Source organism: Salarias fasciatus, chromosome 23 (assembly GCF_902148845.1).
Source record: "Salarias fasciatus chromosome 23, fSalaFa1.1, whole genome shotgun sequence".
Classification (NCBI taxonomy): Eukaryota; Metazoa; Chordata; class Actinopteri; order Blenniiformes; family Blenniidae; genus Salarias; species Salarias fasciatus.
The window spans coordinates 21,409,268-21,553,446 of NC_043766.1; the positions used below are offsets into that span (position 1 = coordinate 21,409,268).

The 144,179-nt window shown below is 40.9% G+C and overlaps 4 protein-coding genes and 2 long non-coding RNA genes across 11 annotated transcripts; 5 read left to right on the top strand and 1 right to left on the bottom strand.

Moving 5' to 3' along the window:
* The first annotated feature begins 2,160 nt into the window (after positions 1–2,160).
* Positions 2,161–55,605, top strand: ell (elongation factor RNA polymerase II). Of its 2 annotated transcripts, XM_030083042.1 has the most exons (13): positions 2,161–2,307; positions 20,654–20,698; positions 27,434–27,555; positions 28,646–28,812; positions 29,533–29,750; positions 30,693–30,817; positions 33,887–33,962; positions 35,263–35,854; positions 36,280–36,343; positions 37,993–38,164; positions 38,281–38,325; positions 38,408–38,515; positions 55,595–55,605. In XM_030083042.1, exons 1-12 carry the CDS (start codon positions 2,173–2,175, stop codon positions 38,510–38,512), a joined length of 1,866 nt encoding a protein of 621 aa, XP_029938902.1. In that variant the 5' UTR covers positions 2,161–2,172; the 3' UTR covers positions 38,513–38,515; positions 55,595–55,605. The 2 variants fall into 2 exon arrangements, with proteins under 2 accessions (XP_029938902.1, XP_029938901.1); XM_030083041.1 differs by lacking the exon at positions 55,595–55,605 and having other exon boundaries at positions 38,408–38,639.
* On the top strand, positions 49,545–81,360 carry dot1l (DOT1-like histone H3K79 methyltransferase). Of its 5 annotated transcripts, XR_003930431.1 has the most exons (29): positions 49,545–49,894; positions 62,717–62,760; positions 62,856–62,930; positions 64,099–64,162; positions 65,179–65,407; positions 66,757–66,851; positions 67,417–67,479; positions 67,598–67,653; positions 67,870–67,949; positions 68,801–68,869; positions 68,975–69,081; positions 69,351–69,392; positions 69,513–69,608; positions 70,017–70,239; positions 70,358–70,471; positions 70,686–70,777; positions 70,928–71,029; positions 72,262–72,399; positions 72,574–72,699; positions 72,999–73,438; positions 73,546–73,636; positions 73,753–73,902; positions 74,073–74,115; positions 75,660–76,285; positions 76,543–76,748; positions 77,534–77,607; positions 77,692–78,375; positions 79,095–79,931; positions 81,216–81,360. XR_003930431.1 is itself a non-coding variant. In XM_030083040.1 (28 exons), exons 1-28 carry the CDS (start codon positions 49,814–49,816, stop codon positions 81,221–81,223), a joined length of 4,218 nt encoding a protein of 1,405 aa, XP_029938900.1. In that variant the 5' UTR covers positions 49,545–49,813; the 3' UTR covers positions 81,224–81,360. The 5 variants fall into 5 exon arrangements, 4 of the variants coding, with proteins under 4 accessions (XP_029938900.1, XP_029938898.1, XP_029938896.1 ...); XM_030083040.1 differs by lacking the exon at positions 79,095–79,931; XM_030083038.1 differs by lacking the exon at positions 81,216–81,360 and having other exon boundaries at positions 77,695–78,375; positions 79,095–81,165.
* Positions 81,361–81,404: 44 nt separating this feature from the next.
* On the top strand, positions 81,405–85,053 carry LOC115381569 (uncharacterized). Its single transcript, XR_003930433.1, has 2 exons — positions 81,405–84,769; positions 84,830–85,053. It is a non-coding gene; the product is annotated as an uncharacterized LOC115381569 (long non-coding RNA).
* A 1,392-nt stretch (positions 85,054–86,445) lies between these two features.
* On the top strand, positions 86,446–88,175 carry LOC115381568 (uncharacterized). The gene is made up of 5 exons (XR_003930432.1): positions 86,446–86,578; positions 86,805–86,837; positions 86,930–87,064; positions 87,295–87,371; positions 87,735–88,175. It is a non-coding gene; the product is annotated as an uncharacterized LOC115381568 (long non-coding RNA).
* Positions 88,176–88,322: 147 nt separating this feature from the next.
* amh (anti-Mullerian hormone) lies at positions 88,323–91,673 on the bottom strand. Its single transcript, XM_030083047.1, has 7 exons — positions 91,349–91,673; positions 91,064–91,279; positions 90,811–90,983; positions 90,622–90,727; positions 90,445–90,544; positions 89,935–90,362; positions 88,323–88,972 (listed from the first exon to the last, which is right to left on the bottom strand). Exons 1-7 carry the CDS (start codon positions 91,530–91,532, stop codon positions 88,566–88,568), a joined length of 1,614 nt encoding a protein of 537 aa, XP_029938907.1. The 5' UTR covers positions 91,533–91,673; the 3' UTR covers positions 88,323–88,565.
* A 6,314-nt stretch (positions 91,674–97,987) lies between these two features.
* oaz1a (ornithine decarboxylase antizyme 1a) lies at positions 97,988–104,412 on the top strand. Its single transcript, XM_030083046.1, is given in 6 exon segments — positions 97,988–98,179; positions 101,990–102,056; positions 102,058–102,144; positions 102,244–102,419; positions 102,718–102,803; positions 103,791–104,412. Coding segments are annotated over 6 exon segments (666 nt in total). The 5' UTR covers positions 97,988–98,060; the 3' UTR covers positions 103,922–104,412.
* The last annotated feature ends 39,767 nt before the right edge of the window (positions 104,413–144,179 follow it).

Here is a 144,179-nt window from a genome sequence, read left to right on the forward strand (position 1 = left end):
ACATGGGGGCCAAGCTTCCAGCAGTCTGTCTTTAGTAGGAAATTTCACTTGAGATTAGCGGTGATTGAAAAGTTGAAACAAGAGTGGCTTCTGGTTAAGATAGAGTTACAGTTTATAAGGAGTGTGTTTAGCTTTTGTAAAGTGGGTGGTGAGGTCAAAAGCCTGTCTAACATATTGCAATCCAGCAGTGTGTTTCTGTTCAGAGCAGAAGATCAATTTGTCACAAGAGGATTGCAAGACTACGAAACTGAAGCCTCTTTTAGGGAGCTTTAGAAAGACTCGGAGAACTGGCAGAACACTGCAAAATCAGCACACAAACACCAAGTAGGAGACAGCTTATAACCTGCTGCAGGTTTCATGATTCGTTCATACTGAACTTTGTCAGACAGAGCACATTGACCACAGCAGTGATCAGGACTTCACCAGACCTGGATATCTCAGCTAAGGTGAAGAAACATTAAAATAAAGAAAAGAATTGTGTGACACATTCTGTTGATGCCTTCTTTAAAAGAGGAGCCCGTTTGCCTCTGTGCAGCTCTTTGAGTCACATTTAGAAGATAAAGGTTCACTAAATAAAAACCCTCGAGGTTTCACTAGAGAGAAATATGGAGTAGACAGACCATTCTTTATAATATTTTGTTTGTCTCATAAAGAGGTCTGCGGGAAGCTATTCATACTTTCTGCATCCTGAAAGAGAAGTTTATTTGCAATAAATTGATGAAGTTGCAGCTCAGGACAGCAATGTTTGAAGACAGGTTAAGTCAAGGGAATTCAACATACAAGACTTTGAAGAAAAATCCCATTTCTCACAAGAACCTTAGAGTGAAGCTATTATGAATCTGAACAAACATAGTTTGACTGCAGTGTTCTACTTATAACCTAAGATAGTTTACCACTTCATACTATGTTCTTGATGAAATTCTGCATTTTTCTGTTCACACTTAAATTTCTACCTCAATTATGTGTGATAACACTGTATTGAAATGATTTTGGTTGGATAAACCTTTGATATGTACTCAAACAACATGCAAGATCATGTTATTACTTTATACTATTTTGATGCATTTCATTCATTGAAATAAAAAATAATAATACTGATAATAATAATACCCAGGTGTCCTGTTCATTGTTGTGAGAGTGGATCTGTTGTCAGATGCAACTGTGTAGCATGCAAAGCAGTATCCGATAGCTCATGCCATCTATAATTCTTCTATGCAGTTTAATCCTGTGAAGGATTGTGGATTGCTGGAGCCAATCTCAGGTCGTTATGGGAGAGGTGAGGATACACCCAGATGAGTCACCCGTCCATACGCTACATGTATGTCTGATATAACATCTACCTAATCTACTTAATCTAACTTTTGTTTACAGATGGACATTGTAAAGTTGTCTGTGTATCCTCAAGCGGTGTGGATTTTTTTTTTTTACTTTTGCCATCAGGAGACCTAAATCTCACCACACTAACATTATGAAGATTATCCACCCTTGTTGGAACAAAAACAAAGTTCCCTATATTAAATTAATTTAGATCGAGACTTGTTTTAGGTGAGACAATGGTTAGGAGTAAGGAAGTTATACAAGAGGTAATTATTTTAAACTTAGATCAAGTCTGCTGAACTGTAAGCTATGCCAGTCAGTGGAATGCATCCAGAATGCATGAAAATAAAAGTTGTGGTGTGTGTGTGTGAGTGTGTGTGCGCTTGTTCTAGACACCATTGACGTTTCTCTGACGTAATCAGATGAGCTATTGTTTCCCCTTTCCTACTGAAGGACTGTATTAAAAAAGGAGTATATTTTATTTCCCATTCATATTATAACATATTTTAACACAATCACAAAACTATGCCTCACATGCTGACAGCAGTTCATGTATTGTGAATTTTCTTTCAGATAAAGCCTTTTGTAAAAGTAATTCAATGATTTCCAGCAGAATAACGGTGTATGTTGCAATATGACATGTGAATGATTTTTTTTTTTATTATTATTATGATTTTCATTATTATTATTATTGTTATCATGAAAACAAACGTGGAGAAGGATTTTCGGGGCAGCTCAGTGTTTTCATCAGCAGTGACCGGTCATTGGGTAATCATTGAAAAGCAAACCGGGATTTCTAGATTTAAGACCGAGTGCGTCCGTGCGCGACTGCGCGTGGTGGGAACGGCAGTAAAGATGGCGGCGCTGCAGGAGGAGCAGTGCTACCAACTCTCCTGTGGGAGAGTGAAGAGTGGCAGCAATGTCTCACTCCTCCACGTGAAACTCACTGACAGCGCGCTGAGGGCGTTTGAGGGCCTCCACGGCGGAAAGGTAAATGGCTTGCTGTCTTTCTGGTACTCTCGCGGTTCCGGTTCGGGTCTGGAGTGTGGTCCTGTCGGCTGGTGACAGGCAGAGGGAGGTCAGCCCCCCGCTCAGTCTGCCGCCGCCGCCGCCGCCGCTTCACGGCGCTCCGCACCGGGAGCTGCCCGCCTGCCTCGGCTCTGGAAGTGTGTGCGAGCCGCCGCCAGCCCTCCACAAGCTGGATGTGTTTCAGCCTCTTGTAGCTACACCCCGACGCACTCCGGAGCCACAGGACCCGGGCTGCAGTCCAGCTCTCTGACTGTTTACAGCCTCTGTTTGGTACTTGATTGTGTTGTTTGAATCACTTGGCGCAACAGTTTTGTTTAAACTTGTTAACATTCAGAAATATTTACAGGAAAAGAATAGAGGGGGGAAAAAAATCACCGACCCACCTTAACTAATGTGTCCACAAAGTTTGTTAAGCTGGTTTTATTTTTTAAAGGGGGGTTGAGTAAACTGGATACACATTGCCCCCGACGCAACGCGAGGAGGTACCGTTACAAAGCTTATCCTTCCTCCTCCTTTTAATTACTTTAACTGAGTTCAACTTGTTAGCGCGCTCCTAAAACCCTGGTTTGTTTGAATGACAGCACAGTGGATAATTTGGAAAAGTACCCAGTCTTCATGTGAAACATGGCCATTTCTTTCTTTTTTTTCCAACCCCCCCTCTCACTGCCAGTAAAGGCTCATGTTCACTTTACAGCTGTAGGATCGCCTCTAGGCTATTAAACAAGAGATTCAACACATTTATTTTGTCAGCAGTGTGTGTGTGTGTGTGTGTGTTTTTTTTAAAGGAAGAGACCCAATTCAAGGTTTCCTCTTTGAAAAGAAACTCACTGCTGCTGCTGCTGCTTTCTTTCTCTTGCTTGGCTTCTTGTGTTGGGAGCTTTAAGTCTGATGGAGGACATCTAATGTTTCAGCTTCTATAAATATTTGACAGGGAAAACCTGGCAGGGCAGGAGGAAAGGGTCTTATCTCCAGCTTCATTCGCTGCGTAGAGCAGGAGTACAGCCTAACAGTTGAAATATGCCTGATAATTGATTTGCTACAAGTTGAAAGACAGTTTCACTCTTTTTATTAAGGACACCTGAGTTTCATATTATATTATTTCAGTCACTCGGAGTAATAAGTGATAACTGCTACCCTTTCTTGTTTGTTTGTTTTTTTTAATATACAAAGTGTGAAGAGAGTGGAGTGGAAAACAGACAAAGCAAAATAAATGGATGTTAATAGAGACCTGTTGACATACAACCAACCACCATGGAGAGGAGCAGGGAAGAGACATAACATGGCTGACTAGTCCACAGATTTGTGGGGGCCCACCACTAGAAACTGGTCTAGCCAGAGACTGGAGTTGAGACCACAAAAGCAATTGTCATTTGTAATGCTAAGTGTGGAAAAGTAATGTATGTGTGCCCTTGGTAAAACCTGCAAAGTGTCCCATTAGAAGCAGCCCAGCCATGTGAAGCATGCGTGTGAGCAGCCACTAGACATGCATGGGAAATTGAGATAGTGGAACCTAAGGTGTCCAGCTGTGCTCCCGGGCCACTCCAACGCCCAGAGTGCTCCTCAGCACACCGACTCGGCTGCCATTGTTTCATTCATATGTTTTGTGTTTAGTTTGAGGCAGACTGCAGAGGATATGAAATTCAATTTCTCCTATGTATATTATAATTTAGGATTTTTATGTTGAGCGAACTGGATGTTTGTGTTGCTTGAGGAAGCCAGTGGATTTTTGTTGTTTTTGTCGGTCCAGATGTCAACATCAGAGATGAGCTGTAGATTTCTGTTGTTTTGTTTCCAAGTATGTATATTGTCATGTTGAAGTTGCTTGGAATTAATAAAAATGACACAGTTATGTTTGATATTGATCAGAATTGCTTGTTGTAAGTTCCAATTTTTTGATCCAAATTTAACTTGTAGATTGACGGGAGGATTATCATCGGCAAGGTGATCGATGTTGTGTGAAATTTATTTCTGTCTTCCTGTAACCTCTTCATTTGAGCCACTGACTGTATGAGGAGGTGATTAATGATGGGCAGCGTGAGCGCTCCTGCCTGGTGCCCTGGTGTAATGTGAGTCATGGTGATGTTAGTTTGAGTAAAGAATCTAGACTCAATGAAGAAATGACTCCTTAAAAACACTTTTTGTTTGGAACATTAAAATTCTAAATAACTCTGTCAGAGGTTTTTATTTGAGGTGAAACTACAGTTTTCGTGGTATTGATTAAGCTGATGAGTTGGCATAGACATATTTGAGTGTCTTCCCTACACATTTGTCAAAACCTCAGAGATTCTCACACATGGAAAAACACATGGGTGCACAAAACAAAGTAACTTTCACATTCACTCAAGGTCCTGCTGTCAAAATGAATGAACCCAACTCTGAGGAGAAAAGGCAGACGAGTAACAAAGAAAAGTCCAGGTTAGCCTTTTTGTACTCTAAATTTACTTATCATTCATTACAATCTGATTGTTTTGTGTGTAAAGTTACATTGTTTCTACTGTCGGATGTTGCCTGATGTGTGGACTGAAAAGTAGCTACTTTCTTATAAGACATCCCAGACATGGGCAACGAGCAGCCCACTGCCAGTTTCTAAAAGCCAACAGATTATTTGTTTCACAGTTTTTGATAGGAAGAAGAAATGTCTCAAATGTTCATTTAATACATTAAAAAAATAAAGGCATCATTGTCAAATTTGTAGTTTTAACTCTGACTTATAGTCTTAGAAGTCCTGGTTCACTTTGAGAGGTGAGAATGAAAGTTGTCCATCACAATAATAAAAGTTGCCATCCTTGATTTTACCGAGTAGAGCTGTAATTGGGAAAAATGCTCTGCAGTAAAAGAGCTACAGCTTCTTATGAGTCCCACTCAGTTAGTTGATATATCCCAAGACATATTCTGTTTTGATTATATTGATGAATATTTTACTGTGATTTCAGAAAAGGTCTATTTGCTCAAATTGAGGCACAGTCTGGTAAGGTTAAATCACTCAGTATTGATGATTTATTATTGACCACTTGTTGTGTCCAGTGTTCTCTTTTATGCTGTAGTGTGTTGGGGAGGGAACATTAAAAAGATGCTGCATGACTGGACAGACTGCTGAGGATAGCTGGCTCAGTGGTGGGCACAGAGCTGGACTCTCTGGTTTCAGCAGCAGAGAGAAGGACCCTGGAGAAGATTCTCTCCATCCTTGACAACACTCGGCGTCCTCTGCACAGGACTGTGATCAGGCAGATTTTTCAGTTCCAGGTTTTTGTTGCTCACCTGTTTCACAAACAAACTCAGGAACTCCTTTGCCCCCCACCCCGGCCATCAGACTGTACAGCTGATCACTGAGTGGTCGGGGAGTCTCAGTCAGGATCACATTCACACCAATGTGGTCGTCAAATGTTATGCACCTCAGTCACTTTGAACCCTGTGTGCCTTGAAATATACAAAAAGTGTAGATGTTTAAATGATAAGTGCTTTTTTCTTTATATATATATGTGTGTATATATAATATCTCAGTGACAGTGTTTAATCTGCCTTTCTTGCCTTTTTTGGTATTTATAAATGTAAGCTACTGAACACTTGAATTTCCCTTTAGGTTAATGAAGTAATATAGTATCCATCCATCTGTCCATCTATCTATACACACACACACACACACACACACACACACACACACACACACACACACATATGCATGATGCATGCATGCTGCATGCATGCAGAGAAAGTCAACAGTGGAGTCAGCAGAGGAAGTACATAGCACAGTGAAATAGAAAACCTCATGGCCCACTTACATTTTGGGGTTGTAATGGCGGAGCGACCCTGCACTGCATAGGTAGAAGACAACACAATGGCGCTGGGGATTTTTATAGACCAGAATGTGAATTTGGTTTTGAAGAAACAAGTGTAAATCTCACCTTACTTATACTGAAGCATTGAAAACACATAACCACAGGTATTTACACAACCACTGATTATCATTTTGGAATATACTGTGAATACAGTGATTACATTGACCAGAAGTGATGCGTGTCTAAGGCACTGGTGTGTGGTAGTATGACTTGAAGGCACACTTTTACCAGATTTAACGTTTTCGGTAATCAAATGTGTGCAAAATATAAACGAGGCCTTTTTGGGGATTTTTCATGCACAATATCTTGGCTTTGGCTTTTGGACATTTGGAACCCTGAGCTCACTTATATATTGGATGTTAGTGATATTAGATGGTTCCATAAGCTGTGTTCTCATGTATTAAACACACAAGGGTTATATTGGGGAAACAAGCACTGCAGTCAAAATCCCGATTTTTTTTTTTTTTTTTTTTCTTCCTCGCTATGTACGATCGCTGTGTTAACAAGGTTAATTTGTCAACACTGTCTAAAACAAGACAACCTAACAACCTAAAACCTAAAAGCCACAGTTTAAGCTCTTTGTCTAAGATCCCGGTTTGAGGCCTGATCATAACAAATTTAAACATGACGTCTGCAGTCTTTTTTTCCCCACCTATGTGCATGTCATGTTGTGAGGTTTTAAAGTTTAATAATTCAATAAAAGGATAAAATTTAATACAAAGGCTGATAATGCCACTTAGAGCCTAGGACTCTGTTAAAACTACACAGGTTCTTTTTATCAGGGGTCAGCAGAGTGAAAAGTCGCAGTGCAAAAGTCAAAGTCTTTTAATATTAAATACATTTTAAAAAAAAAAGTTAAAAACTCCAATTCATGTCTCTGCCGACATGCTAATGTCCACCTCTCTGGCTCTGATCCTTCCTGTACCGTCTGCCACATCGCAGCTCGCCGTACTTCATGCGGCTGCAGATAGCCTAGCTATCTTCCTCCTTGGATCCTCTCATGGCTACCGGCAGGCTCCACGCCGCGGCCGGCTTTCGGTCTGTCCTCCTGCCCGCTCCCCATTCGGTGGCCTTGCCTCCCTTGAGCAGTTCTCGTTGCCGCTGCAGCGGCCCTTTTGGCCTGTCTTCCCATCAGTTCCCCTTTCCGTGGCCCCTCTCCTCTGGAGTTGGTTTCTTCTCACGAGCTGCTGTCCCCAGGCGGCGGCGGCGGGCGGTGGCTGCGGCCGGCAGCCCTCTCAGTCCTGGTTGGATAAAACAAGACATCTAATAAACCAAGTAAAAGCCACAAGCACAAATTACTATTAAAAGAGTATACAAAACAGATCGTAAAAACTGACCTCGTCACATACACAGCCATTTACTGAGCGTGTACTCAGCCCGCTGCTGCTTGAATTTAGCACACAAAGGTAATTTGAAATATGAACTAGGTACTTGCGGGACTATGATGCCACATATGACTTTCAACCAGGATCTCCAGGGTACTGTGAGCCACGAGTAACTCCAAAGCTAAATACGACTTCCTAGATACAGTCAATGATTTTAAGTTGTGCAGTGCAGTGACACAAGGACGTGTGTTTACCGACGTCACTCTCCTGCGCCGCTTGGGCTGCAAAGTCAAATTGAATTTTGCTCCGTCTTATTCAGGGCAGACATGAAAACGAAAAAAGAGTCTCCTTGTTGCTTTTTCTTTTTAGTTGTGATACAAAATGTGCAACCTTATGATGAAAATGCAGTTTATATGATTGATATTTAATTTTCATTAGGAGTCAAATAATGTGGCCATAACCTTTAAATTAAAATTAATTTAACTTAAATTCCTTTAAATTTGATTTTTGTTCCATATTCACTGCTACAACTGTCAGCTGGGCTTTTTCCCTCAGTACATTTGGGAACAGAGTGAACTGGAGCTTTGTGTGGGAATGGCACCCCAGATTACTCTTCTTTTTCTTTTTTACTGTCTGTGACTTAAGCAAGGAAATGAGTAAGACTGAGTGTCAACAAGCTGAAGGTTATGGAGAGTGCAGGTAAAAGGATTTTTTGGGCATTATTTTTGCTTTAGCTTAGAAGTAAAAACCACTCTGAATAGTGCCATTTTATGTTTTTTCTTTCCTCCAAACCTCTTTCATGCGATTGACCCAGTTGTCTTGAAATTTGAGAGTTGACTTTAAGAAGATGCTTGTTCTGATCCAGGCTGGGAGAGGGATATACCTATATATAAGTATACATTAACTTCTAATTTGTGTTCTGGTGTTTCCGGTAGGTGTGGGCTGCCACAGTGTGGCCCCCAATAACCCACTGTGGTGACTGGTCAGCTGTAGGATTCAGACCTGAAAACCTCACGTCCCAAGTCTGCCTCTCCTTCCTCTACCACCACTGCTCAATAATTACTGATTACTTGAGCGAGAAAGGTTGTTTCCCATTGTGCTGCTGTGTCCTGTAAAAGCATCAAACATTTGAGCTGAAATTTGGCCCTCTCCTGTCACAAATGTTCTAACATATACACAAGCGCACACACAAATGCCAGGTAATGATCTCTGATCACTGTGGACTTCATGCATTTGTAGCTTTTTTTTTTCTCATAGAAAGCAAATAGCAAATTTAACGACAGTTTTATTTCTTACCCAAGTATTTCCATTTGCAAGCGGTAGTGGACTGAGTAAACCTTGACTAAACTGCTATGTACAGCTGGAAAAAAGCTATAAACTTCTTTCAATTTGAAAAGTTTGCAGTCTTGAGCCTTGTTGTCCTGCATGGGAGGCAAGAGTTTATCCATTGAGCCATGATGACTTCTGCATCATTAGCTGTGCAGCACAGTTGGCAAAGCTAGACCATTCACTGACGTACTTCCCCTTTGCTGCTTGGCTTTGTGAAGTCATTGAATTTTTCTCCATTTTTTGTGAGGTGGGCATGAAAACAAAAAACAGTCTCCGATTTGTTTTTTATTATTTTTTGTATCACAAAAGGTGCAACCTAAAGAGGAAAATGAAAATACAGTTTGGGTGATTTAATAATTTTAATCAAGTCAAATAATGTAGCCACAAAATTAAAATGAAAAAGCTTGCCTGATAGTGAATTTTAATTTTTAAAATAAATTTTGCTGCATATTTACTGGGGCATGTTTTGAAAATTAAATCTTAAATGCAATTTACTTTTCCATCTTAATTAAATTACAGAATAAGCAGTCTTGAAAATGAAAATGCAGTTTGGATGACTGATTGTTAATATTAGTTTTCAATTCAACCTGTTCAACCTGAAAATGGAAAGAATTTCTGTTGAATTACATTGTTGCTCCATATTCTCTTCCGCAAATTCCAAGGTTGCTTTAATGAGATCCATTTTTGGTGATCTTTTTGTCTTGTCAGTTTTCCAAGGTTGAACTTTGATATTAAAGAAACTGACTTAATCCTTTAATTTATGTCTTTGCCAACCCTTTCAAATGCTCTATGAAGTCTCAAATCTGAATTGTTTTCCATTTTCCCTCACGAAGGTAAGATGATCATGAAGTTTTATTCTGTTGAACTCTCACCCTACCATCAACTCCTATGGGAATGGTATGGGAGGTAATGGAGCCTGGGAGGGGATTTTGTTGCTTCATGCTGGTTGGCCTACGCTGTGGTTATTTAAGGAATGCTTACTTTGCAGTTTCAGCAGATCACAGGACATTGCAAGAGATGACCATAACCACTAATGCCAAATATGACTCTAAATGTCATGGTGTTCTTCTGTTCTGTGGCGACGTTACCACAAGTGACCATGTCAGCCTGGTGTCATGACACACAAAACACCATCCCTGACCTGCATCTTTTGCAATAGAGCAGTCAGCGCATAGCTCATTGTTTGGTGTTTTGGTCTACAAATATGCTCAGTGTTGGCTGGAACACTGTAAAAAGTAGGATTTTGCAGAGCTGCTTGTGCTTGTATTCATATTTCAGTTTTGTTTGCTTCTAGCCTTGACTTTTTTTTTTTTTTTTTTTTTTTTTTTTTACATATTTAAACCACTCAGTGGGTTATAATGATTATGAATGTGACTCAGTCTGAATGCTCACTGTGTCAATTAAAAAAAAAAAAAGGTGAATCAAGCAAAACCTTGAAGGAATTTCTGCTTGTAGAGTGCAGGCTTTTCCATTTTTTTTTAAAGACTATTATAAAAGGAGATTCCTCTTTTTCTAATAATAAAGTCCTTGTGTGACACTCTTCTTCACAGAACGAGTATTTATTCCTGTCAGTTTTGTTGGCCCTGTGCCATGGTGGTTGCTATAATAATACAAATTTGAGGGAAAAAAAATAACATTGATATTTTGTTCACTGCAAACATTTGAGACACCATGAGAAGGATTCTTTCAGGAATAATGAATAGTGATGGACTGGAGTCTCTAACATGCACTGTACGATTATCAGATACAAGAAAATGAGAAAGATAGCAGCTGCAATGCCTAATCTTGCCACAGTGGTCTTTTGTGGCACTTCCTGTAACGCCGCTGTATGCAGAGCCATGAGACTCAGATGGTAGAGCGGTCGCCTCGCAACTGGAAGGTTGGTGGTTAGATTTCCCATCTCACCCTCTCCATATGTCGCTGTGTCCTTGAGCAAGACTCTATATAAGTATTTACCATTTTAATCAAATATCCTGAAATTAAATATTGAAGTGCTTGCACAAACATACTGACACAGAGACTATGAACTCAATGTTGGAGTTTCAGTAATAAAGTTAATATGGATTTGTGTGGATTTGTTTTGAACTATGATTGCAATAACTACATGGAAAAAGATATTGAAGATCACATATTGTTGTCATCAGTGGCGATCCTCCGACTTTTCTCCAAGTCACTAACAATCATATGATCTTTTGACTCAGTTGTCACAATGTTGGCACAAATAGATCTGAGAGGAGCTGACAGCTCGCTGGCCCCTCATCTGGCAGGTGAAATGATGAGAATGAATGGCCCACGTCTGGTCTTCAGCGCTCCAGCTGATAGATTTGATGTTTGCATGTTGAGTGTGATTGTGCTACTCGTCTTTACTCGCTGCATTTCTGGAAGTCTTTCCCAAATGTTTGTCGTATAGATTCATATTGAGGTCACAATGAACATGTGATGTGCAGGGTTGGGGAGTAATGGATTACATGTAACAGCATTATGTAATTAGGATACAAAAATTGTAACTGTAATCCATTACAGTACATAAAAAATATGTAATTTCATTACAAGTATCTGATAAAAACATGGATTAATGAGCAGGATTACTTTTGAAAATCAGACAGAATATACCAGAAATACAACAGACATGCGTACTGTATACAGACATTGTGAAAGTTTACAGCACTTTTCAGCGCAAACCGCGACACCACCATAGATATATAAACAATAGATGCTGTAGATATATAAATGATAGACGCCGCATCGACTACTTTCTTGGAGCAGCCTCCCGCTCTACTATTATATGAATGAAACAGCCCGCGTTGCCATGTATTTTACCACCTGCTGCTGGAGTCGTGGCTGCTCCAGGGAGAGAAACTCATTCTATGGCTGAAAACTTAGACATCATTTTGTATTTCAGTCAGATGAGGCCCAGAACTTCTCTGTAGAATGTAAATTCTGCCTCCCAGCTATGAAAATGCTCTCAACGTCCAGGGACTCATCATCAAACCTGGAGAAACATCTACAGGTATGATACACACCTGAACTCACAGTGAAGCTAAAGTGTTATTAGCCTGCTAACCTGCTACTGAGAACCGCAGCCTCACCAGGCTGGACTCAGAAGAATCAGATGGAGGCAGTAATATCTTCAGCCTGTATGGAGGATTTATTGGTGACTGAACATTACCCTCTGTCACTGAGAAATGAATGAATTCTTGAAAAAATATTGTGCATGGCATGCCTGAACTCAAATTACTGCTCCTCACTACAGCAGTACAGTCACATAGCACACAATATAAATGTGTGTTAACACTGCCAATACGGCTCCTGGCGCTGCTGCTGGACTGTATACCTACTGGTGGACCAGTTTGAACTGATGGCGCTGATCCTGAGTCAGAAAGAAAGTCAGGTTCTCAGCAGGATTAGAGGATGCCATGTTGTTGGTATTAATTTAAGCTGAACACACAGAGGTCTGCATGTGTTCATAATCCTCAAAGTATTTCATGTTTGCTGTGTGTAGAGTTGTCACTACACTGAGAGAGCGACACATTATAATTGTCTGGGTTTTTTTTAATGTTTGCTGATGAAGTAATCTCAAAGTAACTAAAAGTAATCTGGTATGTTACTTTTTTATTTAAATTATTAGAGTAAGTTACTGATTACATTTTTGACAAGTAACTTGTAATTGTACTGGATTACATTTTTAAAGTAACCCTCCCAACCCTGATTATGTGAGTAAACAGATTTTCAGACAGTCTTTGTGACCGTTGTTACGGTATACACCAGTGTAGCTGAGAAATTGAACCAAGATGTGAACTCACTGGCAATTTAAAGAATGTGTGAGAGCTGATAGTTTATACTACTACTTGCCCTTTTTGGAAGTCCAATTATTTGTAATTTTCATCATAGTTTCTTTTTTTTTTTTTTTTTTTTTGTCTTTTTTCCATTTATATTTTGTGTGGTATCTTTAAAGATGAGTTACAAAGCTTCCACTTATTAACAGGAATGAAGCTGTTCACTTTGAGAAAGGTAGCTGTTTGCCCCTGTTGTGTAAAACCTGACCTTACTGATAAAGGTGTAGGTTGTTTCCTGAATGCATTGTTTTGATAACAAAAAATGATGTTGCACTTTTTTAGAAAATGCTAATTAAAAAAAAAAAATAAAATTGCTGGCATTTGTAAAAATATTACAGTGTTTTATTGCAGAATTTCCCCCTTTTTGTATGTTGTGTATCACAAGATGTTTGTTAATACCCCTCCAATCTGATTATTTTCTCTGGGAGGTCAAATAGATTTTTGCATATAAATTGCTGTTAATTCAAGTTCAGACATTTTTGAGAAGTTGTTCCTTAAACTGCTTAATCATTCAACAAGTACTACTCTATAGGAAGTGGCTGCCTTTTCTGATGCAACAAGCCTATATTTGAAGGTAAGGACATTTTAGAAGGGAAACAAGTACCCTAATACACCCACTGAGACCATTAAAGGTTTCCAATAAATTGTGTTCTGTCACATTTGTTTTTGAGGGAAATTTTTTGTTTATTTTCTTACTAACTCAATTTCCCTAGTGCGAATGTCTCCCGAGTTATCAATTTTCTGCAGACTCTGAATCACCAATAACAAATTACAAACAAAAAAAAGAACAACTGATAGACATGCTTTTGAGATGTTGAAAGGAGTGGTTTTGATAAGTTACAAGGAGAGTGAGGCTCACTCAGATCCTCTGATGAATTTTTGATTTTGTTGAGACGTATCGCACAGAGCTGATGTGCTAACCAAAGCCTTTGCTTTTTTTTTGTTGGCTGTTAAACAGAAATGAAAGCATAAGTTTTGTTAAGATTTTTCAGTGTGTCATTTGGGGGACCCTCTAGTTATGACAGAGCTGTTAAGAAATGATTTATCCTGTTGAATTTACCTTTAGCTAAGCCCGCCCTCCCCTGAGTTACTGTTGCGAACTCGGACAAGGTCTTTGACTCTGAGTCAAAACCATACTGCAACAGGTACTAGATAACTTTTGGAGCCAGTATACATTTATTGAGTTTGGAGCCTTTGGCAAGTTTAACATTTTGCATGCAGGTTTATGTGCAGAATTTTTCTACTGGACGTGGATTAGGAAAAAACAGAAGTGAGAAGCACAGGTTTTCAGATCACAAAGTAGGAAGGAGAAGCCTCACCTGACATCCAGCACCAGTGTTCATAAGGTAAGCTAGGTGGCTAGCTTAAGGAAGTTCATCGGTGCCTGCGTTATGTGGTTGAATTGCTAAGATGATACAAGACATTGCCTTACCTTGGATCAAATGTGTACATCCTTGTTTATTGTTGTCACACTGAGCTCACATTAACCCACAGGAGACTAGGGCTGAACGATATGGGCAAAATTTCATATCTCGATATCCATGCCAGATATCTCGATAGATACGATTTATTATAATGGATTCAGTGAAAGTTAAGCATTTTTCAGAAAAATAAAAACATCATAATACAAAAGGATGTAAAAAAAAAAAAAAAAAAAAAAATGCAGTTTTATTTATGGGAACTCACTGCCACGACCACCAAACTCGTTTGTGCAGATTCTGCAGCCGCCCTCTGCCATCAGCTGTCAACCAGTAAAAGAGGTTTGTGGTTGGCTGGCCTTACCTGTGCATGGGCGAGCTTACATGCAGGGCAAGCAGGGGAAATCTTGATATCGTTGATTTTGAGAAACTAATGTCCTGAATGTTCATATCCCGATATCGATATGATAACGATATATCGTTCAGCCCTACAGGAGACATTTGTTCATATTTTGTCTTGGTTTGGGAAATCGGATGAAATAAGCTGTGTTGCTTGTCCCTTTGGGATACCTCATGTTGCTGTTGTATGTGCGCCAGCACACCATTTGACCGTTTTCCATCTGAAATGATTTTGATGGGCCAGAAAAGAACGCGTCACCAGCTGTAATGGCTCTCTATGGAATTTTACGCTGAGAAAGTCAGAGTCTGCTTTTCCAGGCAGTTGGTAGTTGAATGCTGTTTTTTTTTGTGTGTGTTCAGATGCTGGCCTTAGCCAAAGGTCAGTTGCATTCTCAGATCTTGGGTAGCAAGAACTTGGAAGCTGTAGGAGGCTCTTAATTTTTTTATTTTATTTTTTTTTTTTTAACAAAACTGTTTTGTAGTAATTGGGTATACATTGCAAAATTAAAGAAAAATGTAGATTTTTCCAAACAATAGAGTAAGTTTAGTCAGAAGCTGTATCAAAATGGTTTCATAATGAGTACAGAGGGATTTTTTTTTTTTTTTTGGAAGATCAAACAACCTGAAGTTGTTGATGTATATTATGGTCTGTCACAGAAAATAAGAGCTTAGCCAAACAACAAAGAGGTACACACACAAGAAACTAATGATTTCACTTCAAGCACAAGATCAAATGTTGCTCAACATTCATCAGGTGGAAACAACCTAAAGCTTCAAAGGGACTCTTTCTTGCAGTGAAGAGCCAGTTGCAGTAAATAGGCCCAATTAAGCCTACATGCAAGTGTGTTACTTCAAACACTTGCCTGGCGCTCTTCTGTCAGAGCTATTTTAAAGAACTTGAATGCAACACACACACACACACACACACACACACACACACACACACCAGTATTGCAGAGACTGTTTCATTGCTGCAGAGTGCATGATACAAAGTGCTCTTTCCACCACTGAAATCCTAGACAGGTGGAAAATCTCATCAGTGTGACAGTGATGCAACTAAACACCTGACAATTTGGGTGCTCCAGCCATACCCTGAGGGATTTAGATCTGGCTATTCTTGTGCACATTCACAACAAAACAATGAAATACTTCAGCTGTGCAGCCTAGGCAACTAGGATTGGTAATTCAGTAGTAAATCGGAAGGGGCTAATACTGATTTTTGTGCTAAAGAGCTTTCAGGTGCGTTGAGGCTATTTTCTTGAGTCAGAGTCTTAGACATTTGAGTTAAATTGCTTTGTCCAGAATATTTTTTGGTACAGCATTGATTGTTTGTTTTTTTCTTGTTAATATTACACTTTCAGTTTGGATTCTGGACATATCAAATACATACACATATGAACATGTTAAAGCTGTGTTCCGTAGTGGATGTGTGCAAATATACTTTAGAGTGTGTTGTTACTTAGCCGCAGAATCTGCCTTATTGGTTTTTTGTTTTAATTTGTAGTTTCTTAGCACCAGTCAGGGTTGTGGAACTGTCAGACCACAGTTCTCACCCTCTTTCATAACCAGTGCAATTTGGGTGGTCTACAAAATGACAGGTGGCGTCAAAACATACATTGTAGATTCATATTTAGCTACTCAGATGGAACTAAAAGTCCTTAAGCAGATTGGACTGGCTGTGTTCGCTTGTTGCTTTGGTGTCTGAAAAGAGTAGATGTTAGACCAATGCAAGGTAAATCAGGACGAAGAGTAATTTGAGACAAAACAAACTGTCTTTAATTTGAAAATATGACTCCAATGCAGACAGATGTCATATTCTTACATATTTATTCATCACATGGTTCATTGCCAACACAGCACTTATTTTGTGCACCTTTTCTCGAGAGCACAGCACAACAAACTTCACCAAGCATTAAAAGAAATCTGAAATTGTGTGACTGAAGATTGTGATTAAAGGTTTCAGAGGGCTCTTAAGACGCACAGTATTTTGGACCACGCTTCCCCCACTTAAAAGGCTTTTCTAAGTGGCTTTTATTCTGCAGACTAATCCACTTGCAAGTAACATGAAATTTATTACCGGGAATCTGAACAGTCACTTGTAGTTGAAAGTAACCCTGCACAGACAGTGTTTGAGAGCTAACTGTCCTTGTTTTCATGGTGCATTTTAGTATTTCCAGGAAAACATATAGTGGCAAGCCTTCATAATGCACTTGAAGGTTTAAATTTTACTGATTTATTTTTTAAATCTCAGGCTGCAGAGCTGCACGCTCTGCTGTGTCCAGCTGATCTCCATTCTGTTCCTGGTTGGCGGAGTGTGAGAACACCCACGGCCTCAATCCGTGCTCAGGACCTGTACTCTGCCGCTAAGGTTAGCTCGGTGGAACATTCTGGGCTCAGGTCCCAGAGAATAGTGACATGTCAGCAGCCCATTCAAATGAACAGGCTGAGGGTAGCACTATGTTAGCAGTGCTGGGAGGGGTGGGTGGGTGGGGGGGTGGGGCATCGGGAGGGAAAAGCTAAAACTGGTGCTGTGTTAAACATTGCTGGGTTAAACCAGGGAGCACTGCTCCATGGCAGGTTGAGCGTTTCTGTGGAGGATTTGATTATTCAGAGTGCAGGACAAAATACAACAATTTTTAACGGGTTCACTTATGTAACGGTAGATTGTTTGTTTTCCATTCTGATGCCATTTGTTTAGACCAGAAGGATTTGATGAGTAGAGTCACTTTTCCAGGGCCAGACATCTTAGCGTTCAGTCAATCAGCCAAAGCTTCATCTGTGATGGAGCATCATACGAAAAGTTCTGCAAACATGTATCCGTACAATGTAATATTTCAGATCAGCAATCAGTGTGAGGAAATGCTTAAAGCGACACTAAGTAACTTTTCAACCTTAATAAAACATTTTAATAGCTTTTGTGATGATACATCGACTTACGAGTTGAATGACCCCTCTGTCACGGGCTGAGGGCGTCAGTATTGCTTTCACTTGGACTAAGAAACTGTGAGGAGGGTGGTAGGAACCCAGCACACGGCATGCGTTACATTATGATATAATATTGTTTAGCCACCATTAGATTCATTACCTCATCGCTATCCGTCCTTCACACAGCCACTGGAAACAAATGCAGGCGAGTTCAGTCCGACAGCATGCCAACCGGAGCAGCATTTTACGACGCCACGCACTAGTCCTCATGGGAACTGTAGTATTTGTTCAGGCAAAACACTACCGCTTTTGTCCACTGGCGCCGCCAAAATCAATGGAAACTGAAAGTTCCTTAGTGTTGCTTTAATGTCTGTGTGAAACGTTTGACTTTAAATCCACATGTACTGAATTAAGTGACTATTTATAAGCTGCACAATGTATTTATTATAAGCATATCATCATTGTTGCATCGAATTCAGAATATCTATCAAAAACGACTGAACTGCCTTGGATTGTTTCTGTGCTCTAAGCATACTGACAGACCTGGCCAGTCAGATGAAGCTCCTCTGTCCTAGATTGTGTGAAATCCTGTTTCACTTGATTATTTCAACTTCACATCGTACCTGGTGGCAACAGGCCCAATTGCAAAAATAGAGAAATGAGGACTTGAAACAACAAAGTCAACAGTCTTTCCACTTTGGAACGGTTAAGTATGAATTCCAAACTACAGAGACTACAAAGGCATCTAAATCAAGCCCAAGTGTTGATTCATCCACAGTCATACCACAGATTATAATATTTATTGCTGAACTAATATCATGCAACCCTTGTCATGATATCAGCCTGCAAGGAGCACTGCAGGATGATTTAGGAGCTTTAAACCTACAGATGAGCACATTTTAGGATGTCCTTGGAACAGTTTGCAACCTCTTGTGGTGTGCTAATGGCCCTCCTGACATTTCCACTCATGTGTTTTCTCTTCAACTCTCCTGACCTTTTCTGTCCGTGTCTGTACCCTGTCGTCATGTTATAATGAAAATAAGGCAACAGCTTGTCTTCAAAATAAACCTTCATTTTATTGTGATGTCTTCATTCCAAATGTCTTCAATTTATTCCCGAGACCCATCTTTTTCCCTTCTCATTTGAACTAAGGTTATTTTTGTTCTATGACAAAGAGGACTTCCTGGTCTATCCACTGATAAGTCATGTATCACTAGAATACTGCAACCCAGGATCCTGGTAGAAAAAAGAAAAAACATTGTTTAGAACCCATGAAGATGAAATGGTCTGGTTCTGTGGAGGGAAATTTCAGTTCAGTATTTTCATTATTTTCAAGTAACAGTTTCTTATTATTCAAGCTATTAAGGATTGCTTTTCGGACATATACGTCATAAGCTGGAGGAATGTGGAGTTTCAGGAAGGTTCAGTTCGTAGCAAGGAGCTGAAAATTGTGTCAAGATGAAAATTCCAGCACGTCATTCCACTAGTAAATGCGACTTGAAGTGTGATGCAGTCAGTTTATTAATCATTCTACCAAAACCAGACCCTACCATATAAATTCTGCTGTAGAACACATTTCGGTAAATCTGTGCAAGTTGCAGTCATAGATTCCTGTTCTCAACTGACTTGAGCAACACTTGAAGTGACTTTTTAGCGTTACAACTTGTCTACTTTTAAGGATCAATGTGTTGTCGTTGTTCAGATTTCCTAGAAGTGATTCATCAACCTCTGAATTGTGAGATATATATTTCCCCCACTTATTTTCACTGACAAAGAGAGCAGATATATAAATTCTAGTCAGCATTATGTAGGCCAGATAAATCCAAATTCCAAGACCTGTCTAGGGGTACTAAAGTTCACACACGAATGTGGCCCACATGGCTTTGTTGTGTAAACAGTGGCAACTGTTAATTAGTGCCTTAGTAAAAGAAGCATAAGTGAAACTGCTAAAAGGTCAGAAGATGACCAGTTTCTGTATGCATGCTCTATGTCTCCCTGTTGGGATCAGGCGCGTTCTGTATTTCAACAGCTTTGCCCTCTGCTGAACTTTAGGTCTCCCTCTTGATCACATTCTATGGAAACTGTTTTAAGAAAAAAGAAATACTTTTCATTTCTAGAATAGTTTGAATATCATAATCACTGTTTAACAAAATCAAGTTTGATACATTTAATGAAAATTGCACTGCCCTATTGAGGCAACATATCAGTTGAACACAGCGACAGCGCACAGTCAGGTTGAAGACGTAGACAGTCATGTTGTGGATTAACTGATTTATTTGAATAATATCTGTGCTAGCAGCAGAGCTTTTATTATCATTTTTATTGCTGAAGCTTTGGTTTTCACACTATGGCTTTATCATGGGCCTGATTTGGAAGATTTTATGCCTGCAAATGTTGAAGCAGCATTAAGACATGCGCAGATTTCTGACTTTTAAGCTAGCTGGGAGTAACGGTGTTTTTTTCAAACATAGTAGCAGTGTTGATATTGTACTGCATAACAAGTGAGCCAGCTGGCAGCAAAAAACATAATATCACAAACTGCACTTCAAGTCTACATTGCACTCTGTCATGGATACATATAAATGTGTGTAATAAAGTGATGTTTTCAGTAGGAAGTAACTGAAGAGAGAGTGTAATTTAGCAAACAGAGGTAGGTTGCTTGCAGTTGTGAATATAGCTTGCAGGTATATTGTATACAGGATGCACGTTTGGGGATGGATTTGTAACATCTCCATTTGAAATGAGCTGTTGCAAATTAAGGAAGTTTTGCACATACATTTAATGATTTGAATGGAAATCTATGTCAGTCAGACTGGTATCATCGGTCTGTGTATATTTATCTTAATTGGCATACGAAAAGTACTAGGTCTTCTTTTTTCATCGGCTGAAAATGGAAAGAAATGGCAATATGATTAAATAAACAGTGGAAGACTAAAAAATAAATGAATTCTAAAGCAAATATCTTGTGTTGTGTGAAATGAAGCGTTTGGGGTGTGGCTGTCTGCAACTTAGGAAAATGAGTGAATGGCTTCACCTTCCTGGTTAATCTGTGGCCTTGGCCATCACACTCTCATAGCGAGTGTTGTTGTGTGGCTTTAAATGCCTCCAGAACATATTTATACTGTGAGATTTAATGTTTATTCAAACTCCGCTAATTAAATACCGATGCAGAGGCCTGCAAGTACGAATGTGCTGACTGTTTACTAATGACTTTTTTTTTTTTTTTTGGTCTTTTATAGGTCCAGTCCTCACAACTATCCATCAGATTTAATGGAAATCAAGGGGTAAGAACAACTTCTTCATCACAATCACAGCTTTCAATGTGTTGAAATAAAAATACTACAAAGTAATTGATCACATGATCTTGCTACTGTTTCTGTACAATTTTAACTTAACCAAAGAGATTTCACTTGCTACTGCTCACATGTTGTGTGACTGCAGTAGTTCTTATGTGGGCAGCGGGCGACGTGCACACACCTTTATGCAGACAGACATTTGAACACCGGCATCTCGAACCCACACTGCCATTAAAGCATGTGCCTCAGAAGGCAGTAAGAGCAATGCTGGCATTGCTGTCCTAAATTTAATCACGTACTTTTTGTCACTGTGTTATTAAGTTTAACCCTGTTCTCTCTGTTGTGGGTTATTCTGAGGTGTATTGTGTGTATACTTGTCACAGTGCATGAAAAGAATACAAGCAGTCAAGTAAATGAAGCAAGTTGCAAATGTTTGTGTTGTCAATAATCACAGCTGAAGTAAAACCAAAGCTTGTCCTTCCTGCCATTGTGTGTCTTGTCTTTGCTGTAGCAGGCAAGACGTGGGGGGGGGAAAAAAAACATGGAGACTATGTGTAGAAATTCAGAAAAAGAAGTGAATGAAATATGGGTGAATGAGAGCAGCTCTGCCTCTTCTTATGCAGCTGGTACCTACTTGTTTATGATGACAGACTTCACACGTGGGTGCTTGTGCTCCCTATATATCTGCAATTAACTGGCTGTTCCTGCAAACACAATAAACACTTTGACGTTCACAAGCAGCAGCTCCCTGAGAGAGTGAAATATAGAGTTAATGTGTGTGAGCCTGCCTCCTCCGTCATGCATGACCTGTTTGCTCATCTGTATTGGCTTCTCGGCTTCAGGTTAGTGTGACATTCAGTGGCCAGATTCTCTTGGTGATTTGCTGTGTCAACACATCAAACAACAAAATGTTGTCATGATAAACAGTCTGCTGTCAATGCTGAGCAAAAGTCTTCTGGCATCACTAACGTGCAGTGACACTTGACATGCAGGGTGCATGTCCCAACCTCTTGTTGAAATAACTTGTGTATTCAAGCTGATAGCAAAGCAGCCCCAAACAATAATACTCCATATATTTCATTAGTGGAACGAGGTTGTAAAGCTAAGCCATATGTACCAAACAAGTCGTTATTAGCTTTATCATTCCACAAGGCAGGACATTTCACTGAGTTGTCCCGCCACAGACATCATGAATCGTCACTATTTTCATTCAACAGTTTTTAGAAGTGTTCCAGCTGTCTGTGGCTCATGACTGAGTTTGCATTATTCTACTGTAAGTGTCTTGTGGGACTGATTAATGCAGGAATATGAAACTCAGGTCCTGGAGGACGGACTGCAGCCCAGCATGTTTTCCATGTCTTCCTGCTTCAACACGGCTGACTGTAACGAGCGACTCGTTATCAGACTCTCTTCATTTGATTCAGTCGTGTTGAACCACGAAGACACGGAGAGCATGCAGGGCTGCAGCCCTGCAGGACCTGAGTTTGACACTGCTTGTTTAATGGATGCGTTGTATGGTATGTTCAACAAATGAAAAAATTAAATGTGTGGCATTCAGCTGAGCACTTTGTTCACACTTGGGATTTAGAATTCAATTTAATCACATTTTGTAACAAAATTATACAGAAAGTCCTCCATTTTTTCCGCTGTAAAGGAGCCTCTTGAATCCATGTCTCCTGTTTAAACAAAAGGCTGGTTAGGGGAAAAGTTTCATAAGTGATACAAAAACTGTTAGAGCATCTTCTAAAATGAAATTGAGCTGGCAGAGTTGCTTAAGACATATTGTATAACTGAAAAGATGCTTAAAGTGCCATCGAGAATACCCAGTCAGTCTTCTGTAAGCTCCTAATACTGCTGTTTGCGGACGCACAGGGATGTGAGATCGCTGCCTCTGGGCTAAATTGCTCTATATTCCATGTTTAAAGTGCACAAGGTGTTAACATTTATTGCAAGATATGAGATTGTTTAGCTTGTCTCTGGTATTTCTACCCTTCTACTGGGGAGTGATTTTTCCAAGGCTTCATTTTTCTTTTTGTTTTGTTGTTTTTTTTTTTTTTTTTTTTTGATTGCATGTTGACAAAATGCCTTAAGTGATGTTAGCTCGTCAACGTTCTCTGGCAGACTTCATGCCTCTGCTGCTGCCTTCCTGCTGTCGATATTTTTGTGCAGAGTTGGAATCAATGCTCTGTGAAGTGCTGAAATCCCGCAGAGCCAAGATTGCACTTTCACATTCCTTCACTTCATGTTTTATCATAGTACAACTTATTTTCCTAAGTGTACATAAGGGTAGTTGGCTTTGTCTGCACAGGAGAATTAGTTTGCCCCTTACTCCCCTGACTGCTGCAAAGAGAGGCCATCTGCAGGGTCATGATGTTTCCTCTTCAATATGCATTCACATGTTGTGAAGAATCGACATACGCTGAAACATGCTTGTGCCATGAATGACCTGATGTTTATTACTGACATTTTCAGGCTGTTAAAAGTACAGCAGTTCTCTCGTGCAGCAGGCTCACTTGAGGGAAGAATCTGTAGCGTTTTAATCTGAAAGCTTGTCAGAAGTGTGAAAGTGGCTAAATTGCAGAACAGATGGCCTGGCTGTCACAGTGAGAGCCCACACTCATTCACTTATATTCATTCATTGAATATGGTGCTTTCAGAGCTCTGACAAAGTTTGCACATGCACCTTTTAGAAAGAAAAGTATCCAAAGATCTAAGGCGTTCAAGAGTTGGAGTGTAATTTTCCAGACAGATTTGCTTTCATCCTTTGAACAGTCCAAAAACACAGATGTGTGCTTTGTAAAGAATGGAAAAACTGATTTAGACCATCACTGTTTAACTTGGACTTTAAATCTTTGTCTTGGGTTATTCTGACTTTTGTAGTATTCCATGGTTTCATTGAACACAGTTAAATGTGAAGCACATGCTTTCTTTGTGGGAGGCCTTTGGTATTAAATGGAGCTCGTTCTGCTTGCTTTTATTCCTATTCTATCTGTCTGTCTATATTATAATGGATATGAGTGTAATTCTCCACATTTAGCTTATCTTATTTCTGCAAGATCCTTGCTCAGGTAGCAACAGTGGTGGCCTGTCAGCTGTGGGATTCGAACCAGTAAACCTCAGATCCCAGTCCGAGTCTTGATCTGAAGGCCACCACTGCTCAGTCCTCAGACAAACGGAGAGTATGTGACTTTTATAGTATATCTTACACTGTCAGCCTTGCACACACACATCCAGTTTAGTCTGGTTTTACATTCAAAAGCTTCCTTACCACAATTTGATTTTACCAAGTGTCATTGAAATCCGATCAATATTTGGATCTTTATAAAACAGCTTTCTTAATTTTTTGAAAAAGTCAAACATTATAGACTTTGCAAGCTCAAGCAACACATTTTTAATGATAGGTGTTGCATATTTGTTTTCTAATGTTACACGTGGCATTTGGTTAAAAATTGTATTCTTGAAGCTCAACTTGTCGATGCATTAAAAACACTGCTCCTACACAAATTTTAAGACTTAGCGAAGGCAGTTGGCTGGCCTCCAGGTAGAGCGTACTGTATCCTCATGTCTGCATATCCAGTGTCTCAGTGCAGAGCATTATGTGACTGATCCACTGAGTTGAATGAACTTCTTGATGTTTAAACCTGCGTCCATCTGATCCCCCTTATTCAGTTTTGGTGAAAAGAGCACAATCTGGTCTCTTTATCAAATATAATTCAATCAGATTGACCAAAAATGATTTTGTAAATGCTACTGACAAGCTGAAGAAGAAGAAAAGATAATGTAAGCTTTGATGACGATCCATTTCTTGAAACTGCTCTCTTTCCTGCGTGAGTGGGAAATGAGAGCACACAGTGGTTTCAGCATTCACACATTTGTTAAATTAGAGCTGGAGCCATTTGGTGTGGAGGAGCCTCTTTTCACTTTTTGGTCCTTTACAGTGTGAATCAGTGAGTCAACTGAGTCACACGCTGATGCCCTCCCTTTCAGTCAGCTCCTCTGCCTCTTAATTATATCTGGATTCACACAACACAGCCAATTTTGGCCCTCTGTATTTTTTACATATTATTGGAGGGAGGCGAACTGAAAACATGTCTGAAGACATCATGACATTACACTGATTAATTTTGCTGCTGTTACTTTCCAGAAACCTGCAAGTACAGTATATTCTGACATTACCAAAACATTGTCTTCTCTTGAATATTTAATTTTAAAGAATGAATTCTCTGCTGCTGAGGACTCGCTGCTTTACAAGGCAGCCTGAGTTTTAGTCACAATCTCCACCATCTTTGAGGAAGAGCTCAAGATTGAAACAGATATATTTTTCAGAGTCTCGTTTCTGTGTGTACCTTTTTTTCTCTGTGGAAGTTATGCACACATTTTTAAGGTCTTGCTTGTAGAATATTTCTTGATCTCAGTGAGACTACTTGGCACCATAAAGGTGAAATAAAATATGCACATGAAGCAGAATGAAGAGTGCTGTTTTAGTGTTTACAAGTGTGTTGAGTGTGTGTGCGTATGTGTGGTGTGCAGTTGGTAGAGCGAGTTCACATTCATTAGAAATGTGGTTCTTTGTGTGTGTGTGTGTGTGTGTGTGTGTGTGTGTGTATATATATGTATATATATATATATATATATATATATATATAAACCATTTGGAGAAACTTTAGGTATTTAAGCACAGCAGTGTGAATAATGGAGAGATGGGTGAATGAGACTGATGTGAAGCGTGCAGATTCTGCTCAGGCAGTGAACACACTGTAATCCACTTGCCATTTTGCAAGTTAGAGTTTCTTTGCAATTTGTAAGAGTAACTTGTAATGTCTGGTTTATTTTCACCCTAGATGGTTAGGTTTGGCTGTCATCACCAGGATTGTTTGGCTTTATATTCCATTAAACTCATTCAAACATTTTCAACAATGTTGTTTCACAGCACAGTTTTTTTTTTCTCCCAGGATTCTGTTTATAACTGCATTTTGGTATTTATAACTTATTCGCAGCAGCTTCACATGTTTTATGTTCCTCTGACAAACACTGAACTTGAGGGTCCTAAATGAAAACCCTTATTCTGATTATATTTCATCATTTATTTTACTGTTTGCATTTGACTATAGTTCAGAAAAGTATTGGAATCGGTGACAATGTGACCGACTGTTCTGTAAGTTCCCTGTGCTGCTGATGTTCGTGATCCCGGCATTATTGGAAGAGGCTGTTGTTGGTCAGCAGTCTAATTTTGAGTATTCAGAATTTATTAATAAGGGTTCAGGCTGCCCTTTCTGCATTTGTTTGAGCTTCTGTTGAATGTATGTTTGCTTTCTCCACCTCCTGTAATGATGCTAAATATCAAGTCAACAATGCTGCCATGTAGAACAGTTAATTATGTTAAGTGTTTGCAATCATTTCTTTAAATTAAGTTAAAGTTTACGATTTATTTTCTATATTGCATCAGAGAAGTTGTTTGTGGAGCTTAAGATGATCATGCACAACAGACTCTGACTGCACATCATTTCTAGCCATAAAGTTCTCTTAGTCCTCAGTTCTCTTAGCCTTTTAGTCACTGTCTGGCTCTCTGATCTGATCTTTGATCACCAACAATGGATTAAAAATGAGCTTTGAGGCATGTTTTGAAATACCAGCTCTGTGAGACATAGTCATTCCATGCTGGGACGCCTCTCAAGTTCAGTCCGCCACTGAGGGACACCGAGGAATACATCGCTTTGAAACTACGTCTACTGGAGCTCTAAGCCACAGGACTTGAAAAGTCAAATATTGTGACCCACTGCTGAACTGTAACAGTCCAACTTCTTTTTTTTTTTTCAGAGACTGCAGCATGTGGCACTTAAATGTCACTGAATTTATTTTGTCTGTGTAAGCACCACTATCGACACCTACTAGTTTCTGATTAGAGCTATAAGTTTAGGAGGTCGTTGACAGTGGTTAACTGACCATCCTCTGTAGTTTTCAAAACAACACCTGTAGTGCTGCAGGAAGATAATTATGGAGGCACAAAAGGATGTGCATGACTGTTTAATGCTGCAGACTGTAAAAATACCCGTCATTGGTGTTCACCACTGTGATTTAGTGGTTTTTTTAAAATCACACACTGGTAACACAGTTGAAATTCTGCAAATGGAGATAAAAGGCAGAAGGTGCTCAGATTCACTCTACATTCCGATTTTGCAAATTATCAAGAAACCTGCAAGAAAATTCATTGAGTTCATTTCAGTTTTGTTAAGTTAACGGACTTTTATGCTTCCTTTATGAATGTAAAATGGTACTTATGGTACTTATACTCATGCTCTCTTCCATGGACACAGGCATCTTATCTCACCTGGCCACTGGGAGAGTCTTTTTCTGAAGAGATGTGTGTTTTTGTTGATTTCCACATTATGTCCTCTGATATGTACCGAACCATAACAGAATGCTCTGTCTGTTCTTCTCTACATATTTATTGAGCATGAACGGGCTATTAAGTGAAAAAACTCAAGAAATTATTGACCGTTTCTCTGCTATAGACTCTTTGTTTTAATATTGTGTGATGTGAGTCATAGCCCTACTTGTCAAGAGTATCCAAGTCACGAAGAAACCAAGCATTTATGCAATAAATATTTCTATATTTTGTCTTTGAAAAAAATGCACTCTTTTTTTTCATTCTTACACCAATTTGCCAAGAACATGAATACAATGACTGATGATGCTGACATTGCTCCTCTTTGTTTTCAACAGATAATTTCATTACCACGGACAGAAAATTCCAGTGACCCTCAGACATTTACTTTTTACTTGTCAAATGTGGGGAGAGATAATCCCCAGGGCAGCTTTGACTGCATTCAGCAGTACACCACCAGGTGAGGAAGAAACTAAGCTCTGGCTTTTGTTGTTTTTCAGGGTTCACTAATGTAAAAACAGTTTATTTAAATGTAAGTTGATGTGTTTTGGGGGTTTTTTTCTCCCCAAATCAGTTGTTTTCAGTTCTGAAAATGGTTTTCACAGTGTTAATGCTTAATCTGATTTTAACCTCAATATATTCTAAAAATATCACAGTGGTATTATTGTGATACAAAAGCAGTCTATAAACTTGAACTTTATGAAGCCCTATTTTAAACCCCTTATGTGATTTTATTAAGGTTGTCTTCTCTTTTTCCCCCTTTGCTTTGTGTACTTTTTGTTAGATAAGTTTATTGACAGCTTAATTGAACAACAGGAACTTTGGCTTAAAGTAACACTCACAAAAAGGCAAGATTCCACCATGATGCTTGAGACTTTTAATGCTGTCTGCATCTTCAGCTGAACAAGCATGAATTGGTGATATTGGCCAAATTCCAGCGAAACCCCATAAAAGTATTGTTTCTGTAATATTTTACAAGCTTTTTCCTGTATACGACGCAAAAATCTTACAAATGAAAGTTGGTGTTTAAAGTGCAGACGGGTGCTCGCCTTTCCACTGTAAGTGATAACGGTTCACTTCAAAACAAGATTAACCATCTGCTTGAGAAAAGCAAACGAACTCTTTAAAATGTGCAGGCATCAACCTTCATAGCGCCATTTGCGTTTTTGATAACGTGGCGTTCAAATGTGCTGACCGAATCAAATGACTATCACCAGATGTCTGCGCTGAAGAGGAAGGAAGCAGAAAAACAGAACGAGGAACGACATACTTCTACTTCTGTCGAATTTCTGACCCCATTATTCTGAACATATTTTTAACAAGTGGGTCAGGTAGAGTTCATTTGAATATGAGATGGGATCCGAATAAACACTGAGTTACAGTTAAAAACTAAATGACAGACCTGAGCTCAGATTGAACAGCTGATCTGTTTTTGACATAACGCATCAACGGGGGAAAACGGGATTTCACTTTCAGAGTTTGACAGATTGAGCTTCTGTTCACTCTTTCTATGGTTTCCGCTTTTTTTTTCCCCCTCGTTGTTTTTGCAGTAAGGGGAACGTTGATCTGGATTGTTTGGGTGCAATCCAGCACAAGATCACTGTATGTGCCACAGATGACTCCTACCAGAAAGCCAGGGAAAGTATGGCCCAGGTCGAGGAGGAGACTCGCAGTAGGAGTGCCATTGTCATCAAGCCAGGGGTCAGACACGGAGCAGGTGAGAAGACTAAATACTGATTGATGAGTGCGATTCGTCAGTGGGTTCATTTCCTGACTCACTTTCTCAGTGACAAGTAACAAAATAACTTTACGCTAAGCTGGAGGACTTTTTTTAACCAGCAAAAGCACACTTAACATGTTTGTAAACCTTTAATCTGCTAGTGAATGAGCTCATATGAGACCAGGCAGATTATTTAGGTCCACACATCATCCATAACTGTGACTAGATTGAATTTGAGAGTGGTTGGCTCAGTGGTCAATACAACAATGACACACTCGCACGCCAATCCTCCATGTTGACTTTCTGTCTTCGTACGAGTGCAGCCTTCATAAAACCAAACATTGCAACATAGCCTCCTCATTCTTCCTTGTGGTGAAGGCAATCCATTCAAAGTCTGTTCAATCCTCAGCCAAAGCAAATTGTGCCTCAGACTTAGTTCCTGACCTGAATGTTGTCCCAGTTATTACTCTGAGCTAAATAAAATTGATGTTTTGTGGAAAGATTTTATTCTTAAATAATACTTGTGGACTCCCAGTGAGTCGTCATCTTTCAATAGTTTCAGTGGTAAATATGGGTAGAATTCAGTAAATTATATTTTCATTAGTAATAGTCATGCACAATGTGACAACAGTTGCTTAAGCTGATTTTTTTAATACTTTATTTTTCGAAGTTGCATCTTCACAAAGTCGTCATCCTCTTTAATTTGTCTCTTTTCAGCTAAGCGGGTCCTAGTCCAGAGGCTGAGGCCTGCCCCTCCAGTCATCAGCTCTCATGATAGCCGGAAAAAAGGCGTAATTCAGCACAAGCCCCTCCGAGAGCGCCTCATACACCTGCTGGCGCTCAAACCTTACAGAAAGCCTGAGCTGATCCTGAGGTTGCAGAAAGACGGCCTCACGCCAGTTGACAAAGACTCTCTGGACAGCCACCTGAAACAGGTCACTCTCTCCCTTATATATGCTTACACACACCCACACGCGCGCACACACACACACACTCGACTTGCAGCTATCCTGCAAGCACTCCTGTTGTTAATTTCTGGTGATTCATCCATATTTGTTTCAGATTTATCTCACATGAAGTCCCAAATAGGCTTGAAGCTAAAAATGCTGACGGATATGGACAGAACAGTCTGTCTCTTGCATTCATTCTGTGCAGAACTTTATGTTTCCAGCGAACTTATTGATGCGTATCAGAGTAATACCACTGATGACTGTGGGGGCAGTGCTTTGAATTATATGCTCATGTGTGATAAGTGAAAGAAACGAAGGCCACAACTTAACCGAGCAGACAACATGATATGCCAACCATTTGAGGAAACACTGTAGCAATGTGTGCCTGGCTTTATGTTGTAGACATGCACAAGCATATCATCAACTAAATGAATATGTTCATAAATATACATAAATATATTCACAAGAAAATTTGAAGTTATTGGACTATGAATTATACCCACGCACCAAATTTTAGCTACTGCTATGGACACAAATTCTCTGTTCAGCAGTTTTGAACCTGTTTAATAATTCTTTTAAATCAGAAACATGGTCCAACATGAAACTAACTACGGGAACTGCCCTCTGCTGCATGTATTGCTTACTGAGCATGTCAGTATAGATTACTCATGATTATATGAAGGCACTGACCAATGGCAACATTTGAGAATGCACAAAACAAGTTATGTAGGGCACTTGTATTTGGACCGTCTAAATGTTTTGATTTAGATATTGTGTAGGTGTTTTGCAGAGCTTGATGACAGCCTGTTCTCTTGACGTGGAGAAACAACTAAAACATGTAATGCCCGTGGGTCCAAGATCAGAACTGAGAAACAATGATGTAGTAATAACTAGTGAACTCATCCAAAACATTTGTTGTGTTCCCAGGTTGCAAATCTGAATGGGAAAGAAAACACCTTCACATTGAAGAACTTCTTGTACAAGGAAATCCAGAAGGATTGGCCAGGGTACACAGAAGGAGACCAGCAGCTTCTCAAGAGAATTCTGTTCAGGTACATCAGGAAAGGGACAAGATTACAATGTCGTTACACTTTAATGAACCAGCACTTATTTCAATCTGCTGTCTTTCAGGTGTATTTGTGTTATTTTTTAACCTGTTTAAGGCTGTGGTATTGAAGATATGATCTGTGCTTATAAAAGGTTTCCCTGGGTTGGTGTTGCTGCTCCTTAAACTACTTTGTTTGACGTTGGGAATCATTTAATACTCTTCTCTTTATTAAGTTTGGAAGTGCTGAAGTTTTGGAGTTGCAGTTGTAGGTGTCCCTGAGAGGATTTCTGTGTATTCCACTGAGTTTAATTTAAGTATTTAAGTGCATGGTCTGTTGGCTTTCTTCCCAGTGGAAAAATCAGTTTTTTCAGGATCTGGGACACTAAGGAAGAGAAAGCTCCCAACCAGCTAAATATAAACCAGGCTGCAGTGTTCACTGCTTACGTTGTAGACGGCAGTGTCTCCGATTCTTTACAGTAAACTTACCTGTTGCATGACTCTGAAGGCAGAGTGTTATCAGCAACTGGTCAGAAGAATAGAAATGTGCATATGCTCCTATTCATTACAGTGCAGTTTCCAGAAAATGTTGCCTAATGCACTGTGTGTGTTAGAAGACCCCTCCTCCCCCTCTAGACCAGGTTCTGCAGCTGTCTCCAGTCAGCGTGAGGAGCACATTCCACAACATCAACACTCTCAAGGCTGCTGGTCCAGAAAACATACTTTGTGAGGAAATCTTTGAGTACCGTTAAAATTCAGCAGACATCTTTCTTAACACCTCCCTGAGCCAGGCTGTTGTCCCCACCTGCTTCAAAGCCATCACCATCATTCCTGTGCCAAAGTGGTCGTCTCCATCATGCTCCACCGACTTCCTCCTGGATGCGCTGACCCTTATCATCATGAAGTCCTTCGAGCAGCTGGTCATGAAACGCATCGAGACCATCCTCCCTCTGAAACTGGACCATCTTCACTCCGCATATCAGCCAAATCGCTGCGCTGATGTGCAGTCACATCTGGCCGCTGGACTTTCTCTCGGAGAGACTCCAAACAGTCGGAGTCGGCTCTAACAGTTTGAACACCGCAATATTGAGTCAAGGTGTCCTCTAGCGGTATTTGCTGAGCCCCCATCTCTCACCCTGCTGACCCACGGCTGCACAGCACCAAGCACCTTGTAATGTGTGCTGACGATGCCTCCATCGTGGTTCTCAACAACAACGAGACAGACTACAGGAAGGAGGTGAGCCTTCTGGCCAGGTGGTGCAGAAACAACAACCCTCTGCTTCTCCGATGAGCTCCTGGATGTCCAGCACCACATCACTGGGAGAAAAAAGGCTCAGCAGCGGCTCTACTTCCTCAGCACACTGAGAAGAATGAGAGCACCAACAGCTACCATGTTCACCTTCTGCCAGGGCACCATCAGCATCAGTCTGGTATGGGAGCTGCACCTCTGACAGAAACCCTGCAGCAGATAGGGAATGACCCCCCCCCCCCCCCAAAAAAAAAAAAAAAAAAAAAAAAAAAACAACTGAAATATTCTGTTCATTCTATAGTTTCAAATATTTAAATACGAAATAAGGTTTCACTGTGGCGGTATTTCTTGGAGTTTATCACATCTGCACACAACTGCATGTATTCTCCATGCTCATGGGCAGGTTCAGTTCTGAAAGGGACAGAAATCAAATCAACACATACTTTTCTCTATTTGTGTCTGTGGTTTTACTTTAAGCTGCTTGTGAGTTTGTCAGCTGACTAAGAACCACAGCCACCCACCTAATACCACCTCCCCCTCTCCAGCGCCTCCAGAGTTTTGAGCTAAGGTAGTCGGTTACACAGCAGTGGCAGAGCAATACGACTGGAATGCACATGATGCAACAGTGTTCCAGCACATGCTGATCTGTGTACAAGGTGGCACCAGCCCAGGGTTCAGCTTTGACAGTCGGCATGCTGGCCCAGTTTTTGCATCTTCCATTCTATTTAAATGACCACAGCACACGTGTATTTGCTACTCTGAGCTGGTTTACATTTCTTCTTGGTCATTGTGACTGTTTGCATTGACTCCAGAAGTTTGGACTGTTTGTTCTGATGCAGTCATTAATATTTAACCACTGCTGTTATTTGTATTTTAAGGAAAATACTTCGTTGCCTTTTCAGAGTTGAGCATGGTTTGTTTTACTAGGACAGCTGTCTATTGGTTCATCTCGTTTGCATCGACTGCTGCTGTGTGAATGAGTCCGGTTTGTAGTGAAGTTCTGTTCACATCTGGCTCTTAGGAGATCATGAGTTAATATCACCTCTGCATGTCATTGCTCGGCAGTGGAGAGGGGTCTAAACAATAACGTACTGTACGTCTTCATTTGAGGGACCACGTTCCTAATGTGAAAATCCTTTTGGTAAACCAACAAACCAGAATGTGAACCAAAGTGAGCTGTAGTGCCATATTCCTCCATTCTCAAGCTCTCAGCCACTCTCGTGTCGTGCCACTTTCTCACCTAACTCAAGCTGGCTGCCAAAATTGTTCATCTAGTGAATAAACACGCAGCAGCTTCTGTTATAAAATTTCAGAATCGTGCTTTATTGGACACTTACATCAAAAAGTAAACCATAGGAATAAGGGGCACAGATGTGTTTTTACTGGTTTGACGTTATTTATTTGTGACATGATGCAGCCCGGAGTGGCCGTTCTTCACTCGGTTGTCATGGCTACCTGCTCGGCTTCACAAAATGACTAGAGCTTTGAAGTCCCCATACAGACAATTTGCTGGTTGCTGAAGAATTGAACTCTAGAGTGTTTGCAGGGAAGTGTCTCTGAGAACACAACCTTTTCAAGCTTTAGGTTCATACATCCTTCGAACTCAATTGACCAGATTCACTGTGACAGTATCTCTGAGAATGACACAAACATTTTAAGTGTATATGATTGGTTTGGCACTTCTGGAGCTGTGTTGAAACCCATGTAAATATCTTTGCAGGCTAGTGTAGCTTTCTGCGCTGCTGGTATGCAAAGGTTGGCAAGCTGCAGAAATTATAACTAGCTCTCCTGTGTCTTTCTCTGTGTCTGTGTGTGAATAATTCTCAGTAAGAACCCTCAGAACTCCTCCGATCCTTCACCAGAGAGCCTACCCAAACAGCAAGCCAGCAGCTCTCAGTCTCGGGTGAGCCTCCTCTTCACACTTTGCCTGTCACTCACCTCTTTTTACTTTATTGCTCTTGTCTGCCATTCTTATTTTACTGTCCCAGTCGTGGTTACGAAAGCATTGACAAACTCTTTTGGAAAATCCCTGCTTTCTTTGAGGTGGGGGATGTTCCATAGTGAAGGGTAAAGTCTATGTAAGGGTTTTTACTGCTTTTCCTCTTTATCCCAAATGAACTGAAAGGAAACTGGATTCATCTAAATTGTATCAAAAATGTATCTTAAGAAGTCGAGGGACTCTGCTTGGTTTGCTTGTTGTAATATTCTAACTGGGCTGTCCTTGCAGCTTTTTTGGTTTCTGGTATTTCCTCAAGAGGGCTTTTGTAAGTTTTTTAGGCGCTACACAATGATTTGTGTTTCCCTTGTGTCCTCGCTGGAAAGTCTTAGCTCTACATGTTTTCATTATTGACTCCAGTTTAGCGGTGTTACTGGTGCTTGCAGTTATTAAGGCTCCTTGAATAAATACACAATGATTGTATGAATACGTAATTCCTGTGGCACACTTAATGTTATAGAAGTTTATTGTTCTTTTTCACCCCATGTTTGGTCAGTGTAAACTCCTGAATCTGCTGTTGTTTGCACAAACATCAGTTATAGAAGGTGCTGGTCTGATGTATTAATAGCTGCTTCCTGTCAGGTTGCTTTCACCACACACTTCTACTGTATAGCACCTTGTTTCTGATCTTTCACTCAGTAAACACACAAAACCATACTTTGACTTCCTTTTTAGCTTCGCTGGTGTGCTGTGCATTTCAGGAGGTAGTGTTGTGCTTGAACATCACACAGGTAAAGGGGAGTGCTGCAATGTGGAAAAGACTGTGTCCCATATAATCCAGATAAAAATAAAATGTCACATATTATATTTTTGTCCATTTGGCAATAGTTTTGAGGAGTCTCAGGTTTAAGTAAGAACTTCTGTATTAATCTTGCTATTGTCTCAAAGTCTTCCTGTTGGACGCCCCAACATGCAGTGGTTTGGTTGAAATGATTCGGTCTGACAATTTCATAGTCTTGACTGATTGGCTGATCCAGTCTGTAATGTAATCTCTAGTGATATGAAAGGGCACAGCATTCATCATATTCGCTGTGCTACTGTAAATCAAAATCTCACAATATTCTACTGTTTCTTCTTTGTCCAACTATCTGCTCAGAGCAGCTCATCGTTGGACTACAGATTTCCCTTTTTTTCTGTTGACTTCCCATGAGTTTTTGTCGAAACCTCTTTGAAGATCTGACACTGAAAATGACTATTTTTCTGCCAGAAACGTCCGTCTGCTGAATTCATCGACCCCCTCGTCAACAAAAAGCCTCGGATATCACACCTTGCCAGCAAGGCTGCAACAGCCCCAGTAAATGGCCAAATCAGCTCGTCCAATGGGAGAGGAAGGAAGGCAGGAGACACGCTGTCGGGCGGGAGCCTTTCTGTGTCAGATGGCATCGTGGCATCTGGCGCCCAACAGCTCCCATTGCTGGACATCCCTCGTCCTTTGGAGGCATTGTCGGATGTCAGCAATGACTCCAACTGCGACTCTAATAAACTCGCAGTGTCTGAGCGGCTCAGCCAGGCGCCTTCGCTATTACCTGTGTCAAAAGTGGTAACAGCACCTGGCGAATGCCGGCCATCCCACAGACGCACAGACATGGAGGCCCCACAGGACACGGGTCCCTCACCGCTAAATAACAAACCAAAAAAGAACTCAAAAAAACATAAAGACAAGGAGAAGAACAAAGAAAGGGAGAGGGAAAAGGAGCAGGATATGAAGAGTTGCAACGAGCGAGTGCCTAAGCCCAGCAGAGCCAATGAGACGAGCGAGCCAAGCCTCAAAAGCAGCAGTACTCCAGGCACAAGACCAGGTGAAAGAGCACACACACACACACACACACACACACACAGACACACACACACACACACACACACACACACACACACGGTTTGATAATATTAGATTAACCAAAAAAAATCCTGAATGAAAGTGGATCTTGATGTGCATAAACTAGTCACAGTGAGTCATCATGTGATCATGGATCAGGGTGTTTTTCTCTGATTAAACTGAGACCCCTGCTGTTCAACTTTATGCCTTCAGTTGAATTCATTGGGCAAATTCAACGTCCCTGAAATTCTTCAAGGGTGGCGTTTTCTAGAGAGCATAAAACAGGGTGGAAATGACCACAATAACTTATCCCAAATTATGTTTTCATCCCTGGTTTTATGTGCAGGTCTGATTTCTGACTGGAGAGATTCTGTGTTTAAATATTCTCACTGTGTGACCTTGTTTCAGTTTGGAATGGAACATGCAACAGCAGTCTTCCTTCATCATCAGCTGAGGTGGCGGACTATTTATTGTGAGTATTTATTGTGTTTTGGTCTCTACAGAGGTGGCAGATCTCCCCACACTAGTCACATGTGTAGTAGAACAGACAGTAGTTGTGAAAGCAAAACTACATAAGCCACGAATGGAGAAACCATGAATGGAGGAAGTTTTATTGCTTTAACGTCTGGCTTATATTGTTCATATATTCAGCAGACCACTTTTTAAAAAGGCTCCTCTTCTGCCTCATTTATGCATGATCCTTACTGGTGGTTCCATTCATTGATTGTCTTTTTAAAATATTAACCGCAGCATTTTCCACAAATGCCTCCAAATAAATGATTTCAGAATTTTAGCAGAATGTTGAAAGTTACTGAAAAACAAAATGGCAATGCTGATTGCCTTTAAATTCATGATTTATCCACCTGGAAGCATTTGCATTTATGTGCTGGTGGTTCCTGATTCCCTTCTGCTGTGATTTTATTTTTTATTTCAATCTCTTTTAAATTTATAATTTCTTTTTGCTGTTTTTTTTTTTTTTAAATCTCTCTAAAGCGTAACAGGCAGTGTTAGATCTGGCCCGTGTGCTCATAAGTTTGAATTGGTTTTGACTCTATCCTTTCCACTGGTGATCATTTTGTCCGTTGTCCTGCCCGAATACTCCAGACTGTCACTGTTTGCTTACAGCAGCTAGCACATTTGTCTTGATGATATTCAGATTTCCAGATTATCCCGTGCTTTTTAGCACCAATACCTTACAGCATGATGATGACTCTATCATGATTTACAGTTTGCAGGCCCTTATTAAGTGAAATGTTTTTAACCTAGAAACAAACTGAGCACCTTTACATCGCCACCAACATCCAACAACAAATGTCTGATAAACCCTAGTTTACATGTTCACTATGTCCACACACTTAGTAGACAGACTTTCACTTTTGAAACACTTGGTCATGTGGAACATGGCATTGCACTGTCTTAGCCTGCGCTTTCTTCATATGAGAACACATGTTGAGGGTTCCCATTTCACTGTATTGTACATGAAGTTAATTTTCCTTGCAACAGGAGCTGTGCTTGGCCCATAGAGACTTAACCATACAGACTGAAAGCCTCACGACTGAACCAGCCTGAAGCGCTTTACATGACCTTTACAAACTTTTCCTGCCAAGTTCTTTCTTAGCTTCAAGAAATGTCTTGATAGTTTTGTCTGTGGAACTTCCTGATAAAAGTATGCACTGTAGATATTTCTGGATATTTGCAGATTGACTTGTGGCATTTGGAGTTGTGCATTTATTTATGTTGCTTGTTTTTGGAAAAGCGGCATTATGATGCTCTATTCTGTTTTGTTGGAGACAAAATGGAAACAATTTTATGCTTTAAATTTTATGTTTTTGGAATTTTTCATATTTTAATTGATGTTTGAAGTAACTGCTCAAATCATGTAACTTTGAATGCTCGTAATAATCACTAATGATTGTTATATTTCCTTTTACTTGAGAAACTTTAATAATTGTTATCAGAGCAAGGTAATAGTGAGACTGCTCGGTGTGGGAAATTAAATTCTGAAGTTGGAAAATTAGCGAATCCTTACATCTTGTTGAATCTTCTGAAAATGCTTGACTTGACTGTCATTGCGTACTTAGTGACACTAAAAATATCTGTTTCTTGCTTTTGCTTTTCTAGGAAGTACACAGAGGTAAAAACCCAGGAGCAGCGTCAGATGTATAAAAATGACTTCAACTCTGAGTACAGTGAATACCGGAGACTGCATGCTCGGATAGAAAGCATCACCCATCATTTCAGCGTGCTCCACAATGAGCTGAAACCGCTCCAACAAGACACAGACAAGTACAAGGTAGATACCCTGAGGGACACACAAAACTAACCTCTGTCTTGAGCTGTCTTTTATTTTGTTACTAAAGTGGTTTTAGTTTGTGTATAATCATTAGCTTTTTTGTTTTCTCTCGACAGACAATCCATAATCAGATTATCGAGGAGTATCGCAAAATAAAAAAAGTGAGTTTTGTTTTGACAGACTTTATCGACATGTCTGAATAAATAATGCGATTGTAACTTTGTGCTTTTATGTTTCTTGCAGACTAATCCAAACTACACCCAAGAGAAGAACCGCTGTGAATATTTACACAAAAAACTGGCACATATAAAGAAACTGATTGCAGAGTTCGATCAACACCATCTTTAGAAAGTAGGTTTTGGACATTGTTTCCCTCTTATCTCTGGAAACCAGGCTGATAGAGGAAAACTCTAGTTCTTGCAAAAAAAAAAAAAAAAAACACACTCACAAAAAAAAAAAAAAAAAAAAAAAAAAACGCCATGAAGGGAGTATTCTCTCATGAGAGCCAAAGGCTCTTTTGAGGACTAAGCAGGATAAATGATTGGTTTCTTTTCTCCATCTAATGGGGAGTTCTCTTTATGTAGATGCACGTGGTGCAACACTTAGTATTGGACGTGACGCCCTCACGAGGCCTGCTAAAAACCCGTCTGATCACGCCTGTACGACCGGTGACCTGTGATGACGCAGTTGACCCGCTGCTCATGTGAGCGCATGTCATCACATTGACACACTCTTCACCTTGAACACCACCTCAGACAGGCTGGCCAGCTCTGTGTTGCACCACGGTCCTCTGCTTAAGGGAACAGACTCTAGACATAACATTTCTTTTCTTGGGGTGACCAGGTCTGTCATTATTATAGTTTCTGTGCATCCAGAAAAATATTTGGCTCTGTGTGGTTTTTTTCTCAACAGTCCACCCTGCCTATAGTGCACAGAGGTATGAAAGAGGAAAACCTGGAAACATTCCCATGTTCTCTGGGTATTTTCCTAACCATTTTTTTCCTGCTATTCAAACTGGAAGGATGTGCACACTGAGCTGAAACCTGCAGATTGTATGCCAAATATAGGCCCCCTGACCCACCCCACCCCCTCCAAGTTAAGATAATTTATGTGAATGATGCTTCAGTTTTACCCTTTGTGGTGAATCAAATAACTGTAATGTTGATCTTTGTTTTATTTATTTTTGACACTTGGAGGAATGAGACATTTTTTACACTCCTCAGTATAAGTACTTAAAAGCTGTCTCTCATTTTCTGTTCCCGCACCTTGAATGTCTGCCAGTATTTTGTTCAGAAGCTGTCTTGCAGATCTGATTGTCTGTTTGTTGACTTTTTTTTTCTTTCAAAGAGATGCAGATATCACTTTTGATTAAATCAAAGCAAATGCACACCGGCAATGGTTGTATGTATGACTTTTCCTTTCTAAAAGTTATATGTATGCCTTAAAAAAAGAAATACAAGGTTTTAGTAGAAACCTGCAGAGCTGCGGGTTTGTTTGTTTTTTTTAATCCAGTCCAAATGATGATCTGCAGGGCTTTTTAATTTGAAGTGGTCCTTATTATACAGATGTGTTCAAAATGATAGAGGTCCAACACTATCAACCAGATCCGTCAGTGTTTTCTATTACTCTAATACAACTATCGGTACATTTTTTTGCCCCCTTTTTTTTTTTTTTTTTTTTTTTTTTTTGGAGTAAAATAATTTCTACAAAAAGATCAAACTCAACATTCATCATGTGCATGGTTCTGGCTCTAATTGAATAATGAATTGAAGGTTGCATATTGAAAGTGTGGTTAATCAGGTTCTTTGAAAAACAGATATCAATGAAATCGGCATACTGTTGTTCATGTATTTCTTTGTGAAAACCTGAAACACTGTTCGGAACAGTATATTTTGATCAAAACATTGATTGGAGATTGGAAAATGTATTAAGAAGTGCAGCAAAATGATTGCCTGCTTGGATGTAATGAGCTCCAATGCTTTTAAAGGCAAAAACAAAACCAGACATGGAAAAGAAACAGATCACCATCTGAATCGATCAAAGATTAGCCAGAATGGCAAAAAAGCTAATCTATTGACTAAAACCCCCAGCAAGTCCCACTGTAAAAAAAAAAAAAAATAATAATAATAAATTGCTGAAGAAAATACTGTCTGTCAAACAAAATCAACTGGCCTAAAGAGAAATAGAGGAATATTTTGTGAACTGACAGAAGTGAAATTGTTCTTTTTTTGGTCCAAGGGTTGCACACAGTTTGTCAGACGACCCCCTCAAACACTGACCTGAAGCTGTGGTGCACTCAGTCTGAAGCATGGTGGAAGCATCATGACGTGCCTTATGCTGAAGAGGAAATATCCTTGAAATGAGTGTTTCAACAGCAAGACAACGACTCCAAACACAACAGTAAATGAGCAGCATCTTTGTTCCAGAACAATGAAGCTGGAGTTACTGAGTGACCACCCCGATCCCTGGACCTTAATCCTTTAGAAAGCTTGTGGGGTTCCATCAGAACCGCTGTTTCTGAGACACAACCAAGATGTATTGTGGGATGCAATCAAATCATCCTGAGCTGGAATACCTGGTCACAGAAGTTGGTCAGTGCCATACAGCAGACATGTTACAGTGAATGCTAAATCCTGAAGATTTTTCAATAATATTCATAATAATAATATTAATTTTTACAATTTCATTTTTAGAAAATGGATACACTTTTCTTCATGTTGGGATTGAATGTGCAATTTTCTTGTTGCGTGGAGAAAAAAAAGCTAAAGTAAAGCTTTTCAGCTTTACTCACATTTTTTACACACTTATCTTGAACACAACTGTAAATTTAAATTTGATTTTTCACTTCAAAACTACGCACACTTCTGAATAGGTTTTCTTTCCAGTTCAGGCCCTATAACTTTTGTAGCAATAGAACTCTTCAAAGTCATGTCAAGTTTTTGCAGTCAGTTCTCACGTGATGGAAGATCCTCTAATTGTAAGATGAAGCAGGCAGCAGGATGCTGTTCTCCAGCAATCTTGTGAATGTTCACACTAGAATATATCAGTTTTGTGGATTATCAGTTGTGACATTTTATGTTGACAGCATCTATGAGGAGATCAAATTTTAGTTTTGTCTGCCTGTCTGAGACCACTTTTAAGATTAAGGAGTGCGTTAATTTTTCCAAACAGAGTCTCGTAGAGCTCCTAGTTGGTGAAAGACCAGGTTTTGCCTTCAATTGTGATGCCTGCTCTGAAACTGGGAGTGTTTGCCTTGTCGTCGTTGGACCGACTCTCCTCTCTGAAGTGGAAACGAGCCCAGTCAGCATATGCGGAAACAACTGAGAAATGCTGCATCACAGCTGAATCTGAGGAACAAGCGGGCGAGTCGACTTGGAGTCGATGGATGCATTTCTTATATTGATCTTTTTACGAGAATATGATGAATCAGCACTTTCTCTACTGATGTAGTCGTTACTAAATGTGTCCAAATGATATTTACTTTCCATCAGAGTGCATGCTTTATGAATGTGCTACAATGAACAGTCTTTGTACATTTACTGGGGAAAAGGCAAACCAAACTGTCCAGGGATCTGAAAAATCCAAGCAAAGAGGCCTTGTCCATCTGAATCGGTATGTAATCGGTTAAAGGCACAGTTCTGACCAGCATGTATACCGAAGTGCTCACAGATTGGGACAACAGGATGCTTTGCAAAATGTTGGTGAAAGAATGTAACTCTGTGTTCTTTGCTTCCCACTACATTTGTTTTAGGTCTGTATAACGTATCATGCTCAGCAAAGTTTCTTTGCTTTGTTGAGAGCAGTCTTTTTCTATTAAGATGGAATTTTTTTTTTTTTTTTTTTATCATTAAAACACCACATTGGGAGATCATCACTTCTGTGATAAACATTTTGAAATTTATACTGAATTGTGGAACTTAATAAATGAGGGATGTGAAGGAGAATTGTCAGTATGCCCACATCTAAACAATGATGCATCACACAATTCTCATTGTTTGTCATTCATTTTATGGAAAAGCTCAGTCATCATCGAGGCTGTATTACACTTTTACTACAGTCTGAATTTATTGTGATTCATGCCACACAGGGGTGTCATTGTATGAGTTTACCGTGCCAAAATAACTTGTTGTATAGATGTTTTATTCTTCTTTTCTCTTGTCATATACATGCTGCTGTTTAAACAAAGAGGGCTTTGGAGAATAGTCATAAAATGTTGGCGCTAAAACCCAAAGCACGCCTTTTGAGTACCCATGAGGGACTAGGACTGAAACGGATTTTGTTTCAATAAAAGTCTTTAAAATATTAATTTGCAAAATTCCGGAACACTTGGTGTCTTTTTTTTTTATCATTATTAAAAGAGAGTTTTCTATTTTAATGATGACTCAGTAACTCACATGCTGAAGACATGTTTTCGAGCTTTCATCAGTGCAGTGTCAGCAGCACGATGCCATTTGGCAGACAGATTTTCTCAGATGAAGCAATCGTGATCCAATGGCCAACTGTCAAAACACATGCACTGTGACCTTTTGTGTTTAAAAGGATTTGGTGCAACAGGTTGACCCATCTGGGTGGTTAAAATTAATTGTGACCTTATGGTTGGCCCTTTTTTGTTAATGTGTGCTCTTAGTATAGTTGCTCACGTGGACCTTACCCTTTTTTTTGTTTGTTTTCTTTATAGATGAATTCCATCTCGAATAGGTTATGCTGTGTATTTTGGAGAGAGGATTCACTTTTTATTTTCATGTTTTATATATCATATTTTAAATGTATTTCACTGCTTTAAGAAAATAATGTTAAAACTGATAGAATATACAGTTGGTTTTGTTTTGGCTGAAAAATAATATATATGTGTGTATATATATATATATATATATATATATATATATATATATATATATATATATATATACACACTTTTTTTTTTGCATGCTTGTACCATGCCAAGAAACAGTATAAAACAATTGGAACTTTCAAGTTTTCTGTATTATTAATCCTATAATGTAATTTGATCTATGTCACAGTAACAAGTACAGTTAAACAAAACTTTTACACAACATACCTGTAACTCAAAAACTATATTTAATACATTTATTGTACTAATTGATTCAAACATGCACAGTGCTGGCACAAAATGAGTTCATATGAGTGAGAGGGTAACAAACACTGAGTTTGCAGTCAAAAAAATCCTGACACTGCCTAAAAGAAATATCTGCTGATGTGAAAAAGCAGAGCTCTCCTCAAGACTGCATTACCTGGTGAAAAAAATGATGCATCTCAGATTGAATTTTGGGAGATTTTCTACCCATCTTGGGAAAATAGCATCTTAAAACTTAACCACATGTCAAATTGAGTCTTTGTTCATTTTTTGTGTTTTTTTTAATGCTGTTGTCTTCAATGTAGCTTGCATCATAACTAAAATGATTCAGAGAATTATCATATCCTGAAGGTTTCACAAAAGAAAGACACACACAAAAAAAAAAAACAGTTTTGAGGTTGCAGATGCAGATTTATGAAAATCAAGAAGTAATTCTTCCATAGGCTGTTTTGTAGGATAATAAAAAATGACAACCAATATTCATATCATTGAGTTTTTGTTTTGTGTGTGTGTGTTTTTTTTTTTCAGGATTTTAATAATTGCCTACCATAACAAATTGTGCACGTGCCTGTAGCACTGCAGCTGTCCTGTAGATGGCAGCAGTTTCAAACGGATGATTCCCAAAACATTTACACAGTGCTGACTTCACTGGTTGTACTTGATAAAAGCAGCAAATTGACCAAAACATGTAAAACCCAGGCATGGTCCAGATTGGGTTATGTTTCCTGATTTGTAAGCATGTGATCAGTGAAACCCTCGGGCATCGGTTGGATTGGAAAACACAGATGACAGAAATAGACAAACCGCTCATTTGGCATGCAGTGTTTGTGTAACCTATGTTTAGGGTCTTATCCACATCCTCTGATAGCCCTTGCATGTGTGTGTTTCCCACCAAGTCATGTCCATGCACTGAAGCGAGGGTCCAAATAAAGACCCTGGAATAGCAGGGTGAGCAGAAGATGCTACAGCAACGCAAGGAGAGGACAAGGCTCACTGTAATCTGACACACTGTGAAAGATCCCAGAAATCTACATAGGCACTGTGTTCCAGTTGGCTGGCCTGAGCTGTGCCTGAGCCTTGTTATGCTGGCTACTATCCCAAAGCTGGCCTCAGCGCAGCTCTGGGAGCTGGAGGGGGGTTCGGTCAGTGAGTTCACGGTGGCAATGTGCCATTTCTCTTCTTCTCCTCAACATACAGCAGCATATACACTCGCATGTTTATACACACACACAGCAGACAGGCTCCGAACGCTCCTATTTCCAAGTTTCATATATATCCAAGCTGGGTTTGATTTCTCTGTATATTGGTGGTGAAAACAAGTGAAGAATCTGCTTGCATTGAGAGTATGTGCTAACAGACCAGGTCAAGGACTTGTTTTGAAAATGTAGGTCATGGTCGATACGAAGGGTCAGTAAATAATTTGAGGTAGTCATAATTGCCACAGGAGTGTTTTATCATGGGTTCTAGCAAGATGTTCATTTTTAAGTTTCTTAAATTTATGTAACCTGCATATTTCTGCATCCAACCACATGTAGGCTGAAAATGCTGAAAGGAAAAACAAAACTGACTCATCATTAAAGGCACCTGGGTTTTTGAAATGTTGGCAACTTGCAACCAATCCACAAAACAGATGAAACTGCTGTAGTCACATTTGGAAATCTTCTTTGTCTCCAGGAACAGGGGTGATCAATTAGCACTAATATACAGTAACATCACAAAACACACCTTTAGTCAATGCGGTGCGGGAAAAAAATTAAAGTTTGTGTTTAAAATCACTGAACGTGCTGGTTTCGTCTAAGGGTTGTATTTAATTTAGTGTGTTTAATTGCTTGAGTAACATGTACATCTTTACAAGCCAACATCAGCTCTGGGACTGAACTCCTCGATAGCAAATGGTCTTTTCCCTACTTGGGCGTTGCACTGGGTCAGAGAAACTGGGTGGGTTTGGGAAAACTCACAAGCCCCCAGCTGGTGGCCACATGGTTGGAGTTTGTCCCGATTGACAAGAGGGTTAAATCCTTGCAGCTTAAGGTGGCGGGAAGGAAAACTGTGACTGTTGTTTGTGCTGATGCACCAAACAGCATTTCAGAATATTCGGTCTTCTTGAAGCGAGCGGGAAAGGTACTGGAAAGGGTATCGCCATTGGATTTCACAGTCTTAATGAGTGAATTCAGTGCCTGTGTTGGCAGTGGCTGGGTAGCCTGGAAAGGGTTGATTGGGAGGAACGACCTGATCGATCTGAATCAGAAGTGAGTTGTTATTGGACTTCAGTGCTCATCATGGATTGTCTGTAACAATCATCATGCTCCAACACAATGATGCTCAAAAGTGTACTTGGTACCAGAGCTCTTTGGGTCTCTGGTTGATTATCTACTTTGTTGTCATTTCACCTGACCTGAGAGTGTCTGTTCTGGACAGAGCTGTCAACTGATCATCATCTGGTGGTGAGTTGGATCAGGTGACAAGGGAAGACTGCAGGCCAGACCCAGCAGACCTAAGTTTCTTCATGGAGGTATGCTAGGAAAGGAGCAGAGGCTAGCTCCTCTATACTGAGGGGGGCCAGTAGAGATGGTTCATCTGATCGGGATGCCCACTGGTCGCTTCCCTTTAGAGGATTACCAGGAATGTCTGAGTGGGAGGAGGCCCCGAGGTTGGCCGAGGACACGTTGGAGAGACAAGAGCTGGACAAAGATGTCTGGGCTTCCTTCCTCACTATACTGCTAATGCAACCTATGGACTAAGAAGGAGCACAGTTGGATGAATGGCTGGTTTATTGTTTGATTATATTTTGTACTGTGAAACAAGGTGAACTGATAATTTCATTTTTAGGATTTACTGTGAATGCTGTTCCTTTTATCATTATAATTATTATTATATATTTTTTAAAATTCAGAATAGAGGTAATGAGTCTGTGAAGAATCGGTGTTCCTCTGTGAATACTTCAGTGCTGCAATTTTTGGTTGAGGACTTTGATCAGGTTCATTGACCCAGCGACCCAGACTGGAATCAACAATCCAAAGATTGGGAAATCTTACTCCCTCCAAATATGAACAAACATTTATTCCCCTTCACTCGTTCTCAGGTTGAAACTTTTAAGATCACATTGACCATGGACCCTCCTGCAAGACACATATGTTGTTACAACCATGTGACTGACTGATTGGACTGTTAAGTAATGTATATGTGTAAATGTGACCAGTGAACACTGAAAGCCAGTGGCATAATAACTGTTTTGTAAATCTCATCTGTAATGTATCAGAGGTGACATCGAGCCAAATGATGATTCTGAAAATGTATCTTGATAACTATGTATATTTAGCTTACAACACAACTATGGCACCAGCCTATAGGAGGAACCAACTGATTATTTTTCTTCTTCACCAAATGAAACACAAATGAAGAAAACTATAGAGATGTTACAGTCACTCAATAATTCTCAAGTATTTCAATGAAATTGTCTGAAATTTATTGCACTCACACATTATCCTGGATTTCTTCAGTTTTGACATGTGTGCACACCAGTTGCGACATTGCTATTTGATAGGCCTTGTTTTACTTAGAAGCTACATCAGAGTAATTATGTTGTGGTCAATCTATAATAAATATAACATGATTTTAAACTGAATATACAGAAAGTACAACTTCTTAATACCTGCTTGAAAAAGTTTGATGATGCCTGAACTATTATGTTCAAGGTGAGGTTGTTAAAGCACGCATGATAAAGGCTTCAAAATGCTGTCCATAAAGGACATGGTATTGTGACATGTTGCTGTATTTAGCTGAGTAGGCTAATGCTAGTATTTATTTTAATTTGTAAATTGTGTGTTGTAAAGAGCGTGCTGTTATATGCAAGACAATTCCCAGGTACTTGTACTCATTCACAACTTCCACTGGCTTCCCTTCTCTGATGGTGGTGACTGCCTCAGCCATCTGTCTCTGCTTGGGAGAGAAGGTCACGATCATCTCCTTGGTCATGTTGATGTTAAGCTCAAGGCAGGATCTTCCACACCACTCCACAAAGTCCCATAGAGCTGAGCCATGATGCTGTGTCTGACCAGAGTACAGTGGCAGGAGAACAGTGTCATCTGCAAATTTAACAAAATGACAGTTGGGCTGGGTGGATCTGCAGTTGTCTGTGTAGAGCATGAAGAGTTGCGGTGAGAGGACACAGCCCAGGGGCAACGCAGTGTAGGTGAAGAAGGTGTCAGATAATGAGTTATTTACCTTCACTCTCTGTGACCTGTTGGTCAGAAAGTCTATGATCCACAGGGTGAGTCAGTGAGCAATGTGGAAGTGGGTGGTCCGTCTCTCAGCTAAGATGTGCGGCCGCATGGTGTTAAAAGCTGATGAGAAATCTGCATACAAGAGTCTGGCAGTGGTTTGGGGAGTTTTTAGATGTTTATGTTTTAGATGTTTGTGGATGGTATTTTAGATAAATATCTTGGCATCATCCACAGCTTTGCTAGCCCTTTAAGCAAACTGTAGCGGGTCTATCACTGGGTCAGTCACTCTTACAAGATGGTCCTTTATAGTCCTCTCCAGAGCCTTCATAACCAGAGAAGAGAGCTACAGGTCGCAGATCAGTCAGGGCTCTGGTGGTGCCCTTCTTGGGGATAGGGATCACCACGGAATGTTTCCTTATAGCAGGGACTGTGTTGCTGGTCCAGGAACTCTGGAACAGATACTTGAACACCCCCACAAGTTGCTCAGCACAGTAGCTGAGTGTTTGCCCACAGATGTTGTCCGGACCTGGAGCTGAGGTTTTACTCATCCTGAGGGCTCTCACTACCTCTGCTGGGTTGATGTTGAAGAAAAGGTCAGTCGGTCTGAGAGTCGAGATTATTGATTTTATCTAGGTGCTGTTGTCCTTCTCAAATCTGGTGAAGAAGACGGTAAGGTCATCAGGGATAGTGTGACTGCATTATGGGGATATAACTAAATTAGACTGGGTGAGAAATACTAAACCCTACAAGAAGGGACAGTGGCACTACGTTGAAGGTGTTCTCTGAGTCTGTAGTGGTGAGCGCTTACCTCTACACTGTTGTATGCTTCGGCAGCAGGCTGAGGGTGGCCGACACCAACAGGCTATACATCTATATTACTTATTTAGTATTTATTCTGTTTTATTTTATATTTTAAAATTCAATATATTATGTTAGATCATGTGTACAGCAACCCTGTAAAAGTGTTTCAAAAGTATTCTATTCTATCCTGTTCTAAAATCCCTGATGCCTGCAATAGCTCTTGTCAACCGAAGTTCTCTGTCGCCCCCTGGGGGAAGCCTCCAACATATTTTAAAGCAGTTTCCAAATACCATGAAAATAATATTTTTGTCATTTAAAACATTTTCTCTTATGTGATTACTGTATCTTGCAAGTTGTACAAGTATAGGCAAGTGTAGATGGACGTAAATAGAAAAACTAGAAATTGATCATTTTGCACAAGTTGACTCTGGGACACAGCACAATTTTAATATTTGCACACTGCACACACACACACACACACACACACACACACACACACACACACACACACACACACACACACACATACATATATATATATATATATATATATATATATATATATATATATATATATATATATATATATATATATAGTTCGGTCAATTGATTAATTAAAGAAATTAACTAATTAACCGCAACTCTGACCACAGAAAATCATGATTAATCACAGATTTGTGAACTGTAATCAATGCACAAAAATGGCTTTCTCTGAATCTTTTAACTTAAGTGGAGCAGTTTCCGCATCAGAACACTCACAAATGTGGAATTTGAACCATCCAACATTTTAAAATTGAGATGCTCAAGGGAAGACCAGTCCAAATTTCCCCTTTGGTGTTGAACATTCCAAAACATAAACAGCCACAGTAGCATATTTGCAACATTTTAAAGCTTCAGATAAAGAATCTAATCTTCGCTCGTGTGTGTGTGTGTGTGTGTGTGTGTGTGTGTGTGTGTGTGTGTGTGTGTGTGTGTGTGTGTGTGTGTTGTAAAGAAAAGAATTATCAAGAGTCATTGCTGGGTGTTTAGCTTAACATTTTTGTTGATGTGTGATGTCATCAATGGCGAAAACGAAACTTCCTAACAAGCAGCTGTACATACTTTGAGTGGAAAAGAGCCCTGATCACGAGGCGTGGGGCAGGGAGGGAGGGACGCGGCTCGTGCCTCTGGTCCACGCGTTGGGCTCGCGGCCCCCCTCCGTGACGTCGGCGTTCCCTCTCCTGCCCGTGGCCCCCTGCCATACTTATTCATGCCGGGCAAGATGGCGGCGATACGGACGAGGCGTTCTTGCCAGTGGACATAAAACGGCATTTGATTCAAAAATATAAAACCGGGTCAGATACATTTGTAGACCAGACCGTACTGTGTTTGTGTTCACCGCGTTATTGGCGTCGTTTTTTTTTTCTTTCTATGTTTTTTTTCCCTTTCCAAAATGTTCACGTTGTAACTCGCTCACCCACCAGCTGTAACACGGAGCAGTTACTAGCCCAGTGAGCTATCTACCACAGCCAAGCCGCCGTGAAGTGGAGGATGGGAGAAAAGCTGGAGCTCAAGCTCAAATCGCCGGTCGGAGCAGAACCTGCTGGCTATCCGTGGCCATTACCAATATACGTAAGTGTTGAACCCCAGAAGCAATTGGTTACAATTGTACATTTTCTCTTTTGTGGTTGTCTTTGTTAGCTGCTTTAGCCATATGCTAACACTGGCTACCAAGGAGAAGACACGGCATGCTCGTCCGGAGAATCAGGTCATACTGCTCGGTGTGGTGACAGACAAGGTGACGAGCAAGCTGCGGCCGTCGGTCACCTATTAACACTGTATTATACCTGTTATTATCGCTGCAATGATGCGCGGCGTCGCAAGTTGACTGCAGCGAGCTTTCTATTTTGTAAAACTAGTAAGACACCCTGCAAGATTGAGATGTTTTGAAAATTGACTGACCTAAACAGACATTCTCCACATTTAGAGTCTCGTGGACAAGATTTCCTCTAATGTGTTATGGCCAAGTCTGCTCGTGCTCGAGGACCTGCGGGTGTGCATGCGATATGAACCCCGATACAGCACGGGCATGCTGCACATAACTTTATTTTATTTTATTTTATTTTATTTTTTAAATGAACGCGCTCTATTGATGTTATTGCACATATATTGCACACACACCGTGTGTGTGTGTGTGTGTGTATCTCGTGTTTCTGCACGCATCTGCTTGGCAGTGTTGCATTCCTCGAGTACCTTGTGTGAGTTCTCGTCTCACATCGTCCTAATAAGTGAAAGCAGCTGAGTCGTGTTCGCCAGCTTGAACCTCAGCACATAGAGTTGATCCTCAGTCTGTCACTTCTCAGTACCGGCCTACCTAGAACGTTTCTCTCGCTCTCTCTCTCTCTCTCTCTCTCTCTCTCTCTCTCTCTCTCTCTCTCTCTCACATGCCAGTATTTCCATGCTGTACGTCACAGTCAGATTGCATTTGAGTCATTTAATAGAAACGGAAAGGGAAGTGGTTTCAAGTTCTGTGATCTTTTCAGAGGTGTGTAGTTAGCTTCGCTGTGCTTTTCAATTTATAGTAACTGAGGTGAGACAGTCAGTAGAGACTGGAAAAAAAGAGAGTATTTCTCAGTATGTCTGAGTCTTTGAGCTTTAATCCCACACAGACACATCACCCTTTCTGTAAGTTTGATGATTTCATTTGTTTAGCTTGTTATTCCCAAGTAGTAGTGATCTATTAATGAGTTTATAGATACTGAGTCAGAGTTGCTAGTTGATGTAATGGGCCGCTCCTTTCTGACTTGGCTGACCCTCCCTTTACACCAGGCGGTGGACTCTGATAACATACACAGTTCCTCCCCACTGAATACACTGCCTGTACCCTTTCTTTATGTTGTGGTCTTGTGGGGGTAAATAAGAGACCATGCATGTCTGGAATTTAATATATCCTGATCTGCATGAAGGCTATTTATACTAGGACTGACTGTTGAGTATTGAATTAGAAACAGCTGATGCGTGTGGCGTTTGGCAATGTGAAGCCTATTTGTGCCATGCTTTCCTCCTGTTTTCAAAGAGGAAATACCCCCCACCCCCTTTCTAGTCCATATGGTCAACTCTGCAGGGAGGAAGATATGAAAGATAGCTCCTGTTCAACAATGCTTTATTAATAGAATTCAAAACAAGTGCCTTTTATTTCTTGTCACGTTCGATGAGCAGGTTTTATCCTCGTTGAACTGCTTGCTGGTAACAACAGATCTCACTTCATGTAGATTCATTCTTCACTCCCACAGAGCATTAAGATTTCTTATCTCACCCACAAAGCTCGAACACAGTGCTGGCTGTGTTTTGATACACACAACTTGGCTGTTGTGCAGGCTGTTGCAGAGTAAGACATGCTGTTAAACCAAGCCTGTGAAAATATGTCACTTCTTTTTTTTTTTATATGTTAAGATCATCTAATTTTTTTTTTACTAAATCACCACACCTGAATATTTGTAAATGCTTCCATATGAAGTGAACCTCTGGTGTGCATCAGCTGATTGTCCATCTGGTTCTGGGTGTGGGCACAGACAAGCCCCACTCCCCACAGCACATGGAAAAGATGCAGCACTGTTTAACATGTTTAGTTAGTTGCTCACCTGTGTTCTCCAGTAATTAGTGTCATTTTTGGTTATACAGGAAAATCAAACAGTGATGGCAATTCAGCATTTTTAGCGTGCTGATGTATTGGTTAATGTAGTACTTTCAATCTGCAGCATCATAACTATGTGACCTCTGCTGTGAGTATAACAAGGTATGTGCAAAAAACTCTTTCACATATGTCCATGTCATAAATATTAAATAATACCCTGAAAAAATATTTCTCAGATTATGTTTTGTTCGTAGAAGACAGAAAATACCTATTTTTGTATCAGTATCTTGTTTCATGCCAATGTTGCAGGTTTGTTTGATTCCAATAGAATCAGCTACTACTAATTGTAGTGAATGGGTGGAGAGCTGCACATCGTGTAGTGCTATGTGGTGTTAAACCCCTACACCTACAGTGGTGATGTGAGGAAAGACTGATTGAAGAGGTGTAAAGAGGACGAGTAGCACGATAGTCTGTCAGACCCACAATGTGCAGGGAGAGGAGGGTCCTTTCTCTGCTCCTTTTTGTCTGACTGTCGTTTTCAGACAGTGTTTATTTTTAGCAGCAGCCATGTGCTGGTGTTGCTGTGTGCCGTCTTTGTGTGAGCAGGTGACACCCCAACCCCCCCCCATCTATTTCATTTGGTTCACTTACACATATCGTCTCTTTCAGTCACTCACATACCCTGTATAGTGTCAGTATTTAGCTGAACAATGTGGTGAAGCTGGGGTTTCTTTCTTCCAATAATAGGATTTGAATCTCGTGTTGCTCAATAGCGTCAGAGTGAGCCGTTAGCTTGTTGCTGTAGCTGTTACCAGATGACTGTGCTGCAAGAAGAAGCCAGAGATTCCTGTGTAACTATGCATATTTTAGTGTGTGCGCATGCATGCAGGTTTTGGCTTTGGCGGAAGTTTGCGTAGTAATGGCGGGCAATGTTGAGCGGGAAGTTGGGAGGTCCATCCTGTGAGCTGTTAGCTGCTGCTATTGCTGCTGTTGTACTAGGCCTCAAAACAGCTGACAAACAGCATGCTTTCCTTCCTCTCTCTGCTTCTTTCTCTGTCTCAGCATTTTTTTTTGTTTGTCTTGTTTTCCTTCATTTTCACAGAAATCCCTTTTCTTTTTACCTTTAGATTGACTCGTTTTTGTCATTCCCTTTTTCCATTCTCTCCACCAGAGGCTCTCCTTGGCAGTGTGCTTAAGCAGGAGAGAAAAAGTGGGTCAGTGGGTCAGTTCAGGCAACAGGCTCAGGCTAGCTGTGCTCTGGGTGAAACTTGAGTCCCGTTACCCCACAGAACTGCTCAGCACACTCCAGTTAACATTATTGACTATAGTTAGCCTGCATGGGACAAAAACGGATGTCTTTTTTTTAAGAACTGGTCTACACAAACAGGCTGATCTAAACTGTTTAACTCAGTATGGCTTTCCAATTACACTGTTGTGAGGCTGGTTCATTTTACCCTACTGGCAATATGTTGTTGTAACAGTAATTAAAGCTATACCTGGCCATCTTAAGTATACAGAAAGCATGGTGTGTGTGAAGCATTTTAGCAAAACTGCTGCTTCACAATGTCACTGAATGAAGCATCCATACACTGTGGATCAAAAAGTACTTTATTGATTCTCATAGGAAAATGATCTTCTGCATTTCACTCAACCTTCAAAAACACATCAGGCAGCCGCAATATGATGCTTGGGGACCAACTCCATATCTATGCGAAGTGGCTTTGGAGACATGACATGCCACTACAAATGCCAGTGGCCCACATTTTCTGCAATTAATACAAGTAATATCTACATGTCTTAGGGTTGCGCGGTATACACAGTATGACAGTAGAAACGATATAAATTTGCCCACGGTAGAGGTTTGCGCTGTGCCGTCATCTCACCTGATACTGTTTAACTGCTACTACAAAAATAAAATGTGCAGAACGATCGTTCAATCCTTATCTTTTACTGAAAAACGTTGCATCGCATCACTGAACACGCTACAGCTTCTTCTGGCGCACTTCTTGCCAGCTAAACACTCTTTTTCTAACAACATGCAGAGAGAGCCAGCGCTTTTGGGGCCATCCTTCTTCTGTGGTGTCTGTGTGAAAATAAGGTTGAACATGCCAACAGCACACCTAGTGGCATGAACTGCAAATGCAAGTTAATTAAACAACTACAAAACCCATTCGGAAGCGCTTCCATTGTGGGTTTTACACCGCAACATTCATACCACAATATATACTGTTACCGTTAAGGGATTTAATTTATACTGGGATATGAATTTTAGGTCTTACCACCCAGCCCTAACATGTCTGTAACAGTGAGATGAAAATAGAACCAAACAAAAGACCACACGAAATCATTAAATTCAAAATGTTTCTGTGTTTGAAGTAGGAATGTGTGACTAGCAGGTTTAACACCTAAATGTTCTCTCTATATTAGTAATCACCAGATTTGTCAAGTCAGTCAGTGTTTCATCCGTGTCCAAGGTGATCTCAGGGTAAATGTCATGCAATTTCCTGCCAATAGTTTAAGTCACCACACTGCCAAGCCTCAGTCTGCCTCCACGTGTCAATACCATATTGTTTCCAAGAAATTCTGTTGGCCTCCTCTTCAATCTCCAAGTGTCTAAAATTTAGGGGAACTTGATGCAGACAATACCACTATTACCAACATACAAAACTTTGAATTGTAAAAATAAAATACTTGGCTTTAATGGAGGTTCCTCTCTAAAAAGTACATCATATATATTCTGACATGTACACTTGTAATTTGGCAACCTCACAGGTTCTCCTGTGATTTTGGGCACCTCCCGTGGTGTTTGAACCTAAGGTAGGAAAAGTGCTGCTTTCGGTAGGGCTGGTTCTCTTCAGGGACATTAAGATACAGAGGTATAATATGATACGTATGGTATGTCAGCCTGGTGTGTAGCATTGTGATTTGATTGTCCACTGACTCCGCAGACTCCAGTAGGCAATGATTCAAAGTTGTACAGGAATCAATTTCTCGTTAAAAAAGAGAGAGAACTTGTTTGCACGCTGATTTTGCATCTCTGGCAAATGCAGACAGAGTGTTTTCGCAGTGCTGGTGGTATGCATATGGTCATTTAAACCACAGATCAATGCTTTGCAGTTGCACTGAGTTTGCGTAGGGATATTGTAATATTACGTAGAGACAGTGTTTTGTTCTACAATTCGGTCTGATATCATTTACATCTTGCATAATCTCGGACAGTGGGCAGATTGATCTAATAAAAAAAGGTGTTTTCAAATGAAATTCCATGTGTATTACCCACACAACTGCGTACGATAAAAAGCTAGGTGATTGGCTGCTTTTGATAGTACACAATCATCCGTGATTATCCAATTTGGCAATATTCATTTTCCTATGACTGCATTCCATCTTGTATGATTTCATGATGACTATGAGCTAATCTTACAGTTTCTACTCCTGCTGCATTGTCAAGTTCTCCTCACTCTTGAGAGGTTCAAGCTGCAGTGCCTCCACTTGAAAGGGGCAGCTTGCCCTGGAAGATTTTGACAAGATTCCACTCACATGACTAGGGGTGGGCGATATGGCCAAAAATTTATATCACGGTATAATTTCAACCTTACATAGTAGACGGTATATATCACGGTATAATTTGATATACCAATTACAGCATAGCAGTTTCTTAATGGTTACCATAGCACATGGTAAAAGCATGGAAGCAGGAAGTCGTTTTTAAACTATTAAATAACATAAGTCAAGTTACTTTGAGTCCAAACCATGTTCAGCTCATAGATCAGGAGTCTGCAACTTGATTTGGCGTCGAGGCATGGGTTTTTTTTGTTTTTTTTTTTTACTGATCCCCGTTTGTCGGTGGCTAACAGCTAAGCTAACAGTTGACTGAGACACCAGTGGCGTTTATCAGCAGCTACTTTTATAAAGTGTCTCTGAAGTAGGGGTGGGCGATATAAACGATATAAACCGTATGTGATAGAAATTTGGCCCACGATAGGGATTTTGGTCATACCGCCCAACCGCGATAGCACATTACGTCTACTAGGTGGCAGTAATGCAACGTTTTAGATGCCCGTTCCCAGGAGAAGTAGTACACAACAACAGCGATGGCGGCGAGCAGTGAACAGAGGAAGAGCTCGTGAAAAAGATTGGTGCAACATCTATAACAGTGATCTGTAACTGGCGGCCCACTGACTGAGCAATATCTGGCCCGCCAGATGATTTTGAGAATCTGAGGCAGCTGCTTCACGGAGGCAGTAACACCGTCCATTAACCTGTGAGTATCCAGCTCCTCCTAAACCGTCTTCATTACCTGTGAAACACCTGGAAACCCTCTGATTCAGTGAACAACCTGAGCCCTGCGGCTCCTGCTGCATTCAGGGACGCCTTGTAAAAGTAGCCTGCTGATAGATGCTACTGGTGCCTCAGTCAGCTGTTAGCTTAGCTGTTAGCCACCGACGACGAACGGGGATCAGTCAAAAAAAATTGGCCAGACGCCAAATCAAGTTGCCGACCCCTGATCTGTAATCTGGACATGGTTTGGGTTCAAAGTAATTTGACTTATGTTATTTAATAGTTTAAAAAACACTTCCTGCTTCCTTGTTTCACCATGTGCTATGGTAACCATTAAAAGACTGTTATGCTGAAATTCATATATCAAACTAGAAAATTCCTGCGGAAATTTTGGCCTTTATCATGATATATACCGTCTACCATGTAAGTTTCAAATTATACCGTGATATAAATTTTAGGCCATATCGCCTACCCCTACTCTGAAGGCAGCAGGAGCTGCATGGCTCAGGTTGTTCACTGAATCAGAGGGTTTCAGGATGTTCCACAGGTAAAGAAGGCGGTTTAGGAGGAGGTGGATACTCACAGGTTAATGGACGGTGTTACTGCCTCCGTGAAGCAGCTGCCTCAGATTTTCAAAATCATCTGGAGGGCCAGATATTGTTGTTCGGCCAGCAGGCCGCCAGTTACAGGTTGCTGTTTCAGATGTTGCACCAGTCTTTTTCACAAGCTCTTCCTCTGTCTGTTCACTGCTCACCGCCATTGCTGTTGTTGTGTATTTCTTCTTCGGGAAACAGGGCATGTAAAAAGCTGCATTACTGCCACCTGGAGGACGTAATGTGCTATCGCGGTTGGGCGGTATGACCAAAATCCCTACCTTGGGCCAAATTTATTTCACATACGGTTTATACCGTTCATACTGCCCACCCCTACACATGACCAAGAGTCTTTTTCTTTCTTTTATGTTATTTTGAAAGTTATCACGACCAAATACATGAAAAACCTCAAACACAAACAAATTATTCAGGAAAATGTACATCAAATACCAATCAATATGATCTGAAATAAGATATTTAAATTTGAATCTACTATAAAGTTAATCTTGAAATAAGGATAAAACACCCATATTTAAAACTGTGTTAAACAAGAATTTTTATCTTACAAGTTTCCTTAGTTTTTTTGTCTTTTTTAACCCATTTTGCTTTAACGGTATTGCATTTCTATGTGCATTTCATAAAATAATTAGTCTATAGCTCACAGCAAGTCAATTCAAGTTGGAAGCAGAACTGAAAGCTCACCGGTTCCTTCTTCCTTGATTTGAACATGCTTTAGTTGATGCAGTCTCCTTATCAGTCCAAGCTTTCTCCCACCAGCATGTACACACTGCTCACTTCACGCAGCCATCTGAGTTGAGTGTCTCCAACTCCTTTAACTACCAGATAGCTTCCACCTGATGTGCTCAACATGCTGCCTTCAGGCTGGGAGACACACTCAAACCTGATGCCCCAGGCAGAGGGGGCGTGGTCTGCAGCTCAGCTCAACACGCATATTGCGGCTTGATCTTTGACTGTTCACATATAACCCCGTTCTAGCCAGTCCGACTGTCCGAAGAATCATTTCAGACAGTCTCAGAAAGCTTCGACCTGTTGCGCATTGATTTGACATCATTTTGCAATGCATTTCATGAAGCCGTGTACCAGCCAATGTCGCTATGCATGACAGTACGCAGACTGGTGCAGAAGGGATATTAGGGTCTTGGTGGACTGGTCGACTACTTTTTTTTTTTTTCAATGACCTTACTTCTGGTTTTTAGTTGTATGTCAGTTCAAAACCTTTGTGTTTTGTCTAATGCCATTTTACATTGCCACTTTCAATAAGTGTAATGGTTTCTTAGCAAATTAAACACACGGGTTTAGTGCTCCCAGTGGGAAGTATGAACAGAAATTACTGTCAATTACTGAATATATGCTCTATTTGAAATGTGTGATTGGCTGCATGGTATCACGTGTGGCAGTTAAACTCACATGCAGTTGGTCTGTGGATTTCCTCATCCAGGAAAAAATAAAACACTACTGAAAAGACTACCAAAACTGCAAGTTCAAGAGAAGTGCTCCAGGTTTTGGATCATAACCTACAGCTTTAGCTGTATGTAGTTGAGGGTCCATATGGGACAGTGTCTTCGTCTGAACCCTATAACACGTCCACCATTTAGTGACCTTTGCTCTGAAGAACTTTAAGGATTGGTGAGCACATTGCATTAGATATATGAAAGATCATCTTCCTCAAATCTGTGTTTTTAACAATGCTATGCTAACAGTGCAGATCGGTGCTGAATAACTTGAGAAAGACATCTGAATGCCGTTATAAAGCATATATTGTTATTTCGATTTCCTTTGCAATATTTCTTCAAATTATGCTTCGATGCAGTATCAGATAAGTTGTGCAGCTCAGTGACACAAGGAGGTGTGTTCACTGACATCGCTCTCCTGTACCGCTGGGACTGCGAAGTGGAATTGAATTTTGGTACATTTTTTGTGGGGACATGAAAACGAATAAGCAGTTTCTTTTTTGCTTTTCCCTTTTAGTGGTGATACACAATGTGCAACCTAAAGATGAAAATCAATATGCAGCTTGCAAGATTAATTTTAATTATGAGTTAAATAAGCCGGCCAAAGCGAATAAGCATTCTAGCTAATTCATTGTAATTTGATTTTTGCTCGATTTGCTTCAATAATTTGGGACTGATTGGTTTATGTGTCTTGCTCTTGGAGCAAGGTAATACTCCTTGGTTAGCCTGGCCTATCCATGAGTAGCATGATGCTTTTCATTTGTGCTTTGACATGATATGATGGTAGGATGGTATGAAGATATTAACCCAACTGTTTGAAATGCACAAATCATTTCTTTATGGTAAATGACTGACAGGTCTGTCAGATGTTACCAGTAGTGTGTGAATGTTATTTAATTTCAGGCAATTTTGTCCAAGTAGCAGTTGATGAAATACAGTATTTGTGTTTAATCCCTTCAAAAAAATGTTACCATCATTTGGTTATCCAAAGGCGTAAACAGTTTTTTGTTTTGTTTGTAGTTTATATCTATATATTTGTGTTTTTAGTTTTTGTTTATGTACACAGCAAGGTCATCGGCAAAATTAGCATCTTCCAATTGGGTGAAGATGTTCAACTGGAGACACCGGGGTCCATCTGCTGTGGTATTTTTCATGGTTCTGACGACAGTAGCTGGGAGAAGGATAGGAGAGTTGAGGTACCCGTCTCACAACAGACTTCGCAGCGAACTACTGAGATAGCATTTCCCATAATGATACTGCATTCTGTTTTGGTGATTCAGACTGCTTTGAATCGTTTGACTTAATGACGTGTTTTCCACAAAGCCTTTTGGTGAACACTGTCAAAAGGTTTTCTCAAGCTGAAAAAGTCGATGTACATGTGGTTTGTTCCATTCTAAGCACTACTGTATGATCTTTCCCACAGTGAAGATTTGGATCATACACAGTCTTATTTTCCTGGAGCCTTATTGTTAATGTCCAAATTTGGTGTCAGTAGCTGTCTTGATCCTGTTGAAGGACTCTGCAGGACAGTCATCTTATTGCAGACAGAAGAATGATCCCTCATCTGTTATGTTTTTTTTTTTTTTGTAAAATGTTTTTTTTAGGAATTTTGGAAAATAAAACCACCAGACTGTCGTGCTCCAGAATTTTTCAAAGAAATCTTTAGGAACTCTCTTTTTAATGTAAGCATATCCACCTTCAGTAACTTGTCATGGAAGTAAGTCATGCCACAAATCTTATCACCCTTTAAAAGAGATATGCTGTGCCCAATATTTCATCAGCTTTTGCAGTTCTGAGTGTCCTCAAGAAATTTTGATATGTTTTGTGGCAAAACTCTCAACTGGGATAAATCTGCACAGCATCATTTGCACCTTGTCAGAACAAACCTTTAGGTTGACTCGTTTGACTACAGCTCTCCTTAAATGCAAATCAGCAACTGCTTGCCTCCCTCTCCTCTGTCGATGAGTGTATCGATGTATCAGAGGTGATTGTGAGTTGAAGATTAACGGAATAGTGATGTTTAGCTGAGCTGTGTAACCAGCCACCCAAATAGCTAATGTCAGTTACAGTCATCTCATTGATTAGCTTTTAATTTTTACCATCTTGGGCTATAAAATAAATTGTTTTTAAAAAAAAGTCACAATCTCAACGATCACATACACGTGATCTCATTTCTACGCACAGTGATTCTGCAGCATTTCATATCACAAACTGCATCACAAACAAATGCTGTTATTTTCCTCCCAGATTTTTTTCAAGTGCCCCCAAATGCAGCACTGCTGCTGACTTCTCCCATATTCAACAGTAAAGCATCTTTACGATATGTGATTTTGTGGAAGTCCGCCTGCTTTCGAGTGTCTGGAAAGCATGACTTGCTGTTAAAGCTGGACTGGCTGAAGTGATTCCACGAGTAATTTGTTGACTCAAATGCCTCGAGGCTTCATTCAACTCACTACTATATAAACAGTGCGTTCACTTTTGATGTCGTAAAGTGCTGTACCTGCATAGCGTGGAGCGCTAAATAGTGCACGGTTTCCTCTGACAAGCAGCCTGGTGGCCAGTCCCTGAAACGCCAGGAGACCCTCGCCTTGAGTGGAGGAGGTGGCATTGGCGATGGACTCGTGAGGCCTGTGCCAGTGGGTGGCCAGTACAACGCCTAACATGGTGGTCAGCTGACCAAGATTTAGTCATGTTCTTTCTCATTCTTGTTTTCTTTACGTTCCTCATATGCAGAGATATCATGTATGTAAATAATGCAGACGATAAAATGCTGCTATGAATTTGCACATATTCACGTTATTGGTACTGTGCCATACACACATGCACCCCGTCATGCAAGTGCAATGCGAGTGTATGTTCCATTTTAAAGTGTGTTTACCCCTGGTTGCAGCACCAAAAGGCAACACCACAAACTGTCCCACCATAACTTACAGCATGATGAACTGGAACCTTATGCAACGCAACTTCATACCCACCAAACTCTAGTAGACATGCACATGTTCCAACAAAACTACTGTACAAACATTTGCTCAACATTCTGAAGAAGTCTTACTGTTGGGTACTTGAATGTCCATTTGAATTTTTTTTGTTTGTTTGTTGAAGGTCATGGGGGCAGTAAACCTGCCAGAGAGTCATGATTTCAATTCTAAGCAAAAAATTTGTGATCCATGTTTTTTTTCCAGAATCGTCAGCTCTATTGTCAACTATATAGCCATAAGCTAACGCTACATAACGCCTTCACTTAACTTTAAATGTTTGACATTTTAAGTCACTGTAGTACATTAAGTGGCAATAATGTTTATTTAAGTAAGCAAACATGAAGTTCACTGAATTTTCCTAAATGTGAATGTACCTCTTTAAATCCTGAAACAGTTCATGTTCCACACTCTTGAAAGACACAGACTTGGGTGGTGTTTTTAAAGTAGGCTGTTCCAGCTCTGTGACATTCACAGACTGACTTTATTGCCGAAAGAAAGATGGATGCAACTTTCAGAACAAAATTAATTTTGTGCATGTTTAAATCAGTGGTCTCCTGGTCTGAGCGATGATGGGAGGGTTTTTTCTGCAAATATGGCATTGTACGGTAATGGTATCAATGTTGACAGGCAGCTGTTTTCTTCGACAACGTGCATGCATGCATGCATGTATACACGCTCACACAGATCCACATGAAACCAATCTGCGGATGTAACAACTTAACTATTGTGCCTGCGTATCTCACCCACATGTCATGTTGACCAGATTGACGTGATTAACTCCTCTGTATTGAAACTGACTAACAATGCAAAGTGCATTGGGAAGTTGAAACTGGGAATGGTTACATGTGTTGTTGTTTTTTTGTTTTTGTTTTTTTTTAGTGTTTTTATGGGACTACCCAGATAGCAAAAAGTTATAAAATCAACGTTGTAATGTTGTAAGCCTGAAGATTGGAGTCAACATCGCAAGTGCTCATTATGATTAACATTGAAAAAAACTTTAAATGATGATACATTGGCTTTATACAGTGACTTTTTTCAGGCCTCTTTATAATTGCATTATTCACTCACCCGCTCAGTACTTGATGGTGTTAAACTACACACGTAACCACACCTTTCTGGTGTTCCCTCATAGTCTCCCATCCAGGTACTGACCATGTCCTACCGTACTGAGCTTCCAGGATCTGATGGGGTTTGGCCTCACAAGGCGGTATGCCCATATGAACAATATTGGAAGATGGTCCCCTCAAATTTTTGTCCCTAACTTGGGTGGGGTTTTTTGTACATTTGCTGTAAAGTTGCTTAGTGATCTGATAGACTGTGCCCAGATTATTGTGTTGTACCTTTGCTTTTTGGATCCAGCTTGCTTTCGTTCACGGACTGAGTACACATAGATGACTCTGGTCCGCTTTAAGGCTGGAACTGATTGTGCTAATTTAAACTACCTGGTATTTCCAAGCAGTTCATAATATTTTGCCGTTACATTGTTGTGCTTTCAGGATAAACACCATGATGCTGCTCATGAAATCATCGAGACCATTCGGTAGGTGACCTCTCCTCACTGAGTCATGCCTCATGTACACCCACAGTCGATTGAAGTGTGAAACCTTTGATTTACTGGTGACTGTGTCTTTCTAGGTGGGTGTGTGAGGAAATCCCAGACCTCAAACTGGCAATGGAAAACTATGTGCTCATTGACTATGACACAAAAAGGTGAGCTGTTATGATGATGAGAAACAAAATTGGAGTTTTTCTTTTTCATTTTAAGTGACATTTAACAGGAAACTGCATTACTCTTAGTCAAACCTATTTCTCAGAAACTTTGACTCAGGTTTCTGTAACATGCAGCTTCTCAAATACAGTATTCAAAGAGTTGCAGCAAAGTTTTGTCACAAATATTTTTTTTACTTTCCGTTGTCTGTATGGATGGATTAAAGCTGGGTTATATGGCCAAAAAATTATCAATATATGTTTTTTTCATGTTGACCAATCTTGATTTTAATCACAATACTTTCTCTTTAAATAATTCCAGTTTTAAAGCATCTTTACTGAAAACTATATAAACCAGAGATTAATTAAACATTTTATTAACATATATTAAATAAAGCAGATTAAATAAGATTAGTACAGAAAAACCTCAGATTTCATCAACTGGGAAAACAGGGCTGTTCTGCTGTAAGTGAGCATGCAGATTTGTCTTGCTCATTCAGTTTGAAGCTGAAATATTCCCACACCGGGGCTGATATTTGGCTTTGCAATCACTTTTTTTCCTGATTTCTACTACAGTGCCTTGTGCTGCTCCTCACTCTCTCACTGCACTGTGTTTGTGTGTATGCTAGCGACCCGCCTCCTTCCACAGAGGCAAAGATCCTGCATTGCTGACAAGAGCGTTCACTCTGTTCATTCCGCTGCGGAACAAATGGCCCTGGTCGCTGAGACCAATGCAGAGTGAACGCTCTTGTTGTCCTGCATCCTCGGAGTGGAGAGACGAGGAAAACTAGTTGCACACGTCTTGATCAAGTAAATGTGCTCACCCTGATGTCCTTGATCAACCAGAAATTTATCGCAATCATGAAGCTCGAGCGCATGATCACCAAGCCCCAACTCCAACAAATCCAATTAGTATAATTTCAACCACGAAAATGAAGCCTGGAAAAAAAATCTTAAAACACTATTAACTTTACTCAGCCCCGAGCGATTGATGACGAAGTCCAAAATAAACAATTTGATCTATAGATTCTGCATTTTACCCAGTGATGATTTCATTTTTCTACCTCACAGTTGGATGCAAACTATTAATTTAAAATCAACAATGAAACTGAAATGATAGGTTATATTTCTTTAAATAAAGTGTTTTTTTTAATCCCTCTCTTTCTTGCAGCTTTGAGAGTATGCAGAGACTTTGTGACAAGTACAACAGGGCCATTGACAGCATACATCAATTGGTGAGTTGGTGTTTTAGGAGGTTTCCCTCCTCTCAAGGTGAAGTGAACGTAAAACCATCATTCACAAAAAAAAAAAAAAAAAATTTGAAAAATTGAAAAATATTGTATGTAGTTTCTTCAATATGTGCCTTCGATGACTCATATCTTGTGTCCGCACTGCATTATTTGTGAGTTAAAGAGGACCTATTATGCTATTTTTCAGTCACGTCATATAGGTCACAGAAGCCCAAAAGCATAGTATATAAGTTTGTTCGCCCCAAATTCATCCTATGTTCGGAGTTGGAGCAGATTTTCACAGCCTACTTTCCGGGATGCACTTGAACGCATCTGGCCACTACCACTCTCTCACACATGGTGGGGGCACAGTCAGAGGCACGTCCCCTCGACCGCTTCAGCTTAAGTTTCAGTGTCATTTTCAAAAATATGGTGTAGCGAGACAAGGAGGAAAAAGACAATTTTCAAATTTGAACGTCTTAGTGAGGCTACGGCAACACATACTACTATAACCACCTATCCGGGGGCCCCCCAAAGACTGGATCCTCTTCTGGGGGGGGAGTGGTGTTCCTCTTGTTGACGTAGACAAAAGTAAGATTTCAGAATCGCGTGTTTGAGTGTATATTTCCTTAAAAGTGGAGTGCGCAGTTGAGGGAGGTGACTGAATTTTACACTTCTGGGGGATCATACAGAGGCTCTGGGAGGTAGTATGACTGTAAAGACACCTTTTTAAAGTGAATTTTGCATAATATGACTCCTTTAAAGTCTTATAAATAAATAATTGCTTACCTGCCAGGAATCACTGTCCTTTACTCCAGAATCTTCACTTTCCTTGTTTGCTTTACATCATACTTCAAATCTGTTCAGAATTCTTTTTAAAATGCTTTCATGATAAAGTCAAAGTACAGATGTGGACTTCCCCATTCTTCCAAACTTTACTTTTATATCAGTCATGTTTCAATTTGTTTCCTGTTTGAAAAATAAACCCTGTTTAATAGATGGATAATCTTTTTTTTTTCCAGTGGAAAGGGACCACCCAGCCCATGAAGCTAAACAAGCGTCCTTCTAATGGGTTGCTGAGACACATCTTACAGCAGGTGTACAACCACTCAGTGACTGACCCGGAGAAGCTCAACAACTATGAGCCTTTCTCCCCCGAGGTGTACGGAGAGACCTCCTTTGACCTGGTGGCTCAGATCATCGATGAGATGGAGATGATGGAAGAAGACACCTTTGTTGATCTTGGCAGCGGTGAGTTCTCTTCTATACTGAGACTTTTGTGAATTTTCTGAGCTGGCGATGGCTAACCTAGATGGGACTGTTCTCACTTTAAAATCTGTTTAAACTTGTGAAGTTAATATTCATGCTACTACTTTCTATGATCAAATAAATTACTTTGTGATGTTCACCAGGCTGTTCACCAGGCTACTTGTTGACATTTGGCTAAAAGTCACCAATCAAACAGTGTTTAGGACCCTTGTTGTTGCTGAAGATATTTTCCATCAACTAAGTGAAATATTAAATTTAGACTTGTGGACTGGTCTTAAATGCCGAACTATTAATTGTGTTAGGTTCTGTTTTCTGAAAGATTTCCTTTTTACAACATTGTTCCTGCAAGTATTGTGTCTACTTAAAGCCCTTTGAAATCTTTAACCATAATCTTCAATAGTCATATCTGCTTTGAAATTTTGTGAGGTTGTCATTTTGTGTCTTGGTCAGTACGTTCAGACAGTAACTTAATGATGTCTTTATCTGCAAAGACGTTAAGTGGAAGCAGATCTTGCATTATGATGAGCTGTGGTATCTTCTCAGTCTGGGTGGGATAACAGCTTTTGAATCATGTCAAATTGGTTTGTGCATGGCTTGCTAACACATCTAACAGCAACCATTGTTCCTTGAAGGTTATTATCCAAATGTCTGAGTTAAATGTGGTTTCACATTACTCCAGTGGAATGATTATATGCCACTTTTTTTCCGGGCACAGCCCACACGCTGCCTTGTTTTCATTTGCTTAATGAATACTTTCAAACCGTACTAGGAGGGGGACTGCTGTCTGATGGCTCTGTAGCTCTAGTTAATGGCAGGTGGTTGCAGGACAGTGAAGCTTCTCCTTACATGAATAAAACAATGTATTAACTGATCTTTCTGGTGCCAGCCAGCTCTTGGATGGATGTTAAATCATTCTGACGACTGTTTGGTGCATCCCTAATTTTTACCAGCTTCAAACTTAGTGACACCTTTAAGTTATTTGATTATTCACATCAATTGCGATGAACTGCAAGGAAGCAGTGCTTCTGGGGTTCGTTATATCTTGTGTTTGGTTCGAATTGGTTTGTCATGCCTTCAGACTTGCTTTGGATTTCAATGAACTGCAGCAGAGTTCAGCTGCAAGTATGGGACCTGCTTTTTAAGCTGACTCATTTTTTATTTGTTTTGGGGTTTTTTGGGGGTTTTTTTTTGCATGCACCAGGGGATGGATAGCAGCATTTATACTTCCACAAATTGACTAACGCAACAGTTTTACTAGGCTTCAGTTAACTGGACTAACATGACAAGTTTAAGCACACTCTAACAAACTTTTTTTTTTCCCTTATTTGCAGGAGTGGGTCAAGTGGTGCTACAGGTTGCAGCAGCAACCAACTGTAAACACTACTATGGTGTAGAGAAAGCAGACACTCCAGCTACCTATGCAGAGGTAACTACAAGTATAACATTATGAGGCTCACTGTAGGAGAGAGGTATATCTGAGCAGAAGCATACAAAGGTTAAATTAGTGCTAGATTCTGACACATAGTAGGCCTGCATGAAAAATCCATACATTATCTGTGCATAAAAATGCCACAAGATGAAGTATATACCAAGTAGAAATAGTCTGAACACAAAGTGCAGTGTTTTGTCTTAATTTTCTGCTGGTATGTCGCCTCAGTGGTTTATTATAGCAATAGAGCTAAGCACATTAAAACTGACTCCTTAATGACATAAAAAGGCTTTTGGCCAGTGGAGGCAACCAGGAGTGTACTTTAATGTTCATGTGTGTGTAAGCTGTGCCTTTTCACCTAAAATAAAATCAGAAACCAACAACAATCCAGTTCTTTGTATCACGAAATTGTAAACACCAGAGTTCTGGTAACACTGAATGTGTATCCACATTTTTACTTAAGGACTTCAATTTGCTAATTGTCCTATTTGGAAACTGCTTTCAACATGCGCAGTTTTATGTGTTTCTGGATATTAAGATTCATGTTCTTTTTTTTTTTCAGACTATGGATAAAGAATTTAAGAAGTGGATGAAGTGGTATGGGAAGAAACATGGGGAGTACACAGTGAGTTGCTTCCAGTGTGACCTTTGCAGGACCACATGTCATCTGACACACATTGAGTCACTTTCTGCAGACTTCCAGTAAACAGGGCTTTTGCTATAACCATGCGATTATTTTTCAGCTGGAGAGAGGTGATTTTCTATCTGAAGAGTGGAAGGAAAGGATTGCAAACACAAGGTGTTTAACAGAACTCGGCCACATAGAACTTATTTTCATTGCATATAAGACATTTTAATTGTTACAATAACTTTTATTGAAATTGTTAACCTGTCAAAATCTTCTATAATATGGATTATTTCTAATGTGTTGTTTTCCTACTGTTGTTTTGTTAAGTATGACTTAAAATCGAAATCCATACAATCTGAAATAATTATTTGTTTTTCTGTCTTCCAGTATTATTTTTGTGAATAACTTTGCCTTTGGTCCAGAGGTAGATCACCAGCTGAAAGAGCGCTTTGCTAACATGAAGGAAGGTTAGTACTTTCTTGTATAAAGTGTACACTTCAGAATTATATGCAAAAATATGCATACAAGGCTCTGCTTCAAAAATGGTGGTAGTCAGAACAACATCCTGGAGCTACATCATATTTAATTTTCTTTCCAGGGACATTATTAGCCGATTTGTTATCAAGCCAGCAAGCCAAGTTTAATATTGTGAAATGAAACCTCACCACCAGCAGAGACATTTAATTGATTAAAAAAGTATTCAAACCTCTTTTTTTCGTGCACACTTAATTGTTGTAGTTTATATATCCGGGGATTTATTAACCTCTGCAGGGTTTCTTTCATTAGTTTTCAGTATCTGATTTATATGACAGAATAGAGGCATCAGGAGGAGTGTCAGCACCCTGTGGCGTCCGCTGGGGGGCTTGACCTCACATTACAATGGGCGGGGTTTTGGTGACGTAGGGGTGAATGTAGAGGTGTGATATACTGACGTATTGGGGATAAAAGGAAGGAAGTGGATTGTCTGTTTGACAGCTGTCCGTTGCAGTGTCATAATAGAGGCCGTCAGCTCGGCATACTCGACCGCCTTCTCTTTTAGCGACTTTCACAATTCAGTAAATAGTTAGACTTTTAATAGCAGGTGCTCACAGTGGTGTAGGAGTGACGCAACACCTCAGGGGAAATACATTCACCATTGTAGCCTCGTGCCTGTTCTTAGGACTTGATTCAAATTTAAAGTCAAAATGTGGCAATATATAGTAAACAAATCAGCTTACAATAAACTATGCAATTTTATCCATGTGTTTGTGTCCATGATGAATAGATCAGTAAGTAATGGATATCTCTGATTTGTGTTTTCTGTTTTTTCTCTTTTCAGGGGGGAAAATTGTGTCCTCCAAACCTTTTGCACCTTTAAATTTTAGAATCAACAGTCGAAACTTGAGTGGTAAGCACAGACATGACGGAGAAACACATTTTACTCTTACTCTCTTAATTTTCTTGGATTTGTATCATATGTTTCTTCTCTCTCTCTCCCCCTTCTCTCCTGAAGATATTGGCACAATAATGCGTGTGGTGGAGCTTTCACCACTAAGGGGGTCCGTGTCCTGGACTGGAAAACCGGTTTCTTACTACCTGCATACCATAGATCGCACCATAGTAAGCGCTACAATATTTTTCGTGTGAACGGCTTAGAAAAGGAGACAAACCTTAGTCCACAGAATCCTGAAGACATGTAAAAGCTAAGATGTCTGTTGAAGAAGAACAAACTTGAATTTTATCTGTTCTCAGTGAATACATTGTAATAACATTAACATAAGACGTATTCAAACTCAGGAGTTGGCAGTCTTGTGGGAGATTTTACAGGTTGATACATGTTGAATTTGAGTACTTTTGATTGTAATTAAAGTATTCCTTTTGTTTTTCAGCTTGAAAACTATTTTGCTAGTCTCAAAAATCCTAAACTCAGGGTAAGTCACTCTTGGCTTTTTGAGATTCCTCTGTTGCATTTTGTGATATTGTGGTTGTGATTCTTTGCTCATTTGTTTGCATTTTCTGTACCAACACAATGCCTGCTCGTTTCACATTAGGAGGAGCAAGAGGCAGCTAGGCGACGTCAGCAGAAGGATACGAAGGAGAGTAAAAGCAATAGCACCACTCCCACCAAACCTAAAGAGCAAACCAAGGTAGGACATGAATAACTTCAATTAAACTGTTGCATGCTGGCTCTGAGGACTCAGGATAATTCACTTCAATGTCTATTTTGTGTCCTTTGCGCTCCTGTCCCCCGTATACACCACAGTGGATGTTATAAGAGAACCATTTTCATGACGTTAATATAGTTTCTGTTTCTCCAGCTGTATGCTATGTCTCTCTGTTGATAGCGGCGATAGTGGGAGTGTGTGTGTGTTTGAATGTGTGTGTATGTACATATGTGCGTGTGCACGCATACAATGGTGGTGAAGGGGTGACTGTGTTTCACTGCGTTAGATGTTTTTATTGTATGTTTTAAATGTTGTGAAGCACTTCGTGTTGTGTGTGAATGTACATGAAAAGTGCCATACAAATAAAGTTTGATTTGATTTGAATTGCAGCAGGACTCCTGTGGCGAGGAAGAGCATCCGAGCTTGGTGACTGTGGTCAAGCCCACTGCCAAACCCCGAAGAGCCCGATTGCTGTCCAAAGGTCGCAAGCTGAACAATAAGAAACGAGGTCGACCCAAGAAAGCCACCCCAGCTGCTGACAGGAAAAACAAGAAGAATCAGAGCGCATTAGATCTGCTGCACGCCAAGACTCTTTCTGCAGCACCCCCTCAGGGTCAGAGGGCTAGCACACACATGCGGACACACATTGCGTTTTTCTCATGAATGGCATGAAGTCACCGCTCATTGACAATATCAGATTTTAAATCTCAAATGAAAACTGTCATCCACAGATGCATACCGGCCACCTCAGAGTCCCTTCTACCAGCTACCTCCAAAGGTGCAGCACTATTCTCCCAGCCAACTGCTGCTGAGCCCAACTCCTCCTGGTCTGCAACAACTGCTTGGTAGGATGATGACACACGTTATTGTTTCAGCTGTAGCCGGGTTGTATATTCTATACTGCAGTGCTTCCCAACGTTTGCTCTTGAGGGACCCAAATTTTTACCACTGTAAACTTAGGCAGCTGCACCCCCAACCACACCCTGTACAGTTACAAAAAAAAGTTTTGAAGGAACTTGTTCAAGTGTCCCACTGATCCCCGTCTTGCATCTTTTTCAGATAACATCAAAGTTCAATACCTCCAGTTCATGACCTACATGAAGACTCCGCAGTACCGCTCTAACCTGCAGCAGCTTCTGGAGCAAGAAAAGGTAAGTGGAAGCATCTCCAGGGACATTACTAACACAAGTTTCTCCGTGAATTTCATGCATATAAAAAAAAAAAAAAGAATTTGATGTTAACATTTTACATCTGGTACAAGCATTTTGTTCAACTTATGTGTTTTCTGCATTTCTCTCCAGCAAAAGCACAGAGACTTGTCTGGGCAGGCAGAGCAGCTGCACTCAGTGTGTATGTCACACAAGGACAAAATCAAAGGTCTCTTTCAGGCAAAACTTGATGAGGTAAGATATGATTTATGTATATTATTTGCATTGAAATGATCGCAAAGACACAGTAAACATTGCTGCTTGAAATCATGATATGCACGACTTACTTCTCAACTCACCTCTTTTTAGTGAGAGAAATTATACGCAAAGTGCTTGGTAAAGAACTGTGTTTTTCACCCTGTAGTGACTTTATTTGATTAAAAATACAATCAAACATGGCCTTTATCGTAAAGGAAAGTATGATATTCTCTTTTCTTCTTCTTTTGTAGTGTGTAATTAAACTGAAATATTACCTGGTACAAAGGTTTAGTCCGTGACTCCTGAGTCTACACCTTGCAATAGGTGTTATCATCAGACATACTTCTTGTAAGCTGGATGTAGCATGAGTGTTACCCGGGAATTCTGAAGTCCTGTGAAGTACAGTGAGAGCTTACTCTAGCCAAACTCAGCAAGAGAATATCTTAATTCTCCAGCTCTGTGTTTCCTAGCTTTAACATCTCGATGCACCCAGTCAGAAATGCCTGGTGCATTCTAGATCATTTATCAACAAAGGTTCATGCCCAATGTTTTTTGTCAGCTGTAATAGTTCAGAACATCACATGTTTTTAAACTTTTATTGGGTTTTCATGGTCTCTTGGTGTCATTTATGAAAGTGAATATGAACCAACAATCAAATTAAAATGATTTAGCCAAGATGTTTTTCATTTTTAGGATTTGTCCTATGATTATTTGACTAAGACTAAGAATTAAAATTAATGATCATATTAGCTTCCACATTGATTCAACTTAGGTTGATTGACCTTAGGTCATACAACTTTTTTTTATATATATATAGAAATAGAATCTTACAGAATAAATCAAACACTGAAAGTATTTTGCACAATATATCACCAAATATATAGCACTTAAATATTTACAAGGAAACTGTTTTGAATATTTGTGATCATTGGACATCTGCCTGAAATAATTCTAACACCTATTTTGTAATCTCACCAATTCATTTTGAAGTGACTGGTTTATTTTAAATGATTTTAAAGGTGATTGCAGTTCATTTAGTGTGTTCTGTGTGGACAAAGCAAAGGAGCCATTTGACAATCAGACTGAGTGAAGCACATTTTTCAGAAAGAATTTATAAATCTGTCAGATTTGAGCAGAGTGTAGGAGGAGTGTTGACTCATTGCATTACTTTTCCTGCTTGGGGATAATTTAACTCACTGCATTTGTTTGTATGTGTGTATGATCAACAGCTGGGGGTTAAAGCCCTGACTGTGGAAGACCTACTTCAGGCCCAGAAAGAGATTTCAGCCCATAATTGTCAGCTGAAAGAACAAACAAAGCAGCTGGAGAGAGACATGGCCTTACTGAGAGACCACAGCCTGCTACTGGTGAGAGCTGCTCACTACGGTTGTAACCTTCAATATCTTATTACAGCATCATCCCCTGAGGCTCACACCCGGTGCCGTTGTTGCATGTCATGTGTCGTGGGACACACAGTCTCAGAATGGCGCTATAAAACGGTGCATACACTAACACAAGCTGTGTGCTTGTTGTTTTTCCAGCTGAAGTCTCGATGTGAGGAGCTGAAGCTTGATTGGGGGTCTTTGTGTCTGGAGAGTTTGCTGAAGGAGAAGCAGGCACTTCGAAGACAGATTTCTGAGAAACAGAGACACTGCCTGGAGTTGCAGGTACACGCATCACTTATTAAATTTGTTGAGTCTGTTTTTCAGTGATTCTCCACCTACATCCCAAAGCTATGTTCTCCTTATTCTCACTCTGTTCTCAGTCATTTTCTTCTATTCCACCACCCTCATTTCAGCTCCCCCATTAGCCCCTCAGAAAAATAATTCTTTGTCACTCCTACTATGAATAATGTTAATTTTTTGGAGTAATGAATGAGCTCTTGTTCAGAAACATTTTCCTAGAAGTCCCACCATGGTTGGTGTGTGTTGAGAGTGTAACAGTTCCCCCTGGTGTCTGTTTGCAGATCAGCATTGTTGAACTGGAGAAAAGTCAAAGGCAGCAGGAGTTGCTTCAGCTCAAATCCTACAGCCCGTGTGAGGACTCCCCGTACAGAAAGGGACTGGAGTCTCGATCCTCGATGGACATGGATTCTTCTAAGCATGGCCTCTCCTCAGCGCCACCTCTCAACGGTGTTAGCCCAGATATTTCCATGAATGGTACCGGCTCACCTTGTTTCGATCGGGCAAACACAAAGGGGGAGCTTCTCTCTCGCTACCTGCCTATCTCTCCAGACCACGAGATTGTGCCTGCCAATGCTGATACTCGACAGAGGCAGCAGAGCTCCTGCCATGCTCTTCCTGACTACACACGTTTCTCCCCTGCCAAGATTGCCTTGCGAAGGCACCTGAACCAGGATTCCACTGCCTCTGTTCTCTTGAGAGGGCCAGGCCTGACCACACACAGGTTGGACGCTGCTAAATTCTTATACTGATAAGCTAAATGCCTTCAGTTTTTCCTGTGGCATTTTGCTGAATGAAGCTGGATGTACATGGTCTTTCTGCTTTTTTCAGGGAATTGGGTGGCATTAATTCACCTCTTGGACCCAAACAGAATTGCCCTTCTCCCAATGCATCTGATGTTCAGAATAAAAGCTCTGAGAGGGTAAAATTGTCTCTTCCCGTACATTTGTACAGGTTGATTCCTTCTTTGTCTGTTAGCTCGTGGTTATTCCAGTCTTCACACCAATATTGTCATTTTCCCTTTGTTTCTCAATGCAGGGTGGAAAGGAAAGGAGTCCATCTGTTCAGGGGGACAACAGCATTACAAGCCTTCCAATCAGTATCCCTCTGAGTACTGTTCATCCAAGTAAATTACCTGTCAGCATCCCATTGGCTAGTGTGGTGCTGCCCAGTCGTGCTGAAAGACTGGTGAGTATTACAGTGAAGTATCTTCACAGTAATACAATTCTCTTAATCAGAATGTGGAGAAACATCACTAATTTCAAGTACAAACTTACATATATCTATAATGTTATTTAGTTTTCATTACTTCGGTAGCTCCATTCTGATGTGCTTTTGTTTTGCTTTCATCATTTTAGAGAAATACTCCAAGTCCGGTGTCTCAGGCAGGTCAGACCAATGGTAAGGACCAGCTAATAATCCCATCATCATTTCACATGTGACAATGTTATTCTATTTATGCTATTGAAAGGCATTGAAATTCAAAATGTGGTGTGCAGACTCCCCCTAGTGGTACTTGTTTGAAAATGAACATTTTTCAATAGTATGAACAAACCTGTTTGCAAACCTTCTTCCACATCCCCTTGAGGATTTTACCTCTTGGACCTGCATGAGCAGGGAAAGTTAGTTGCAATAACATCCTTTATGTATGTAGAAATAAAAGAATGCTCCTTACTATGCACTGGTCAAGCTGAATGATGTGGACTGTTGCTCACGCCATTCTCAATTCTCCTTAGCTTCTCTAGTTATTTGAAATAGTCCTGATAAAGATTTGTTTTTATATACTTGTACAAACTTGACAGTAGGGATGGGAATTTCGACTAATTTCCTCGCCGACTAGTCTCAAATTTCATTTGCGACTAGTCGGCCAGTCTATAAAGCAAGAAAACCTGCAATTTAATACCCATATTTAATTAAAAATGTGAACGGAGCAGCGCAGGCACGGTGTCAGGGGAATAAGAGCGGCGCGGAGCGGTGCCTGCATGCGGTGTCGGACGGGGGGAGAGTTGTGGAGCGGTGCAGCGCGGTGACCAACGCGCAACGCACACCCACGCGGACATGTAAAGCATGGATGGGCCATGCAGCCTTTAGCCGGCTAGTAAAATACTGAACGTTTATTAAATGAGTAGGCAGTTAAACGATTAAACGATTAGCCGTGCACATCCCTACTTGACAGCATGGTTTAGGTTTATGGTTGATGTCTTTCTTTGTTATATTAGGACATGATATTGTGATAATGTTATGGTATTTGGTGTACACTTATGAACTTCCCCAGTGTTGCACTTCAAATAACAATTTATAAAACAGAAAATGTGTATGTGTTTAGGTTTGGTCACAGCGGTAGCGCTTGCTGGCTCGTCATTGAGAGTGAGAACCACTCAGACAAAAGATCTGAAGACACTGGAGACATTACGATGTTTGCACCTGGTATCTTTGGTTGTTTTCAGTTGAACTCTTCAGTGAATATCCTGTCTTTGTATGTGCTAATTTTCCTCCTATCAACCTTAGGGAGCTCCAAATAAACCAGAGTAGCCTGGGCTTGTTTTCAGTCCTGCCCCTGTACAAACTGCTGCTTTCTGAACTGTCTTCGTATACAAAGTTGCGAGAAATGTCTTAGTTGTGTGCAACATAAAAATAGCCGTAGCCTGTTGTCATCTCCCAACCGTTAAAAATACCACCGCAGTACTCCTACGAGCACATGCAGTGGTGTTGCAGAAGTTTTAGAAAGTTTGTTGCATAATGCAAATCATGAAAGCCTTCAGTTTGCCATCTGCTGTCATCTTTTTTTTGTGAACGCAAAGCAGCTAGAGTCGCACTGAGACTTCTTTGCTGCTCTTGTCCAGTCCAGGAAGCTGCGAACACATCTGTTGCTGCGTGAAGTGTAATTTGTTTCTGTCTGATCTTCTTATCTGTGCTTGACTATGAACTCTTCTAACTTTGTTTAGGATATTCATCCAGCTCAGGGCTGATGAACGGAGGTCCCCACCCAGAGGACCATAATGGTGCTTCTTCATCACCTCCTCCACACAGCAACACTCCTTTGACGGGACCAATGGGTCGAGGAGGTACCATGCAGAGCCCCCCACTGGCCACAGGGGGGGTGCTGCAGTATGCCGATGGACCCCCAAGAATTCTGCCAGAAGACGGAGCGGACCGCCAGGGAGGGGAGTCGGACACGGAGGCCCAGGACAGTGAACTGCGTCGGAGAATCTTCTTCTCCTCTTCCTCCTCTTCGTCCTCATCTTCGTCTTCGTCAGGCAGCGGAGGCAGCATGACTGGAGGATCACGCCTCCACCATCACACTGGCAACCAAGCTGCCAAGCAGGGATACCACAGTAACCATGGCAACCACCACCAACCACCTGGCACACAGCACACTCACACGCCCCCACACACGTCATCGTCGCACTCCTCTCACAGCCTCGGCCCTCAAGAGGGGCGCAAGCGGGGCAGAAGGAAGCGTAGCTCCGCAGGGCCTGTCATGGCCAGCGGATCCCCAAAGAGGAGGTCCTTCCCCGGGCTCAGCTCCTATAACCACTCCTCAGGATCGCCACTCAACATTAATTCCATGGTGAGCAAGAAACAACTCGCTGTACTTCGATTTCAGTTGTGGCTCTAAGTATCTTCGGGCAAACCACTGAACCCCAAATGGCTTTAAATAGATGTGCCTTGATCTATTTCAGTGAAATTCATATATTTACCTCATTCTTCAGAATGTCAAAACATCAGAGACAGGAACTTGTATCAACATAACGTGATGAACTTCTGATCAATAAGACATTGCTTTCATTCATCAGGGTTTAAACTACAATTCTTGTGTCTCGACAGGTGAACAACATCAACCAGCCTCTGGAGATCTCTGCCATCTCCTCCCCAGAACAATCAAGCCGCAGCCCCTGTGGGCCTGACCTCGACCAGCCGCCCGTCTTGAAGCGAGAGCGCCCTCTCGAGCTCAATGGCACCGGTCGATACTCCACAGCACCAAGCTCTGATGACGAGGACTCGGGATATCCTGCAGAAAGCTCCAGTTCACGGTAATATGGGAATTCATTTTTAATGATGTCACTGTTTAAAGATCATGTCTTTATTTATCAAAAAGTGAGCCAAATTAAGGGTTTAAAAGATATGTGGGGTTAGAGACACATATAATGCAGCTGATCTTGAGACAGAAATTAATTGTAGCAGCGTCTCGTTAGTATTTGTTACATATTAACATTTTATGTATATATATGACTTTTAAAGCGTCATCTGCCTCAGAGACATTTAGAGTCACTTCAGTTTATTGAAATGGACTTCTCAACAATTATTTAACATTTTTTTCACAACAGCTTCCAAGAAACCAACTAACCTATACATCTTTGTTTTTTTCTCAGTATAATGGAAACATTTAAAAAACCCAAGGAGCTCTGGGAGCTTTCACAATTCTGAATAAAGTAGATATACGACAAAGCAAAGCCTAAATTAAAAGTTTGGGTTTCAACCTCTGGGAGTTCAGTACATTATTATTTTTAATAGAAGCTAACTCTCTGCTTCCGTGTTGCAGAATTGACTGTACCAAAAGCTTAGATAAGTCCATGCAGAGAGCTGCATTATCTAGCTTGATGTCTTTTCTGTAACAAACCTAACTTACTTTGCTGTTTGATGATGTGGCTTGTTTGCACTGCAGCTGCAGGCAAGTTTTACTGAGGTTTTTGTTGCATAAGAATGTGGTAGAGGACCTATTTTCCTCATGCGTTTCTACTAGTAAATGTTGACCATAACATCATGCTTTTTATTTGAATTAGTCTTCTTACATTTTTTTTTTGTTTTTCCTTTGTAGAATTGAAAGAAAAATAGCCACTATATCCTTGGAGAGCAGAGAGGGACCAAGTAGACTTGGTGATAGTGAACGAAGTAAGGAAAAAAATTAATACATTAAACTCAGACCTTTTTGCATTTTCATTCCTGTTGGTAGTTCTTATTTTGTTTCTCCCCAAGTAGGCAGAAAATCCAGTAGCAGCAGTGGGAACAGCACAGGCAGCGAAGCCTCCTCCTCCTCATCAATGCCCTCTACCAGCAAGTGGAAATCTACATTTTCACCCATTTCTGACCCGAAACAACCAAACTGTGACCCGAGGCAGGGTGGCTCTCCGTTTGGCATGGGCGGATCAAGCCGGGGCACGGACTCAGATTCTGACCACAAGCAACACGTCAGGAAAGGGAGTGACGGGGAGTCGTCGAGCTATGTGACCCCCAACCCTTTCCTCGGTCAGGAATCAGGATCCCGGGGTGGAGGCAGCAGTGCAGGCGGAGCACACGGAGGCAGCAGTTCAGACCAGCGCCAGGCACACCAGAAACAGAAAGCTTCCCGCGAATGGGAGCTGAAGACCAGCAGCAGCTTGGCCACTCAGAATCTCTTCATCTCCGCCGCTACCAGCAGCGGAGGGGGCATTCTGAGCGGGAAGGTGGCGGGCAGTCCTGTAGCAGTTTCCTCAGCCACAGGGTCATCTGTAGGGCAGTACCTGGGCTCACACTTCCCTCTTGGAGGGGCTTCAGTCTTACAGTCCTTATTTGGGGCCCAGACAGGCGGATCCACGGCGAGTGGGAACTCGCGTCTCGTCAACGGACACGCCGCCCTGGGAAGCTTCTCCAGTGCAGGCCTGGCTGGAGGAGCAGCTGGAGGTGAGCATCACTGAAAACAAACTGATCACATTAGGTTTTTTTTATCTCAGGGTCAGTTAACAGTCGCAGTGAGGTCTGAGTCTTGTTCTGGGGCCGCCTTGATAATAAGTAGTAAAGTCACGAGGCAGGTAAGTGCAGACCCAGTGCTGCTTGTTCTTCTCATGCACAGTTTGGCTGACTGCTGCCTTGCTTTGACATGGACTGGCTGGCTGGGTGATGCAGTTGGAAACACCCTTGGAAAATATATTTTAAATACATATTTTAAATACTATACCAAATTTGAACAAAACGGATATCACAAGAAATGTGGAAACTGCTTGAAGTTCCTTATTCAAAATCTGAGAAAGACTAACAATCATGTGTTTTGCTGCCGTGCGTCACTAGGCTCTTATTTTCCCTGGGTGTATCTGTTGAAGTTGTACGTCAGAGTCATTTCACGTGTGACCAAAATGATCACAACAGTTTCAGTGCAGTTTGAAATTGGCCATGTGGAATTGGTTCAGCGGTGCTACAGTCACCGTGGACTGACTCTGTTTGCTTTACTGTGTGCTTGTCTCAGACTTGCTTGGCGCTAAGCACAACCTGGCTCAGTCCTTGCTTCTCTTTCTGTCTCCCTCCCCTCCCCTTGCTCTTTTTTGCTACGACTGTCTGCTGTCCTCTCCCTCTCTCTTCACTCTCTCGCCCTCCCCCTGCCTCGACTTCTGCTGTATGATTTGCAGGTATTTTTCACCACGTGGTTCCCTCAGTGTCCTCCCATCAGTTCGGGGTAGCGCTGCCCACCTCAGGAGGCCTCAGCTCTCTGCTCAGTCTCTCCTCCTCTTCCTCTACCACGTCCCAACCCCAGCAACACTCCACCCCCCAACCAGCCTCCACGCGCCTGGCCTCCGTCTCCTCACCTCTCCCCCTCTCCCTGTCACAGACCCAGCACAGCCGCACCCAGTCCGTCCTACACAGCCCCTCCCCGCCCACGCTGTCCCTGCCCCCGCCCCCACCTCTACACAGCGTCCCTTCCTCCTCCTCGTCCTCCTCCTCTTCTTCTTCGTCATCCACATACTCTGATTCCTCTTCGTCTTCTCGGTCAGACTCGATCCACTCCTCGCGCCTGTCCCACTCCTCTCATCACCACCAGAGAGCGTCGTCATCCCTCTCCCTCTCCATCACCTCCTCCACCTCTACCGCCACTGACTCTCCCGCTGCGGCTACTGCTTCTGCCTCACTCTCCTCCTCCTGTCTGTCGACGTCCTCTTCCTCATCTCGTCCATTCGCAGTGCACTACTCCCCTCGGCTGCCCCCTCCACCACCAGTCAGTAGTTCTGGTGGTGTTGGGAGCATGTGGAGGACTCAGGGCATGCATGGCACCTACACCACCTCCCAGCTCCCTAGCTCCCGACCTAGATAGGGTTAGGGCGTTAGGGAAATGGGGGAGGATGGAAAAGATGAGGGTGGAAGGCAATCAGAGGGAGAGAGTGAAGAAGTGAGAGAGGGAGAGAGAGAGACTGGTAGGGAGTGAGAAATACAGGTTGCCTGTACTCCCTGTGCGGTTCTGATTAAACAAGGTAAGATCAAGAGGTTTTAGGTTTAGAGTGTTAAACATCTCTGATTTTAAATGTCTTTTGAATGCTTTGGTTTCCCTGGTTTGTAATCTCTTGTGTATACACACATCTTCTCATTCAATGTTTTTGTTTTTGTTGACTATTTCCATTGTAGATTTTCACTGAGGACTTCGTAACTATAAATGAACACATATGGAATTATGTAGTTAACAAAAGAGTGTGAAGTAATCCAAAGCATGTTTTGTATTTTAGATTCCTCGGAGTAGCCACCCTTTGCTTTCTTGGCAGTGTTGGAAACCCTTGGCCTTTTCTCAGTGAGCCTCATGCGTTCGTCATGAGCTCGTCGTCTGAGTCAGCAGCCTCAGAAATTAACAGCAAGTTAACAGCACATCAGATTAGATCGTGGATAAATGCCGCTCAAGAGTTCTAGTCGCAGACACATCTCTACATGAAGCGTTCAGAGGCAGCTGTGCCAATCAGGCCTTTATGGTTAAAAAACTGCTATGAAACCACTACTGACACAAAAAAACAATGTTCAGTTGAACTGTCATTTAAATTTTATCATGACAGTGACCCCAAACACACCTCCAGGCAGTGGAAGGGCTATTTGACCATGAAGGAGAGTGATGGAGTGACCTGGCCTCCAGTCACCTGATCTGAACCCAGTCCAGATGGTTTGGGATGAGATGGACCACAGAGTGAAGCCAAAAGGGCCAAAAAGTGCTCAGCATCTCTGGGAACTCCCAAGACTGCTGGCAAACCTTTTCCTCCAGGATCCCAGAGATCTGTGATCTGAAGCCTCCAACCCTGATCCACCTGCAGCTAGTAGAGCACTGCTGAGCCGATTCAGAAAATCAGTCTGTCTGACCGATCCTTTTCTCTCCCTCTGTCCCCTCACCCCAACCGGAGTAGCAGAAAGCTGCCACCTCTGGTTCTGCAAAGGTTTCTTCCTGCTAAAAGGAAGTTTATCCTTTCCACTGTGGCTTTGCTTGCTAAATCTGAACTGAATTGGATTTCAGGTGACTGACTCATGAAGCTCATTGTTAGAGTGCCAAGAGTGCGCGAAGCAGTAATCAAAGCCAAGCGGAATATAAAACGTGCTTTGTGTTCACACCTTTTAGTTTACTACTGAATTCCATAAGTGTTCATTTGTGTTTTTGATGTCGTCAGTGAGAATCTACAATGAAAATAAAGAAAAAACACTGAATGAGAAGCTGTTTCCTAACATTTGACTGGTCATGTCTACCCTTGATACTCATGTTTTTTTTCTGTGTTTGGATGTTTCAGGTAATTGATGAAATCTACCTCAACATATAAAAAAAAAAACTATGCAAATGTCCACGTGTGGACCATGGCACTCTCCTCATTCACTGGTGCTTCAACTGTCTGCACTACTCCCGACCGCCTCCAAAATCGGCTTCTGTACTGGGATAACACACACACACACACACACACACACACACACACACACACACACACACACACACACACACACACACACACACACACACACACACACACACAAACCGCCTCCATGGTCACCTTGAGCAGAATTCATAGGTACTGCTGATGTTTGTGCAAAATTAATAAAGCAACACAAAATTTGGCTGTTTTCATGCTCTGATGCTTTAGTTAAAGATGTACTTGTCCTGTTCAGTTCTCTGACACCTCCTGTTAAGTGGAAAATTTCCCACAAATTTATAAACCAGAATAGATTATTGTTACGTTCTAAGAAGCTGAGGGGGAAAACATGCCAGTCGTCGCTGCCGTTGGCAGTTTTTCCCTTTGTGTTGCATCTAACTTAAGTTCTCTTTTTCCAGCTAATGCTTTGCATCTGTTTCAAACACTTAACATATCAATGAAACTTTTCACTTCATGAGATTTGAAGTGTTTTTCCTAAATTATGTTCTTACCTCCATCAACAAAACCAAAGGATGAAGGAGTCTCAGTGGATCTTCCTGTTTCTGAATATTCGGTAAATGATTAATATTTACTGGGGTGGCAGTATTGTTGAGCAGGGCAGAGTACATTGTACATTTTCATGTTTTTGATAAAGCCCTAAATGATTTTTTTTTCTTAATTTTTTTTTTGTAAATTATTGTTACTCACATAGTTGTCCACTCTCTCCTTGAGACCTGTGGTCATCTAAGTTTGATCACTTGTTATGTTTAATGAAGGTGAATTCAGGTGTAAAAGATTTTCAGTGAAATAGCAAAGGTTTTTATTGTTTCTGTATTGATTTTAGTAAATCACACTACTTTTGGGACCGCAGCAGAAATGTTCTCACAGCAAAATCTTAAGCTAAATTTCTGTGTCTTCTTTGCTGCTGAAAAACACAGGTGTAAGAAAATGTGGACCTGCCTGCTTGTGTCTGTGTATGTGTACAGCATTTACCTAACACAACTACCCCCCCCCCCCCCCCCCCACACACACACACACACACACACACACACACTCATGCATGCAAATCCTCACACTGGGAAAACATAATCGACAGTAATCACAACAAACTACTGGACTCTTTTTACACCCTTTCAATCTGTGTGATTTCTTTTGTAAACAATGTTTGTACTGTGAATGTGATTCATTCTTTGTGTTGTTGTGAATAATGTAGATTATTATATTTATGCTGTCAGTCTCTTTTTTTTGCCTTTTTTTTTTTTTTTTCTAAATCCTGAATTGTGTTGACAGTGTAGAATGCAAAAGTGTGTGTACTTGACTCACAGTCTGAAAACAATGGTGCTATGTTTGGACTGTGCCTGAACTTATTTATTCTTTACCGAACACATCAAGAAAAAGAAAATGTTGAATACTTGGTGCTGTACATGGAACTTTGAACACCTGTTTTGTTTTGTTTTTTGGTTTGATTTTTTTTTTTTTTTTTTGGTTTGTTTGTTCATTTGTTTTTGGCATTTCTTTACTCATGTTTAACATGATGTCTTGTTCTATGAATGCCTAGTGTTCAACTGTAGACACCATCTTTTAGACATTGAAATTGCTCTGCTGAGGCTCATGAGCCTCTTGTTTTCTCACACAGCAGTTTCGAGACTGCTTATTTCTTAGTGAACAGTCCAAACTGTTTTGTACATATGTTTTCATTGTTTCTCATTGTATGTCTCCCATCATAAACAGAAAGATATATAAAATATGTATCTATATACAGTTTATAAATATATATGAGTATATCTATATATGGGTGAAAAGGGGTGTTTTGGTGCTGACATTGTGACCCAAATGTTCAACCTGTTACACAGGAGGCTTGAAGTCAAAGCATTGCCACCACAGGACCTTAACAAATGACGCCTGACAACACGGCAGCACTGCAGCACCTGAATCCCCTGTGACACACACACACACACACACACACACACACAGAAACTCAGAGGATGTGTGTGTCGAACACACAGAGGTGCTGTGGCGTAAAACACAACTAGATTCCAGCAGTAGGACTGTTATCTTTTACTATCAGATTTTTTTTTTGTTCTGTTTTTTGCGACCCAGATCCTGTAGGAATAAAATGGTGCTTCTGTTTCTAAACAAAGGCAATTCAGATGTTGTGCTAATTAATCCTTCACTGGTGCATACAGACCTATGTGTCAAGCGTCCGTACACACACTGTCTTTTATAGATGTCCTGTGAGCATATCGTGTGACTGCCGCAGACTTGCACATGTGCTTGTCCTAATGTGTGCGAGTGAGAGCAGCCTCGCTTCCTGTTTTTCCAATAAGTGGGAACATGCTTAACCTCAGCTTGTGTGCGTGTTATCTTTTTACACTTTGCCAGTGCATATTTTAAGGGATGATTAGATTAATAATGGAAGCTTTATAGTAACATGTCCTGTCCTGTGCGCCCCGATGACAATAACAAACATGATTCTCACCTGCAAGTGTTGGAAGTGGAAAAAAAAAAAGTTAAGTCATTTTAGAGCTACGTTAGTGACTAGTCTGTTTGTTACAAATACTGCTGAGAGGTATTTTGTAATTACTGTTGATGCTGTCTTGAGTTTCCTATTACGGTGTTTGATACAGCTGCAGTTTCATGTTATGCTTTCACTTGTGTCTCCAGACTCTTGTCAGTTTTTAAATACTACTTGTCAAACAGACAGCACGGTGCTCTCCTTCACTTAAAACAAGGAAATTGCAGCTATTGATGGAATACTACTCTTCTCCTGTTATGCTGTTGGGTTCAGTGGTTTAAATAACCTGCAAGACGAGCTCGCCTGGTGGTTTTCCTCATGTTTCAGTCTCACCTTCTGAGCTTTATTCCAATCTGAGGGGTCAGAGTGCTCAATGTGCGAGTAAGAGTAGTTTGGGGATGATACGGCAAATAATTTGCTCCCTGAATATTTCAGCCAGTTTTGTTGGAGTTTGACATTGAAGTCCTTTGGTGTCTGAGCCTGAATTGAACCTCAAGCCTCTATGCAGTCCTCCAGCACACTGCAGCTTGGTGCATTATTGTTGGTCGATAATCTGTGAGAGCTGTGCAGTCGAGGCCGTTTACTCTAAATCCTGCCAAAGGTCTGAACTCAGGAATCTCCCACATTTCTTGAAACAATTTTCTACAAACTACTGCATGTCACGATGAAGCTCAACTGCAACCCGACTCAGGAGCAGGGCCATTTCCTAGTGAGTGCTTTTCAAAAAAAGAAAAAAAAAAAAAAAGAAAATCAAGCCGGATCTCCTCAAATTCTTCCTACTGTCACATACATCTCAGCCTCTTCAGTGAAATCAAGCTGAGTTGGTTTGATCTCAAGCAGCGGTGAAATGGCTACAACTTTCAGCATCTTCCTCATCTCACAAATGGCTCCGTTTAGAACTGCATCTCTGACAACGAGGATGGATGTCTTTGTCCCTGGGCTGGGTTCTTCCCATTGTGTGTCGGGAAACCCGCCCAGGACGGAGAGATGAGAACTACAGTTTGTGTACAGTGATCTCCGATTGGTGAAGCCAGGGCAGGTTTGAGGTGCAATAATGGCAAACCTACTTTCCAAAAGGCCCTGGGTTTTTCATGGAAACTTTGTTACTGTTTGATGTTGGTGCTTTTATCCTAAGATGTTCTAATGAAACAAATGGAATTAATGTTTTTTTTCTGCATTTTATTATTAATAAAGATGTTTCCTATAATGTTGAGTTAATTTTGTTGTGCATGGTTTAATTCACGCGTCACTGGTCTCCATTTGCTTCATATATATTTAAATGCAGTAAAACTGTGATGTGTTTTATACACTGTAACTTCACAATTGAGCGAATTTGAGGCCTTTTTTAATTGAGAATGTTGTTTTAAATTTTCAGAGTCAAGCTTAATGTTTAAATGTTAGAATTCAAACCATAATATGAACTAGTAAATGTTCAGAATTAAAATGGTGCATAAGAAATACAAAACTTGGGCAGATGCAAGAGCAAGTACAGTATTTAAAATAATTTCATTAAAGAGAAGAGTATGAGTGGGTTTTCTTCCACTTGCACTAGTCCTGTTTATATGTGTCCATAAATCCTCTTTAAACTCAGATTGCGGGGTCTGTTGAAACTTTTAATACCAGTATTGTCACGATGAAGTAAAGGGAACAGCTGCATCAGCTGCATATTGGGCCATTGTTACGTATGTACCAAGCTTGTAATGCTAAAGTGTCGACATTCCAAAATATTCCGGAGATAATACTCTCACATTAGTGTCTCAAAAAACTGAAAATGAATTCGGCTCTCAGTTGGCAGCTGACCTCAATACCAACACCGCTCCACCTGTAATTGGCTGCTGACTACAAAGCAAAAGATCTGAGGCCTATGTGTACTAGGACTGAACGTTGATCCAATTTATTTAGCTTGCATCCACACACATAGCTTTAATACGGTTGTTCTCAAACAAATTAAAAAAAAAAAAAAACAGCCGTATAAACCAGAATAAACAGGGTCAGTGTGCGCAGTTTGAATTATGAAATCTGGGATTAAAGCATGGGATTACATTTACAACCCACTGAGCATCAAAAATGTGTGTTAATACGATAATTTCTATAATAGATAATTTTATCCTTTTCTTTCATCACACCATGCTGGAAAAAATAATTTCATAACCTAACCGCAGAACATTTGTCCTGGTGTTAGTTATCAAGAGAGCAAATAACTGCTTCGTCTACAACAGATGAACGTATCAGTGGTGTGATTGTCCTTTTTTCATAAGCCCAGTGCCCATTGAATGTGGGTGAAACTGTTGCAGTTGAGCACAAAACACAGGCAAACACCAGCAGGACAGCAAACCTACAAACACAGCAGAAACTTCATTTGTAAACTAACTTTTTTGGTCAGAAACTCTAACCACTTATTTAGACATTTCTTTCAAAAATAATAATCTTAAATGTGATATAGGATCATTTATTTAATTACATTATTTACTGAACATACATTACAACTAACTTCCAGGCCTCCTGTGTGTATTTTAATTAACCTGACGTCACAGTTCTGTCAGGTCCTGTCGAACTAAACACAAGCCATCAGTAGTATCCTGCTCACTGCCAGAGTCATTTTTTTTCTTCTCTTCCATCTGTGCCTGTCAATCAGAGGAGGAGTGTGTTGCTGTGCATGTCTACTGTCTACTGTGCTCGCAAAACAGAAATCACCAGCGATACAAGTGTGGTCTCCAGTCAGACACAACCGAAGGTACTGTTCTTATTTGCCATTGAGATGTTTAGATAAATTCATCTGAGCTTCTGTAAATTGTTTTTGTGACCTTTAGAACATTGCATGTGCCTATTTTAAGCCATCTTGGGGGTGTAGGATATAGACGAAAGACAGGGGCATACACTTTACTAAACTTACTATATAAGAATCGAATTTTTATTTGAGATTTGTGTGTTTAATGCATTTTTGTGCTCAATTGATGTAGAAGTCTGAGTTGGATCTTCAGAAAACATCACAAGTAAGCCAAATGTTCACCCGACAGAACAATATGAATAAACATAGTAAAAACTGCATGATAATTTCATCAGACATGTTTATGTTTGTCTGTAGTGCCTTATGAGCGGATTCTGTCCATTGAAAGTCTGTGTGACGTGCCTAATCCGTGGAAAGGGGTTACTATGAACCGATGCTTGGTGCTGGTACTGGTGGTACTGCTTGTGAGCTCAGGGGTACAGGAAGTGCATGGTGAGTAATATTTACTGGTAAACTGACAGAAAATTATCTCATAACATAACGCAACACAAGACATAACATAACATAACATAACATAACATGACATGACATGACCTACCATAAGATAACATTACATCACATCACATAGCATGAATTGATATAACATGACGTGACATAACTATGACACACTCTCTCCAGTATGGTGATATGTGAGTGTCTTTGCTTTGTTTGTTTGTTTTTAGAAGCAGTAGAGTATGTTGTCGAGGAAACAGGCGTCAGGTCTTTGGTGGAAACTCTGCAGAGTGGCTCATTTCCTCAGGTACTGCTCCCAGAGGTCCTCCTTTTGCTCTGCCTGTTGTGGTTTTACTGTTGAGCCCTGTACTGGTCAGACCACGGTGGATAGATGGATGGATGAATGGATGAATAGATTAAACTTTTGCTTGAAATTTTACATTTTTAAATCCTTCCAAACGTTGCTGTTCTGCCTGTGAATCAGCTGCACGCTTTGTCTTTCAGTATTAGCACCACTGTATTATTTGGCCAAGACTGTGTAATATAGTGTAAATATCAATCTATTCATTAGTGAGCTTACATAAGAAACCATCATTAATTTGACCCCCCACCCTCACCCTCCACCTGGACCTTGACTGCGTGAATCACACAGTGTGTTGTTTGCCTACAGATTTCCTTGTGGGACACTTTCATGTGGTGGTGGGGATCTGAGGAAGTCGGAGCAATCAGAAGAAGAAAAAAGCCAATTGCCAGGGCAGTCTTGAAACCCAAAGCTAAAGAATAATGTGTAACAGGTCAACAAACAAATGTTATCGACTCCCACAACAGCAAGATTTTGGCGATTATAGAAGCAACAAGTCTTAAGTGTACTTTGCAATGTTACCTGAGTGATGTAAACATGCTTTATTTGATATTGAGCATACTTTGAATTTTATATTAGTAATGCGAAGATGTTGCACTAGACCTGTTTCTTTTGTATTGTTGAGCACCCAGTTATATGTGTCTGTCAGAACTCGTCTGATGAAAATATGTTGAATCCCCCAGTGAAGCCTGCATTGTAACTCACTGTATTTGAGCACACTGTAAAATAATCCTGTTATCAACAACTAATAAACCATTTTCACTGACAATGTGAATCTAAATGATAGCACACAAACAGTGATGATGCAACAAAATGCTGTTTATTTAAATTCAAAATTAATGGCACTGTGTACTTCGTAATATTACATTTCAATTAAATATTCACACACTGCAGGAAGTGATTATATTAATATAGAATTTATAGCGTTGGCCTCCTCAAACATATTCCTGTGATGGGAGAAACACTGTAACATAAGACAGAGCAAACATGCAGTTTTTCTTTGGCCTCTGTGAATTCATAAACTTTCTCTCGCAGTGTGCTGCTTATGTGTTCAGACAAGGTTAATTAAAACAGTATTGAGTGACACATTTACTATACGCTAAAAACACTGCTGTCAGTGAGTGTAAATCGCACGAGTTGCTAGCGACACCCACACTCCTTTGCTATCACATCTGGCTTTGTGGAGATGTAGGTCCCGTGCTGGTCCAGCTCCATCACCTCCAGGCCCTCATAAGCCACGGGCACGCAGCAGGGCGCCCGCTCGTCCGTGTGGCCGCTCTCAATGTGATAGTTCAGCTGGACGGCGTGGTTGTTCGCGTTGGTCAGAGGGAAAGCGCAGGAGCCGTGGCAGTTGTTAATGTTTGCTGTGTTCGGACCCACCAGAACTCTTTCAAAGGACACAGTGAGGCTCCTCAGCCCACACACGTTGCCCATCACAGGGTTGCTGGGTTGCGCTCTGGTCGCCCGTAGTCTCCTCTGTAAGTCATAGGCATGGGCCACCGTCTGCAGAGCTTTGAGCAGGAGAAATGCACAATACTGCTGCTCCCCTGTTTGACACAGAAAAGAAAACTGGGTGTTATAAAAGGTTGGTCGGTTAACTTTACACCTCAAATCACAAAGCATGAGTCAGTTGAGACAATCTGTATGGGCGTGCATGTTTGGTGTGGTGGATAGGACTCTTGATTCACAGCGGGAAAAATCCTGCTTTGTTTCTGAGTTTTTATCACTACAAGGGTCTCGTTTATATACACTGCTTACCCGCAAAAAAATTGGCATACACACTTTTACAGGCCCAGACTTGAGCCTGGCTGTTTGCCAACTTTTACCAAAGCACGTGCAGATTTTAGAGAGAAGTGAAATTAGCATCGTGGACGTTAACCTGAAGCCAGCTTGCAGAAATAGATTGTGAGAGGCAGAACCGAAATTCCACACATTTATTTGCACTTTATATCACTTGTCACACATACACCCTCTTAACAATGAGCATTCACCTCAGCAGCAGTGTTATTTGTGGCTGTGCCACTCAGTCAGTGATATATAACTGCTAACTTTTACTTGTTTGGTGTAAAGCTGGATAATCCATGTATAGACGATGTTCGTGCCTTAATCTTGTGGAATAGAAGTAACAGAAATCTTTACTTAATTCATCAGCATTATGGTGGTAAAGAGAGAGAGAGAGAGAGAGAGAGAGAGAGAGAGAGACTGGTGGTTGTAATAGTGCCAGCGTGAACAATGCCTGACAATATTTTTTTTTAAAATTAGCAGGAAGAAAAATACCTGAAATACCAAGTGTATCACTATTCCAGGTGTTTCAAGTAGCAGATAAAACTGTTGAAATAGTTTAGCTGAAGTCATACATGAATGACTGAAATGAGTAAGTGGCTGAATTATTTAGTTAAATTAACCAAATAAATGGATCCAATTTGTGTCTTCTGTTTGGCACTCGCCTTCATCTGGCAGAGCTGTGAAGTGGTGTTTAACAGAAACTACAATTTTTGGGCCACATCACCTGCTGCCAACTCCGTCTCCTTCCAAACACTGAGTCGTTGGAGCCTCCTCAGCCTTTCTGTAGCTTTGTCAGTCAATTTTTCCTCCTTTATCATTTCCATGATCTCTGGCACTATCTCCTCCAACCTCTGCCTGAGCTCCTCCAGCAGTGGAGGAGACAGGGCCAGCTGCTCCTGATGTACTGGAAACGTGGAGCCCCAGCTGTTGAAGGAGAAGACGGTGGGAGCTGAGGAGTTGATCATCCCCGCCAGCAGAGTCTCGCTGGAGGACAAGCCGAGCATAAGGGGAGGCAGAGACCGCAACGAGTCCAGCTGGACTAGGGGTGATTGGGAGGATTCTTGAGGCAGGATGACTCCCAGGAACCTCTTCAGCTCACAGAGGAATGAGGTCTGCAAACTGACTGGGGAAGGACCTGAAACATGCGCGTGTCTGAGAAAGACAGTGAAGAGTGTGAGTATGCAAAACTTCGACAAAAGTCAATTTCAAGAGGAAACACCAACGCTAAGACGACCTTGTATCAGTTCCTGTTTCTCCAGAGAACAGCAGAAGTAGAGTCATGCTGATGTTGCCTTCTAATCTTCCACCACTAAGGGAATCTTTTAGGTTTTGTTCTGCAAAGAGTTGATGCATGAGGGGGGTGCAGGACATCAGAAAATGAAAACAAGAGAAGAGGAGCGCTCACTCATACCATGGGTTGTTGCCTCGACAGAAATCCTCAATTTCTGTTGAGCTTTGCCCTCTGGCGGTTTTCCTGTTAGTAGGACGTACTGGGTTTCTCCTGAAATGCACGCAGTCTACAAGACAGCATTGGAAAAACTCATTGTATCAGGCAAATACACATTATTTTACATGACAGAGCTATTTCACCCTTCCCTACCTGAGAGATCGGCTCCAAGGATTCACCACTGAAAGTCAAAACAAGGTTTTCTCCTTTGAGGGGACTTTCAAGTGACAGAAGCAGCACGGGGTTCAATTTGAGCAAAGCTAACTGCGGGAGGTCAAAGGTTAACACCATCCCTCCTTGCTCACCTCCCTCTGACACAAGCATTGCTAAAGGAAAGAAGATTTAATGAGATGAAACAATGCATTCAAACAACGACCGCAACAACTCAGCCACACGTTCTGGTTACCTGCAGTTGAGAACAAAACTTCTGGTCCACCTCTCTGGTTCCTTCTTATCTCTTCTGCAAGCTCTAATAACACTGAGCCCATTGAGTTATTAGCTGTGATGCAGAGTCCAAACAGAGTTGAACTGCTGTTTGTGAGTTCTCCACCATTTCCAACATCTCGCAACACTGCAAATACGTTGTCCACAAAGCATGGCGTGTTGGGATGGATTGTGGAAGCTGACGGATTAAAAAAAAAGTGGCAACATTAAATATCTAATAATAATGATGCTAGAAGGATCAAAACACAGTGATTACAAAGCTCCACAACAACATAAAAATGTAAATTTACTGCATAAAAGAGCATGAAGGAGTCACACAGAGTCTGACCTGTCACTATGGGGCCGTGGGTCTGCCTGTCTGGGACCTGCAGGGCCACACAGAGCCTGCTCCAGCTGAGCAATAAGCTGCAGAGTGCAAACACAGCCATCATCCCTCACTGTTTGCATGTATACGTGTGCAGTCAGGCACCTCTCAGCTGCTTGTTTTGAACGGGTCAAGCTCCAGAGGATGGGAGTTGCATCCTCCCACCTTCCCATCTACTAACTGGAGGATAGGAAGCCAAAATAGGAATATTATGTGTCCTTGATGATTTAGATTGTGGATTCTGCCTGAGGTGTTTACTGGCCATCTCTAGAGAACAGGTTAAACCCTGTGAGCAGAACATAAATGCAGGTTTTTTGCTTCAGACACACACTGAAAATTATTTTGTGTTAGGTGGAGTCAAACATGAAAAGGAACTAGAAATAATGGGCCCATTTTCATTTTCATCTTTTCAAAAGATGTCCTGAACATATTTCATGGAACATGATTCAAGATCTGTTATTCATCACGATTGTAGGGATTTGCAATGTTAAGGTGAAACAGATTACAGAGAGAACCTGTAACACTAAAATACTTTTGCTTACAATCACAGAATATTCAGCACCAGTGGCATGTCCATGGTTTAAAAACATCAATGACGACAACAACAACAAACAAGTTAGACTAGGGTTTGCAACCTCACATAAGACAACGGTAATTCATGAACACACTGCAAAATTAAACCTATGCACATATGTACTCTTCACATTGACAGACCAATCAACCAACAGGTTCAAACCACAAATGCCTTGCTGTGAGGAAAGTTTATAAATCACTAATATTCATTTAGAACAGTCAGAAGAAAACAGAATTTCCACAGTTAACTGCAATTACATGTTTAAATTCAGTCATTTTGCATTTCAAGGCTGTTTTGATTCCTTAATGTAAAACATTTCTTGCCAGAGTATCTCAATTGGAAATCAAATGAACACAAAGGAACAATTTCTTTTTTTATGTTTTGTATTTTCTTACAAAAAAGTTCTATGTTGACCAACTGAATCTCTACTTCAAATTAAAGCCGCGCGCGGCGATGAAAGCCATCGTCGTTAGTGCTTCACTCCCTGCTATTGCCGTCGACGTCTCACGCTCACTAAATTGACATTAATGAAAAAGATTGGTAAAAGTAATTTTTTAAATTGCATTGTAATCTTTGTACACTCCCATAGGTGGCACTGTAGCAGCTATCACAGTTATTCATACATCAATATAATCAGCATCATGTTGTGTACAATTGATCAAAATTTCAAGACAGTCGGACAAAGTACGTGCTTGTAAGAAATTTTTATGTATTTTTCAGGGGGGTCTTTGCGCCCCTGCTGGCCAACGGTTATAAATGCATCATAGTGGTAATAGAATTTTTTGCTTGTCTTCAGGAATAGAATTTTTCTGCACAGTTTGGTTACTGTGGAAGAATGTGAATGTTTTAGGTCTATGGCAGGGGGCGCTATAGAGTTGAGTTGTATTAAACTTTATAGTGCATTACATGAGCACCATTATGGCACATAACTGACTGTAATCTGAGTGTTCTAGGACAATGCCTGAGCTCATGAGGGGCTGTCGAAATAACAGGAAATGAAGGTGTTTTTTGACGGCGTGCTGTGAGGAGACCGAGCGATGTATCAAAAAAAGCTGGCTGATTATTGGAGGTCAATGTGTCTAGATGCAGTGTGCTGAGTTTGGGCTCATTTGGAAGAAAGGAACTAAGAGTTCAGTTCATTTGAAAAATGAAAAGCGAAATGGCGGTGAATTTTGTATCCAAGATGGCCGCCTTCCTGTTGGTCCCACAGATTTTAGTGTGAATTTCGTGTTCCTACGTCAAAATATGGCCACTCTGTGGGCCATAGGGGTCTGATTGTAGGTGGCGCTGTTGAGCCAGTGTTGATCTGTCACTGTGGAGGTATAAATTTTATCGAATTTTTCGCCGGGCCGGTCACGTAGATACCAAAAAACACCACATTCAGCTATGTTCAGGGGGTCAAAAATGCATTCTCGTGGGACAAACAATAATAATAATACAGAAGAAACTGAGCAAGAACAAAACCCATCACCGTTACACTACGTGTTACGGCGATGGCTAATAAGGTTTTCAAAAAAAAAACAAGTGCCATTTGGCCTCACTGGTCTACTTCAAAAATACAAAAATACATCTTAAACAAAATGTTTCAACAGTGTGGTCATGAAACCATGACTTAGAGGGAAGAAACAGCGTAACAAGGTAATGAAGTAACATAGTAGCTTACTTTGAGAGATTCAATATATCAGGTTACGCTGCTTCAAAAATAAATAATAATAGCACCTTTATGATCATGCTAATCCGAGCTGAAATAACAGCAAGCAAGTGATCTGCAACACTGCTTAGAAATGTGTTCTTCACTTGTAACATTTAAAAGCATGAAATGAGGAATCCAACCCTCATAATTCACCTGAACTGCACAACAGTGAAAAGAACAAGGTGTCAATGAAAGTACAATTGATCAAACTCATTAGACATGAGATTCAGAACCACATGAGTTCTAAGTTTTCTCTTGTCTTTTTCTTTGAGCCAATTACTAGCCCTAATGTTTTTCTGTGATTAATCATGATTAAAAATTAATCTTTTCACGGCCCAACATTGTTTAATCGTGATCAACATGGACAGCCCTACTCATATCACGGCAGGCAAGAAGTGTTTCTCCTCATTTGAACTTGAGTGTAAAATCTGATCTTTAGATGGATATTTTAGCAGAAAAGAGTAACTCTTAGATAATGTTGTGCAAAAGCATTAAATTGTCTCACCATACTGGCTGATAAGTCCTTTTTCCCTGCCAAACCCATTCCCAAGGCTGTAAAGGTGAAAAGGCATGCAATGGAGATTTGGCCTTCGGATAAAAATAAGAGTCTGTTGTGAAAGCAAGGTGATTAGTTACCATTACATGTGAATACTCAGCATTAATTGTTTTTCTATGAAACACAGTATTTTTTTCTCATTTTGCATATTCGTTTCTGTTCATTTGTGCCTATTACTGCAAGAACCAAAGCAATTTACTGTATTTGTTTCACATTTGCTTCTATCACGCATAAACTTAAATGTGAACAAAGAACAAGATGGGATGTACATTCATATAAACACAAAAAGCTACATTACAGCTGAAAACAAAAGAATTCATTCAGTGCCTCCTTATCTGGTATTGCTCATGCTCGAGTAAAATGCAACACTGAACTGAATATCTCATTTTCAGGGAGAGGGCTGCATCCTTTCAAACTCTTCCTCCCTGAACCATTCTCACAGCTGCTGTCCTGTTTTGCAGACAGTCAAGGTCTCTGAGAAGACCAACGGACAAACATCCCAAGAGATAAAGCCAAGGCTCATTCTCCAACATCACAAATCTTCAGAAAGAATCACAGAAATTGTCCATTTAGTATTTGTAGAACATTTTGTATCTGGTAACAAGTAAACATGATTTTCTAGTGGTGCCTGAAGCTCCATATTGTGATATTTGACTCCATCAGTCTTGTTTTTGTATATCAGTGGATTTGTTTATGGGGCAGTTTGACCTCAAACAACACCACACATGTTGGAGTTTGCCATTATTGCACCTCAAACCTGCCCTGGCTTCACCAATCGGAGATCACTGTACACAAACTGTAGTTCTCATCTCTCCGTCCTGGGCAGGTTTCCCAACACATAATGGGAAGAACCCAGCCCAAGGACAAAGACATCCATCCATCCTCGTTGTCAGAGATGCAGTTCTAAACGGAGGCATTTGTGAGATGAGGAAGATGCTGAAAGTTGTAGCCATTTCACCGCTGCTTCAGATCTAGTCAACTGAGACGTCTGTGACAGTAGGAATGAATCTGAGGGGATCCGGCTTGTTTTTAAAGAAAGTTGTTTCCAGAAATGTGGGAGATTCCTGAGTTCAGCCCTTTGGCAGGATTTTTTTTTTGTTTTTTGTTATTCAATTCTTTATTGATTTTTCACAAAACAAAACAAGACTAAACTAAAAAAAAAAAAAAAATCCACACAAAATAAAACAAAAAGAAAAAAAAAAACTGAAAAAGAAAAGCACAGGCCGAACAAACCACCGACTTTGGCAGGATTTAGAGTAAACGGCCTCGACTGCACAGCTCTCACAGATTATCGACCAACAATAATGCACCAAGCTGCAGTGTGCTGCAGGACTGCATAGAGGCTTGAGGTTCAATTCAGGCTCAGACACCAAAGGACTTCAATGCCAAACTCCAACAAAACTGGCTGAAATATTCAGGGAGCAAATTATTTGCCGCATCATCCCCAAACTACCCTTACTTGCACATTGAGCACTCTGACCCCTCAGACTGGAATAAAGCTCAGAAGGTGAGACTGAAACATGAGAAAAACCACCAGGCGAGCTCGTCTTGCAGGTTATTTAAACCACTGAACCCAACAGTATGGCGCTTTGTATGCAGAAGCAGTCAAGGCTTCTAATCTTATGAAGAAAAAAGTCAATCCCAGCATGTCTAATGGAAATATTTTTTAACCAACTGTGCGCTTAGTGATGAAGTTATCTTGTATCCTGCTTTATCCAGCTGAGGGTCGAGGGTGGATCAGACTGGATCTGATCCCAGCTAACAATACATGTGACAGACACCCTGAAAAAGCTAGAAATTTATAAGAATAAACAGAAAGATGACCTTCCACCCTCACACTAACTCATAACTCAGATCTTAACAATTTGCAATTTACTTCAAACGTGTTTTCAGACTGAGGGAGGAAACCCAAACAAAGAGCTTTTTTCCCACTGCAAAAGGCATAAATTACTTTTAAAGGTTGATGACAACAGGTTGACCATGAAACCTAATGGATTTACAGTTCAGTTCAGAAGTTAATAAGACACACGTCATCCACCATCAGATGACATTTCTGACGAAGACGGGAGAATCCTGCCCAGACATGACAAAAGGATGCTGAAAAAGCCGGAGAGCAGAAAAGAGAAAATACTGATGGATTCACTACCACACACAAAGATAGAGAGAGAAAAAATTATGGACTAGCTCCACAAGAATGGTCCTAGAGACAAGATAATTCATTTTCAAAACCTCTTGAAGAAAACAACTTACTCAACAATAAGCTGCAGACTCTAACAGAGGTGGACTTTCCTTTGTCAACTCAGATATAAGATGAATCACAATCAGTCAGTACATTCTTCTGTCTCTGTGTTTATGAGACAGAGTACTTCCATAATAAACAGTTATTAATATCAGTTTCTAGCAACACAAGAGCTAGTGTAAAACAAATTATAGAAAACTGTCTAAAACTGTATAATGACCAATATTTGAAATTGATTCCAGCTCAACATAACCATCAAATTTCAGAAAAAGAAACTGAAGTAGATCGTTATCTAAAAAGGTCAATAGGTATAACACTGAGATGACTTCCATTTCAAATATTTGAACAGTTTGGTGCAGTTAAAGTAGTTCATTCCTCCAATTTTTGACATTTGCCTTTGTGGTAATTGACTCATTTTCTGCTGGTGTGACAAACTCAAACTCAAAGACAGAAAGAAATTAGTGCTCAGGTAAAATTACTGTTGCAATTCTTAGTTTCTTGTCGATTTAAAGTTGAATTAGCATTGCTTTAAAAGCTCAGAAACAATTTCAAAATTCTATTCTTGAAAATTACTCCATCCATGTATAAGTGATCTTCATTTACCGGGCTTTCCAATGCCTGGTATTGGCTTCAATAATTCAGCCTATATAACATATGCAGGCTGAAAACACAGCTGTCAGAAAAATACGATTTTGTTACAAGACAACTTATTTTGAAAATGTTATTTTGAAGGCACAATGAAGAGGTGGTTTGCGCTCCAGCCTCACAGTGTGTCTGGTCCAGCAAGGTCTGGATTCAGATACTGGCCGGGGCCTTTCTGTCTGGAGTTTGCATGTTCTTCCATTCCATGGGTTTCCTCTGGCTTCTCCGGTTTCCTCCTATGGTCTAAAAACATGCATGTGAGATTACTTGGTGACCCTTGGTGTGAATGCCAGTGTGTCAGTGATCGGTTTGAGTGTCTTGTTACCCTGAACAGGACAAAGCTGTAAATGAATTCACAGCTTTGAAAGAACTGTATACTGAATGCAGAAGGACTTGGGCCTGATTATATTTCTGATTATACTTATGATGAAATATAAATTGCAACGATGATGATATGCTTTAGCTTTTTTCTAGTATTTGTTATTTGGGTGAGGCTGGAAACAATCTGAGATGCCTACTTGAGTGTGTGACATATAGGTGACTTTTTTTATATCTATACTAACTTTCAATATATGAAACTATTGAAAATGATAAGGCACATCTGTGTAAATTTGAAGTAACATTCATGTGCCTTATCTCATACTCTCCTGTGTCACTGTTCAATCTAAATCTAAGTCACTGTTCAGATAATGCCAATAAACCCAAACCATCGGCTCTCTCCTAATCCACTTACAAGCAGTGTGAGGTTGATAAATGCGTCACAGTGGATCAGTGGGCGTCAGGCCGGATCGGAGGACACTCCCCCGGATAGCGTAGCCTCTTTTTCCAGCTTTCCGCCCGACTCCGAGCACAGAGACGACCGAGGAGGCTGCTGGTGTGGACGCTGGCCGGATGGTTAAATCCAACCTACAGACGATTTTGAATAGTCATTGTTTTGTTAGAGAAAAAGAGAGAAACTTACCCGAGATGCCTGTTATCGAGCAGTCCAATAATAAACCTGAAAGTGAAAGGTATGAGGTTTTTTTTATTTTGTCTGTTTTACGTTTAAAAAACCGCGGCCTAGCTGGAGACAGCGCCGTGTATTTCCTGAAGCACAATCAATGTTTATAGTTTGCGCTTAAACGCTTTAATTACAGATTGCGGGTTTTTTTTTAAAGTAATCATTTTTTACATTCCCTTGAATTTTTCAGTTATACTTCCCTCGTGTCCACTTAGTGTATCGAAACAATTCGCATTTAATGTGATAAATATACTGCCAGCAAATAGACGTTTCCAGTGTCGCTGCTGGCTAGGCTAATGCTAAAACCTAAGCTAATATGCTTCTCGCCGATGTAAAACGACACCTAAACATCGGATTGCATTCCTAGTGTTATGTGAAAATACACACGTTGGTATCTCTTAAACGCGCGTGCTTTCAGATGATTGTGTGTGTTTTCCTGATTAGAATTACGTAAATGTCAACATTGGATGGTTGCTAGCCTCTTAAGCTATTTGTTGTTACATCACGGATGTTTTCGTGTCGTTTTTGAAACCAGTATCGATATTTCCTCCGCCTTCCTTCAACACTACGTCCCTTTTACGATTGCACATGTCTGATTAGGATTTTATCTCTTTAATAGCATTTTTTCGTGTTATATTTTAGCTTCATTGGCATTTCAGCCTTGTTTGTTGAGGTATTAACGAGCAATGTAATATCGACACAAAAACAACAACCAAAAAAAGCTAAATGAATTCCTGAGACTTCGATTACAACCTCCTGATTATAAAACACTATAAATACTCAATTACCTTTTTTCCCCCCAAGTTATTTTTTGTCATAACAAGCCATCACAACATACTGGCGCTGAGTCGATTACTGGTTGATTTCTAATTGAAGGACGAGTAATCCTAAATAAAACACTTTAGGGTGGTAGTCTCGAATTATGAGACCTGATTTTGAGAGAAGTGTCGAGCGGTTTTGCCCCGCAGGGCTGCTGTTCCCTCAGTCGTGTCCTGACAGGATTTTGGTCGACCGTCTACTTCTATAGTGTTATGAAGAACTCATAGGAAATTTCCACTGCACTGCGAAGGGGGGTGGTATGGGCAATATCAGCTCAGTGATGTGACATTTTGTACTCAGCTTCTCCTTGTAGGCACAAGGATGGTTGTAGTTTGATGTTAAGCATTATGTAACATTTGAATCCCAAAAGTGTGCATATATATATTACCATTGCTTCAATTCATAGAGAAACTGGATTAATTCGGGATTTCTAAGGTGTGTAATATTAAGTCCATATTCTTAAATGTATTATTGGTTCTTTTTTTTTTCTTTTTTTGGAGGTGTGGGGGCTGTTGCTGGTGCCGAATAAGTTGATGTCCACAGTCATACAATAATGAAACAAGCCTCAGGACTAAAGGCCTCTTTGTACAATGCAGTATATCATTAGATTAGGTGTTAATCAGGCATTTCATCTTGTTTGTTTCCGCTCTCCTGTTTTCTGAGCTTAGTGGTACATTTGCCTGTGTTCATTGTTAACTAAGCTAAGGCATGCGTTATAAGGTGGCTGGGTGTCTTATATTGTGAGAACTGGTTTCTTCTGCAAACAAGGAAACTGGAATCCTCCTGTTGTAACAGATTATATATAAATATCCACAACGATAGTACGGTCACAGTCAAGCTGGACAAAGAACAATAACAGCAATGTAAACATTACAATACATTCTGTAACAGTAAAAACAGTTTTTTTTAATAACAGAAATGTTGCAAAGTAGTGAAGATGTTGAGTGAAATCAGTTAGAAAAAAGAGTTATGCAATAAGTGGCACTAAGGGGAAAGTCTAAGCCAGGTGTTGGATTTTCCTGTTGTACAAAGGCTGATGAGAAATTACCAGGTTTATTTCAGCAAAGACGCACACACCAGCTTTTAATGATAGGTTGAGTCTCCAGGGTTCTGTCTGTTCAAGGAAACATGTTAGCATTTTATCTTGCAGAAATGGCTTAATTTATTGTAAAGATCATTACAATAATTAATGGGAACACATTAAACAGCTTTCTAGATTATGTTCAGTTGGAATTCAGATTATTCTAACCAGGCCAATGACTCAGGAGGTGGGTTGAGTTGTGGAGTGGAAGTGCTGGAGGTTCGCAGATGTCACAGTTGGTCTTCCCACTCTGGTAATGCTGTCGAGGTTTGGATGCAAATGAGTCTGGTCTCCTGACAGCAGGTCACATCCAAAATGATCTGTCCTACTTATAACACCAAGTTTTGTTGTTGATATTCCTGTTGTACAAAGCGTGGTGAGAAAAACAAGCTTCTTGTGCTGGCTGAATTTTCAAGGACAGATTTATTTCAGCAGAAAAGAGGAACAATAAAGCTCTCTTGTAGAGCTCAGTTGACCCATAATGACGCAGGATGTGTTGTGTTGTTGGGTTCTTTATGTATGAAGAGCTGGTGAAAGTATGTTAAGCATGAACCAAGGGGGAACAAAGAGGCAGACTCAGATTGCACTGTGTACGTAAATGCGCAATAGCATGAACGTCAGATGTGGCATTGCATGTTGGTCAATCTCTTTCAGATAAACAGCACCTGACATCTGCCCATCACAGACTCAAGTCAGTGTGTTTTGTGGACTTGGAGAAGGCTTAAAACTGCGTCTGCCAAGTTGTCTTGTGGGACATGTTTTTTGATTATGGGGTACCAGATCCATTGCTGCAAGTGTCCCCCCCCCCCCCCCCCCCCCCCCCCCCCCCCCCCCCCCCCCCCCCCCACCGATGGACATTGGAACTGCTGGAAGCCCTCTGTGCCAGTTAAGGTTGCTCAGTGCACATCACCACTCTAAAGGCCTGCGTTGTGCTACTTTGAGTCATAATGAAAGGCCCTGAAAAGTTGATATGTAATATAAATTCAGGCAAGTAACTGTTACTTTTTTGAGCCTTATTTGTTATTTGTATTTAAAGTGTACTTTTTACATTTTGATGAATACTGAATTGGAAATCTCTGAATACCTTGCAGGTTTGGCACCGCTGAAGGTTTTACGCAAGGATGCCACTTGGCTGTTTTTTTCTCCCCTAATCACATTATCAGATTTAGGTAGTTGCTAGTTGGTCTAAATCCCCGGAGGTTTGCGAGGTCAGGCAGCAAGTTCGACTTTGCATTTTGAAGCTTGTTAGAACAACGCTAGATTTCATTTGGTTCACACATCTGCTCAACATATTGCACTGCAGTGGCATTTACGCAAGTGAGGGTCTCTGTGTCTGACAGCATTTGCATGGCTATGCTGCTGATGGATTCTGCTCCCAGTCGAAGCTCTGAGAAAAAGTCTGTCCCCAACGCTGTTAATGTATAGTGACAAACACACATCTAGCAAAACTTTGACACTTAAGTAAAACAGCTCACGACGGTTTGTCTTTGTGCCATAATCTAAAGCCAACTTGTTTTGTTAAGGACTACAGAAGGCCCTCTATAAAATATAAAGTTCGTTGAGAGTCCTTTGTTGTGCCCTTGAACTGGATGTTTGCAAAACAAATTAGTAACATTTGTTTTTAATGAGTCACCAGAAATGTGACTTACTATCCCAGATGTTCAATTTCCACTAGAATGTCTTGCATACGTGCACAGCAATGCTGTGTGCTGTTACTGATTACCCTAGTGTTTCATTTTCAGTGTGGAGACTCACTGAGTTTGACTAATGTTTTACTGTCATGCCTGGTCTCTTGAAAGTGTGAAGTGGGCTGAACTGGCTCTCTATAAGGGAGGGAATTTTGCATTTGGTAGCAGAACCTCCAGTGAACCGTCTTTGTGTAATGGCTCCATCTGTGTGTTCGTTGATTTCGCTTCCCAGAATCTCCAGTCCCAGGAGGTGCTCCCGCTGTTGCAGTAACCTGTGTCCGGGGCCTCTGTGGTGTTCCTGATGCCCCTCTCCCACCCCTGAGGATCCCAGGTGGGCGAGGGAATGACCAGCGGGATCACAATCTTTCAGCTAAGCTACTATACTCTGTAAGTTGAACTTCTTTGTATTTTTTAATAATTTTATCTCCAGCTTTGGCAGTTTACCTCATCTAAATTCGACATGCGTCTTCTTTTTCTGACCCACAGGATGATCAGTTGCTCGTTTATGAGGAGCCTCTGCCTGCTAACGGCAGAGTGCGCTTCTTACTCATTGAGCCCCGTCGCTCTGAAGCAAAGGACAGCGTATGGAGGGCAGCACTGAAAGGGGGCAACCTGTATGTTGAAATCCCACCTGGACCTTTGCCAGAGGGCAGCAAAGACAGGTTTGTAACAGAAAGTTTCTTTGTCATGGAATAACTCGAGAAATTGTTGGCACATTTGTCCCCAAGTAAAAAAAAAAAAAAAAAAACCCAGGATTTTTCTAATGTATAATAAATGCTTGCGAAACTAAAAGATGGAATAGATTGGCGATATATTTTTCTGGCTGAAAAATCGCGCTATAAATCTCAGTAATGCTGTCTGGAGGTGCATTTGTGGGTCTTCATGATTTAATTTGTTCGAGACAACTATTCAGTCCTTGATGAAATATTAACAAGTTTGGCTTTGGCTGTTTGTTTCCAGTTTCACCCTCCTGCTGGAGTTTGCAGAAGAGCAGCTGCAGGTTGATCATGTGTTCATCTTTATCCACAAGCGCAGAGACGATCTAGGTGAGAGTTTACAATTGCTCGTCTGTTCATCTGAAACAGTCTGTCATTTGCGCAATATCAGTTTGAATCAGAAAAATACAAAGTTTGATTTAAAAAAAAAAAAAAAAAAAAAAATCCCCGTGAAATCCATGATCCGTCTTCTACATAAAAATCAGATGGGCTCTCTCTTGTTTCCTAATTGCTCAGCACCAGAAAACCATTTTGGGAATAGAAAATGCCTTTTAAATTAATTACATTTTAAATTCCATTTTAATTTGAGAAAAAGTTTTGGTTGCAGACATACATGAAGGGTGAAATTACTTCATCAAACACATTTTGGAGCTCAGTGGATTTTAAGTTTGATGAAAACGGGATAGAATTTTAAAACAAAAAACAAAAAAAAAAACACAAAGTCCAAAACATCACATACCAAAGACTCAGCACATATTTTTAAGTATCTAACTTGCTGGAGAAGAGTTACATTTTTTACTGCCTGTTAATTTCAACAGTGTAACAACCAGTGATGACAAATAACATGATACCTGTTAAGAGATATTTGATCGGTTGTTTTAACATTTTACCCATAACCTAATGAGTAACTACATATTTTAGGGATCATTAAAAACATCCTTTCAAAATATAATACATGCAGGGAAAATTGTAATTTTCCATGAGTAGGGCTGCATTTCTGGTAAATAAATGTTTTATGCTGTTTACTCGTGGGAAAAATAGGTGTAGTGAATGGCATAGTCGTCATATTCATTCAATGTCTTTCAGTCATGGTTGTAAAAACATCTTTTCCTATTTTTTCACATAATTGGCAAAAGCTACAGAATTGAAAAGTTTAGAAAAATTATACACTGTCTGCATGTTAACATATTTATTCAGTTGTGTAGATTAGGGATAACTTCATGTCTTTGAGTGTGAAGTGTGTCCATAAGTGTAGTTTTTGCCTTGACTTGGAACTGTTTTGTCCCTGATGTGTTTCTTCTCACTTTCTCTGCTCAGCTCCCATGCTGCGAACCTTCAGTTTCCTGGGCTTTGAGATTGTGAGACCGGGTCATCCCCTCATCCCTTCCCGCCCTGACGCCCTTTTTATGGGTTACAACATTGAGCGTGACTCCTCTGATGACGAATAAATGACGCTGAGCAGTTACAAATGTTTGTTGTTCTTATTTTAAGTCCGTACCACACATCTTTATATTTTTTGGGAATTGGTTACATTGTCCAACATCACTGTGGTTGAGGGTTCTTGTCGTAGGATTTTCGTTGTTGTTTTACCTACCATGTGCTGTGTTTCTATATTTGCACTAGGGTAAGATGTTAATATACCAAGAATGTAAAGCAAGCCACACAATACCTGGGCAACGCATCCTCGCCACTATTACTCTCCTTGATATGTAGTGTTAAATCACTGTTCACCCTCAATGAACTCCAGTCATCTCCCTAGTATGTAGTAGTATTTATGATGAATTGAAATCATAGTCATGTAAGTAGATATATGTTAATAGAAATTATCAGTTGACATTGATTTTTTTATTGTGTGCATGATTTTAATTTGTGTTGTTCCACTCGATAGGAAAACCTGCATGTTGTAACTGTACTAAATAAAATTGCTCACCCCTATACAGCTCTTTGTCTTTTTTTTTTTAATTAAATGCAGGAAAAGCAGAAACAACATACTGTTTGTCTCTAGAACTACGAGCTTTGCACTTGATGTGACCATGCACCTCCTCACTGTCTGCTTGTCAGGAGGCCGTCACAAACTGTCATGGGCAAAGTTAGAGTCTCGAGTTAATCACAAATGAATGTTTTGGCACTGTGAAGAGGAACAGGGTTACTCAGCAAGCATGGAGAATGTTTAAGCTTGAGAGCTAGCTGCTGAGGTGCTGAATTAAATCAGAGCTGTGCTGCACCATGTTACCCTGATCATCAGGAAGGTGAAGCCCACCACCCCCCTTAACCCCGTCCAGCCTGGCTTGTTGAAGACAAACATGTAGTGCTATTGTACATATTGTACGTATCACCTGATCTATCAGTTTTCGGTCAAGTTCAGTTCCCAACAGAAAACTACTGCTTATTAATAAAGAAAAAAACCCTACCAGGGACCCAGAAATCCTCACAAAACTACAGACCCATAGAAAACTCCACATTCCTCCATTTCTGGACAACATTGCCTCACATCTCCAAACCAGCTGCTTGAGTTTTAATCTGGTTTCTGGCCCACACACCCCACTGAATGCATAGCGTTAATTAAAACTGTCTGTAAAGCAGTAAATTTACCATTAACTGCTCTGTTTAAACTCTAGACTCTGGTCAGTGTCTGGACTCCAGAGTGTGCCACGACTGACTGGCTCACTATTGTGTGCAAGTGGGTAAATGATAGATACTGCAGACACATGCAGTCCTCCCAGCTTAGAGCAGACTCGTCCTGGATTAACCCCTTCTCTGCCAACGTCACCCGCAGGGTGACTGATTGTCAGGAATTTGTGAAGTTTGTTGTAAATCTTGCAGGATTGAAGAGACGTGTCGGACCCAGAGAAGCACCTGAAGCAGAGCAGCCAATTGTGTCACCTGGGACACGCTCTCACTCTGAAACAGGGACGACAGATAGAAAAGGCCGCTTGTCTCTTTCCCTTCTGGGAAACCTGACAAAGGTCCTCCTGGGTCTGAGTTCAATGCCATTATACAGACGGCGTGAGCCCGGCAAAACGTGCAACAGCAGAACACACACATGTGTCTAGTAGTCCGAGCACTCCGTGCTCTTCTGCCAGCGGTTTTGCTAAACAAAGTCATCCAGAGTAGTGTGGGGACGATCCCTCTCAGTGCTGACAGAGTGACCTTTCCAGAAGAAGCAATCAACCACGGGAGCATTCATGCAGACTGGTTCAGTGACACACTCAATAGTGTCACCTTCTGGTTGTTTTGCAGAAATGCACCCAGAAAAGGCAATGGGGCTTCTGTGGCACCTTGAATTAGCAGTGTGCTGGTATTGTTTTTCAGCAGGTAGCTGGGTTGAAAATGATCAGGAACATCCTGCTCACTGACATGCAATTGCTGGAGACGGTTGAAAGATGAGGAAGCTTAATTCGTCTGTTTGTACATCTGCACACAAACCCGGAAAAACTATTACTGAGATCACAATCACTTGCAAAGCAACTGTATTTAGGAGATTGAAAAAAGCTAATGCGCTTCAACTGTGACATCTCATAACTAGTTGAGATGATGTACATTCCAGTTGGAGTCTTGATAAAGATAAATTACTGGTTGGTGTGTGCGCCATGCGGGCCATCTTGTTTTGCATACACATGAAAGTAGTGTACATAGGAGGAACTTGAACACATCAAATCATACAGTAAACAGCATGCTGCAAACTGTGAAGTGGGTGAGGAAAGAACAACTCACTGTAAACCCAAACACCCACCCTGAGACCTTGGGGCCATGAATACTGTAGCATATCTTATCAGAAATCTTTTTTGGCCTGCTGTTCTCACTCAGCAGGAAATCCTGAGTCTTGTGTGAACTGATGTCCCTCTGTGAGGCCTCTTCCCATAGCAGCACCCTTGTCTCCTCATTCTGCTTCATACCTCTTCAAAACAGTAGGTGGCGTTGCTGCATCCTTTGAGAAAAAAACCCTCTGGTTTGTGGAGTTGCTGAAGAGGCAGGGCAGATTTTCATCTGGAGTGTCAAAAGACAGCTTGGAGAACAGTGGCAGGAGGACATGACTCTGATGTCTCCTGGATCCTCATAGTCACTTTGATTTAATGATCAGAAAATCAAACAAGTGCAATCATACAAATACCCTGGGACCAAAAAGACAAGACAAAACTGTGTAAACATTGCTTTATTTCTGTCACCATCACTTAGCTCAATAAACAATAGTGATATTGTACTCTCCTTTTTTTACTCTTTTATTTAAATCCTACTTCTTAGCTCTATTCATTATTGTGATTTTTTTTAAAGTCTATGTTCATAACCTGGAGTTTATCCAAGAGTTTGAGTTTATTTCCCAAAGTGTGTGTGTTTGTGTGTGTGTGTGTGTGTGTGTGTGTGTGTGTGTGTGTGTGTGTGTGTGTGTGTGTGTGTGTGTGTGTGTGTGTGTGTGTGTGTTTCATTTTGTTTTCACTCATCTTGATCACATTTGTTTAATCTTATCTGTTGATAGATTGGTGAATGGCAGGTTCGTTGTGTTTTTTTTGTAACGTAAAGCAATCAAGTCTGCAACACAAATACATCCTCAGTTACTAAGTAACCCTGAACCTTGAAAACATTTTGGAAGATGAAGACATGCTATAAGGAGCAGATGGCTGTGAAACAACATGTATGCGTTCATTAAATGACAAATTGATAAAACAGAGGTTTTTAACATGAGAAGAACACTAAGTGATTTGACATGCTGATAGCTGTGTTTGGAAGTAAATCACCACTGTATGCATTGGGACATAGGTTGATTAGTTTTGTGAATATTAATCCAGAAACACAGCAATTAAGTAAACCTCACAGCGATGCTGGAAAAAGAAAGAGGATCATAAAATGCAACAAAAGTTTTATCTTCTGGGTACACCATTTTCTTTTTTCTTCTTCCAGACCTATGGTAAAACAAATAATAGTAAATACTCAGCATAATTAAAGCAACAAAGTTTCTGAAATAGAAGTTAGTAATAGTGATCCTGCTATTATTGTCAAGAAAACTATGAGTGTCACCAGCGCCACGGGCTTTACAATAAATGACAATGAGGGGCCAATTTTTCTCTGTACATGCCTATAAACACACATGTTCGAGGGTCGATGATATTCTCCAGTGTATGATTGCACTGCTGAAGTACTGCCACTGACTCACCTCCTCTGGGCTCACACACTGTTGTCTGCCAGACTGTTTTGAATTTTTACCATTTTTAACTTATAAAAAAACTTGACAGAGAAAGGAATTTGTAACAAATCTTTATAAGAGTGATAAATGAACTTTAAAATCACAGGTTATGGTAAATGTGCATTTTCCATCCTCAACAGCATTGGTGGAATTTCAAAGTATGTTTACAGGTGCATTAAGGAGTTTGCCTGGAAAGGAGTTTTTATGTGAAACAGCGCCCCCTGCAGGCCTTGGGTGTAACTGCAGCTTAGTGAAACACTCGTGCCTGTGGCTTCCATCCATGTACGTGCACGGAAGAGGGGGACTCCTTCCTCGCTCTTTTAGTAGTGCTCGAGTAAAATTTGAGTTTCTTTTGCCTGCTGGGGTCTGAGCTGGAGTTGTGCCAGTGCTAGAAGCCGGTCTTTTCTTACTTTCTGGAAGCTCCATCCTCAATACTGCTCAGTTGTTGTTGCTGCTAAGCATCTGGCGGAGTAATGGCGGACAAAACGAAACTTAAGGATATCAGGCTGTGGGAGCCCGCATTACGTCACATCATCTCAAATTCTCCCCCCAAAAATTCTGGTGCCACACCGGCACTGCAACTTTCAAGTGACAATTTAGTGCTTTTAGAGGTAGGCCTACTTACAATGAATATGTCAGGGCACACTGTACACATTATTGAATATTTGTAACATATCTATGGTGGAAAATAAGTATTTTTAAAGCTGAAAAACTCCTTACTGCACCTTTAACAATCAATTACAGGCTCATTAAAGCACAGTGGTGCATTTGTTATAGGACTTTGTCTAGAAGAGGACTGCAGGATTGAATCCTGGCTGATTGCTTTCCTGTCCTGTGGTTAGGAAGATTAGGTAGGAGATTGCATGTTCTGCACATGTGGGGTTTCTTCAGGGAGTCCAGTTTCCTACTGTGTGTACTGACATGCACTTACTGCTAAAACTACATTTTATATATGTATATATATATATATATATATATATATATATATATATATATATACACATATATATATGTGTGTGTGTGTGTGTGTGTGTATATATATATATGTGTGTAACTATGTAACTATATTTCACCTGTAGGTGCATCCATGTCTTTGTGTTGATGACCTGGCCAGCTTGTACTCTGCCTTCAGACGGCTGGGATTCATTCCAGCGCCCCCCTTTACCCTGAGTTGGATAAAATAATAATAATAAGAAGAAGAAATGGAACATCTTTCATTTTGTCCTCCTCATTACAAACCCATTATTTCTCAATAAATGTTAACTGTTGGTTAGTTTTCTGTTGCTGTTATAAACTGATTGAAAGATGCTGAATGTCATTAAACCTCAAACCTTTATTGGCCTTATTTGCCATTCACTTACGTCATGCACACAAAGTACATGGAGAGCCATTTCAATTTCAAATTCCATTTTTCTATTCTTGTATTCAAGCACTCACCTTTGTGCTCTCTTCTCCTTTTGCTTGTAGCAGAGTATTCTGAGTCATAATGATATTTACTCGCTAAATTGCAGTGCGTGGGAGCCTAAAGGACTACAGCTACAAGGGTGCATTAGGCAACCATCATTGAGGGCCTCTCCACTGAACCTCTTCATATGCTAAGGAGCGAGTTCTTCTCAGCCTCAGGGACACTTTCAGTGCTCCAGGAAAAAGCATTCAACCCAACTCTGGAAACTATAAATACAGATTGAACCAGAGTGGCACCCAGGAAGCATAGATCTAAGACAGCAAATATTCCATTTTTGACAATCAAATCTACAACTGTAAAAGCTCTATTGGCAGAACATGATTTTTTTTTTTTTTTTTTTTTTTTTTGTGGCAGTTGAATGTTAATTTTACTTGGTTTTATCGTTTTACTTTCGCATGATCAGTCTGTTTGGCTGCTCTCGTTATTTTACAAGACTCACAAAAGGTTGGTCATTCATATATTTACAGTAGGCAGGATAGCTGTAGCAATGCAGGCCTCAGTCAAACATCCTTCAGACAGTGCAGCTCATCCAGACCGCTGCAGTCGGAGCCTTCAACCAACACAAAGACAGTGGAGCACACTACACCTGAGCTTCAATCTGCACTGGCTGAATGTGTTAAAGGACCGATTCAAAAACTCATTTCTGGTCTATGAAGCTTTGAATGCTCTTTGACCAGCTCTGATTTACAGGTACATTATGAACCATCCAGACCCATGAGGTCCTCAGGAGGAGGTTTACTGAGTGTTCCCACAGTCAGAAGCAAACAAGGTGAAGCAGCTCATAGTTTCTCTGCTCCTCACATGTGGAGCAAACCCACTGACCACCAGAGGACTGCTGACACACTCACTTCCTACAGGACTTAAAGAATTACTATTTACACGGGCGTTCAAATAAACAAAAGATTCTACTTATTTTATTACCTTGATCTTAATTATTTTTCATTTTATGCTATTTTTAATCCCTTTAACTCACAGTTAGAACTGTGAATGTGTTGAAAATTGCTCTCTGAAATCAGTCATTGATTATTTGGGTTGCTCAATTTTGTTAATATCTTTATTTATTTATTTGATTCTAAGGTAATTTTATGTATACTTCTTTGCCTTTGGGGAGCACTTTGCTTTGTGTGTAACTGGTGCTATACAATTAAACCTGCCTTGCTCTGCCGTACCTTAAGGCTCACCACAGCAATGACTGGAAAGATTTTACACCACATAAACTTTCTGTTGTGATTATGATACAAACCAGGATCCACACCATCAAGGTCAGTGCCACATCTGCTTTGATTAATTAAAGAAAGGAGTACAGAATATGAAACGTACTCAAGTACATATTTGAAAGGAATTTATTTATTCTTTTTTTTTTTTTTTTTTTTTGCTACATCATATATTCTTGGAACTTCTCATTACATCATGCACATTCAACCAGCTTTTAGGCCATCCAGTGAGGTAGTGAATAGCACCATTGCATCATGGAGGGAGAGTTGTGGGTTCATGTCCAAACCAGGCCTTTCTCTATGGAGATTTCATGCTCTTTCTCTGTATGTATGAATGTTTTCTTTGGCCACAATCAACCTACAGTTAAAAAAAAAAATCCACGTTTTTGATTTTGAAATATCTGACTCTGAATTGCTCATATTGTGCATGTGTGTATCAGTGTCTCTCTGCATTTGTGCACAAATCAAACACAACCTGCTTTTGACCAGTCTTGCATTTTTTTCAGCAGTTGTGGGGTGGTATGTATTCATTACCATTTTGTTTGAAAGATAAATATAATGTATGTACATTGAATATGAAATATGTATTTGAATAAATGCACGAAACAGCAATACAGCATCTGTCATCCTTTAATAACATGTCATGCAACAGCCTGTATAAGACCTGGTGACAAGTCCAGAGTATCCTTACTTTACTTACTGTTAGTTCAGATCAGCTGCAGTGCAACTTTCTCCATAAAACATGGTGCATTCAAGCATGCAGTTAACTTCTAATATCCCATGAAGAAAACACCAAAGCATTAAACCACTGAATTTGGATTTAACGTTATAATGAACTGCCCATAAAGCAGTTTTTTGTAACACAGAAATTAAAATGCAAAATAATGCACAACGTGTATATAATAAACACATTTTAAATGACTTTTTACAACACGTTTGTCAAGGTCATCCTTCCTCACATGGACAAAAAGAAGGCAGTTTGTAGTTCATCATTGAATCATTTACAGATTTCTTCTAGACATTTTTTCAAATTCATTTCAAATGATGAGAGATAAAATATTTCCTTATAACCCCATAAAAACGGCACTTCAGCTTGGCATCCGGTTGCTTTGTTACAGCAGACTGCGTCAGAATGGCTGAGGGATTGCTGGAGGATGGAGAAGATGTTTTCAACTCTCCCTGTGCAGTGACCTTTGTTTGTGAGTCCACCGAATCCCTGGATATTTTCTTCGTAGCTGCAGACAGATGTGAAGACTTGCCTTTTCCTTGCTCTGTGGCTGTTCCTGGAGTTTTACAGCGTAGGCCAGCTTGGTGCAGAAGTGTCTCCTCGCTGGCCATTTGAGGGCTTTGGCTCAATGTGACAAAGCCGTATGGGGTAGTTACTTTAGCTAGGTGGGGCAAGGAGAGGGCAGCTTTGCTCAAAGGGTCCAAGCACTGCTGGTCCTCCTTGTAGGAACGGTAATAGTGCACATTCTGAACAAGGGGAGGTTTACCTTTGGTAAAAGGATCTGAAAGGCTCCGCTCGGCTCTGCGGTCTGACAGAGCCAAGTTGAATCGAGAGGAAGAAGAAGACGATGAAGAAGTGGTGACACTGGCTGAGGAAACTGCTGACTCCATCTCTGAAATCCCAAAGATTTCACCTGACTCTGCATCATTTTCCTCCATGTCCTTCTTCCTTGATCTTGAGCCAGTTTGTACAGACAGACTGGGGATTGTAAACTGTGGGATGCTATTGGGTGTCAATATATTTGGAAAAATGTTCTCACAGCTTGTCTGAGAGTCTGTCGAACACCCAAAGGACTTTGCACTGCCGGTAGCCCACAAGAATGCACGGATCCCTGCGCTGCTGTGTCTGCGCGCAATGAAGAAGTCATCAAAAGCGTCTGTCCCACAACTGATAGCTCCAATACTGAACGCTCTGGTGACTGAATTCTTATCCATTTCCAGGTGCCTTCTTTTCCCTTCCTCTCCACTGTGGCTGGTGAGTAGACTGGAAAGATAAGTGGCCACAGGCAGCTTTTATACTTCTCTACTTGCCACATTGTATTCTCCATCAGTGCAACAAAGCAGACATGGATGTGACCAAAACCAGCGCCGGATGCGTTTACCAATTAGGGCCATTTCCCAGTACAGATGCATAATGCACCCTCACATGCCGCTTCATATGCAAAGAAGGCAACAGAAAAGCAGCATCTCCCAGCTGCTATGAGAGTCTGGCGGCTACATGAGGGATGCATAATCAGAAGTTGAACCTTGCTTTAGAAAGAAAGTAATTGATAATATCAACAATAATCTTAACATTGATCATATTTAATAGAGAATAGAATGCTTGTAGCTTTCTGCTTCCTCACAGTAACAGTGATGATTCTTTTAAAATAAAGAAAGAAAAGAATACTTGAAAATACCTGTTCTCTCTTGCTTTCCGGTGCGCTCATTGATCTACACTGATTATTCCAGATGGACTCCTTCACCCTGGATGGCCGCACAGTGCCAACCTGACCAACGGCCCTCTCATTCCTTGTCACCTGATGTAACAAAGTGTTCACACAGAGGTGAGAATCTCTTCTGCTAAACAACGTGGAAAAGGCAGCAAAGGGCAGTAAAGTGTGATAGAGGATCTAACTTTAAAAACATTGCCTACTTTCATATGTGGAGTGAAACTGTGCAACAGACTGGTAGACTGCTGAAGCATGAAACTGGCCAAACAGAGGTATGAACAAATGCATAACATAACATAACATAACATAACATAACATAACATAACATAACATAACAAAAAACACCACATATTTAAATAGTCCACCTGATTTTAGACTTCACTTAACATAAAAGTTCCAGGCCTTACAATATATTTGTAAGATTTTGTTGTCTTACAGCAACAATGATATTTCTTTAAATACATTAAAAAGAAGAAGAAAGAAAGAAAGAAAGAAAGAAAGAAAGAAAGAAAGACGTATACAGCCTTGCTCTGTGGTGTGTAATTGGTGGGCGTGTCTTTGTCAGGCCGCGCAGGTGTGCTCTTTCACCTTGATTGGCCACACAGTGTCAGCCTGATTGTATTTCACCCTTCACACAAGCTGCGACTTGAACTTTCAGAAAGTGTTTGGTCCTGGTTCGACTGAAACATGGCCCACGAGTCCAGCCAAAACGCCAGGGAGTGTGCGAGCAGCACCGAGGTAAGGTGAAGGGATTGCAGCGTGGATGTGCGATTTTGACTTTGACGGTTTATCCTCCTCTTGCAGGATGAAGTCTTGGGGAGCAGTGGCTCTTTCTCGGCTGCGTTGCGAGTCTTCCTGCTGCCTTTTACTTTAACCGTGAGTCACTTGGAGATGGGGTTCACGGACTCTCTGCTGGTCTGCTTTACCTTGTTTTAAACGTCTGTTGGTGCCATGGCCACTGGGAGAGCAGGGTGTTTGGAAATGCACATAGGGAACACGCAGGTGATGAGCTGCAGGTGTGCTCCCTGTATGCATTTCCACACAGCCTGCTCCCCCCACTGGTCAAACCATAGAAATGATATGAATCCAAAAGTCTCCCAGCCTCGAAAACCAGACCCGCCCACTCATCCACATTTGGATTCGACTCCAAAATCCAAACGCGGATGAGGAGTGGGCGGCTCTGGTCGAGGCGAAAAGTCTTCCCGATTCAACCTGAATCTAACAGCTGGGACACATTGACCATGTGGCTCAACACTTACCTGGACTTTTTTCTTTTTCTTTTTGCAGATGAGAGTGTTTAGCGGACTGTGGCGGCTCATGAGAGTGAGACAGCCACAGCCGGAAGTAGCTGTTAACCTTGGGTGGCACGTCAATGCCTCGAGGAGACGCTGTTGGTTTCGGAGATTGCTGGTGTCCATTCTGCCCCGCTGGCTCTCATCATTCCTGGGTTGTTCATCCAACACCTATGACTTCTTCTTGCCAGAAGGTATTATCTGTTGTGACATGAACTTTTTTCTTTTTTTACTTGGCGTCTATAAGCTTCTTTGATTTATTGACAATTGTTCTGCTAAAATAAACGTTTACTCCTCCTTCTACAGGGCCATGGTCCTCAATGTTTGTCTCCTTTATCCAATGGATCCTATTATGACTGTATTCCCTATGCATTATGCAAGGTTTCCTGATGGCCTAATCATTTTAGTGAGGTGTGCTGAGTACATTCTGCTTGGCTGGGGTCCCAGAGGCTCATAGTTGAAGGACTAAAATTTACAAGTTTACAACATTTACAAGTATATTGTAATGCTCACTAGTGCAGTGTTCTTGCACATAATTTTCATGTTGTGTAAAGATTGATGATTTCTAAATGTAATCAGCCTTTGCACCTGAAAATGTATGTTCCCTGCAAAATAGCCTGGACTTTATTGCTTTTACTGCCAGTCTGACAACGTCTCCAGCGTCTGTTTTATAAATTGGCATGAGTGCAGTATGCTCTTGAAATCATTACTAAGCATTGTGCACCTGACACCTACTCATTTATTATGACAAATGTAGAATTTGCTCTTTGCCACAGAAGTCAAAACGACCCAAGGTACACCTGGTGGAAAAAGGAACAAGCGAAAGATGATGGAGACGGATGAGGAAGATGATGACGACGAGGAAAATGATTCTAACCTGTGGAAAGATGTAACCAACCGGACCTGCATTGCCACATCAGATTTTAATAAATTTCATAGTCTTGAGAAATGTTTTGGCAACCATGTCTGTTAAATCTGCCTGTTTTCCATACTTCCCAGGAGATGAGTCGCGTGGAGTACGCCATCGATACAGATTGCGCCGCACGCTCTGTATTTGGCTCAAGGATAGAAATTAAGCTAGAGGACAACGAAGTGACCAGCATCATCGAGGTGGACGATAATCAGTGAGTGTCATTCGGCATTATGTCAGTAGCAGCATTATAGTCACTTTGTTCCAATAACTTGGATTGTTATGTCAACTTTGCAGAGGCCCGAGGAGCCCCGAGTACTGATCTCCAGACTGGCCACCAGATGACAAGTCCACTAGATGGCAGTAATGCCTTAGAATTTCCTGAAGTTATCTTTTTGCCACAAGTGCCACAGTTATGTGATGTGAACTGGAGGCTTTGAAGTGTAATTTTCTGCCCAGGTTTGCACTGCTGTACCTGCACTCTTAATATCTGTACGGGAGTAGGTGGCAGGCTATTGTGAAGAGCCTTGCAACCTCCAAGGTGAATGTGCCAGAACTTGTCCTCGTTCATTTATTGGTGTTTTCTCTCCAATATTAAGTGAGATACCATCTCTTGGCAAAAACTACAGAATTGAAAAGTTAAGAAAAATTATACACTGCCTGCATGTTAACATATTTATTCAGTCGTGTAGATTTGGGATAACTTCATGTCTTTGAGTGTGAAGTGTGTCCATAAGTGTAGTTTTTGCCTTGACTTGGTACTGTTTTGTCCCTGATGTGTTTATTGTCACTTTCTCTGCTCAGCTCCCATTCTGTGAACCTTCAGTTTCCTGGGCTTTGAGATTGTGAGACCGGGTCATCCCCTCATCCCTTCCCGCCCTGACGCCCTTTTTATGGGTTACAACATTGAGCGTGACTCCTCTGATGACGAATAAATGATGCTCAGCAGTTACAAATGTTTGTTTTAAGCATCTTTATATTTTTTGGGAATTGGTTACATTGTCCAACATTACTGTAGTTGAGGGTTCTCGTCGTAGGATTTTCGTTGTTTTACCTACCATGTGCTGTGTTTCTATATTTGCACTAGGGTAAGATGTTAATATATCAAGAATGTAAAGCAAGCCACACAATACCTGGGCAACGCATCCTCGCCACTATTACTCTCCTTGATATGTAGTGTTAAATCACTGTTCACCCTCAATGAACTCCAGTCATCTCCCTAGTATGTAGTAGTATTATATGATGAATTGAAATCAGTCATGTAAGATATATGTTCATGGTAATTATCAATTGGCATTGATTTTTTTATTGTGTGCATGATTTTAATTTGTGTTGTTCCACTCGATAGGAAAACCTGCATGTTGTAACTACTAAATAAAATTGCTCACCCCTATACAGCTCTTTGTCTTTTTTTTTTAATTAAATGCAGGAAAAGCAGAAACAACATACTGTTTATCTCTAGAATGACAAGCTTTGCACTTGATGTGACCATGCACCTCCTCACTGTCTGCTTGTCAGGAGGCCGTCACAAACTGTCATGGGCAAAGTTAGAGTCTCGAGTTAATCACAAATGAATGTTTTGGCACTGTGAAGAGGAACAGGGTTACTCAGCAAGCATGGAGAATGTTTAAGCTTGCGAGCTAGCTGCTGAGGTGCTGAATTAAATCAGAGCTGTGCTGCACCATGTTACCCTGATCATCAGGAAGGTGAAGCCCACCACCCCCCTTAACCCCGTCCAGCCTGGCTTGTTGAAGACAAACATGTAGTGCTATTGTACATATTGTACGTATCACCTGATCTATCAGTTTTCGGTCGAGTTCAGTTCCCAACAGAAAACTACTGCTTATTAAAAAATCAAAACAAAAAAAACAAAACAAAAACCCTACCAGGGACCCAGAAATCCTCACAAAACTACAGACCCATAGAAAACTCCACATTCCTCCATTTCTGGACAACATTGCCTCACATCTCCAAACCAGCTGTTTGAGTTTTAATCTGGTTTCTGGCCCACACACCCCACTGAATGCATAGCGTTAATTAAAACTAAGCGTCTGTAAAGCAGTAAATTTACCATTAACTGCTCTGTTTAAACTCTAGACTCTGGTCAGTGTCTGGACTCCAGAGTGTGCCACGACTGACTGGCTCACTATTGTGTGCAAGTGGGTAAATGATAGATACTGCAGACACATGCAGTCCTCCCAGCTTAGAGCAGACTCGTCCTGGATTAACCCCTTCTCTGCCAACGTCACCCGCAGGGTGACTGATTGTCAGGAATTTGTGGAGTTTGTTGTAAATCTTGCAGGATTGAAGAGACGTGTCGGACCCAGAGAAGCACCTGAAGCAGAGCAGCCAATTGTGTCACCTGGGACACGCTCTCACTCTGAAACAGGGACGACAGATAGAAAAGGCCGCTTGTCTCTTTCCCTTCTGGGAAACCTGACAAAGGTCCTCCTGGGTCTGAGTTCAATGCCATTATACAGATGGCGTGAGCCCGGCAAAACGTGCAACAGCAGAACACACACATGTGTCTAGTAGTCCGAGCACTCCGTGCTCTTCTGCCAGCGGTTTTGCTAAACAAAGTCATCCAGAGTAGTGTGGGGACGATCCCTCTCAGTGCTGACAGAGTGACCTTTCCAGAAGAAGCAATCAACCACGGGAGCATTCATGCAGACTGGTTCAGTGACACACTCAATAGTGTCACCTTCTGGTTGTTTTGCCGAAATGCACCCAGAAAAGGCAATGGGGCTTCTGTGGCACCTTGAATTAGCAGTGTGCTGGTATTGTTTTTCAGCAGGTAGCTGGGTTGAAAATGATCAGGAACATCCTGCTCACTGACATGCAAATTGCTGGAGACGGTTGAAAGATGAGGAAGCTTAATTCGTCTGTTTGTACATCTGCACACAAACCCGGAAAAACTATTACTGAGATCACAATCACTTGCAAAGCAACTGTATTTAGGAGATTGAAAAAAGCTAATGCGCTTCAACTGTGACATCTAATAACTAGTTGAGATGATGTACATTCCAGTTGGAGTCTTGATAAAGATAAATTACTGGTTGGTGTGTGCACCATGCGGGCCATCTTGTTTTGCATACACATGAAAGTAGTGTACATAGGAGGAACTTGAACATATCAAATCATACAGTAAACAGCATGCTGCAAACTGTGAAGTGGGTGAGGAAAGAACAACTCACTGTAAACCCAAACACCCAGCCTGAGACCTTGGGGCTATGAATACTGTAGCATATCTTATCAGAAATCTTTTTTGGCCTGCTGTTCTCACTCAGCAGGAAATCCTGAGTCTTGTGTGAACTGATGTCCCTCTGTGAGGCCTCTTCCCATAGCAGCACCCTTGTCTCCTCATTCTGCTTCATACCTCTTCAAAACAGTAGGTGGCGTTGCTGCATCCTTTGAGAAAAAAACCCTCTGGTTTGTGGAGTTGCTGAAGAGGCAGGGCAGATTTTCATCTGGAGTGTCAAAAGACAGCTTGGAGAACAGTGGCAGGAGGACATGACTCTGACGTCTCCTGGATCCTCATAGAAGCAGGTGTCAGGAATGGGTGCCATCACGTACAGGGGGTTGTCAAAGATCTGTGGATGTCTTTGCAGAGGAGGCAAAGGCGAGACTGAAGGTTTCTGGAAGAGAGAAGGTGTGGGCTAACCTCTTTTTGGAATCAGGAGTTATGGTGCCATCAATGAAAAATCTCACCTTGCGTCTGGAGGGGATCTGAAAACACTGCAAGAGGGATTCAGGCCAGACATGAACACCTGGCTGTGAACATGTAGCAGTGTTACCACAGAGAGGCTTTGCCTCTTTTGTACAATCACTCTTTTTACAAGCAGCCACTGTGGTGTATTCTTTAACATCACATGCAGTGCACGGGGATTAAAAGTTTCAGAGGGTGACTTCCTCTCTTCACCTCACAAGCTGAAACGTGAACTGAGCACAATAAACCACAATGCAGTAGAACTTTTGTTTTTCCCCATCACAGCAGGCAGAGTATGCCTGTGGTTAGACGTAGCATTGGCAGTCCTGCAATAAAACCCACATCATTATTCTGTTAACCCACCATAGCACTTGGGCCATGTGTAGACATGGCTGTTTTTATAGTTTTGATGCCAATGCCCAACAGAGCTGTGCATAACATGGTCAGACTCCACACTGGAGCGCCTGAAGAAAAGCACAGAATCACAAAATCTTTTACCCTTGGACCATGCGTGCTGTGTGAACAAGCAACCTGTGGTTTAATGTGAGGACTGGAGCTGTAGACAAAGCTTCGAAAATATTGATTCCATGTTTTCTTTAAATTGTCAGTGCACCTGACATCTATAAATTTGCAGAATGTGGTGTAAAATGTAGGATAAATTCTGCATGCAGTGTAAAATATAAGTTTAATTCACATTCACTAACATAAGATGTGGTTATTGATTTTAGGAAAGAACGAGACAGACATGGAGTCACTTTGATTTAATGATCAGAAAATCAAACAAGTGCAATCATACAAATACCCTGGGACCAAAAAGACAAGACGAAACAGTGTAAACATTGCTTTATTCCTGTCAGCATCACTTAGCTCAATAAACAATAGTGACATTGTACTCTCCTTTTTTGTTCTTTTATTTAAATCCTACTTCTTAGCTCTATTTATTATTGTGATTTTTTTTTAAAGTCTATGTTCATAACCTGGAGTTTATCCAAGAGATTGAGTTTATTTCCCAAAGTGTGTGTGTGTGTGTGTGTGTGTGTGTGTGTGTGTGTGTGTGTGTGTGTGTGTGTCTGTGTGTACTGTGGCTCCGATGAGCGGTGTCGGCAGTAAAGAAGGATGCATTGCTCTTTTGGTTTGACAAACTGTAGTTTTATTATTAAAACAAATAAACCCCAGCTGCACACACTTCTGCCCCTTCTGACAGCGCAGGCCGTGTCACTCCTAAAGCAACCCCCCCTGAGACACGGTGCAACAGGAAATGAACACAAAAATAAAAGAAAAGGTGGCAACAGCACACAACAATAACCCACAACACAGCCATGACAAAACGGAACACAATAAACATGAAAAACACACACAAACCGGCCCCGAAATGGCCCAAAACAGTCCCACTTCCCATAATGCCTCGTGGCCTGGTCCACAGTCAATGAGGGCAACGACCCCCAGCGGCCGCTACACAACCCCCACCCGAGGGGTTTACATGTCCGGCACAGCCGGAAGTAGCCGTTAACCTTGGGTGGCACGTCAATGCCTCGAGGAGATGCTGTTGGTTTTGGAGATTGCTGGTGTCCATCCTGCCCCGCTGGCTCTCATCATCTAACAGCTATGACTTCTTCTTGCCAGAAGGTATTATCTGTTGTGACATGAACTTTTCTTTTCTTTCTTTTTTTTACTTGGCATCTATAAGCTTCTTTGATTTATTGACAATTGTTCTGCTAAAATAAACATTTACTCCTCCTTCTACAGGGCCATGGTCCTAAATGTTTGTCTCCTTTATCCAATGGATCCTATTATGACTGTACTCCCTATGCATTATGCAAGGTTTCCTGATGGCCTAATCATTTTAGTGAGGTGTGCTGACTACATTCTGCTTGGCTGGGGTCCCAGAGGCTCATAGTTGGAGGACAAAAAATTTCAAATATCCTTGTAATGTTCTCTAGTGCAAATTATTCTTGCAAATAATTTGCATGTTGTGTAAAGATTGTGTAAAGATTCCACCACCTTTGGAGAAGGTGGTGGAGCAGAGGACTTTGGCAAAAAATAAAGAACATCTTGTCCAACCAGGGCCACCCCCTGCACTCAGTGTTCTCCCAACAGAGGAGCTCAGTGAGCAGTTGGCTCCTGTCATTGACCTGCTCCACAGACAGACTGCAGAACTCTTTTGTGCCACGTGCCATCAGACTGTACAACTCTGCCATCTCAGGCCGGAGAGGGGAGCGATGTTGATTAAGACTGTTCAGTGTTTTCCTTAGCACTTTGCTTTCTAATTTATTGTCTTTTATTGTCTTTTTTTATTTTTACTTATTTTCATCCTGGAATGCATTATAAGTGTGAATGTGAGCAAAGACTGCCTTTTAAATTTCCCTTTGGGATCAATAAAGTATTCATCTATCTATCTATCTATCTATCTATCTATCTATCTATCTATCTATCTATCTATCTATCTTTTCTAAATGTAATCAGCCTTTGCACCTGAAAATGCATGTTCCTGCAAAATAGCCTGGACTTTATTGCTTCTACTGCCAGTCTGACAACGTCTCCAGCGTCTGTTTTATAAATTGGCATGAGTGCAGTATGCTCTTGAAATCATTACTAAGCATTGTGCACCTGACACCTACTCATTTATTATGACAAATGTAGAATTTGCTCTTTGCCACAGAAGTCAAAACGACCCAAGGTACACCTGGTGGAAAAGGCAACAAGCGAAGGATGATGGAGACGGATGAGGAAGATGATGACGACGAGGAAAATGATTCTAACCTGTGGAAAGATGTACTCAACCGGACCTGCATTGCCACATCAGATTTGAACAAATTTCATAGTCTTGAGAAATCTTTTGGCAATTAAGTCTGTTAAATCTGACCCGAGGAGCCCCGAGTACTGATCTCCAGACTGGCCACCAGATGACAAGTCCACTAGATGGCACTAATGCCTTAGAATTTCCTGAAGTTATCTTTTTGCCACAAGTGATTATCAGTTATGTGATGTGAACTGGAGGCTTTGAAGTGTAATTTTCTGCCCAGGTTTGCACTGCTGTACCTGCACTCTTAATATCTGTACGGGAGTAGGTGGCAGGCTATTGTGAAGAGCCTTGCAACCTCCTAGGTGAATGTGCCAGAACTTGTCCTCGTTCATTGATTCGTGTTTTCTTTCCAATATTAAGTGAGATACCATCTCTTGCTCTTTCATGGTTGATGATGGTGAAATAAAATGGCAGTTTGACTTTTGCATTTCATTCAATAAACAAATAAATCTAATGTGAATGAGGCTCCACTCACTGTTTAGCTGGGGGATCTTGTAAATGGAACTAGATTATCAAGCATTAGAGTGTTCCTCTATAGAGTACAATCTTGTGTAGAAATGAAATCTTAGAAATCTTAATCTTAGAAACTAAAAATTCAGGATAGAACGAACTTACATGTTGTCCAGATATAAAAGATTCATTCAGATGTCATTCTGACAGGAGCCAAAAGGCTTAGTTTGTTAAGGGCATCACGACTTTTCCAGCTGGACCTATATACCTAAAGTTTTTAGGTTTAGATGTATTAGTATCTGCTACTTTGTTTTTCATGTTAGTCTGTCCTTACTCCTTCTCAGGCTCATGACAATTTGGTGCCTGCTAAAAAATTGGACTTGAAACTCATTTAGCAAGTGTATTCACTCTTTCAATGAATTGATTTTCAGCAGGTTACAGATCAGACGTCACTGGAGTATTAATAGTTTTATGAGAACTTCAGGGAATTATTAGTTTTTGTTTCAGGTGTCAACAGTGACACAAAAATGTAACCTTCCACAATTGATCAAGATCAGGCTTGCATTACAGATGGATAAAATCCCAGGGAACTAAATATTGTTTTATTATGCCCACTGACCTCTTTGCTCTGCTTCATGGTCTGGTCTTTCTGTATTTTGATGATTCCACTGATGTCTCAGTCCCCTTTGAATGAGATAGCAAATATATAAAAACTGGAAGTTCTTCTGTTGTTGATACCAACATTCAGCTGCCTTCAATTAATTCCTGAAAAACACTTGAGGTTGTTTTGACAGTGAACTTTTTGACTTCCTTTTTTCTTTCCCTCAGAGATGTTTTTCACCTCTTGATGCTCGGGTGCAAAGGCAGCTGCCGCCTCACTGAAGCTGCAGAGAGCACAGTAGTATGAATTAAACGCTTGATGTTTGTGGGAAGGGCAGCTGCAGTGAGAGTGGGATACAGAGCAGGAACTGATGGTCTCTAGGGGTTCTCATGGCTGTCTGATCGTTTGAAGGGTAGAGGTTCAGCAGAGGCAGCAATACAGAACATCGACCTCTATCTCTGGTGTTTGGAGCCAGCTGGAGACCTGCTTTTAAACCAAGAGCTCTTTGGCTTCTAACTGCAAAGTGGGGAAAAAGGCAGTGTCTAGAAGGGACAATGAATTTTTTGCACACATTCAAGAATGCTACAGAACAAAGAATTGTTGCCTCTTGCAGAGAAAATCCTGATGATTCTGCTCTGCTGTTGATTGATTATGCAGAGTGATGTGTTTAGATAGTAACTAATTTATTATCCACTTGATGACATTTCTTTATTCTTCTACATTACCTCCATTGTTGCCTAGCTCTGAGGAGCTGATGGGTGTTGAGGGTCTTGCCTTGGGGCCTACAATGGTGATGTGTCTGCTGTGTGGTTTGAGCCAGTAAACCTGTAAACTCACACTTTCAAGGATTTCTTCTTTAACCGCTTCATCCACCACTACCCTTGGGTGCAGGCAGGTTATGTTGCAAGCAGCAGGGACCTCCATGTTATGTCACAGCTTATTTTATTTCATCGTTCACATGCTTTGTGTGTGTGCAACTTTAGCAGTATACACACACACACACACACACACACACACACACACACACACACACACCCTGAGGCAAGCAGGACTTGGTGACATTGGCTTATTGTCACCTTGAATGAATGGCAGCAGGTGCCGGTTGCTCCCTAGGCCCCCAGTCTGACCTGCAGGCTATTATCTGCTGCATTACAATGTGACTCTGTAATGTCAGCCAACAAAAGCACTCAAACACACTCCTCTGCCTCTTACTTTTCCACTGTAACATTCTCCACCTTCCCTCAGCACAGTCATGCTGCATGAATCACTTTACCTCCAGCCTAATGACCAGCTGTCCCCGTAGATTTCGAGAGCATCCATCATCTTCAGAGAAGTAGAGCAGGAAAAGAGGCATGAAAAATGAAGCAGACACATGCAGTACTCACTTAGTCATACACTTTCGCGTTGGGCAAGGTAAAGGCTATCAGAAATTTTGGAATTTTGTGTCCCTGATGTTGATCCCAATATTGTTGAGTGACGGCAGGGCCACCTGTTGTAGATGGAATAACTTCTTATCTGAGGCTTTTTCTAAGAAATGAGATGAAGCATTTTTAACAAGACAGAATCTAGACAAGCTGTCATAAAGATAATGCAGCATCATAGTGTTTTTCATTTCCTTAATGGTGGTTTATCCACTTCACATAGCTTCATATCATTCTGCCATGCTTTCAAATATCACAGACCAGCTTACCTTCAGATTTTCCATAGGAACTGTGTGATGTCTCCTCAGTTTCTCTTTTGAATGTGTGTTTTTTATGTCTCCCCATTTTTCTTGATCAGTGCAGTGTGGGATTTAAAGGCTTTGCTGCTATCTGTGCCGTGATTGTCCTTGTCTTGTCCGGGGGTCGATTACACCTCTGACTCACAGCTGAGATATCCGGCAAACTGGGCAAGCACCCGGCAAGCAGGGCCCTCGAAAGTGTGATGTCAGGTCTTTCTGATGCCAGTGAACAAATCCATTTACACATTTCAGATGCTATTCTGACTAGCACAGAGAGAGAGAGAGAGAGAGAGAGAGAGAGAGAGAGAGAGAGAGAGAGAGAGAGAGAGATTTGAGATTCTCACTGTGTGAAGCTGCTCTGTCCTCTGAGTTCGCTGACCTTTGACCAAATCATTTTATGGCCACCTGGAGGAATCCCCACATTTTGTCATCACCAGTTCTGTGAGTTTAAAAGAGTCAAAAGCCAAAGCTGGATGCTCTGCAAATCACTAATTGAAAGTGAAAAGTCTTATTTTCATTTTTCATTAAGGAAAGGATCGTAGAGTCATTTTTGTTCCGAAAAAACGATTGAAGTAAAACTAGTGCCTGTTTCCAAATGTGGCTGTTTGGTAAGTTTTTTTGTTTCTATTTCTAAAGATCATTTGTTATGGTTGGATTTAAACAGTTTAAATGCTGCCTGGACAATAGTCATTCAAATGAACCAAACATGATTGTGGCAGGCTTCCATTATGGCATCGACCAGGAGAGTCACCAGACCCCGTTTTACTGGGGCACGTGCCCCGATGTAGATGAACTGTGACCCAGTCTCAGGGGCAGGCTGCCCATCAGGAGTACCTGATGGGCCGTTTAAGGCAAGCAGACAAACAAGAAACATACCTTCAGCTCTGTTGATAATGTGTTGTATCCACCACAGTTCGCTTCACCACAGTACTGAAGTGCAATGGACAAGTGTACGAATATATCGAACACTGGGACACAAAAAGCTAACGTGGATTTTTATTCAGTGTGTCTTGTGATGGTGCGTCCCCTGAACATTTTGCCAAACTGCCTGAACTTGTAAAACATCAGCTGGGTGGCATCTGACTGTGCTTGGAGGAACCATCCTACACCCTCACAGGCATTACAGTCACTTGCTCAATCCAATGGTCTTCTTGATGGAGAAATTAAGTGCTATCCCAGGTCCCTCATTCCAACCACATTAAGCCTCAAGTCTAAACTCTCTGACAAACTGCCATATGTGATCTAAACAGCACACATCATCCATGCAGTCACGGAGACGGTTGACAAACACTTTTCTGGCATGCTGAGCAGAGATGATGCAAAAATTGCAACAACCGCCATGCCAAATTTCACTTGTGTTGGCTCCCTGTTGAGAAGGAAGACATGTTCAAAACAATGACTAATGAGCCAATCCAGAGCATCTCCTCAAGCTGAAAGCAACAGCGCTCAAGACACTGACTCATAGATCAGATGATGAGCTTTTTTGTGCTTTTGATTAAAATCAGTTCTAGTAAAGGCAGACCTGAAGAAGAGACAAAACTGTTCCTCGATGATACGGTGAACATGATGGATTCTGTGAAGCTCGGGAGGAGTTCAAATATGCAGCCGGACAACAACCGAAAACATAAATGTGACGGAAATCTGCCTTTCGGAGAGACAGAGTTCAGACCTGACTCCAGGACACGCTATTCATGTTGGATAGCCTCAGAATATGGATGAGCTGAGGCAGTTTTGAGAGGAGAAACTGTGAAACATTCCTTTTGAGTCTTGAGTCTTTTGAGACAAGCCTGATAAGCAGCTTTGTGGTGGAGATTTTGTGAAAGAGAATAAAGCAGTGATTAATTCCAAATTTGTTTTTCCACCACCAAGTTCATTGGGATGTGCTAAATAAAGACATAGAATAATATCATTTATGTGGCATGAGGACCAGTTAATGTAGAGCATGTATCCATTGCTAATATTTGAACATTAAAAATGATAACATTTATTTAGATTTGACTTTTGAAGTCAGGACACATGCCTGCCTCAAGTAAATGTCAAACCTAAAAATGCACGCACAGTACTGCACAATAGTTTTAAGCAAGAGTGACAAGAATGCCCTCAAAAAATACAGTTGTTGGTAGTAAAATTATTGGCTGGAACTACAAAAAGTTTTTTAATAGAGTATAAATCAGCAGTTCTTTTTAGTTAATTTGTTGATACTTTTTGGAGGTAATCTGCTGGACGCTAGACTGGGAAAAAAATGAAGATGCAGATGCTAAATGCCCCATCTTAAAAAATGTACCATTTCAGATACAGTGGCATTTGAATGATTTGAGCTTTCATCATTTCATTTTTCTATATTTTTCTCCAAAACCACCAAACATTCTGATCATAATGAGGTTTTTATAAACGCTTACACATGTTAACTGCAGGATAAGAAATTTAAGTCTGTTGAGTATTGTTGAAAAATATTAAATGCAAAACTTGTCAAAGATTCAAGCTCAAAACTTTCAAAGTCAAAGCTTGAACAGTGTGAAATATCCTAACCAGAAAAAAGCCCAAGTGTCAGTGCCACAAAACTAAACTGACAGTGAGTGCAGCTCTTGAATAAAGACAGCGGAGGTCATGCTTCCACATTTTCTCTTAGTTTTGGCATCTCTTTTCCTAAGCAAGGTATAAATCCAAACATGTGCTTCAGTTGTTCACTTTGCAGAGGGACATTCATTCATTCATTTTCTACCGCTTCTCCCTTTTGGGGTCGCGGGTGGCTGGAGCCGATCCCAGCTGCTGTGGGCGAAGGCGGGGTCACCCTGGACAGGTCGCCAGTCTGTCGCAGGGCCGAGGGACATGCTGTTCTTTAAGAGCAGAAGAAGACAGTTCTGAACTGAAATTGAAGAACTAACACGTCATCTTTTTTTGTTACAGAAAAAATGTAAAAGTTGGTCGATACTTTAGCGAACTGTTTGAAAAATTGTCACGGACCTATCAGTTCCTGTCTCAGCATAGTTGTTTTTGAAAATAAAACCACCATTTAGTGCAAAAACTGGTGCTGCATTGGCTTCGCTGTGTCTCTACTGTGACTATATCCCTCTGTGAACTTGGCACCATGGAGCCTGTCAGCCACAGCCACGGCCTTTCCTTGTTTCAAGAAACAACCATCAGAGATTTATACTCCTCAAGTGACGAGAGGCAGCTGCCACCTCTGTCGCTGCTGGCAGTGCACCCACATGTTTGCACAGATTACTTTTAGTTTGGTGCTCTCTGCCGTCTTGACTCAGATCAATGTACCTATCAGCGATTTGGTGCCATTTGAACATGCTGGTGAGAGCTGCAAGCAGAAATATTATTGCTGTATTACTTTGATAGAGCAAATGTTTGTTCTGTCAGATGTTAAGTCTTTAACTGCTTGTTTTTGGCAGATGTAAACTTGAGCATATTATGCAAGACGTCATGCCTTCTACTTAATGGTTTTAGAATGTGTGATGGTTTGAAAATGTGAGAATTTTAGAATGTTTGACAGTTTTGGAATGTTTCAGCTTTTTTTTTTTTTTTTTGGTAAAGATGAGGTGTCCGGATGATGAGTGCGATTACACTGACCTTGACTTGAAAAACACAATGTGCCAAAAACGCAAAAAACATCTTTCCAACAAATATTGACTGAATCCACAGCTCACCTTAATTCAACAAAGCTTTGTAGATGGTTTCAAGATGAATTATACATTTCCACCTTTAGAATTTTGGCCAACTCTTGCTGCATGGACAGGTCATTTTCAATCAGTCCCTCCATCATTCACCGGAACTAAACTAGCCACATCTGGATGAGGGACAGAGACACACTGGACAGGTCACCTGTCCGTCACAGGATAAACACAGAAATAAGGAATCACAGACACATATTCACACTTACAGGCATTTTTTAATGCACTAGGTAATCTCAAATACATGTGTCTGAAGTGTGTTAAATGAACCCGGAGTGTCTGGGGAAAAAAAGCCCTCCCATGCACAGGAAGAATGTTTAAACTCTTAAAAAAGTTATGAGGCAGGTGTGCGTGTGACCACAACATCACTGTGTAATCCTTGGTGAATATGCACATATTGCTGAGGGAGTTCAAGTCTGTTGTTAGTAATGAAGAACAATGATAAAGAATTCATGTTGTTGAGCTTGACGTGCAAAATCTAATTCAGTGTTTAAATACTTTAATTAGTATCCATGTTGAATAATGAGCTTTCAGGGAGAATCCTGGAAGGAGATGCTGCAATCCCAGGTGTGAGAACAGTATTTACTCCGGATGTCTGTGTTCAGTAATGTTGAAATCAGCTTAGCAGGGACAGTCTGTTTTGCTTCTAACAAAAACAAGTGCAGGGACAAGCTGGCTCTTTAATGTGATGCTTCAATTGTGATGCTCTTCTCGTATTTCTGAAGGCCATGCTGCTCCTGTGTTTTACTCTTCAGCTGAGTGCTGTTAGGCAATCAACAGCTTGAGATTCACAAATGCCCCAATTTTCATTCCCACAAAGAATATATGCTGTTCCAGCAAAAGAATCTAATGTTACCCTATTTCCTGTTTTCCAATTAACCCACATTTTGTTGTATTTTTCTCGTGAAGAAATTGCTTTCATTGCAGGATAAGGGTTTGTATTGATTATGCTTGCAGAAGAATTAGGACAGAGAAATAAAAGGCCAGTAGGGCTTTGATGGCAAAGATATCTGGGGTAGGCTGAGCTTCCACTGCGGAGGATTTCCGATCTTTCAGCTTATTATACAACAGTATTAACTTAGCTGTGAGATAACGTTACCTTTCTTGTACGAATTGCACTTTTTTTTGTGTGTGAGCAGTGCATCTCTGAGATGCAGAGAATCTTCTGGGATGCTGCTCCCTGTGTCTCACTGAGCGCTGTCGTTTAGTTTGTCATTATGGTTTTTCCCTGCAGCTCTGCGCCGTCCTGTGCTTTTTGAGAGCGTGCCAGACTCGGCTAAGTGACAGTAGTGATAACATGCAGTGTGAATGTTAAGCTTCCTCTTGGTCACATGGAGACCCTACACACACACACACACACACACACACACACACACACACGCACACGCACGCACACAAATTCATGCATGCACATTTGAGACAGCAAAATCCAAAACCTGCATCTTTGATGTGGCCAGTGGCACTAATAAGATTTGTCATCTTTTCAGACAGAATTACTACAGTCCCTGTTCAGAACAATGTTTGGATGTGTGTGTGCACACAGGCACACACTCACACAACTCCAAGGTTTTAGCTTGATGAAACACAGTGCATGGAGGGGACTTGTTCTCGGTAATTGATATTATTCTAACCAAACTTACTGTAACAGTGTTCTGAATTCTGCAATGATTATGTCTTTGGAAAGTTTGTGTTTGTTCTGCAGACATGCATTGCTCTGTCTGAATGTGTGGAGGCTCTTGTTGATTCAAGTGGACCACCTTGGGCTCTTGTTTGTGCCGATTATCTCAGTGATGGGCAAGGCAGCAGGAAATTAAACCGGGGCGTAACACTTCGTACCCTCAACTTCAAGGCTGAGACAACCCAAGGAACCGCAGGCCAAAGAAAACAATATTTCTACTCAGACTGAGTTTTTTTTTTTTTTTTTTTTTTTTTTTTTTTTGGTGGGACATATTTCTTTGGAAATCCAGTTGTCAGGAGACCCCAGCGTTTAATAGGTTTTCATTTCTCCTCACCTTGGCTGTCTTCCTACAGGTTATTGACTGCTTTGAGTGTATGCCGCAAATCTTTCAAAATGTTTTTCAGCTCCGTGATTGATTTACTGGTGTTGGGTCACAAAATGCAAAAGCCCATTTGGCCTCTTCACAGCCTGGTCACCCACACTGGTCGGTCTTTCGAAAAGACTGCCAGCAATGTTTACCATTTGCATTTCAATATTTTGCGGTGGAAATGAGGACAGAAGTATTGAGGCCGACACACAAAAGACTGCAGCTAGCGGTGTGTGCTCAAACTTAGTGATTATGGGTGTGATATCAAAACCCAGTCCAGAAAAACAGGAAGATGCAACTAACAAACAATTCACCGAAACTTGTCATCCAACAACTGAAATGTTTAAGATGCAAACGGTTCTGAGGAAACTAGAGTTAAACAGTAAGGGGAAATATAAGAGTGGCGTAAAAAATAAAGTTAACTGAACAGTCAAAGGAAAGCTGATAGAAAAAAAATCAAGGAACACATATTGAGAGAACAGTCTGTAAGGGCAACAGAACGTTAGGTGACTAGCAAGGAAATTCAGTCTGTTAATTGATTAAGAGAAAATTGAGGAAATTGTCAAGAGTAAGAGAGAAAATCCAAGCAAGGTAGAGTATAAAGCAAAGAATTTAAATACAAAAGTAAAGGGAACAGCTTGAAAGGAAGTTTTTGGAAATCCTTCATAGGAAAGTATACATGGGCCACTGAGGCGGGGGGTTAAGAGGCTAAAGAACAATTAACTGAGGCAAAAGATAAGGAACGGTCAAGGGAAAGCTCAGCGAACAAGGCTGAAGGTAGGGCCTGTTCATTTGACGTTCTCCAGTGAAAATGCAAACATTCAACATTCAACTGTGTTTCGGGTGTTTTTTTGTGTTTTTTTTACACAATAATGGAGCTCGGGGCCACTGCAAACACAACTTTTTGAGAACTGCTCCGAAGGTGGACTGTAAACAGGCGAAAACACAGCTTTGTGGAAATGCTCTGGCCGTCTCTCTGTGCTCCCAGCCCTGCTCGTCTGCTTGCCGAAACGAAAACTACATTGTTTTCAGGGTTTCTGCCTTTGACGTGTCAACTTTTTTGAAATTAAAATGCAAAAAATACGCAGAAAACATTGTAACAGATACAATAAAAATTGAAAAGTCGTGCCCTGTCAATACTAAAGGGAAATTAAACTGAAAGTAATTTTAGAAAAATCAAACAAAAATATTGACTTTCTTCATGTTGCAGGATTCACCTCATCATCACAGATCAGGAGTCACCACAGAGGTCAAATGGTCAAACTACCACACGAGGAAGATGGAGTTCATTATTTTGAATACTGCCTCACGCTTTCCTCAGCTTTTGTGAAATACGTATTGAGATCTGTTTACAAAAATCATGATATTTACTAGCCCACTGGCAACCAGTAAGTGGTAGGAGAGAGAGGAGAGTGGCGATGGAAGATGATGGACAAGGAGACGATGTGCGGTCAAAAGGTGATGTTATTGTTTTCGTGGAGATAATAAACTTGTCAAATATAATGACGCGTATAGAGCGCTCTGCATCTCTCTGCTGTGGATCCACTGTTTTGCTTCAGCCATCTTACATAACAGAGCGCATGGAGAGAGTAGCCAGAGGCATGCAAGCAAGACTGATGAACTGCCGGGCAGCAAACGCTCCTCTGATACCTGGAGGCACCAAAGTAGAGGCCATTTATCAAATCTAAAAATAAGCAAGAGGCGAGAACAATGTGTTGATGGAAAGAGCGAAGGGGAACAATGAGAACACCTTTTATTTTGTTTTGTTTGGCATCTCTCTGACATGTATTCAGGGCCCAAAAGGAGACCACACCGGCTTCTGTTGACTCATCGGCTTGAGTTTAGTTTGCTGCGGCAGCCCGCCGTGATGCCAACTATTGTATATTCAGTGATTGCATAACTTTTGATTTATAGGAGTGGGCTCCAGTGTACTTCAGCTCATAACAGTAGCTTTCTCTGCCCCACCCTCACCACATGCCTCTGTGTGCGTTCACTGTCTCTCCTCTTCACTTCCTGACCTTTGCGGCGTTTTTGTGAGCTGTGAGCTGTGCTTTGCAGCCCTCGGATTAACTCAGCTGGCCACCCATCGTAATCGGCTCTCCTGGCCTGATCACTAACAAGCTTGAGGCAAAATGCAGCAGTGGTCAGCAAGAAAATATCAGCTCGCCACTGACGTTCTTGCCTTGAGTTTGACCACTGCTGCTGAATGCTGTGTTCGGTATGCAAATAGCATGCTCATGAATTCCACTGTGTCTTTATTTTTTGAAATGCTGCATATAAATAGATTTCTAAATACACATATCAGCAGTAGCAGTACATTGCGTGAGGTATGAATAAAGCAGTAAGGCCAAAGGGAGTACATGATCTCTCTGCTCTCTCAAAGTATTTTTGAAAAATCCAATTTCTGTAAAATACACTTACTGATAACAGCTTCTGTAGACCGCAAGCATGGAAAATGTCTCCTTTTGTGCATTTCTAATTGGTTTTTATTGTATCTACCCCGCTTCATTCACTTGTATCATGTGGAGTGATTCGGATTCTTCTTGTCTGAGCTGTTAAAACTGGCTGGAAATCACAGTAAAAGAGGAACATAGCCCCAGAGCTTTCTAATCCACCCACGATTCTCTGCTCTCCTTCAATATGCATACGATGTGGGAGGCTATTGTGTGAACTCACTGATCTGATGCCACATTAAAAATGGGCCGCACACACACACATCTCACAGGCAAACCCTCTTACGACTTACAAAAGGTGAGCGATGCGTATCTGAATCATGGCCTCGAAAGTACTGTCTGATTTCTACATGTTTAACATGCCTTTGCACCGCTTGTTTTGTTTTCTCCACCTACAGCTTTCTCTTTTTTTCACTCCATTTAAGCATTTCCCAGCTATTTGGCAATCAAAAGCGTCTGTTGTTATGGCACATGTGAAGCAAACATAGCCAGAGGCAGACGAGACTCCTGGGATATTGATGGACCGTAATTCAGTTTGCAAAACAATATCTGCTTGGTTTTATTTTAATCCAGCTTATCTATCTCGATATGCATACACAGATTCCACGGAAAGCCCAGAGGAGACTTTATGAGCAATTGTTACCCCCAGCTATGTGCAAGCTTTATGGTAATGTCCGATTTTCAATGTGTGTTTGTTTGTCATGCTTGACCTCATTCATTCAAACATAAGCCAGAAAAGTGCTGAGAGGAAAAGCGCTGCACACACTCCAACTTTAACCAGTTTTTTTCTCCACTGCTAAGCATTTCAGAGATTTCTAACTTACTGCTCAGTATGACCAAGCTGCCATAATCCTCTCTGACATGTTCCACAGGATGCATATTTTACATTGCAGTTGGAGTTATTTTTGTCTTCGCTAAGAAACTGCGGAAAGTGGCATCACGACTGCAGCTGATTCACTGAAAGCGAAAACACAGATACACAGGCTTCAAAAGATCCACAATTCTCTCCATAAAGTTGCACAATTCACTTACTAGTTTCTGCTGTGATTTAGTTGCAGTTTTATACAGAGGATCTTTATATTTTTGGTGGGCTGATCCCTCTGCCTGCTGGCATTAAGCAGTTTAAAGTCTCTCCCTCTTTGGGTTTTTGTGCAGTAAAGGTGGAAATGTGCTGCAGCGGGGCCGGGGCTCACTAATCCTGCCCCATACACCTTCAAGTCACACATGCTTTATTTACTCCTGACAGCTTCAAATTGAAACTGTGATCACATTTTCCACACCCGTTCTTCTACCAAACTCACTTTTAGTTTTGGCCAGCTTCGAGCAAGAAAAAAAGAGAGTTTTTTTCCCTGTTGTTGTCCGTCCCCATTCCCCCCCCCCCCCCCCCCCCCCCCGCCCCGACGCTCCCTGCTGATATCTCTGTTTTCCTCTTCGCTCTCTGCTTTCCTTTGGAGATTCATCAATAGCTGACCCTGGCATTGTTTTATTTTCTCTGAGCTTTCCAATCTTTTTTCCCTCTCTCGGAGTAATGGACAGTTCATTTGCTCCGATTGAAGACAGCACAGACAGACTGGCCTTGAGTCCAGATTAAGGGAACAGAAGGGATGAAAGGTGAATTAATGAGGGCCATAGTGTGTCTTTCTCTGAATGACAAACTACAGACAGTTCATCGTAACTGCCTGACAGCAGGGAAACAAGGAGTGTGCTGAGTGCAAAAAAGGCCTGTTTGTGTGAACTCCCGCTGAAATGCAACAATCTGATTCTTACACTTTGTTTACGCAAATGTAAATTTAACCAAAAACGGCCGTTTGGTAAGTTGTACTTCAAGAATTCTATCAGTTATTGTGTGTGTATTTGGAAAAAAAACACTTACATGAACACACATGATCTACAGATACATACACATGTGCTTGTGTACGTGCACGCGCGCGCGCACACACACACACACACACACACACACACACTTACGATTAGACTTACTTGCTTTTATACTTAAACACTGAAGGGCACCACCATCGAGATCCAAAAACGAACAAAAAAGTAATCAATAACTCGCTCCCTCTTGTTTAACCACTGACAAATTCACAACAGATTGCCATGGTACTCTTGTCGGTACACTCCAAACATAAACACACAAACTTTAAACATGCGCGCACACAAACATCGCTCATGTCTGTTCTTGCTCTTGCTCTTGAAGGGATGACAGAGAGCCCACCCGTTGCCTGCAGTCAGCGAGCGTGCACGCAGGATGTCCGAGGCGGTCCAGCACTTTGTTAGAGAACTGGCTTCCTGCCCAGACTCTGCTGTGATGTTGTGGGCAGCAGCAGATCGAGAGCTTGGCTGGACTTCCCTTTGCTCATTAACTGCCCCAGTGGTGCACAAGCCAGCTCGCAGCGATGAGCATGGACGTCCATGCTCAAGCACCGAGCACTCAGTCCTGCACATGCATGCTCCTGTGAGAGTGTCTTTGAGACGATCCTGAATGCCCAGCAGGTCTTCGCTTGGCTGTCAGATCTGTACTCTAATCTCCCTGCGGAAACATTGGAGAGTCATAAAACACCACTTATCAGAAATATACTTGACTTATTCACCAAAAATTAACCAAAAGGGTTAAATTAATATGTTCATTCATCTTCTGTGTTTCTTATCCTGTTCAGGGTCACAGGGTGCTGGAGCCAATCCCAGCCAACTTTTGGTGGAGGGGCGAGGGCAGAGGTCACTCTGGACAGTCCAACCCTCAGAGACTCCCACATATTCACACCAAGGGGCAGTTTAGGGTCAACAGTCAACCTCACATGCATGTTTTGGGTCCATGGGAGGAAGCCGGAGTATAAGAATATGACATTTGTTTTCATCTCATTAAAAATTATGCCATGTGATTAAACTATTGAGAAGTTGTCTAAATTTCAAGGGTGGAGGTGGAAAGAATGCAGCACAAAGATTCATAGTTGTGAAATGCAGTGAAAGAACAGACTTACAAGGACAGAGAAGTCGTACTACAACAGACAAAGTCTCTCAAAGGATAAAAAGAAAATCTACATCAGCTTCACGGATGCTGTCAGATGAAAGAGGAGAGAACTGATGCCAGAGCTGAGCACCTTGAAGAAGGACACAAAAAAATGTCTGTTCCTCCACAAACCAGATGCCAAAGATGAAGAAGTTTCCTGGTAATGTTCAGTAAAACTATATAAAACAACTCATAAATAACCTGAATCGGATCACCTATAAAACAAGACGAGTCCTAAAAGTGTTCAATTTGATCATGGTAGGGAAGCAAAAAGAAATCATTGAGAGCTGTTTTTTTCCCTTCAAATTATTAACATGAATATATTTCTAAAGTACAGTTACAGGATAACTGAACAATTATCAGTGTAGCTTGCAGTTAAATCTGTGTTACTGATATTGTTCTTTTTCATCTGACATATTTTGTATTGCTGTATTTTTCCAACTGTTTCTTGTAAATAAACCAGGTAAAGTGTATGTTCCTCAAGTGTGAAACCCTTCTGTTGTGCTTGCTTGCACTTCTCCATTAGTTTGCTGTGAATGTTTAGAGTTTTCTTTTTTTCAATCAACCCCTCATCCAATACTTAAGATACAGAATGTGTTTGCATTCTCTGAACCCCTTTGAGACAAATCTAGTAATGTTTGACTTATCAGTCATGCCACAATGAAATTAAATTGTTGAACAGCAACAATGCTGAGTTTGTTTGAAATGCAAATTTCAGTCATGGTCATCAGTTTGAAACATCTTGAGCAGAACAAGCAATTAAAAGTGGATCCAAATGTTGAGCACATTAAAAAAAAAAAAAGAAAAAAAGAAAAGGCCTTTAAAAACATACCATTTCAAGACCCACAGGATATGAACCAAAATGAGCAATTTCTCTGTACAAAAATAAGTTCAGATGGAGGACAGGCCAGCTGGAAATAATGCCTCTCTAATAAGCTCAGTGCAACAAGCATGATTTTGGTCCTCAAAAAAACAAAAAACAAAAACAAAAACAAAACAAAACAAATTGACTTGACATCTTAGTTTTCAGACAGCGTGAAGGATGGACTAAAGTCTGCCGGGGTTAGAAATGGTGAAAGTAATTATCAGCGCTGCAGAGGTGGAGTGCAGCTCCGCAGAGGGCCTGTGTGCTTCGTCAAATGTGCAATGAAGTGTTTGAATTTGCATTCGGAGGAAAGGCAGGCATCTCAGTTTCACATCATTTAAAAAAAACAAACTGAGGTCAGGTGGCCAGATGGGGGAGATACGGGCAGGCATGTGGAAAATAAGAATCTATTACCAACACTGTATTTGCATTTGTTTCTCCTACTGGCTGCAACCTTTATTATTCAATCACTGTAGGCAGTGAGAACCAGACCATGCTGCTGCAGAAGTCCCTTTTAGCTAAATGTCAAGCTTGTTGCTTTAATAACAGTGGGGGCTGGTGTTGCCATGGGCAAAATAATCTTTATTTCATGCTTTCACTGCAAAATGTTCTGGTTAGATTAAAACAAAAAGTCAATTAAAAGAGACTCCTGGTGACTGTAGTTCATTTAAAATTAATAAGCATTTTGTTGTCATTCCCCTTTGCCTGTGAAACATGTTTACACTTACAGCTCACAGCAACTGAGCTTTGAGGGTCCAGGAGTTTTTACCTATTAGATTATAGTGAATGCTCCACTCCTCTGATTTAATGTGAGATTTCAGCTTTGAAATAAGCACTCATCTGAGGACTGGTGGTAAAGCTACAACAGTTCAACTTTTCTTCTGCTGTTGCCTTTCACACACAGTCCATTTACTCGGTGGGCTCCGAGCTACCCTCCTGAAAGTGGGTGATTTTAAATACTTTCAAATTTCCACACTCAGCTAGTCTTACCTGAAGCTGTAATACGACCAAAACGCCACCCTCATAGACTGATTTTACTCTGCCCTTCAGGCCATTGTTACAGGTTCCTGCCAGCAAGGATAAATTCATTATAATAGTCATTCATTTCAAACAGTATTATCATTATTAACAAGATTTACTGACATCTAGATCATGTGTATGATGATGTTTTGACTTTCATAGTCATTGTGGGTTTTTTTTTTTTAATAGGGAATTAAGTTTTGGATACATTTTCTCTTGACAATGAAGATTTTATGATGCTTATTTGTAAGATTTATATATACAGAAGAAAACCTGCCTTTTTGTACTTGGAATTTGTGTTGGAATCAATCACACAGAGAACTCAAGCTAGAAATGGTGTCATGGAGGTTAGAGAAGTGAGTCTGTGTGACTGCTCATTCGTGTGACAAAGAGAAAAACAGGAGGCCTAGTGGCTCGTCACGTTGGGTTTTAACCTGGATTATAGGGGGCAGGTTTGAAACCCAGTCTGGCAAGAAAGGAACCCCACAGGAATACACTTCTTCTTTTGTTTATCTGTACCGGTTTTTTATTTTTTATTTTTTATTTTTATTTTTTGCACTGTTCTTCTATGTATTACATGGTAATATTTTTAGTGAATTTTTGTTTGTAACTGTGTTGTTGTCGTTGCTCCTGTCTGTCAGGGTACAAAATGAGGACTGAGGACCCAGATGAAGATCAGGGTTAAGAAAAAAAAATCTGACACCAATAAACACACATACACAGCTAAGACAAGGGACACAAACCCTAATGGCGTGAGATGGAAACAGACATAAGAAATGATGAAAATGAACTAAATACATGAAGGACTTTAATATGCAGAAATTCCTTGGCTGTTTGTTTGCACTGTGTGTGTGTGTGTGTGTGTGTGTGTGTGTGTGTGTGTGTGTGTGTGTGTGTGTGTGTGTGTGTGTGTGAGCAAGAGAGAGTCTTTTCCAGCACTGGACAAATAGTTCTTGACATCGTATAATTCAATATATTTTACAGTTTTTCTGTTTGTTTTGTGTGTTATTTTTTTCTTGGGCTATTTATACAATTGTTTTCATGCCATTAACAATCCTGCAGCTCCTTTCCCGCTGCAGCTGCTCACCTCGCTCATTTAATTCCTGCCACCCTCAGCTTTATTGAAGCACAAATCTGTGACTGGTTTTCAGCTGCACCTTCATTTGCTGCCTCAGCTTGTTCAGGGCTAAAAGGTGTGATTTGATGGATGATCTCAGCTGTTGCGTACTAACCCTGAGCTGCAGTCATGTTTCTGAGCGCTACTTTGCTTCATTACGGTCACCTGCAACAGTGCAACCTTTCATCTAAAGCTGTTTCTATTTGCTGTGGCAACAGATTTCCAGCTGAGTGTGTCCTTCTGTTTGTCACAATATAGTACACAGTGCTACCCTTGTTCTGTCTGACATACACGCACTCTCCTGTGCACATGTGGTTCGAATCTATACACAAATTTAACTTTATGACTGCATTATATATAATTGCACTGATTTAATTAGCTAATTCAATGGAGGGATATACTCTCATTTAAATGGCCTGGTTCATCCCCGATTGAAGTGATGGATTCATACACTGCCTGACTCATAACCTATAAACACTCACGCACACACACACACACACACACACACACACACACACACACACACACACACGCACCTGCTATACTTTCTTATTGCCAGGCAACTATCAATTATTTAACATGTCATTGAAGCTGCCTGCATGGCTATGGATTTGTCAGGCTCAGTTCACTTTCTCGCAGCTGTCTGCACAGAGTCGTGCATATGCGGAGCAATAACTTTATGCAATATTTGTATGCATGAGTTTAATGAGAGATCCATCTCAAATGTGCGTTTGCGTCTCTTTGGGTTCCTCTCCCTGCTGTCACAGAGGGTGTTCGTATGCCCTGTGCGTCCCTGACATTGGCAGGAAGCTGCCGGGGTTATTCATGTGACGCAGTGATGTGTGCACAGTTTGGGAGATATTCCACATCCCTTTTGGGAGGCAGTGACCCTCAACTCTCCAGGCTAGGGACCGTCTCTCAAGTGCAGAGCTAACCTCTCACAGCTACAGGATTGACATTGACCCAGAAACATGCAGCCTGCAGTCAGTTTCTCCAGCGCTGTTATTTGAGTGTATGTTGGGGCGGGGAGTGAGAGGAAGTGTGAGCAGGTCAGAATTCTTTCTGGAAGGCTCGGCCATTTTTACTTTCCTTTCCTGCAGGTTAGACTGTAGTTGTGACGAATCATTGAGAGTAAAAATCTGAAAGTACTGAAACTGGCCATAAACAGATAACACAACTTGACAGCTTAGTGCATATTTACTTGTGAGAATGTGGGCAATATGTCCTCACTCACATTAAATATAACGAGGCCTTCTTCACCCCTATATGAGTTCACACATGCCAGCGGGCCTCAGAACCACTTTCAGAATATCCAGTCCTACATTTCCTTGAATCTTAATAGTTGTAGGGCTTACATGTGTTCAAACAGTCACCTATTATACTGTATCACAAAGTTTCTGTTGGGAGGCATAAAGTCTCATTTTACCTCACTTAACCTTGCATCTCATTCAGACCCATTCTAGAGAACCTTAAGGTCTGGACTCCTCTCCCTTCATCTTAGTCATGAATATAGACAATTTCAAAATATGAAATTATATTTTTCAGCAAAGCTTTATAATGTGTTTGGTATTTACCCAAGAATGTTGTAATGACTTGGTTGTCAATTGGAAATATTAAGTATTTTATTTTCTTCCATGTTATGACAGTGAATGCAATTTAATGTAAATTCATTAAGCAGCTTTTCTAAAAGCAGTCTACAGAGAGACTCAATCCATATACATAAGTTTGCATAGATTTTAACTTCCATCCCTAATGAAATTTTAAGAACATTTTTAATAAAGAAACATACACAGCATGGCATTATAGATCTCAAGTACAGACAAACCAAATTGGTTCTGTCAACATAATATAATAACTGTTTATGAAATTAACTGATATTTTCTTCACTCAAATAACTGAGGAAAGTTAGTCAAACTTTCATAAAGTTTTAGACCCAAGGGCAGTTTTGGCTGATTGCAGTGTTTTAAATGAAGTTGGTAAGAGTTGTGCAAGTCAGAAAAACTCTACTCTCTTATGGTGGAGAATGCAAGAAAAGAAAAAGAAAGAAAGAAACACACACACACACACACACACACACACACACACACACACACACACACACACACACACACACACACACACACACACACCCATGTAATTGTATTGGTTTGGGATGTGGTTTGAGTTTTGCTCTTTCTATAGCTGTCCCATTATCAAAAAGGTGAAGGTGAAACACATCAGGGCAGAAAATGTTCATTGTGACAACTTGTTCTCCCGATCTGGAGAAATACCAAATATCCAGCTAAGCAGAAAATAACCCCTCACTTTGTGAGACAAATGGAAATCACAGCAGTTATATCAACAAAAATAAACTAAGCAAATGTCTGTCCCTCCATGTATATCAAACCTGCTGCAGCATTATCATTGCTAATGAGATTTAAAGACTCTTCCTTTCATAAACTGGCAAGCGACTTATTCAGAGTCAATGGTGCCATTAGGAGTGATTACAGTGACCTTTTGTTAATCCATGCAGTCATGGAAGTGATAAAAGCCACCAAATATACAATGTTTATAAAGTTTATCAAGTCCAAATCAATATTACCTAAAATAATTTGTCCAATGTAATGATGTTGATAAACACATTTTTTTGTGATGTGCTGTTCGTCTTTCTACCAAAGTTGGTGAGCCCACTTATCCTACCCCGTTACGTCTTGAAATACAACTTTGTATCTCAATGCAGGGTTGGTCCAACCCAGTGTGGCGCCTGAAATGAAATTTTACAGACCCACCCCAAGTCCTACAACCCCCATCGATTTATATATGTGCACAGAACAAAACAAGTTGCATTGCTTTTACCATTGTCAATTTTTTAAAAGTGAAAGTAACATGCCATTCAATTTATATGCTTAAAATAACACAAAAACATAAACATAAAAATGACTTATTGAAATTTTTTTTTAAAAGAACTAATACATACATGATGTCTGCTATGGGTGTCTAATATATGATATTTTTTAGAGACACAGCTTTATTGTTATTACAGTGAATTGCTGATTTGAAGATGCCAAAAAAAGTTAGTAAACTGCAGTTTAATATGCATAGGAATGCAAAGTTATAGAGCATAATAATAATAATAATAATAATAATAATAATAATAATAATAATAATAATAATAATAATAATAATAATAATAATAATAATACCTGTACTTTAACACTGATGTAAAGTTAACATTTAACATGAGTAAAAAAAACTTGTAACACCACAAATAACTGGAGTTAATAGTATGATATTTATAGAGGTGAAAAGGGAATATAACTTTGACTGACTATATCTATTTATTATCTAGCTGGTTGGATAAAACAGAAGTGTAGATCAGACCAATGCAGACACCTATAGAGAAGGCTTAATCTTTATAAATGATTCATAACTCCACTCATTTGATATCATCATTTGTAATGATGTTAATTGTCCATTGCTTTACATTGATTCAGTGTGAACTTTTCCATTGAAGGAATTAATATGAATATCTAGTTTCAGTGTGATTGTGCGGTAGCAGTGGTTGTGGGATGTGAAGACTGTTGGGAGCACAAAGGCTTTAAGTCTTTAATGTCTTCAAGTTTAGTGTGGTAACGGGTGTGTCTCACTGGCCTGGAGACGAGGTGGTGACCTGGTGGCGACTTGACTCTCCGCCGATTGTGGAAACATCTACGCAATGTCTCCTGGAGACTGGCCGGGTCTCCAGGGAGTCGTAGGAAATTCAGCGGTGTTCGATTTTCTTGGGGATTTTTCCAGTCTCTCGTAATCTCCTTCTCTATTAGTTGCTACATCGCAGAGACAAATTTGTTCTGCAACCAGGGAGATGTCACCGTGATAACAAATGATACGCAGACTTCTGGAGACGAAATGTCAGTGACTTCCGGACGTATTGGTTTGGAGACATCCTCAACAAGTCACCTCGGTGAGAGTGCAAGCCATTTGGTCTCCCAAATGGCGGCGACGTCTCCGCCAGTGAGATTGATCCTTGCTACTTGTTCGTTCTGTGTTTCTGTTATTATTTCATCATCATCTGGTATTGTTTCATCATCCAAGGTTATTGCTCAGTTCAGAGCGGGTCGTGTGGCATCGTGAGTGAGAGGGATGTTGCAGCTGCTCACATGTGTTGTGTAATTCTTTCATGTTCAAGTAAATGCGGCTGCTTTTGGAGTCCTATGCAAGAAGCAATGATTTGTTAAAAACATGCTCTCTTGGCACAATACTATTGCAGGTACTTCCCAAAAGTTAAATCACCTCTGCCTCGCAGTGGTGTGTTTACTCACCTGAAGATGCAGCCAAAGAAAGATGATACAAAGATGTCTCGAACTGACAAACCCAAAAAAATATCCAAAGATCCAGGCAAAGGATAGACTGGCTCTAAACTGACCCAACACTTCAGCTCATACTACAATAGAGGCGTTACTTAAATTGTACATGGTCCAATACTAGCTTGTGGATTGAAGGACTGAAATTTAGCTTATGAGAAGGACGGCTGTGGTTGAGGATCAGAGAGTAAACCACAAAGGTCAGTTTAAGATGGTTTTGGACATGTGCTGAGTAGAAGTAGTGGGTATATTAAGAAATGGATGGTAGAGATGAAGGTGTCAGGCAGGAGTAGAGGAGGAAGACTGCAGAGAAGATTCATAAACGTAGTGAAAGAGGACATGGGGATGGCTGGTAGATGAGTCAGGGGGACGGAGTGATGGAGGCTGACGATCTGCTCTGAAAATCTCTGAAAGGCAAAGCCCACAACACAATATTGCTCAAAGTATGGTGCACACTTCCATAGTTTAAGAATGTTGTTCTATTCTTTACATCAAATGAATTACCTGCTACTCAGCTTTCCTATTCACACTTATGAAACCTTAAAGTTAGATGAATTTTACCGAGGTCGCATTTTTTGATTATGTTCACCTGGATGGAAAGCAAAGGAAGAAGAATCTAGTCGTTGATCATCTAATATTACCAGTGCAACTAGTTAAACTGTGTTTTCATTTATTTATTTATCTATCTTTTATACAGCAGTTTTCAAAAACGCCCTACATAATCCGACAGGCCTGAAACTGCTTGGAGTCTCCAGCAGCAGCTTTACACAGTTTGAGTAAACACTGCTAAAAGAAAGCAAAGTGTGGCTAATCTCACACACACACACACACACACACACACACACACACACACACACACACACACACACACACACACACACACGCACACACACACAGATTCACAAGGCCTCCCAGTCGTCTGTATTTACTTGAGCAAATGTGGGCGCCTGCACACATCTAAAATGATTTCTTTCTGTTTGTCTTCAGTCTCTAGAGTTCTTCCAAGCTGCCTCCTCTGTTCCTCCTTGCTCCTTCCTTCAGTGTCCCCATGAGTGCTTCTTATCCAGCCATTTTGGTCTCTCCTTCCTTTATTTACTCCTTCATGCCTTCATTCAGTCCCCACAGGCCCATCTTCAGAGGGAAGCAGATGTCTCCTCCCTGCCTCCTCCTCTTCCTTACTCACTCCCCTCTCCTTTCCCTCTGGGTTTTGGGGGTCTCTGCGGACCTCGGTCTCCCCACCCCTATATCTATTCCTACTCGCCTCCCTCCACAACCACCATGCTTCTCCTATGGTTCCTCTATACCACTTTGTTTTTCTCCTGCTTCAGATGAGCTCCGGTGACTCATCAACCTTTGTCCGAGCCTGCAGCTGTGGGACCATCCAGCCCACACACACACACA

What these genes read in the sequence shown, in the direction of transcription:
- dot1l (XM_030083036.1), top strand. Translation starts at nt 49,814, where the DNA reads ATGGGAGAAAAGCTGGAGCTCAAGCTCAAATCGCCGGTCGGAGCAGAA. An exon ending in CTTTGCTAACATGAAGGAAG is followed by an intron (nt 67,950 to 68,800) that starts GTTAGTACTTTC and finishes TTCTCTTTTCAG; the next exon opens with GGGGGAAAATTGTGTCCTCC. An exon ending in GAGACCACAGCCTGCTACTG is followed by an intron (nt 72,400 to 72,573) that starts GTGAGAGCTGCT and finishes TTGTTTTTCCAG; the next exon opens with CTGAAGTCTCGATGTGAGGA.
- amh (XM_030083047.1), bottom strand. Translation starts at nt 91,532, where the DNA reads ATGATGGCTGTGTTTGCACTCTGCAGCTTATTGCTCAGCTGGAGCAGG. An exon ending in TGTCGAGGCAACAACCCATG is followed by an intron (nt 90,545 to 90,621) that starts GTATGAGTGAGC and finishes AACTCTTTGCAG; the next exon opens with AACAAAACCTAAAAGATTCC. An exon ending in GGAGACGGAGTTGGCAGCAG is followed by an intron (nt 88,973 to 89,934) that starts GTGATGTGGCCC and finishes TGTGTCAAACAG; the next exon opens with GGGAGCAGCAGTATTGTGCA.
- ell (XM_030083042.1), top strand. Translation starts at nt 2,173, where the DNA reads ATGGCGGCGCTGCAGGAGGAGCAGTGCTACCAACTCTCCTGTGGGAGA. An exon ending in AGGGGTCAGACACGGAGCAG is followed by an intron (nt 28,813 to 29,532) that starts GTGAGAAGACTA and finishes GTCTCTTTTCAG; the next exon opens with CTAAGCGGGTCCTAGTCCAG. An exon ending in TGGACAGCCACCTGAAACAG is followed by an intron (nt 29,751 to 30,692) that starts GTCACTCTCTCC and finishes TTGTGTTCCCAG; the next exon opens with GTTGCAAATCTGAATGGGAA.